The following is a 144,179-nucleotide window of genomic DNA, read 5'->3' on the forward strand; positions in this document are numbered from 1 at the left end:
TCCAGCAGGTGGTCCGGTGGCTCACAAGGCCCCTACATGGTGCCCTTCAGCACGTACACCACCCAAAGAGGGGCCAGGAGAGGGGGCACAGGCAACCCACACCCGTCCCAAGGAGGTGTACGTGAGCCCCTCACCACGGCAAGGAGGCACCACGGAGGGGCTGGTCAGGTAGATGACCCTTCACTGTGACCTTGCTGGTCTGTGGATGACCCCTCACTGTGACTTTACTGGTCAGGTGGATGACCCCTCACTGTGCCCTTACTGGTCAGGTGGATGACCCCTCACTGTGACCTTACTTGTCAGGTGGATGACCCCTCACTGTGACCTTACTTGTCAGGTGGATGACCCCTCACTGTGACCTTACTGGTCAGGTGGATGACCCCCATACTGTGACCTTACTTGTCAGGTGGATGACCCCTCACTGTGACCTTACTTCTCAGGTGGATGACCCATCACTGTGTCTTTACTGGACCGGTGGATGACCCCTCACTGTGACCTTACTTGTCAGTTGGATGACCCCTCACTGTGACCTTACTGGTCAGGTGCATGACCCATCACTGTGACCTTACTTGTCAGGTGGATGACCCCATACTGTGACCTTACTGGTCAAGTGGATGATCCCTCACTGTGACCTTACTGGTGAGGTGGATGACCTCTCACTGTGACCTTACTTGTCAGGTGGATGACCCCTCACTGTGACCTTACTGACCGAATATTACTACTCAGTAGTAATCTGAGTAGATTACTACTCAAGATTAGGCTGAGTAGATTAAATCAAGCAGACTAACAATTGCATCATTGGTACTCTTTTGGAAGCGGAAGCCAAGCTGACAGGGACTTGGTATATTGAATTTTATGAGATAGGAGTAGAGCTGTTTGTAATAATTTTTTCAAATATTTTTGATAAAATAGGTAGATTTGATGAGTCTGTAATTATTTATGTCTACCATGTTACCTCCTTTATGAACTGGCGTCACTCCTGCTTTTTTAAGGATTTCCGGGAAGGTATGACACTCTTAGAGATTTATTGAACAGCAAAGCTATGGACGGTTCAAGGGCATGGGAGGCACTCTTGTATACTTTGGATGGTATTTCACAAATGTTCCCAGCTTTGGTTTTTAGTGTTTGAATGATGGACACAACATCTGTAGGGCTGACTGGTGAGAGAAGAAAGTTTGGGTAGTTGCCTGAAAGATATGTGGTAACGTGTCTGGGGTCTGTGGGATTTTTCGGGCAAGGTTAGCACCAATCGACGAAAAGAAGCTATTAAATTCAGTTGCTGTTTCAAGATCTGTTGCAGGTGTATAACCATCCTTGGAGATTTTAAAATAAATAAATAAATTTATAGTTTACCTATAGTATTGTAACGTTTCTATTGTTACGTAAAGTATGGTGACAATAAACACAGACACTAAGAGAATAAATAAAATAAATATATATATATATATATATATATATATATATATATATATATATATATATATATATATATATATATATATATATATATATATGTATATATGTCGTACCTAGTAGCCAGAACGCACTTCTCAGCCTACTATGCAAGGCCCGATTTGCCTAATAAGCCAAGTTTTCATGAATTAATTGTTTTTCGACTACCTAACCTACCTAACCTAACCTAACCTAACTTTTTCGGCTACCTAACCTAACCTAACCAATAACCACTTGGCGAGCAATGGTGTGATAGCGAGTTGAGTGCACTGGGAGTCAGTTTTGTATCTCTCAAGTGTCTGTTCTAAACCATACTTGAAAGTAGACTGGCACTTGACTGATAAAGATTAAGCCACCCAAGAATAGCCTGTAAGGTTATTACTCGTTGTTGTTATTGTTATAGATTCAGCTAACACGGCTATGGTGAGCATGTAGCTTACCTGGCACAGGAGCAGGGCAAGTAGCACGGGCTGAACCAGGGGAAAGAGGTACAGGAACCCCCACCTCGACCAGTCCTGCTAAAAGACATTGACCCCAACGGCCTCGTAGTCGGGGTAGGGTGCCACATACAGGGGAAGACGCTGTGACCATGCCGACGTCAAGAGGTTCACTGAACGTCTGGGAAAGCCAACTGGAGGAGTCGGCGTCAACAGTCCATTCCGTGGAGAGGGGAACGAAACGAGATAGGCCGTCGGCCAAGACATTGGACACTCCCCGAACGTGAACTGCCAGGAGAGCCAAACCCCGAAAACTCAGCAGACGAGTCTCCCGACTAGACAAAGGCGAGACTGAAGGCGGCGCTGAACCTGGCCCCTGTGGCCTACCACGACAAGAGTAACCCCAAGCCTTGGCACAACACTTCCGGGAAGCCCCTTCCCTCCAGGGACCCCCGGAGAACCAACAAGTCAGAGGCCGATAAGTAGTAGAAGCAGCCTGAATATACTTCGCCACGGCAGAATCCTCAAAAAGCAGAGGACAAAAAGGCGAAGAAATCCTAAGAGCCAGGGCCCAGGCCGATTCCAGGGAGGAGGCAAGCACCACCTGCCGACACTCGAGCCAGGAAGCATAGAACAGGGAAGTCGCATTCCTGCAGGATCTGTGCAAACAGCTTCAGCAAGGCAGCTGACGAGCGGGCCGCTAATCCCAAGGCACCGGACCCTGGGACGGCCCCAAGCGCCCCCCACATCCTCCTCGAGCCAGTCCAAAGACAGCTCCAGGAGGGAAACACAAGGCCGAAGCCAAAAGGCCACGGGTGAACATGTCCTCAGCAACCTGCTCAGTCAAGAGGGAGGGAACCTGCACTTGGAGCTGTACCACGCCCATATTCAGGAGAAGGGCAGGGACAAACAAGCACTCATTGAGGTGCTCCAGGTCGCCCCCCCCTCCCCCCAGGAAAACCTGAACCACCATCACAGCCTTGCGCCACTCAAGCGTGCGGGTACAGCAAAAAGAATGCCAAGCCTCCAAAGCAAAGACAGGTCAGTCTGCCAGCCAGGATGACTCCGGAACCTCATAACGAACTCAGAAAGGGAACGAAGTCCCAAACCTGAACGGAGACGGATCCATCACTGAGGCATAATCCGGGTCACGCAGGAGGTAAGCCGCAAGGGCTCCCCGCACCGCAGAAGGTTGTATGCCAGAAGCCAAAAACCTCCGGAAGGACGGAACTGACGCACTCGGGGGGACACGGAACCGAACCTGGGGAGGGGCAGACACCAAATCCAATTCGTACGAAGAGGGGGAAAAACAGAACCCCCACTCCTTGTAACAACAAGCCCCATTCAGAGGGTAGAAAATCCCAGGCGGGGTTCAGCGGGGCCCAAGGCCCCCAAGTCAGCCCCTTTTCCGCCCCGGGATCCTCCTCCGCAGGACCTGGGGCCAAGTCATCTCCCAAAGCACCGGCCTCAAAAGACAAGGCCGGTGCAGCTGCATAAGCCGAACAGAAGGGGGGCCCACTGGTCAGACCCGGTGACTTCGGCAGGGAGTCTAAACTCGAATGCCTCCGTTGCCACACCGGAAGGGGCATCCCCCGAGACTGCCGAGCCTCAACACCATCTAAACCTTGCTCCGGCTCCGAAACCCTCAGACGCTTCGGGACTGGAAGCAGGGGGAGGGGGGGGACCAGAATGAACCACAGGAGGGGAAGGACAAGGGGAGGCAGACTGAACCAAGGTCGAAGCGACCCCCACCCCCAAGTCCGGGTCCCTATAAGCAAAACGGGGCAGCCTCGGGGCATCCGGGTAAGCAACCAACCGAGTGCGTTGCAACATCCTAAAACGCGCATGCAACACCTGTGCCACCTGTACCCTCATAAGGTCATCACTAGACTGGATAAATTGAGTCACTAGCAAGCAGCAGAACTCATAGGACTCAGGGTCGAAAGTGTCACTGACCCAACAGGCAGCGTGACGGAGGCTAACACAGTGAGGGGTCACCCTGAGACAAGAGGACCGAACAACCCTTAAACTCTCACAAAGCGAAAGGGACTCCGGGGTCAAATTCATTGAACCCACACGCCCCCAGGGGTTTCTCAGGGTCCTGAGCGCTTAACAACATTCACGCCCAGGTAACCCCAGGCAGGGTACTGCTAACCGGCGCCCAAAACTACTAAGCAACCTCACTAAAGCTGCACCCCAGGGATGTGTACACTCATAGGGACCTAGCAGGGGGCACCACCAGAGAAGAACCGTAATAGGTCAAGCACAAGTGGGCAATAAGCAGGGCAGATCCCCCCCACAAGGCAAAAAGAAAAAGAAAAAGAAAACCACGCAAGAGGACAGCGTACCTTAGAGGAACAGAGCCGGCCTCTATAATTGGTGAAAACAAGCTACGCAGCACCCCGTACCCCGAACCAGTGCAAACTGCCTCTTACCCTAAGGTAAACAAGGGAGACAAAACACCCAAGTATCCAAAGGGCGGCCGAAAAACCGAGCAGTAAAACGGCCTAGCGGAGGTAGGGCCTAGCGGTAAGGTAGGTGGAAGGAACTTGAGCCCTGTAAGTACTACCCCAAGGGCAGTACTTACAAGGGCTCCTAGGGAAGGGAACCCTAGGCGCATGCAGCCCGAGAACAGGAGAATAACTCCTGGCTCTCGCACCCCTAGAAGACAGCCACCACACTCAAAGCACAGTGCTGAAACTATGTCTGGAGCCAGAGCACACGACCGTAGCCTCTAGCATCAGCCTAAAAACTGACGGATGGATAGCCGGCGTAAGGGGTCTGGGGCTCCCCCTTCCCCCTCCCGGGGAGGGGGGAGCTGCGCAGACAGCGGCGCGGCAATGTGTGACGTCATTCTCGTTTGCTCATTTCTTTTCGGGAAGTTCTATCCACTTGTTCAGCTTTTGGTAGCAATATTTTCATCAGAGTAGGGGTTTGTTTTGGGATGCTTACCTTTCTGGGTGCCTAACCCGGTCGATGGCAGACAAAAAATGCTTCCAACCACACGGGGGTTTCTATAGGCCATTGCTCCCCTTGCCTCTCTAGAGGGGGCCAGGTTCTGGCTCGTGGTCCCCAGTAGGCCCATAAGAACTCCATACACATGACTGATACCAAAGTCTGACATTAGCATATCAGCCTAATAAGCTCCGGGGAGCCGAAGGGGCTCCCCCCAGAAAAATAATCCAGAGAATTTATTTCCTCCACACAGGGGGGTGCCGTATTTGGAAGGCGAGCAGCACAGTGGTTAAGGCTGTACTAGATTACTGATAGCAGAACCACAATATACCTGTGGGTATTTCAACACATTAGCTTTTATTTTATACAGGGATAAGATAATTAACCACAGTTCTATGACTGTAAACACTGGTACAGTTCAAGATCAAGGATCTGAATTATATACACAGTCTAACCTAGCTCTGAAAATATTGCAGCAGGCAATAATCAAATTGTTCTGATACTCACAACAAAGTACTGTAGTTGAATTATACAGGTATAATGTATATGCAAATATGCAAACAAAATATTAAACAGAGGAGACGCATAACATTTAAACACTCATTGTATTACCCAATGTACATCTTGTAACCTTTAAATATCTATCTATCTATATATATATATATAAATAATCACCGCAATCACCAAGCCCACCCGAGTCACTCAAACATCTGCCACTACCTTGGATCACTTATGGACTAACATAACAGCTCCCCTTACATCTGGGGTAATCTATGACAGAACAACTGACCACTATCCTACCTTCCTCATAGCAAACATGGATACAATACCTCCAGAAAGCAAGAAACTCTCATTCAGGCTACACAGTTAATCAGCTTTAGGCAATCTCTCCAATGCACTTCACAATATTAACTGGGAATCTGAATTCAATAATACACAGGATATAAACTCATTAACTAACCTCTTTCTCTCCAAAACTCTAAGCCTCTACAACACTCACTGTCCCCTCCTTACCAAACAAGTAACTGACAAAAGAAAAACAATCCGTGGCTCACAAGTGGCATAATCAAATCAATCAACAAAAAACATGAATATGAAAAGAAATTTAGGATTGGCCTAGTTACAAAGGAAGTAGTTAAAAAGTACTCATCAGTGCTTACCAGTATCATAAGAAAAGCCAAATTTTCATATTACGAGACTAGATTCAAAGAAGCAAAAGGCAATATGAAAAGCACATGGAAAACCATCTCTAATATCCTAGGAACAAAACAACACTCCCACAACCAGATAACACTCTCTAAAGATGGCAATGTATCTGTTATAATTTTATTAATTCTGCTAGAATTTACCTACTTAAAATTATTTGTTAGATTAAGGACCTGCCCGAAACGCTGCGCGTACTAGTGGCTTTACAAGATTGTAAATACTATGCTATGTATTCTAATCCAATGTACCTTCTTGTATATAAATAAATAAATAAATATATAAATAAAACACACACACACACACACACACACTGTATTTGCTTACTGCCTGGAGGTTTCCTTTGGCGAGTGATCATAACAATCTTGTGCTCCCTGTGAGGAAGGTGGGAAGGGGAGGGGGGGCAGGTTCTGGTCTGCAGTAGGCCATATACGGCTCCTAAGGCTGGTGTAACTCATATGAGAGGAACTAATTCAGTGATCTTCTTTCACGGAAACACCTAGTCTCTTCCAGGAAGAGACATTTCATAACATTTAAAGCCAAATCTGGTTATCTAGGAATATTTTAATGTTCTGTGATAGTGCTAAATAAACTTTTTTTTTTTTTTGGGGGGGGGGGGGGGTGGCATCTTTTAATAATTGCGTATTGAGGCCTGTCCTGTCACATGTGACATGTTCATCTATTACAGCCAAACTATTGCAGATGTCAGGCTAAACCACCTGTTTGAAGTCGATATTTTGACAAATGTTGAGCACTTGCTTCCTCCAGTTACTGCCATGTAGACAGGGCAAGTAAGGTGAAGGATCATGTGTTCAATTTGTTTGCTTGGTGCTTAACCCTTAAGTTGCGCAACACATCATATGATGGGTTGAGTGACTTGCTATAAAATGCGCATCCCATCATATGATGTATTGGAGTACTACACAAGATTTAAACGGCCCGCAGATACACGGGGTTCACCTCACTTTCATCAGGGCTTTTGTAAACAGACGCCATTTTTTTTTTAAATTGTGGGCCAAATTCTCGGGTGTGAGGGCCTCAGTATTGAGTGAGCCACCAAGCCTTACGCACGCAGCATGAGCTCACAGCACTGCTGTTCAGCTTGTGACCACAGCATCGCCTAAAAATGCCATAATATACATGTTCGTGCTATTATTTAGCGATGATATTATTACAGAAGACCCCTGACTGTGATAAAAATGACCAGGATTCTGACAATAGCAGGATTGTTGTGATAATTAGCGCTGTAGTGGGAGGAGTAATCTTGATGGGAAGGGAGGAAGCATTGTCTGCTGACTGTGTGACCACCTTTTACTGTCTGGACTCACTATACCAGCTTAGTTGTTCGCTATGGTAAACATAACATGCAGATACTTATATATAACGTCTGTATATAAATGCAAAAATCTGTCAGGCAGGTCAAGACAGGCAAAAACCTGTCAGGTGGGAGGAGAATGGTGGCGAGTCAGGTGAGGTGCGGGAGGGAGGGAAGGAGTGGCAGCCAGTGGCGGGCTGCCAATGACACACTGCCACTGCCACTCAGCATACCAACTTAGTGGTTCGTTATGGTGAACACGAATGTAGATACTTATATATAACGTGTATATACAGTGTAATAACAGCAAAAGGAGTGTGGGGAAGAAGCCATTTTGGTGATGGGTGTGGCAACATCTGCATGATTTGTCATGTTGGTAGGGGTGGCCACTATGCTCTTTGGGCATTATACCGGCTTAGTTGAACAGTTATGGTGAACAAAACATGTAGATACTTATATATAATGTCTGTATATAGGGTAATAACATCACAAACAGTATTGTTGGGGGTGAAATTTTAGTGCGTCTGACCTTGAATGTGTCAAAGGTCAAAACAGTGTTGAAGCAAAAACAGTTTTGTGGGAGGAGAATGTGGGCGAGACAGGTGAGTTGAAGGATGGAGGAAGTAACAGCCAGTGGCGGGCTGCCACTGCCATTGCCACACAACATACCAACTTAGTGATTCGTTATGGTGAACACGAATGTAGATACTTATATATAACGTTTGTATATAGCGAATAAAAGCAAAAACAGTATGGTGGGAGGAGAATGTGGGTGAGTGAGGTGTTGAGGGAGTGAGTGGCAGCAAGTGGCTGGTGTGTGGTGGTCACTCCTCATTGCTTTTTGACTCATAATACCAACTTAGTGGTTCGTTATGGTGACCAAAACATGCAGATACTTATATATAACCTGTGTATATAGTGTAATAACTGACAAAGTATTTGTTCACTGTTTGATGAACACAATAATTGAATCAACAATATGCACACCATATTTTTGAGTACAGCGATGATTCACTCATTTTATTATATAAATATATCAAACTACACACTATTGAATAATATTACAGCAAAAAAAAACTACGATAAATCAGAGACATTGAAATAATTAGGTAATTATCTCTTTGTGGCCACTCCTGCCTGACAGCTGGGAGCAACAGACCGTCTGGGACGCACACCGAGTCAGCGCTTGTTTTTTGCCAGACTTCCCCGCCCTATAGCGGGCAATATATGCCACTTACAGATTTTTTATTATTTTTCCCATGATCAAAGAACACAAATTAACAGGTTTGGCAGATTTTTTTTTTTTTGTTTAATATGCACCTTTGGGTGACAAATGCTAATTATTCCTGAGCAACACAAGGGTTAAATAAAATAATCTTGACTCTTGATGTGAACAGCTAATGGCTACCTTTTGTGTAAATAGCCATGATAATAGAATACACAAAAATATTAAATAATTTTATTTTGTAACTTCTAGAATTTTCAAAACAAAGTTACTGTATACTGATATTAATATTTCACATTAAATCTAAATAAAAGCACAATTCTTAAATTAAATATCACAATACTGAATTTAAAGTCAGTCTTGGATCCGTAAAAAAAAAAAGGCACTTTGTATACAAATAAAATTTAGCAAGGGTTTTTTTTATTGACATTCTTCCCCCTTTTTTCAAATGCCCTCCACAATACATTTATGGTTAAGAAATAATCACAGTTATTTTCAACTTTATAAACTCATAAGACACTTCCCTAATTGCAGATTCTTCTACCAATCTCTATTTTTTTTTTTTTTTTTTTTTTTTTTTTTTTTGGTGGGGAGGGGGTGTTCAAGAGGTTAAGTTTCACACTGTTAAACAGCATCAATGACAATTAAGATTGTTAGACTTTGGTAAACAATGAGATAAAAACATTAAATCCTTCTGGCATAGAGTTAAGAAACTATGCCAGAAAATCTTTATCTGGAATTGTGCTTGGCTGAGAGAGTTAACTATCTTTTTGCTAAGTTACAAATGTCAGAGCAAATTAAACTTTCAGAGGCCATATTAATACCTCTGGTCAGCTACAAAAGAATTAAAGAATTCAAATTGTATCTATGGAAATAAGTGCCAAGTCCAGCCAAGCCTTACAGAGCCTTGCCTACTGGGAAACAAGATCAGAAACTGGCTCTCTACAAGGCAAGGGAAGTCTGGGAATTTTAGATTTATTCAAAACTGAGAAAAACCAGAAAGCATTAACATTACAAGACTAGCCGCTGCTTGAAGAAAATTAGGTAACGTTGGGTAATAAGGCAAACAAACAACGCAGGAGGAGGGTCCAGTGCAGATGGCACCCACAGCATTTGAAAAACAAGCATGGCAAGGCTGAAGGTCCCCAGAATGACCAAACAGCAGCCTTAAGACAGAACAAGGACAGGCCAACAGATATCCAACACCAAAAAGCCCCAAAGAGATGAAAGGATACCAACAAGGAGGAGACTTGTTATGGGGACCCTAGACCTTGCAGTTGTGGTGCAGCTCAGATACAGCAGAGTGGGGCCCAAAGTCTATAAAAAGCCAGGGCTACAGCCTATCACTCAGGACTTGAGAGCAACAGCAGGTCCAGAAGTGCTGCAGCACATAATTTTTGCTCCCAGAAAACATGGAAAGCTTGGCACTTCTAAAAGGCTGGAGGGAGAAATCTACCCGAGAAAACCCCCTTCCCCCACTATAGAGATCACTAGAGTGTGTGGGAAAGTCCCCAAACACCCTACACTTGGAGCAGAGATTGAGGGGGAGGGGGGGAAGGTATGGAATCGTGCTCAAATTGGCAGCTACCGTATTGTCCATCTATATCACCTTCCATGTGTGGTAGTTCTAAAAGATAACATGGGGGAGGGGAAACCACCCCTAAAAAAAAAAAAAAAAAAAAAAAAAAAAAGTGAAGAGATGATCATATTCAATGTCATGAAACTGCAACAGGACAAAGCAGCAGCACAGTACACAGACAAAGCTACCAAACCCCAAATGCCAGTCATGGCAAGCACCAGCTGACTGGGAGAAAGAAAATAGAGGAAGATCCTGAAAGAGAAATGAGACTCAACCAAACCAGGAGCCCCTCCCCTTAGGGGGGATTTAAAATTATGGTTTATCCAATTATTTTAGTCTATTACATTCAGTTTTTTTTATCTAGGTACCTGGTCACCCTCCCCCCATCCTACAAGAATCAGCAAGCTAGTAGCTGAAACCAGGAACGAGACACACACACACAGACAGACACACAAACAAAAAGACTTGTAGTATCACCCCAGTGTGCAGGAATGCCAGGAAAAATGCTGGTCAACTACCTAGGAAGGGAAGTCTGGCTCTCATTCAAAGCAAACTAGAAAACTATGGCACATGCAACAAGGATATTATAAACACAATTGTGAATATAATAGAAACCATAACAAAAAATCCAGGAAAATGAATATTCTATGGATAGCCAATGCTATTCATAGAGCAGAGGATGACCCCCTGCAGAGGTACCATGCCCCTATGAGAATGTATTCAGGTGAGTGAGAATGTAAGTCACCTGGGACCTCCTAATGACCTTGGCCACCAACTAGTGTTGGTCAGCTGCATTACAACAGTGATGACTTACATTATGGTAGTGACCATTTGCCTTGTTATGTGTGGGTACCAAATTTTCGAGCAGAGGTGCCTGTTTTTGCACTTATTCTTTCTTTTCTCGGTTTTGGATTAATTTTTTATACCCAAGCTCCCTTCCTCTCATAGTGTGTGCCAGTTTCTGGTTCCCAGTAAGAAAAGGAGAGTCTTGGAGACCTGGTACATCTCTCTAAGACTTGACTGGACCAGTGCTTAGCTCAGGACACGAGTTAGGTGGCCCTCTCCAAAACAATGTATTCGGCTCTTAAGTATTAACCAATTTAAATAGCCTATGAAAGGGATATAGAAAATTTTTACTAATATTCAACAATATAGAAAACTTACCAATAAACCTAACGTTTCAAGACAAATGACAAATGCGACAATTGTAATCTTGGATGTCAAATACTGTATTGCAAAATCATAACCTACAAGTCTCCTCAGATCAGCTGGAAATTTCTTCATCATCTGAGCTCTCGGCATCCTCTCTCCGTATTTTCTGAGAATAAAATATTGACTTAAAATTATGGTTTATCCATTTATTTTAGCCTATTACATTCACAGTATTTTTTTTTTTTTTTTACATGTCACCTCAGATAAATATTTGAACACATTATAGAGTAAATTTTTTATAACATTCAATACTGTAGTGACACAGTCAATTTTACAATTCAGTAGTTTCTTGTGTAGTGTGAGAGCTGCATTTTAAATGTGTAAAATTAACTAGTCCACAAAAGTGGACTAGTTAAGAATTTACTACTTTCTTTACACAAAGAATTTACCAAAAAAGTGGTAAATTCATTGGTGTGGAAAAATAAAGGATCGAGCCTAAAGGAATACATTACCTCTTTCTAGTTACACTCAGTAACTTCCTTCGGCTTACATCATTGGCATGTGTAGGACATAGTGACTGTGCCAGGTTTTTGGTGACCATCTCAATATCAGAGACAAGCACCATCTTCACTTATGTCCCCCCTTCCCCCCTCCTAGAGGGTTGGAGGCTCACAGGGATCATTAATCAATCTACTACAGGAAACATGGAAACAGGAAACTACAGCATACACAAGGAAAAGGGAGTAAGAAAAAACCCGAAACTCAACCTTCCGATGAAATTTGCTTGGAAACCAAGAAGATGCACCCCCCGGCCAAACCAACCAAGCAGCAACAACCCCAGGGACCCCCCCCCTTCCCCGGAAAACAGCCGTCCCAACCTCACCAGACCAGAAGACGGCTGCAAACAAACCGATGAACAGAACCCAAAGGACAGAAACAGGTGAGAAACAAACCTGAACCAAAGGGGCCACAGCAAACCGAGGGGAAGATATATAAGAGAGCACCATGTCCAAAGACCAGGACTGCTCAGGTGGCACATGAACAGGTCGGAGATGAACGATGCCCGAGACAGCCTGCAAAACGGTGCAAAAGGAACCCCCAAACCTGAAAGTAAGCTGTAATGGCTCTGCCAGCACCGCACAATATGAGGAGACAGTACAGTATGTGGCATAAGAGGACGGTCCTGAACAGCCATGAGAGAAAGGACAAGACCACCTCAACAAAAAATGCATTATACCTACGAAGAGACAAAGAAATGGAAGGACCGCCAGTATGCCACATACTGCTCCCAAGACAAAGAATGCAGGTGGGACACCAACTAAGCCATGTGATCACCAAGACATGGTGAAAGACTTGAGCCAAAATCACCAGACGTGAAGACTCAAGAAAAAGACTGAATCAGCCATGTAATGGACCGGACCAAGCAACTGAAAGAGGCAGAGCCATGGGGAAAACCCCTGGGGTGGACACCGAGCAAGCAGCGCCTGAACCTAAGGCTGTCTGGGAACCAGATAGAATGCCCGCCAGGGCACTAGGAACCCGAACCCAGCGAGCCGGGAAAGAACCAAATCCCTGGAGAGCAGACATGCCCCATCCGGGAAGAACTTCCCCCACCCCCTCCCCCCGGGACACCCCCAAAGAACGACAACGAGAAGAAGCTGCCTGCAGAAACTACCCAACTGCAGACTTCACAAACAGCAAGGACAAAATGATGATGAGAACCTAAAAGCCAGGGACCAGGCAGATTCCAACAAGGAAGCGAGGCACCACTAGCCAACACTTGAGACGTGAAGCAAAAAACTGACACTGCATCCAGCAGGATCGGCGCAAACAGCTCCGCAGTGCAGGTGACACATGCGCCGCCGATTTATGGATGAAAACAACTTTGGACGTGAGCTGCACAAAATAAAAAATTTTGAGCTGAAAATTTTGAAAATTTTTGACGTGAGCTGCACAAAATAAAAAAATTAACACAAAGAAAAGACCTGAGCTAGAGGTGTAAGTCCCAGCACCTCTAGTCCTAATGACAATGAACTGTAGGAGGAAGGAGTGGTGAAATGGAGAACTACACCCACCTGCAGACATGTCAACACATCAGGTTGTAGTGTTATATAAGGAGAAGATGAAATAACTCAGTGCCATAACTGAACATTGATTCTGTTCAAGATTGGGGAACTGAACATGTACAGAGTTGAACCGAGCACTATTATTATTATAGTCAATATGCACATACCAAAAACACAACAATGTGAATTACAGAAGTATGAAATATGTAAATATGCAAGTAAAAGACTTAAACATGGTCCAAATACTGGTATCTAGGAACAAGAGAGGACATTCAATATGAGAAACTAATATGACTTAGTTAGCAATTGGTAATGTAATGTATATGATCAATTACATATACAGAGAGATTTAAATGTATATAAAAGGGTTCAGTCAAGCACTGAATGACGTTCAATGAATGAGAGTCCAGATAACATCGAAAAGAATCAGTCGCTGAAAGATTAAATCAAAACTTACTGAAATTCGAGGCTGTGCCCCACAGTGTAACAATTAACAATATACAGTATATGAACATTTTAATGTTACATTAAGATGCATGCAACTTAGTGCAATCAACATACCACAAACAACACCCAACACTCATCCAAAAACCAAGAACCAGTGCCTGGTCGACGGTGTTGCCCGACTGTATAATCTCTTGTAGAGCGGAGGCACTATAGCATTAAATCACAGCTTAGCCATGTAAGATTCCGGAAGGATGGCCAGCAGAGTATATCCTAAATTGCGTGTGCAGCAAGAGAAGATGAGGCATGGTGTTGAGGTGGCAGTAGCGTCACCGCGAGCCACGATACCCATATGTAGAGAAAAGTACTAGGAATTTTCCTGATATATAAAATCCAGACCCCCCCAGCATCTAGGGAAGCTATGGTTGGCGATATAAGATTAGTTAATTCGGCGTATTACCTGTGATAAAGGGCGCACAACACCAACAGGTGTTTACACCGTTCAGAAACAAAATCTCCCTCGGGCCAACTCCAGAACACATGAGAGCCACGCTGACTCCTCCCATCTTTCGGGGAGGGTAATCTACAATGTTTATCCATTGATATGGATTGCGAAGAATGTGAACCGCCAGGAAAGTCAAACCCCGACAACTCAGCAGACGAGTCACCCGAAACGACCAGTGCCAAAGAGCCAAGGACCACATCACACTTCCCCCCTCAGTTCAGGCAATGAGCCACCGGGGAACAGTCCGAATGGAGCCGGATCGCTGATCCGCAAGCAACCTGAATCCTCCGAAACTACATCCACACAGCCATGCATTCTCACACAGTGCTGTGAGCCCGACGGAAGGACGGACCCCACCGTCCCTGGCCGGCCTAGGGAGGACTGGTCACAAAGCCCCAGCCAAGATATGACACGTCCGTGAACACATCGAGCGAGGGCTCGGGAAGGTGCCAAGGCACTGAACCCAAAAAAATACGAAGAGGACGCTGGTGATGCAGCAACCGACACAAAGCCCCCAAAGGCCGAACCCAGCGGTCGCGAGAGAGGCGGGAGGGATGTTCTCGAAGGAGCCAGAACAGCAAATGAAGTCACACCAGACCTGGCAGGTAGACCATCATGGCAAAGTTCAGGCTCCTGCACAAACCCTCGAGCAACTGCCTCGTGACCTGAGAAATAGATGAAGGCGGGAATGCAGGCAAAGCAGAGTCACCAGAGGAAGAGGTAAGGAAGCGGTACAAGGGTCACACTCAAGACCCAGCCAAGAACCGAACCTGAGAGGGAACCAGATGGGACTTCCGCCAGTTCAACAAGAACCCAAACCCGACGAGCTGGAAAAGAACCAAATTCCTGGCAAGCAGACACGCAGACTGGCTGGGAGCCCAAACCAGCCAGTTGTCGAGGTAGGCCAGAACCCGAATACCTAACAGATGCAGGCAGGCCACCACCGCCCGAGTAAGGCATGTGTGAAAACGCGAGGTGCCAGATTCAAACCAAAAGGAAGGCAATGAAAGCGGTAACCCTGACACCCCACAACAAAACCAAGTCAGTCCATGAAGCTCTGATAAATCGGGATGTGCCAATATGCGTCCTTGAGGTCCAGGGACACCATCCAAGAGTCTGGCTCCAACAGAAAATAGATCTGGGACAGAGTAGTCATCCGAAAGAAGGGGCAATAAACCCACGGGTTCAGACGAGACAAGTCCAAAATGAACCGGAGGTCTGCACAGTCCCATTTTGGGACTGGAAACAGGCGGGAAATCCACCTGAGAGACGAGGTCATTTCGACCACGCCCAAGGGAACCCACTTTGATATGACTCGACAGAGCGCAGGAGAAGAGGCCTGCCCCACCAGCCCCGAACCCCCCACTCCCCCCTGCCCCTGAAGGAGGAGGAGCCACCCAATGTCACCGCAGGCCACATGAAACGACCCGAAAGGCCCACAAATCGTGGCACCAGGTGCGAGCAAACAAAGCAAGCCTCCCCCCATTGCCCCTTCAATGGGCCGATGCACCTTATGAGCCAACACACAGCAAAAGGGCCGACGCACCTTATGAGACAACACACAGCAAGAGGGCCAACGCACCTTATGATCCAACACACAGCAAAAGGGCTGATGCACCTTATGAGAACCTAAGCAGCGCACAGGGCAATCCCTGTGCCAATCAAAAACAGACGGTACCAAAGGCTGCACCTAACCCGAATCTGGCGCCACTGGCCTACCACGGCGGGAAGAACCCCGAGCTCTGGCACGACCTTTCCGGGAAGGCCCCTTCTGTCAGTTCCTGGCCCCCGGGAAGACGAGCCCCTCAGAGGTCTAACAAGTCCGTCATAGGAGGGCAACTAGCCGAAGCTGCCTGCAAATATTGCACAACCACAGACTCAGCAAACAGCAATGGATAAAAAGCTGAAGAAAGCCTAAGAGCCAAGGCCCAAGCGGATTCCAAGGAAAAAGCGAGCACCGCCTGCCGACACACGAGTCGAGAAGCAAAAAACTGCGAAACCACACCCCGCAGGAGTGGCGCGAACAGCTTCAACAATGCAGACTTTCAAAGTTTCAATGCAGACTGGTAGTTTCAAAGTGTTATATGACAAAGAGTGCTGGGAAGACGGGACACCACAAGCGTAGCTCTCATCCTGTAACTACACTTAGGTAATTAGACGATGCACGCACTGCCAAGGGCAACGCACCAGACTCAGAGGCAGCCCCAAGCTCCAGAGGCCCAGAGACCTCCAAGTCAACCCTCCCCCGCCCCAGGAACCTCACCCTGAGGACCCGGGGGTCGAGGTTCCTCAACCCCGGATTTGGAGGACCCGTCCTCCAAACCCCCCCGCCTCTAAAGGAAAGGCAGGAGCAGCCGAAAAAGCAGGAATGAAGGGGGCCCACTAGTTAGACCCAGAAGCTCTGGTTGGAGGACTAGGCTTGAATGCCTCCTCCGCCACCCCAGAAGGGGACTGCCCCGAGAAGGTTATCTTGAGGTTATCTTGAGATGATTTCGGGGCTTTAGTGTCCCCGCGGCCTGGTCCTCGACCAGGCCTCCACCTCCAGGAAGCAGCCCGTGACAGCTGACTAACACCCAGGTACCTATTTTACTGCTAGGTAACAGGGGCATAGGGTGAAAGAAACTCTGCCCATTGTTTCTGGCCGGCACCCGGGATCGAACCCAGGACCACAGGATCACAAGTCCAGTGTGCTGTCCGCTCAGCCGAACGACTCCCTCTCAACACTCAAGTCTCAACACCAACCTCAAACGTTTCGGAGCCGGAAGCAAAGGGGGCGGGGACCGAATGAACGACTGAAGGGAAAAGACAAGGAGGGGTGGACGGAACCAAAGCCAAAGCAACTTCCACCCCTAAGTCCAGGTCCTTATAACCAAAACGGGGTAGTCTCGGGGCATCTGGGGAAGCAATGAACCTATTGCCTTGCAGCAACCTAAACTAGTTTTGCATGCAACGCCTCTGCTCCTTGCACCCTCATGTTCATGTTATCATGTTCAGTAACTTGGGTGAACTGGAGTATGTACAAGGAACAAACGTCGCATGACTCCGGGTCAAAAGAATTACCGACCCGACAGGCAGCATGGCGGAGGCACAACTGTTGATTGTCACCCTGAGACAAGGGAACAGATCAACCATCAACCTCACACGAAGTGAGAGGGGACTCAATGGTCATATCCATCGAACCACGGAGCCCCTGTGGGGTTTCCCAGGACCCTAAGCCTTGGTAACACGCTAAGGGAAGCCCAAGTAGAGTACTGCGAACTGGTTCCCAAAACTACCAAGCAAACTTCTAAAAAGCTTAACCCCCAGGAAGTGTCCACTCATGGGGGTCTAGCAGGGAAGGTACCACCAAACACACAGATATGTATATATAAAGACCCCCAAGCGTAGAGAGGGGCAACCAAAGATCGACCTCCTACCAGGCAGGAAAACAAAAACGAAAGAAAAACCCCACAAGAAGACAACGTACCCCAGGTTGGAACAGGGCCGGCCACTATATGAGGTGATAACTAGCTGTACAATATCCTGCGCCCCTACCAGTGACAAAATCTACCTCCTACCCAGAGACAAATAAGGACAACAAAAACCCCAGCTGACTCCAAACGCGGTCAAGTACTGATCAGTAAAAGACACAGTGGAGGTAGATCCCAAGGTGACTTGTGGAAGGTGGCCCCAAGCCCCAAGGGCAGTACTTATTGGGCCCCTAGGGAAGGAAACCCTAGGCCCATCAGCCCGAGTACAATAGAATATTACTCCTGGCTACACAACACTTGTAGAGACAGACCACGCCACAAGGCACAGAAATTGAGACCAAAGCAGGAGTCAGAGACACGTGACCTACCAGTAGCACATCAGCTAAGAACTGACAGTTGGATTGCCGGTGCGAGGGTCTGGGGTTCCCCCTTCCCCCTCCCGGGGAGGGGGGGGGGTTGTGCAGACAGTGGCATGGCAACGTGATGATGGCATACTCGTTTGCTAATTTTTGTTTGGGGAGTTTTTGTCATTTGGCTTTTGGTAGCAATGTTTTCACCAGAATATTTTGGGGTGCCTACTTTTCTGGGTGCCAGATCCAGTCAATGGCAGACATAGAATGCTCCCAACCACACGGGGGGTTTCTATAGGCCATTGCTCCTCGTGCCTCTGTGAGGGTGGCCAGGTTCTGGCTCGTGGTCCCCGGTAGGCAAGAACTCAATGCATTTTGACTGATGCCAGAAAGCTAATAATTATATATCAGCCTGGATAGCTCCGGGGAGCCAACAGGGCTTCCCCCAGAAAAGCCGAAAAACAATGAAATTCTTTACAAAGAATTCTTGCGCGATCGTCACCAAGCGGGTGTGGTAAACTGAAATGTGAGCGGCCGTACCACCAGGCACTAAGTGCTAGGTTGCCCATATGCATATCAACAAAACTACATTGCCCGAGGCAAAGTTCGTAAGCCGATTCACATTTTACAAAGAAATTGGGCTCATACCCCAAAAAGTTCATAAACAGGGGCATTTGTAAGCCGAGGTGTCACTGTATACACATTTTAGTGTGTGTGTGCTGATGGGTGCTTGCTCATGGGTAACACTCGGCAGATTTTCTAGCTTGCTGCGGGTAGTGTACCTGCTTTTTTTTTTTTATCTTATACACATATATCTGCTTAGAAAATTCTATCATGAACAAATTGATACCAAAATGAAGGTTATGGTTATCTTGAGATGATTTCAGGGCTTTATTCCCCCCGAGGCCCGGTCCTCGACCAGGCCTCCATCCCCAGGAAGCAGCCCGTGACAGCTGACTAACACCCAGGTACCTATTTTACTGCTAGGTAACAGGGGCATAGGGTGAAAGAAACTCTGCCCATTGTTTCTCGCCGGCGCCCGTGATCAAACCCGGGACCACAGGATCACAAGTCCAGTGTGCTGTCCGCTCGGCCGACCGGCTCCCTATATGAACGATATAACACGAAAATTAAAGTGAGAAAACTGAAAAGGGTATACACATTTTAGTGCGATTACGCGCTCACGGGTAATGCTCAGCCGATTTTCTGGTTTGCTGTGGGTAGCGTGCCTGTTTGATTTACCTTATAAGCATACATCGCTTTAGAGAATTCTATTGCGAACAATTTGATACCAAAATGAGCAATGTAACACGAAAATTGATATGAGAAAACTGAAAAGTGTATACACATTTCAGTGTGGGTGAGCGCTCATGGAAAATGGCAGGCCCACCTTGGGGTGGGCTGGGGTGTGCACGCCGGGGACGCAAGTGTTAAAAATGTTATTTTGTTATTTGTATCACAGAACTTGTAGAACAAAGGTATACACATATATTTGTGTCACCAATGTGTATATTATACTTTGAACAATAAAACTAACACGTTTTGCAATTATTACATATACACATCACTCTACATTTTTAGGCTCCATTATAAACCACTATGTGGGTCTGGTGGGTGTGGAATGAAAGCCAAGCACAGCATGGTGCCAACCAATACCAGCAGACGATGTGACCTGATGAAGCAAAATGCTTCCAGTATACTGTACTATGCACATCACTTCCTCTAGCTCCAAATCTGCTATTATTTTCAGATTCATGTCACTAAATCATGAAAATTAATAATATTCCACAAGTATTTTCTAAAGGAACATGAGGTCCCATTTCATGATGCATAGATGAATGAAACCGCGGCTATCTGCTGTGGACGTCTGTCTTGTGCTGTGAACATCATCACCATCATTGTGTTCACTGATATCTGGACCTGTGATCCTGACATCACAGTCAGGATCTTCTATGACACCATCAATGCAAAATAATCACAGCTATTTTATTCATTTTGGCCATATTAAATGCCGTGGGGACAAGCTGCATGGCAGTGCTGTGAGCTGCTGCAGCATGGTGCTACTCATGGTAGCCATGTGCATGTGCAAAACTTTTATTTTGTAGGGTACTCTAAATCAGCTCTATTTGACTTGCTCAGTAGGGTCAGTAATGGCATGAGAGTCCCTGTTTGATATGTGCATTAGAAAGGTTAAAAGGATTCGTTATATAGATATCGAAATTTCAAGAGTGAGGTGTATGTACTGTGAGCATTTAAAGTTTCAAGCTGACATGCAAAGGTATTTTATATTAATATACACCTGTATATTATTATAAGACCAGCATTAAATATAATGAAATGCCACTTTCTCATAGAACCCCGGTGGCTCGCTGAGATTGCTCCAACTACTGTACTAGGTTACATCAGTTGTGGGAATTCTGTATGGCTTTTATGACCAGGATACTTCCCAGTGGCAGAATGTCACTCTCTCTCTCTCTCTCTCTGCCTCTGTAGGTGGGGAGAAATAGGGGGCCCAGGTTCTGGCTCTGGTCCCTGGTAGGCCTAACAAAACTCAGACGACTGATGTGACCTATTAGTAGGAGCAATATCATTGAGATATCTTCAGGAAGCCTCTGGGGGTCTTCCCCAGAAAAACAAGAAGTTGTCCTCTCTAACTGATCACTACATCAGTATTTAAGAGGTATGCACACTACATAAAACCCCACTACAGCATTTGTTTGCCCTTGGTACCAACCAGATGGAATACCATGGAGTTGACTGTATTTCTCTATAAATCATCCTATATTGTTTATTCCTTCTCCTATACTTCAGGAAATTTAAATTTTGCTATGCTTTATCCACTATCACACAGTCCTCTCAATGATTACTCCTTTTCCTATGTTGCATTGTTTAGTGATCAAAATACTATTTGTTATAACTAAAATATCCTTACCATCTGAAGAAAATCAATGAATTTTTTAGGATCCTGACCAGTGCTTAAGTCAATTATATCCATTGGAAGACCATACTGCCTATGGAGAGAGAAAATTTTATTGCAGTTTAAAATATTAATAGATAGATACATGATATAAACAAACAATATTGCAGTTATGTTTCAGATTCTATCTATAATAGAAAATGAAGGGACAACGACGTTTCGGTCTATCCTGGACCATTCTCAATCAACTTGAGAATAGTCCAGGATGGACCATTCTCAATCAAGTTGATTGTGAATGGTCCAGGATGGACCGAAACGTCGTCGTCCCTTCATTTTCTAGTGTGTGGATTGGTCAACATACTTCAGCCACGTTATTGCGACTCATCGCCTGCCTATCTATAGTACTTGTAGACAAGGCTATAATACTATATTTATATGTGAGGAGAGAAATTATGGTTACGTAAAGACAAAGAAGCAGCAGTGTCCAATGGAAACCCTGTGTTGAATTTAATGAAACTCTGATGGCTCCCTGAAGCTATCTCACCGAGATGGTTCTCAAAATACTAGAGTGCCTCGGCCGTGGAGTTCAGTTCAGCCTAACAGGGACCAGAGTCAGAACATGGCTCTCCTCACAGAGGCCAAGAGAGCAGGTGAGCTCTGCCACCTTACTAGGGAAGGCATCCAGAAAGTCAGTTAACCAATACAAACCACTGCTGGGTACACAAGAGATCGAAGCCTCACAACCTGCTGAATGAATCGCCCCACCCCCCTCCCCCAGTAATTTAAACAAATGACTGAATCTCTCTAAACAAATGTGATCTTGTTCACCCCACCCTTCCCAGTCAGTTCTGGAGCAGATGTACACACAAAACACCCCCAACCAACTATCTGGAAGGGATGGGGAGGAAATCAGGGGCGCACCCAGAAGTCGGCGTTTCATTATATTCAACGATGAGTTTCTGGGAAAACCCCTTGTAGCTTCCTGAAGCTAACTACCCATGGAGAAGAAAAGACAGACTCACTAGGGAGGAGGGGGAACAGCAGGCAGTCAAGACGAGCCAGACTCAGCCAGTCGAGACACAAAACTCAATGCAACACAAAGGCAATGAGGCCCGAACATTAACCAAGTACCGGGTCACCAGCACCCTGTTCGACCACCACAACCCCAGAGCCTGAATATCAACCCTGGACATAAAAAAGAGGCAGGGTCTATAATAGAGGTAAATTCTGGGTCACACAGGAGGTACTCAAAAAGAACCTTATGAGTGCTGACAGCGGGACTTGAGAGGAAGGAAACCTCCAGAAGGACAGACCTGATGGACCTATCGGCACACAGAAAAAAAACCTTGGGAAGCCACATTCTGATCAAATTCATACAAAGAGGGGGATACAAAACCCCTCCCCATGAAGCAAAAGACCTTCATCAGAAAAGATGAAGGTCCAGCTGGGGTCCAAAGAAATCGAAGACTCTTATCCAACTTCCCCAAGCCCCAGGAACCACAAAGGGTCCTGGGCAGAGCCCATGTCCTCGCCAATCTCCTATGATAGAAAAGCAAAGTCCAAGGGAGTCCAAGGGAGAGGTTTCAGAAGAAAAAAGAGCTGGTTGCAAGGAAAACCTAAAAACCTCGGCGGGGCCAGCCACCTTAATTGCTTCTATGCCCGAATTGGGAGGAGCCGCCTTCCAGAGATGGTCGAGTCACATCTTGAGCTAAACCATGCACTCACCAACAAACCCTCGGATGTTTCAGGGTTGGAAGCAGGGGGATGATCAGAGGAAGGGTGAACCATGCCCAAAGGGAAAGGAAGAGGAGGTGCGGACAAAGCCACCAATAGCTTTGTCAAAAATGACGAAGCCAGACAAAGCCAAGGTAGAGTTCACCAACACCATCTATATCAGGTCCCTAAACATGAGGCAGATCAGCTCTGGGGCATCCAGCAGGGCAAACAACCTGGACCATTGAAGACAGGCAAAAATTAACCCATAAAGCAGTACAGTAATCACCATACATGTAAGAGCTTCATCGGGAGGGCCAAAGAAGTTACATCTTTGAGCTTATCTTGAGATGATTTTGGGGCTTAGCGTCCCTGCAGTCCAGTCCTCAACCAGGCCTCCTTTTTGTTGCACATCCCCAGGAAGCAGCCCATAGCAGTTGTCTAACTCCCAGGTACCAGGTGTTCAGAGGCACTATCCACTGGCCACATTCAACCCGTAAAGGATTTCAAGGGCCTGAAGGGTAAAGTAGGGTACCTCTAAGTATTCACTGTTGTTATGTATTATTAGAATAATATGTTATTCTCTGAAATTGGTATTGTGCCCAATTCTCTGTGAAATTCATTTTGCAAAACACTTTGAAACTACAGTATTCATTTAGTGTTTCACACATTTCCTGTTCATTCTCTCACAAATCTGTTCCCCCATTTCAAACCTCTGGATTTTTTCCTTTACCTGCAATTTGTTTTAATTAATTTATAGAACAAACCTGTTTGTTTCTTGCATGTCTGTCTTTCTTGTACGTTTGAGGGTTTGACTGAGAAGGGTATATCCTGAGAAGGGTAAATAATTTGACTCTGGGGAGGACCACAATATGAGCCTAACATGTATACAGCGTATACACACTGGCTGCCTATTTTCCAACACAATGAAATACAGTATTATTATTATTAAATGTCACCCTGAAGGGGCTATTCTTATCTTTTTTATATTTGCCTATTCTTCTAAAACAGTGCCATTGTCCTTTGTTGTGAGGCCTTTTCTTAAACCTACTACTACTACTGTACTACTATCTATATGACTTTTACTTCTGCTGCTGCTGTTTGTCCTAGATGATATTGCCTTTCCAAACACCTAAAGATTATTATGGACTTACTTTTGTCTGCAGTGTATTGTTCTAATTTCCTGCTGGAATCTAGTTTTTTCCTAATTGCTTGCCTAATGTCTGCTTTAATGGGGGGGGGAAGCAGGATGAACAACACCAACCTGGGAAGGACTCGGAAGCGCAGACGAAACCAAAGTCGAAGTGACTAATGCTCCCAAGTCCGGGTTCCTATAACCCAACAGGGGCAGCTGCAGAGCAATTAGGTGGAGCAACCAGCCTGGCATGCTGCAGCAACCAATTACATGCATGCAACGCTGAAGCCGCCTGTACCCGAATATCAATATCAGTAGAATGGGTAAACTGGAGCACAAACAAAATAATATAAGCAGGACTCCAGGTCAAGGTGTCATTAACCCAGCAGGTAGCATGTCAGAGGTAAGTGTCACCCTGAGAAAAGGGGTGACAGAGCTACCTTTGAACTCGCACGAAGCGAGATGGGACCCAGAGGACACATACATCAGACCAATGAGTCAAATGGGGTTTTCCAGGACCTTTAAGCTGACTGGGAAGGGAAGCCCAGGCAAGGTACTGCTAACTGGTTGGCCCAAACTACAAGAGAACAATTAAAGCTGAACCCCTGACATGTACAATCACCGGGACCTAGCAAGGGACCGCCAGAAAAACAGAGGGTGGACAATGACCAAGGGGCAGACACCAGGTAAGAAACAAAAAGAAAAAAAAATATGCAAAAGCACAATGTCTCCAGGAGAAACAGAACCAGCTGCTGTGATCAATGGGAGAAAAGCTGTACAGTATCTTGAGCTCTATCAACTATGATACTACCTCCTACCCAAGGTCAAACTGAGGCTATGAAAACCCCCAGCTGACCCCAAGGGTGGGCAATCACCGAGCAGCAAAAGATTCCTATGGAGGTACTTGTGGAAGATAACCCCAAGCCTTAAGGGCAATACTTACAGGGCACCTAGGGAAGATGACCCTAAGCACATGCAGCCCTAGTACTTCGTTAATTACTCCTAGCTCGCACACCACCACCACAAGGCCACAGCACTGCACAGAGACAGGAGCCAGAGTCAAACGACCACCACTCAACACATCAGCCTCAGAACTGGTGTTGGAAGGCCAAGATGGGGGTCTGGGGCTCCCACTTCCCCCTCCTGGGGAGGGTTGGAGCTGCGTAGACAGCGGTGCGGCAGCGGTTGTGACGTCATGCTTGATTGCTCATTTTTGGATTTGGAAGTTCTGCTTGATAGTTATGCTTTCGGTAGCCATTTTTAACCAGGTGGTGTTTGTATTGGGATACCTACCTTTCTGGGTGCCTAACCAATTCGATGGCAGACACGGAATGTTTCAAACCCCCAGCCACTGCTCCTCGTGCCTCTCTGAGGGAGGGCCAGTTTCTGGTTCATGGTTCCTGGTAGGCAAGAACTCCAATCAAATTGACTGATGCCACAGTCTAATACATACATATCAGCTCGGTAAGCTCTGGGAAGCTGGAGGGGCTCTCCACAGAAAACACTTACATGTATGGGCTGGGTTGAACCCCTGTAGCACTTGATATGAACCTGAACTCAGGTGCATTATCCAAAAGGCTGTGCTGAGTTAGTGTATCTGTCTGCGAAGAGTATGATTGCCGATTGCTGTCTGCAAGGTTCCTTTCATTAAATTGATTCAAGTCATCTTCAGATTCCTCACTCAGAGTACTCAAGCTCGATTCAGACTCGATAATCTGTAAGTGCAATAGCATGGCATGAATTATATTTATCTAAAAATGATTGCAGGCTCCAAAATAAATAAAACCAAAAGTATTTATTCATGAAAATAATTTTCACTCATTTTAGAACATGTTACTTGCATGAAAAGTATTGTGTAATACAGTATAATCTTACAAATACCAAATCTTACAAGTCAGGACATAATTAATGTAGTTCTGAATTAACACAAGATTTATCACCTCACAAAATATAATATTTTTAATGGTGCCTTTTATTAATTTAAAAATCGCTTGGTGATACATATTCTTTAGAAAACATACATTAGAACAAATAATCATAATCACCAAAACAAGACAGATATAACCATTACAGTAATTCACCAATCAAAAATTACACCAATTAGGACAAGCATAATTATTACGATTTGGAAAAACGCCAATAATCTCAACTATCTCAGCAAAAATGTCCGGAGGACTGCAACAAGACAAGACAAAAAAACTTAGAAAACCAAGAGGTCTAAGCAACAAAGACAGGTTATGGGTCCGAGTCAACTTTACAATGATGTTTTCCAATTCACACGTGTTTGAGATTTACCATTAAAACATAATCATGGTTACTAGAAACAAAGTTTAAAAGAAAATCAAGTAACACATAATAAACACAAAACTGTTTTAAATAATTTTTTCTGGTGAAGCTCACCCCATCTTCCCGATGCCTCCCAGAAGCTAGCTTGCTGAGACTGTTCCAAGCTAATAGGTCTCATCAGTCACAGAAGTTGTTTAATCTACTGGGGACCAGACCCAGAACTTGGCACCCCCTTACAGAGGTGCCGGAAGTGAGTAACAATTTGCCACTCCATTGGGAAAGCATCCAGAAAGTCACTGAAGCTTTTCCAGATAACTTTGAGGGTTCACAGAAAATGAAGCCTCAAAATCTTCAAACAACTCTGCAAACAATTCACATGGAACTAGAGATTCATTCAAACTAGCTTGAAATTTGATTGTACTGATTGCCACCACCAGGTAGCCCGGCCCCTGTCCACAGCCAACTCCTCTACTCGGTTCTTGTGCTTTTATGGTGGTAGCTTACCTGTAGTGCTCTGGTCTGCCAGCAGTGGGCAAACCCTTCTGTTTCAAGCTAATTGCTGGCTGTATATGGACTTCTCTCATCCTGCAGGGGCCATTTGTTTGTTTTTGTGCTCCTTTTATTTTAGTATATGCTTTACATGCATGTTTTCTCTCCAGCTTGTTGTGTGGGCCCAAAGCAGCCCAAAGCACCACAAAAGCTCTCCAGCTTTTGTGGTGCTTTGGGCTGCGTGTGTTTAGGGTGTTCTTCTTTGGGTGCTCGCTAGTCCTGCCCTTGCACTGACAGTCTCTTCTCTGGTGTGAACTGGAGTTCGTCTCTGAGAGGCCAAGCCACCGGGGTGGAGAGTCATGCCATGGGCTGTTCGTGGGTCTATCACTCCTCTGTTTAGGCCCTTGGATAGGAGCACTCTGTTTTGGTTGTGCTGGGGCTTGCATGCTTGCTTATGCAGCATGCCATGGTTGCTATTCATAGCCCGAGAGTTGTAGACAAGTTTGATTCTGTTCTTTTGGCAAGCGGTTCCAGTGTTTTGCTATCATGCTTAGCTAGCTACTTCAGGCTCTGTTAATCCCCCCTTGCTGTGGCATGTCTTGTGTTAGATCAACCCATCAAGTACACACTCGCTACATGTGAATTTGTTAGGTGCTTGTTGGTCCTGCTGCAGTCCGACAATCAATCTCTCTGCTTCCACCTTAGTACCTGTTGAGTCTATGACACCTACGACCCGAAGTTCTGCACTGTATGTTTTGGGTGTTTTCCCTTCTCTTTAGTGGGTATCTTCTTTCAAATCTTGCCAGTCACCTGCCATTTTGTAGGTTTGGTTTCCAGTGTTTGTGGTAGCAGCCTGGTACTCATTTGTATGCTGGTGTGGCCCTTAGGACTTTATTAGTTTTGGTGTACTATGCCTAAGTTCCATCTTAGTTTCCTTTCCTCGCCTCCAAGCTTTGCCCCTTGTTTGGTCCACTCAGGATTTTATGCTTGGCCCTACCTGGAAATGGGGTGTTCCACCTCTTCAACAGAGGAGGCAACTGAGCAGTCTCTTCCCACCAGTGGTGCAAAGTTTTTACTTTCACAACTGTGCTCTTCCTCTGCCACTGTTCCTTAAGTTGCCGCCTTCTGCCTGTGCATTGGGCGTGGAATACAACTCCACCTTGGATCCATCATGGCTGGTTTTCAGTTCTAGTGTGTGTTAGTGGGGTGCCCTTCTTTCCTTCTTGATATTTGTGTTCTCTGTGGGGGTCATTTGCCCCACACAACAAGCTGGAACCAAAACACACACACATGAAGCCTATACTAAAAGAAATAATACACAAAGCAAATGGTCCCCTCATTTCAACAAAGTCCAAAAATGGCTGGCACTTAGCTCACAATGCCCACAATCAGACAGACCATAAGAACTACAGCCAGCAGCATAATCAGCAACACAACTGAAATGGGAGCTAGGGGCCGGGCCGCCTGGTGGTGATAATTGGTACTAATGAATTTTGAGCTAGTTTGAGTGAATTCTTTGTTGTGTGTGTGTGAATCGTTTGAAGGGTTGTTTGGTGGTTTTGAGGCTTTGTTTTCGGTGAAGCCTTCAGTTGTCTGTAAAGCTTTGCTGACTTTCTGGAGTTTTTTCCAGTAGGATGGTGGATTGTCACCCACTCCGAGTTCCTTTGTGAGGGTGGGGGGCCAGGTTCTGACTCTGATCCCTGATATGCCAAGTACAACTTCCACAACTGATGTGACCTTTTAGTCTGGAGCAATCTCAGCAAGATTGCTGAGAATTGCTTGTGAACCTCAACAGTCGAGGCACAGGAAACGACTCGGAGGGTGGGGGAAGGGGGGTTCCTCCAGAAAGGAGAGACAAAAGCAAAGAAGGCAGAGTAAGGGACCAAGCCAAAAGCAAAGCATGGGCAAGCACAGCTAGCCCATGCTTTGGCCCATGCTTTGGCCCATCTAGCCACATGCTAGATGGGCCAAAGAGAAGTCATCAACTGTTTCCCGAATAAAAAGTGCAAACCACTTGGGTAAAGCTTCTGAAATCCTGCATTGCAAGCAACATGACAGGAACATCCAGCACTAAAGCCAGAATGTCCAGGCCACCCTCGAACCAGACAGGTAACAGTTCAGATACAGAAAACTGAAGCCAAATAAACATGGGGTCTTGTGAACCTCAACAGTCGAGGCACAAGTAGCTGCCACATACTGATATGCTGAATGTAATGAAATGCCTCTTTCTGGTAGAGCCCTGGTGGCTCCCTGCAGCTAACTTGATGAGATTGTTCCACACTACAAGTTGCATCATTTGCAGGAGTTCTGTTTGGCCTGAAGGGGACCACAGCCAGAACCTGGCTTCCCTCTCTGAGGCACAGAGCAAATAAAATTCTACTATTTCATTGGGAGAGCATCCAGAAAGTCTGTGAAGCTTTACAAACAACTGCAAAATTCACAAGACAAAAAGCCTTGAAACTGCCAGATTCTACCCCCAAATGATACAAACAAACAAACCAGCGTTGAATGTAATGAAACGCCATTTTCTGGGTGAGACTCGGAGGCTCCCTGGAGCTATACCAGGCTGATGTGTATATATTCCCACGCTCGGAACAGGGAAGAAGGGGAAACCAGGTCAACAAAAAGTGTGTCCCCTGCCACGGAGGCCGTGACACGCAAGTAACAGCTATGAATCACAACCGGACACAAAACATGATGTACCACCAGCTGAACCAACTAAGCATTAACAACCCAAGGACCTCTCCGGAAAGCAGTCTCATTCTTCACCAGAAAAAAGGAGACGGCTGCAAACGAACACAACGACCACCAGGACTGAAAGAGGAGACCCCTGCATAGGAGGAGAGCATGAATCTCCCCGACCCGACCCCTAGAGGCCAATGCCAACAAGAAAAGAGCCTTAGAAAAACAGTCCTGACCCGAAGGAGGCCACCACAAACCGAGGAGAAGAGAAAAAAGAGAATACCCGGTCCAACAACCAGGACAGCTCAGGCAGCGCATGAGCAGGCCGGAGGTCAAACAACTTCCAAGAAAACTTGCAGAACGGAGCAGAAGTGACATCTACCCCGAATGCAAGCTGAAGCAGCTCTGCCAGCACCGCACGATATGAAGCGACAGTAATCGGCATAAGATGACAGTCCTGAAACAACCAAGAGAGAAGGATAAAACAACCCGATCAAAAATCGAAGACAACCTACGAAGAGTCAAGAAGTGCCGAAAAGATTGCCAGAAAACTTCACACTGCAGCCTAGACTAGACGAGTAGGTGGGATACCATCAACGAAGCCACCTGATACAAGTGGTGATAAACCCGCATCAAAAAGATCAGACATAAAGATCGGAGAAGATCCAACTAGCTACGTCCCGGACCAGACTGATCTGCTGAAAAAGGAGGAGCTGTGGGAAGACCCTTGGGTTTGGACACCGAGCAAGCAGCACCTGGAACCAAGGTTGGGCCAGCCACCAAGGGGTAAACAGGACAACTCTCCCCTGGTAAGTCTCCAAGCAAGCCAGGACCTGGAGCAACAACCGAACTGGGGTAAGAGGTACAGATAACCCCACCTCAACCAGTCCAGTCGAAAGGCATCGACCCCAATAGCCTCTCAGTAGGGGAAGGGCGCCGCATACCGGAAGACGCCTCGACCAAGATCATGCGAAGAGGTCCACCTCCACCACCCAAACATCTGGCAGAGCTAACGGAATGAGTCGACGTCTACCGTCCATTCCGTGGATAGGGAAATGAACCAGGACAGGCTGTCTGCCAGGATGTTGGACACCCCCCTCTGAATATGAACCGCCAGGAGAGCCAAACCCGGTTTGGCTCAGGGAACTCAGCAGATAAGTCACCCGAAGCGACCAGCCCCAAAGAGCCAAGGACAGCATCAAACTCCCTTGGTTCAGGCAATGAACCACTGGGGAGCAGTCTAAATGGAGCCGAATTGTTGCTCTGCAGCAAGCGACATGAACACTCCGAAGCAAAAACCACACCGCCGCGAACTCCCACACCGTGCTGTGAGCCTGACAGAAAGACAGACCCCACAGACTCTGGCCAGCCTGGTAAGCACTGGTCACAAAGCCCCAGCTGAGAGACGACGCTTCAGTGAACAACTTGAATGAATGCTTGGGTAGGCGCCATGTCAATGAACCCCCCAAAAAAACGAAGAGAAAGCCGGCAATGCAGCAGTAAGGCCCCCAGGGTTTGAACCCAGTGATTACGAGAGCAGTGGAAGGGATGTCCCCGAAGGAACCAGAACAGCCGCCAAAGCCAGATCCGACCTGATGGGTAGACCACTACGGCGAAGTTCAGACCCCTGCACAGCGAAAGGCGGGACTGCACTCCCCCCAGAAATAGCTGAAGGCAGGACTGCAGCTGCTGCAACGCCTCCGGAGGGAGAGACTTGGAAGCGGTCCGAAAGTCCCCAACAAGACGCAACCAGGTCCGAACCTGGGACAGAACATGATGGAACTTCCTCCAGTACACCAGGAACCCGAACCCGGAGAGCTGGGAAAGAACCACACTCCTGGCGAGTAGACAAGCGGACCGACTGGGAGCCCACATCAGCCAGTCATCGAGGTAGGCCAGGACCTGAACCCCCAGCAGATGCAGACGAGTCACCATGACCTGGGTAAGATGCAGAGGTACCAGATTCAACCCAAAAGGAAGGCAATGAAAGCAGTAAGCCTGACACCCCACCACGAAATCTAACCAGTTCCTGAACCCCAGATGAATAGGAACCTGCCAATACATGTCCTTGAGGTCTAGGGACACCATCCAGGCTCCAAAAGAAGCCAGACCTGAGACAGAATGGTCATCCAAAAAGAGGGGCAAGAAATCCACTGTTGACCAAACCACACACTTGAAAGTGAAGGGACGACGACGTTTCAGTCCGTTCTGGACCATTCTTAAGTCATTTGAGACCTGATTCTCACAATCGACTTGAGAATGGTCCAGAATGGACCAAAATGTCGTCGTCCCTTCTCTTTCTAGTGTGTGGTTTGTTCAACATATTTCAGCCCCGTTATTGTGACTGCTCGTCTGCAATCCACTGTTGTTCAACATCCTCCAAGCAAGCTTAAGAAATATTGCGGGAACAACCGTGGACATCTTCAAGAGAAAACTAGATAGTTTTCTTCAAGGAGTGCTGGATCAACCGGGCTGTGGTGGATATGTGGGACTGCGGGCCACTCCAAGAAACAGCCTGGTGGACCAAATTCTCACAAGTCATGCTTGGCCTCAGCCTGTGCTTGGAGAGTAGAAGAACTCCCAGAACCACATTAAGCAGGTATCAAGCAGGAATCAATCCAGGGATTCAGATGGGCCAAAACCAGAATGAACCGCAGATCTGCACAGTCCCCCGTTTTGGCATTGGTAACAGGCAGGAAACACACCTGAGGGATAGGGTCGTTTCGACCATGCCCAAGTGCACCCACTCCAAGATGACCTAACGAAGCGCTGGGAAGAAGTCTGCCTTGAACCCCCAAAAGGGGCAGAAGCTGCCCAATGCCACCACAGGCCAGATGACATGACTGAAAACGTCCACGAATCGTGGAACCAAGCACGTGCAAACCGAGCAAGCCTCCCCCTCATCACCCAGTCAATAGGGCAAACAGCAAAAGGGCCGACACCCCTTACGAGAAGCCGACTGCCAAACAGAGCGATCACTGCGCCGACCAGATGACGCCAGCTTTGAGGCAACGTCGGCTCAGAAGCTGGCATCAATGGCCCACCTTGACCACCAGAACCCCAAGCCCTGGCATGACCCTTCTGAGAAGGCCGAGAACGGCTGCCCCGGAGAATCAACAAGTCTGTCATAGGACGACAACTAGATGAAGCCGCCTGCAGAAACTGCATGACAGCTGCCTCTGCAAACAGCAATGGACAAAACGGAGATGAAAACCTAAGAGCCAGAGCCCAAGCAGATTCCAAAGAGAGAGCGAGCACAGCATGATGGCACGCGAGGCGAGAAGCAAAGAACAGACACACCACCTCCTTCAGGATACGTGCAAAGAGCTTTAGCAGTGCGGCTGGCGCCTGAGCTGCCAAGGAAAGCACACCAGATGAAGGCCCGGCACTCAATGCCTCCACATCCTCCTCGAGTCAGGAAGAAGACAGCTTGAAAAGGGAAAACAAGCGCAAGACCGAAGCCAAATGCCTACGGGCATGCAAATCCTCTGCAACCAAGGACGCCAAAAGGGAAGGAACCTACACGTGCAGCTGCACAAGGCCAACATCCCGAGAAAGGACGGGTGAACAAGCACGCATTAAGGCACTCAAACCCACCCCCAGGTTAACCTGCAGAATGGTAAACGTTTCTCTCCACTCAAGCGTGGGGGACAGACAGAATTATGCCACGCCCCCAACGAAAAGAAAGGGCAGTCTGCTAGCCATGAACACTCCAGAACCTCTAAATGCACCTAATATGGGGAAGAAGAACTGAACTCAAATAAGGATGGATCCATAACGGAGGTGGAATCCAGATCTCGCAGGAGGTATGCAGCTAGAGCCTCCTGAACCTCCCTCGTGAAGATACGAGAGGTAGAAAACCTCCAAAAGGGTGGGGCCGAGGTACCCAAGGGGGGCCCAGAACTGAACTCTGGGAAAAGCCAAACCTAAATCATACTCATACAGGAAAGGGGTGTAAGAAAACCCATCCCCCTGCAACAACAAACCTCGTGAAGAGGGCACTAGCACCCAAGTGAGGTCATAGGAGACCCAAGGCCCCCCAGGTTGAATACTCTCCAATCCCAGGATCTCCAAATTTGTTACCCGGGGCTGAGCAGTCCTCCAAATCCTCTACCCCTGAAGAAAAGGGGTAGAGGATCCTGCCTGTCCTGGGGAAAAGGCAGACAAGAAGGGGGCCTGCTGGTGGGACCCAGAAGCTTCAGCAAGAGGAACCAGCTTGAATGCCTCCATCCCCAACCCAAACGGGACAGCCCCCAAAGCGGCCCTCAGACGTTTGGGAGCTGGAAGCAGGGAGGAAATGTGCAGGATAAACAACAGAGGAAGGATCTGGGAGCGCGGACTGAACCATAGTCAAAGCAACTAACGCCCCCAGGTCCAGGTCCCTATAACCAAAGCAGGCCAGCCACGGGACATTCGGGTGGGAAACCAACCTAGCATGATGCAGAAACCTAAACCTAGCATGCAATGTGGATGCTGCCTGTACCCTAACAGTAATGTTATCAGAATAATATTGGAGAACAGGTAGAGAATGAGACTAACAAGACTCCAGGTCAAAGGTCTCGTTAACCCAACAGGCAACATGACGGAGGCAAAAGAGGTGACTCGCCCTGAGACAAGGGCACACAGCAACTTTCAAACCCACACAAGACGAGTTGGAATGCAGAAAACGTATTCATTGGTCCACCGAGCCCTGACAGGGTTTTCCAGGGCCCATAGGTAGACTGCTACGGGAAGCCCGGGCAATGTATTGCTAACTGGTCACAACTCAAAGCTAACAAAGGTAAGAGTACAACACTGAAACCCCTGCGACGTGTAAAATCACGGGGAGGCCTAGCAGAGGACCACCAGAATATTAGAAGTGGAACTATAGCCACACCAGACAGACCCCCCACCAGGCAAGAGAACAAAAATAAAAGAAAAACTCTGCAAAAGTACAGCATCCCCAGAGGAAACAGGAACCGGCCGCCGCATAGGTAGGCAGGTTACACAACACCTTGACACCCCAACCAGCACAATACCATTTCCTACCAAAGGCCAAACAAGGGCCATGAAACACCAGCTGGCCCCAAGGGCGAGGTACTGTAAATGCCAAGTAGCAAGAACCTCCACGGAAAAGGTTTCCTGAACGTCCCAGGGAAGAGAACCCTAACACGCAAGGGCAGTACTCACAGGGTGCTTTGGGAAGGAAGCCCTTAACCTCATGCAGCCCCAGCATTGATGAGGAACACCTGGCCACCAAACACAACAACACAGCAGAGGTCGCCACGAAGGCAAAACACCGCCAAGGAATTGGAGGCCAGAGAAGACATCCGTCCCAGATCACATTAGCTAACAAACTGGATGACTGAGTAGCCGGCGTGGGGAAGGGAGGGCTGCACGGCAGTGGAGTGTGACGTTTGCTTGTTTACTTGTTTCATTGGAATTGAAGGGAGTTCTACCTCCCTGTTCAGTTTTCAGTTGTTAGTTTCTTACCATGTGGGGGTTTGTTTTGTTATTCCTACCTTTCTGGGTGCCTAACCTTGGTTGATGGCAGATAAGAGAAACCTCCAACCACAGGAGGGGGTTTTTCAGGGCCATTGCTCCCCACAACTTCTCTGAGGGGGGGCCAGGTTCTGGCTCATGGTCCCTGGTTGGTCGAACTCCATAGCTAATACCCCAGTCTAATATATCACACATAAGCTCCTGGCAGCCATAGGGGGCTCCCCATAGAAAAGTAATTTTGCATTTAAACAAATATTTAATATTACAATATTTTGTATAAATAAGAAAAAACCAGTGTTGAATGTAATGAAACGCCATTTTCTGGGTGAGTCCTGGAGGCTCCCCGGAGTTATCCAGGCTGAATGGATATGTGTAACTTTCTGGCATCAGTCAAGGTACATGGAGTTCTTGCCTATCGGGGACCACGAGACAGAACCTGACCCCCTCAGAAAGGCACGAGGAGCAATGGCCTATAGAAACCCTCCTGTGGTCGACAGAATTCTATGTCTGCCATCGACCAGGACAGGCACCCAGAAAGGTAGGCGCCCCAAAACAAACCCCCTATTCTGGTGAAAAGATTGCTACCGAAAGCCGAACGAATGGACAGAACTCCCCAACAAAAATTGCAAACTAGCATGACGTCATCATGTCGCCGCGCCACCGTCTGCGCAACCCCCTCCCCCCTCCCCTGGAGGGGGGAGGGGGAGCCCAGCCCCTTTGCGCCGGCTATCCAACTGGCAGTTCTTAGGCTGGATGTCAAAATACGCGAAAAATACCGCTGACCAGAGGGAGAGAGGGATCCGGGACTCACACAGAAAATGGCATTTCATTACATTTAACGCTGGTTTTCTGGGAGGAGCCCCCTATGGCTCCAAAGATAAGGAAAAAGATGGAAGGAACCGGGAGGTGTATGCAACGCGTCCAAACCAAAAACAAAAAAACCACAAGCCAAATCAAAGGACCCTGCAAACGACCCAGAAGACCCTAACCCCCGAACAGGAAGGAAGGGAACCTGGGCAAAGCAAAATGCACCCAGGGCCCCAGAGGCCACGATGCGCAGAAAACAGCAAAGAGCCGCAACCAATCAACACACAAAGCACCCCCGGCCCGACCAACCAAGCCGCAACTCAAGGGCCCCACCGGAAAACAGCAGACCCAAACGTCACCCGAAAAGAAGGGGACTGCAGCAAAAGAACAACCTATCACCAGGACCAAAATACAATTGTACCTTGGAATACGAGTGTCCCTGTATATGAGTTTTTCGAAATACGAGCAGGATTTGCTCGGAAAATTTGCCTCGGAAGGCGAGGGTTGCCTCGGAACACGAGTGTGTTGATACACGTATAGGCCAACTAGTGTGTGGTGGCACAGCGATCGTGCCTCAGTTTACCAGTGTCTCACGCCCAGTGACTATCCCGCCTGAATTCTTCACAAGGATTTACAGTTTTTTGGCCATTTGAGCATAAAAGTTATTATTATCTATCTTGCCATGGGTCTCAAGAAATCCATTGGTAAGGTTCAACCTAAGAAAATAGCTGAGAGTAGAGGCAGCAGAGGATGTCCCTTCTTGATTAAGAAAATGTGTGAAGTATGGGAAGAACAGCAAAGTTTTGTTGAAAAAACTCATCCAGATAAAGCTGTAGCAGGCCGTTGCTTTGACCTTTTAAATGACAATGTGATGTCTTACTACAGACAAGTGTTAAAATGTAGGGAAAAACAAGTGTCCTAGTGGTATGCAGGCAAAATGTGCCAGTGTGTGCACACCAGTGAAGTCCTCACTGCCTGATGTTATAATGGAAGGGGACTCCCCTTCCAAACAGTAACACCTCTCCTCTTCCCTCCTCCTCACCATCTTCCATACGCTAACAGCAGTCATCAGCAAGGGTAAGTAGTAACTTCAACATAGTTTTGTAGGTTTATTTAGATGAATTAGGTATAAAATTTAGTTTGAAGTGAGGTTTTTGGGTAGTCAGGAACGGATTAATTCATTTCCCATTATTTCTCATGGGGAAATTAGCTTCGGATTACGAGTTTTCAGAATACGAGATGTCTCCAGGAACGGATTAAACTCTTAAACCGAGGTACCACTGTAGCAGAAAAACACACCAGAACCGAAAGGCCCACGACAACCGAGGAGAAGTTAAACCCCTCCCAGGACCAGCGACCAGGACAGCACCGGAAGCGCAGAACCAGGCCGAAGGTGAAAAAACAAACCAAACAGCTAGTGAAACGGAGCAGAAGGAACAGCAAGACTGAACACAAGCGGAAGCAAACCCACCAGCGCCGCCAGAGACGAGGCGACAGCACTCGGCACCAAAGGACAGTCCCGGAACAACCCCGAAGGGAAGGATAAGACAAGGTTAGCAGAGACCAGCGGCTAGCAGAGACCATAGTACACCTACGCAGTGACAAGAAAACCGGAAGGACTGCCAGGAGCTACCCACTGCCAACGAGACAAGGAACACAAGTGGGAGACCAACAACAAAGCCACCAGCACCCACACAAGGGACGAGAACGCGAAACAAAAAACCCTGAGACGCGAAGACTTGAGGGGGAAGAACAAACCAGCCGATACAGGGCTGGACTGACCTGCAAGAGAGGCGGAGCCACGGGAAAACCCGCAGGATCGGACACCGAGCAAAGAAGCGCCCCCAACCAAGGACGGCAAAGAACCAGGGAACAGGAAGAGGCCAACAAGAAAACGAGGACCACGAACCAAAACGTGAAGCGAAAAAAGCAACCCTGCAACCCACAGGAGCAGCGTAAGCAGCCCCAGCAGGGATGAAGGACGCACGCATCACCGAGATATATATGAGGAGAACTACCCAGGGCATGACCTGCACGAAAACAAGAAAAAAAAAGTCCCGGAAAAGAACAGAAAACTGGAGCCAGGACCATAAACCTAGCACCACCCATCCCAACGAAAAGGAATCTTAGGGGCAGGAGTGAGCGAACGGAAGCAACTCCCATCCACAGGCAGGACAAGCACCTTGTATACCACATACAAAAGACCAAACCCGGAGTATGAGGCCTCAGCATGAAGGCCGTACCCCGTTTGGAAAATCGCAGAGGCAAGCCCCGAGGCCAGCCCCAGAGCAAAGAGGCATAAGATATGAGGACAGGCTGCGGGAATGCAACACACAACACAAAGAAGAAGGGAAGACAAGAACACAACTAACAAAATTCTCAGAGGAATGGAAAGGTAGAGAATGAGAAATTGGTGAACACGGGCGGTACACAAAGAAGGGGGAACACAGGTGGAAACTGAGTACCCAAGGAGTCACAGGGATAGTAGAAAGAACCCTGTCAGTGTCAGAGCAGGTAACAGATGGAAGGCAGTAGCCAGCGGTGTGGCAGAAGCAGACACCAGACACAGTGCCAAAGGGAGAGAAGAAAGAGCCCAAACGGCTCAGGAATCGGTACACAAGGTGAACGACAGCAGAGAAGAGGGATCAAGGAGCCAGAGCCCAACCCCCTCAAGCAAAACTAGGGGAGGACAACAAGGAGAAGACAAAAAATGGCAGGGAGAAGAGAGCACAAAGAAAACCAAGAAAAGATGCAGGCGCCGAAGACTAAACAAAAGGCAGCGAAGACCGAGGCTGCGTCCCACAGTACACTGACCAAGGAAGGCCACGGCAAGACTCACGCAAAGTGGCCAATCAAAACACACAACACCTACACCCCACCAAAATCGAGAACCAGCGCCGGATGACAGCGTCGCCAGACAGCACAATCTCACCTGCAGAGCGGACACACGACCGTGGCACAACAGAGTTGAGCCGAGGCAGAAACCAGGAGCATCGCCAGGGGAGTATGATCAGAGATGTGTAACCAGCAGAAGCCGAGGTGCAGGACAGAGGCGGAAGTGGCACCACCCGGAGCCACCCCACCCCCGGAATCAGGGAAAAGAATTGAGGTGAAGTTCCCACATAGAAATCCAGAACACCCCCCCTGCATCAAGGAACAATGACTGGAGAAGATGACGAATGTGAGATTCGTGAGACAGGAAAAATCATTTAAAAAAGAAAAATTGAAAAATCGACATTATAAAATCATGAGACAGGATGAGGAACACCAACACATGTATACCCTAGAACAAAACGATCACCCCGGACCCTGCGCCCGAGGTACGAACCGCACCACCTACCCTCTGGTGATGCAGTTCATACACCAGACGTATGTACACATATCGTACACACACCAGCAAGAGGATGTAACGAATAAGAGGAAAGTCGGGATAGGAAGAAGAGATGAAGGGAATACAAAAGAAGGCGAAAGAGAATCAAAAGAAAACAAGAACAGAAGAGGACCAACGAGTCCGAGAAGGAACTAGAGGGAACTACACCGGAAGTCAGCAGACGTTCCAATAATATCAGAAGAATCGAAGAGTGTCGTGAACCCTCGAGAATCTTATGGAGGCTCATAAGCAGGGATGGGGTGAAAGCACCTCCAGGAACGACAGAACTGACGAACCCGAAGGACACGGAACCAAACCCGGGGCAGGGTAGACCCGAAAACCAACAAGAATGCAAAGGGGGAAGGAATAACCACCCCCCCTCAGAGGAACTGCTAGCCCCGCTCCTACAACAAAAACCCCAAGCAGGGCCCAACGGGGCTAAGGCCCCCAGGCAACCCCAAGAACCTCCATGGCTGGATCCGGGTCTGAGCCAACCCCCACAAGCCCCGGCCTCACAAGAAAAAGCCAGATCAGCCATAAAACTTTAAGGAAGGTAGTCCACTGGTCAGATCCTTACACACGGCTGGAGGAACAGGCTCAAAGGCCTCCGCCGCCACCCCAAAAGAAGACCCCCCCCCCCTCGAGACTGCCTGAGCCTCAAACACCTATGAAACACCGCCCCAACCCAGAAACCACAGACGTGTCGGAGCCGGAAGCAAGGGGGAGAACCCAAATGCTCAACCGAAGGGGAAGGACCAGGAGGGGCGGACGGAACCAGAGCCGAAGCGATCCCCACCCCCAAGTCCGGGTCACCATCACCAAAACGGGGCAGTCTCGGGGCATCCAGGGCTGCAATCAACAAAGCGTGTTGCAGCAATCTAACCCAGCCTGCAACGTGGCCACTGCCTGAACCCACACAACAGAATGAGTGGCATGGGAAAACTGGAGTACAAACAGACAACCAATGTCACACGACTCCATGTCAAGGAACCATCGACCCAGCAGGCAGCATTGAGGAGGCAAAACCGATGAGTGTTACCATGAGACAAGGGGACAGAGCAACCATCAAACTCACAGGATGCGACAGGGGGACTCAAGGTCACCTCCATCGGACCACAGAGCTCCCATGGGGATTTCCAGGGCCCTTAGCCTTGTGTACATGCTAAGGGAAGCCCAGGCAGGGTACAGCGAACTAGCCCCCAAGTCTACCGAGCAAACTGCTAAAAGCTGAACCCCCGGGATGTACATACTCACGGGGACCAAACGGGGAGACTCCACCAAGCGAAGAGAAGAACAGGGAGACCCTCCTACCAGGCAGAAAAGAAAAACCCCGCAAGAGGACAACGTACCCAGGCGGAACAGAGCCGGCCACTATAATTGAAGAAGACTAGCTGTGCAGTACCCTGCGCCCCTACTAGTGATGAAAACAACCACCTACCCAGAGACAAACTAGGGGACAAACCCCACCTAACCCCAAGGACGGCCCAGTACTGAGCAGTAAAAGACACAGTGGAGGTAGATCCCAAGGAGACTTGTGGAAGGAGGCCCCAAGCCCCCAAGGGTAGTACTCACAGGGCACCTAGGGAAGGAAACCCTAGGCACATGCAGCCTGAGTACTGTGGAATATCACTCCTCCGCTCATACACCTCCCCTGTAGAGACAGCCCACACCACAAGGCACAGAACTGAAACAAAAGTGGAGCCAGGAGAGGCTTGGAGAGGCACCCGACCACCCGTTTTAGAGAGGCACCCGACTGGCCAGTAAACCCATCAGCCAAGAACTGCCAGTTGGATAGCCGGCGTGAAGGGACTGGGGCTCCCCCTTCCCCCTCCCGGAGAGGGGGGGGGGGTTGTGCAGACGGTGGCGTGGCGATGTGATGACGTCATGCTAGTTTGCAATTTTTGCTGGGGAGTTCTGTCCACTCGTTCGACTTTCGGTAGCAATCTTTTCACCAGAATAGGGGTTGGTTTTGGAGCGCCTACCTTTCTGGGTGCCTGTCCTGGTTGATGGCAGACATAGAATGTTCCCAACCACAGGGGGGGGTTTCTATAGGCCATTGTTCCTTCATGCCTCTCTGAGGGGGCCAGGTTCTGGCTCGTGGTCCCCGGTAGGCAAGAACTCCATGCACTTTGACTGATGCCAGAAAGTTATACATATCCATTCAGCCTGGATAGCTCCAGGGAGCAGTATGTGCTCCCCTCCAGAAATAACAAACTCTAAGTGCAACAAAATTATAGTTTGTTGCAGAATAGATCTAGTACAAATCTGTTCTATTGAAAGCATATCTACAATTATTAATATCTAATAATAAAAAACAGATTAACACTGTACCCTGCTAAGGCAATCTCTGGCATCACCAAAACTTTCCAGTTCACTCCAAGAAAACAGAAGTCCATCAGTTGTTTCCCCAAATGGATTAAAATCAAGCAGGATCACATGGTCTTTTGCTGGGCGATACACATCAAAAACATCTGCGAAAGAAAATGAAAATATTGCTATATTTATAGACAAAGCTTAAGGTATGTGCCTTGTTACCGGGGAATGCTTCATAGGAATCCAAACTTTAGGTGCATTAAATTTATTGAAATACACAAGTAATTTTGTACTTTAACCCTTTAACTGCGCAATGCACCTGCAGGCCCAGGCTTCGGGTGCGCAACGCGCCTCCGGGTGTTTTTATTTTTCACGTTCCATTCAAAACTCCCGCGGCTACATGGGGTTCACATCAGCTTCCTCGGGGCTCTTGTAAACAGACGCCATCTTTAAAAAAAATCATGGTCCACATTGCCGGGTGTCAGAGCCTCAGTAGTGAGTGAGCAACCAAGGCTGGCACTCGCAGCATGAGCGCACAGCACTGCTGTTCAGCGTGTGACCACAGCATCGCCTAATATTGTCAAAAAATATATATATAATCTGTTTTATTTAGCCATGATAGTATTATAGAAGAGCCCGAGTGTGATAATGACTGGGTACAATATTCAAATATCATAGATTCAATGCTGTTCACGATGTTCACAGCGCTAGCCACAGCACCACAGCATTATTTCGTCCATCTAGGAATCTTCAAACGACTTTTTAGGTTCCTCTTCAAAATAAATTTGTGGTCAATTATTCATTTACAGGTATTAGTGACCAGGATTGTGGTTATAATTAGCATTGTGCATACATAGGAGGAATTTTGGTGAGGGAGGGAGGAAGGGAAAGAATTGAGGTAGCCTCACTGCGTGGCAGTAACTCTTTGTTTTGCTCACCATACTAGCTTCATGGTTCGTTATGGGGAACACACATGTACATGGGTATATACAGTGTGTGTGAATAGTGTAATAACAGCACCAGGAGTATGTTGTGAGGAGCTATTTTGGTGAGGGAGGTGACGTCGTAATCGTGGCGTCGTCTGCTGTGTGATTTGTCATGCAGTGTATGGTGGCCACTGTACTGTTTGGACACAATACCGGCTTACTTGCATAGTTCTGGTAAATAAAACATGTAGATAGGTATATATAAAATGTGTAGTTAGTGTAATAAGAACAATAACAGAATGGTGGGAGGAGCAATGTTGGGGAGTAAGATGTTGGAGTGAGGGAGGGGTGGCTGGGTGTGGCTGCTCACACTCGCGGTGTTCTGAGTGTGTTGATGGTGAATGTATATAGTGTGTGGCAGTGTAGAGTGTGTACATATGTTGTAAATATACATAAATGAACTTGAAACATTCGTGTGAATAACTGTATGATTTGGAGGAGCAATGTTGGTGAGTTGGAGGAGTGAGGGAGGGTTGGCCGAGTGTGGCTGCTCACACTCGCGGTGTTCTGAGTGTGTTGATGGTGAATGTATATAGTGTGTGACAGTGTAGCGTGTGTACATATGTTGTAAATATACATAAATGAACATGAAACATTGGTGTGAATAACTGTATGATTTGGAGGAGCAATGTTGGCGAGTTGGAGGAGTGAGGGAGGGCTGGCTGGGTGTGGCTGCTCACACTCGCGGTGTTCTGAATGTGTTGATGGTGAATGTATATAGTGTGTGACAGTGTATAGTCTGTACATAGATTGTATATATACATAAATTAGCATGATACATAGTAAATATGTGCAACATATGTGTACACAAGTGTCATGCACGTAATACAGTGTCTTCGGACAGTACGGATGTTTTACTGCCATAATATAGTGTACGTGTTCATTATACATAGGATTAGCATGTAAAAACAAATAAAATGTATTTGGAACTGCGCAAAAAATGTGCAAAAATATATTCGCAGCAACTCGCGCGTCCCGCCCCGGGTGCATACTGCTCTGGCGCACGGGGAATTATGACGTCACGGCCCACCTTTCGGACCCCATAGCAGCCAAAGTAAGTACAATTTCGAACTTGCGTTGCTATACCCATATACAGGGAGGGGTTTTTGACACTTTCCGAGGAAAAAAATTATTTTTTCCCAAGGTTTCATTTCCTGCACACTGGGGGGATGTCATATTTATAGGCCGCGCAGTTAAAGGGTTAAGGTGAGGGCTTCAGAAATATGTTCAATGAACAGAGTTAAGGCTGGCTATACCTGTGAATGAACAGTATCCACTCGATTTAACGGCCTATATGGGGCTGTACCCAGGTCGTTAAATGCAGGGCTCTGGTATTTCCGAAATTGTTAAGTGTCGGAAATATTTCAAGTAGCATTCAGGTAAGATATATTTTGTAGAGACAGCCACTTGGTCCACCACTCTAGTGCCTTTTACCCTGTGACATCACAGATTCACGACACATTGTTTTGATTTGTCACGAGGCTGGAGTGTTCATTCTGTGACTTTGTTGGACATATCTGCACAACCAAGGAACATCATTGCACCATGTTGGCTCCAAATGCACTCATTTTGTTAGTGATGGCTGACTGGTGGGTGGATGGGCAGGCAGAGTACGCAGGTAGGCAGGGAGGGAGAGGCTGAAATGTAGGCAGGCAGGTTGGGAGGGAGGGAGGGAGGGAGGTAGGCAGAGGCTGGGAGGTAGGCAGGGAGGGAGAGGATAGAGATGGATGGAGGGATGGATGGATGGATGGAAGGAGGGATGGATGGATGGAAGGAGGGATGGATGGATGGAAGGAGGGATGGATGGAGGGGGGGAGGGAGGGAGGGAGGGAGGGAGGGATGGATGGATGGATGGATGGATGGATGGATGGATGGATGGATGGATGGATGGATGGATGGATGGATGGATGGATGGATGGATGGATGGATAGGAGGGAGGGAGGGAGGGAGGGAGGGAGGGAGGGAGGGAGGGATGGAGAGATAGATAGATGGAGGGATGGATGGAGGGATGGATGGAGGGATGGAGGGATGGATAGGAGGAGGGAGGGATGGAAAGAGGAATGGATAGGAGGGAGGGAGGGGAGGGAGGAAAGGAGGGAGGGAGGGAGGGAGGAAGGGAGGGAGGGATGGATGGGAGGGAAGGAGGGAGGGAGGGAGGGAGGGATGGATGGATGGATGGATGGATGGATGGATGGATGGATGGATGGATGGATGGAGAGATGGAGGGAGGGAGGGAGGGAGGGAGGGATGGGTGTTGAATTGAACTACGTGACCAGTGAAGCAGAGTGTGTGTATGTGATGTAGGGATAGTGGTGGAGGGAGGGACCGGCTCACTTCGATAAGCTTAACACACTCGACCCCATTAGCCAGATTTGTTCCTTAAATTCTGGATGTACATCATCATATATATATTTTTAGTTACAGATTTTGTTTAGTAATATTATTAGGATAATAAAAAGTTATAAAAATACTTGTTTCATGAATGCTTTATTGTATTAGATGGAGATTCTCTAGGCTCTGTTGGCTGGTAATCTATTGAGCCACCTTCCAGAAGGGTCTCTTGGGAAGGGGGGAGGGGGTGAGGGAGGGAGGGAGGCTGGAAGTGAGTGTGTAGGGTAGAGCTACAGTGAGGGTGTGGGGGAGAGATACAGTGAGGGTGATAGAGGGGACAATACAGGCTGGCAGCCTGCTGGCCATGTGAGGACCCCCCCTGATGCCAAAACAAACCCAATACCGACATACGGTTCTATTGACCGCCAGACCGGTATATGAGGCTTCAGATACCGGTCTCCCAAACCGGTCGTTATTACCGGCAGATCGGTAAATAAGAGGCCGTTAAATCGAGTGGATACTGACTATACATGCAAAGGTCAAAACATACATGACAATGTTCACATGTGATGATAAACTAATGAGAGGAGTTGACACAAGAGTGCAAAAAGTTGCTCATGGACAAGATACAAGAATGGTCTGACAAGTGGTTATTGTATGCAAGTTTAATCATGACATACACTTGTAAGGTAATGATAATACGAGTAAATGAAGGCAATTGGTATTTTACCAAATGAGAAGGAAAAAAATACTTATTGAAAAGATAGAAAGTTTTCTAGAGGGAAGGAAATCACACTGAAAATATATTTATGGAAGCCCGAATAAGCAGGAATAGCTTTAGCAGGATAAGTTTTATTTGTATTGATCACTTTAAGTAAGCTTAAGTGCTTTGTTTTTAAGCATTTTCCTTTCTTTGATAGCAAATGTAAGGTTTGCCAATGTAAGAGCAGCCTACAGAAATTTAAACAAGTAATAAATGTAGGACATCCTCAACCCTGGAGATTTATTAACCCTGGATGAGTTGATATGAAGATGTACAGGGGACATGGTCAATACATACACGATATACAGAGGTGTCAACAGATTGGTTGGGTCCAAGAGATGGTGCTCATTCCTAATACTGTAAGGAATTAGGTAAGTAAAAAAAAATACAGGCCAAGATGTGAGTTAAAATGAATAAATACTGTAATAAGAAATACTTACAGTTTTGAAGAGGAAATCTGTTTTCTATATTTTCTTTCCATAAGCTGATAATATCGCTGCGAATATTAGCCTGATCAGTGCCAATGCAATAGTAACTTTGGCTTATATCACGTTGACAAATACCTGAAAAATAATAATGAAATTAGAATGTTTCCAACCCCAATTATGTACACTGTAAAAACCCAGCATTGAATGTAATGAAACACCATTTTCTGGGTATAGCCCCGGAGGTTCCCTGGAGCTACCGGACTGATATTAGTTAATATTAGTGCAGGGCTTCCATCTTATGGAGTTGTCATGCCTACCAGGGACCACTAGCCAAAAGATGGTCCCCTCAGAGAGTTGAAGGGAGCAATGGCCTATGAAACTCACATGTATGAAAGTATTCATGTCTGCCATTGACTGGGGTTGAGCACCCAGAGAGGTAGGTGCTTCAAAACAGACTCCTCCTGATAGAAAAAGAAAAACAAGCAAACAAGTAACATATCATCACAACGCATGCCAATCCCCCAGGGAAGGGAAGAGGGGAAAGAGCGGTTCCCAGCCCTGAGCTGGCAGCCAGACCATCAGTTTGGAGGCTGAAAAACTGAAATAAAAACCGCCGACAGGGGGAGGGAGGGTGCAAGGGAGCCTCTGGGGCTCTACCAAGAGAGACTTACCCAGGAGGTGGCTGCACTGCACAACTCATAATGAAGACGAGACAACAGGCTACAACCGCCGACCCAAGGTGACACAAGACTGCTGAGGGCCCAGCACATTAACTAGATATCGGGAAGCCAGGACCCTGTTCGATCTCCAAAACCCCAGTGCCCGAATATCCGCCCAAGACATATTGCCAGACACAGCAACCAAAGCTGTGAACTTATGAACATCATGGGCACGAGGGAAGACAGCAGGCTTGCTAGACTTGATAACCCTGCGGACGACCTGAGAGACTTTAGCCCTGGAACAGGGAACAAGAGAAACTGGGTCAACCCAAAGCGCATCCCCAGACATAGAAGCCGAGGGGCGTAGATAACGGCGTAAAGCTGTAACTGGACACAAAACATGATGCACCCCTGCCTGACCAACCAAGCATCAATAACCCATGGATCCCTCCGGAAGCCCTGTCATGACCTTATGAACCACAGCATCACTGACCAACCATAGCCTGGCCAAGTTTTCATGTGTATCTAGGGTAAAGTGAAAAAGACTAGTTAAAACAACACCAGTTTACTACGACATATAAAACAAGTCACCATAAAACAATAAGAAACTAAAGTCTCTAACACAATACTCTAATAACAACAAGGTGGTTACACACAGCTCTCATAATCACATCAAGAAACTTAAACACAGCTTTCGAAATCATTAACAGGCATTAACTACACACACTCGGGACCAGGCTCCAACCCAGCGCAGTGGTAAACTAACCCAAGTAACAGGTTGGTGGTGTCATACATTAATAAGTAGTGGATGAGGAATCAGTATCATACTACAACACAATAACAAGCATCTACAACCCTCAGATACCCATCTCAACACAAAATCACCTACCACCTGGCATAACTGATGTTCCTCAGTAGCCTGATTCACTAAAACAACAGCATTACTCCTATATATACATTAGTAATCAATAAACAACAAAATACAACACAACTCAAGAGCTGGACATCCAACGTCCGCCTATCTGGGGAACCAAGAGGGCAACTTGCCAAGGGCTGAGCCAACCAAGAATGACTTTGTTATCAACATGGCAAGTCACTTCAACTTTCCTCCTTCACATATCAAAAGTTCAAAACCCAAATATTAATTCTAATTCATACAATACCTAAGTATATACAATACGCAATATTCTCCACAGGAGAGTACATATCAAAACTCAAGGTATACAAGAATATATCATGATATATGCTAAAACACATAAAGAAGTCATTTCATCTACTCAAGGTTATACTGGCTAGAGACAGTTCACCAAGGAGGTAGGGTTAAGGGGAGGATATGGGAGGATTTCCAGCAGTTACAGGTTGACTGTTATACCTATGTTGTTTAAGACTTAGATCACATTACATTCGCTAGCCATACCTCAAGTATATATATAAATCTAGATAATATATATATACACACTATATCATAATGCCTCTAGCATGTCCTATATAACATTCCAATATTTAGACATGTAATTTGTATGAAACATGAACTTAACACTTTCACCACTCGGTGGCGCACGAGCGCGTCACTAAGTTTTGTTCGGGTTCCGCACGGGTGACACTGGCGGGCGTCACGAGAATAAATATTTGTATAAATTCCAATTTCGATCCGATCTACTTGGGGATAGTTTAGAAATATTCGCCATGAAATTTACGTTTTCTCTAATAGCCGAAGAGCTTACTTGAGAGAACGGCGTGGCAATGAATCATTGTGGGTGGTAAAACAACTGTATTATTGACACGACGCGTATGATCGACGTAGTTTTTAAATTTGTTGCCGGTCGAACACCTCCTTATGTGACGTGTTATACTTATGTTTTTCTAGAACATTCTATTGTGAACACATTGGTACAAAAATGAAATACGTACATCAAAAAATAATGTCAGGACAGTGAATTGAATATACACTTTTCAATGCGGGTTTCGCCGACATGCCACCGCGGGTAACACTTCGGCCACTTCCCACACTCTTGTGGGTGGGTTGCATCATTGATTCTATATTTATATGCATATGTCCGTTTAGAGAATTTTATTGCGATTTCAGTGATACCAAAATTAACCCTGTAGGACAAGTGTGGAGTTGACAACCCTGAAGATAGTAGAAACATTTCGTTGCTGTCTGGCGCTCACGGCTAGTGATCGACATAGTTTTTTATTTGGTGCTGATCTAACTTATGTTTTGGTGACATTTTATACTTATGTTCTTCTAGAACATTCTATTGCGAGCACATCTTCTTGAGGTTATCTTGAGATGATTTCGGGGCTTTAGTGTCTCTGCGGCCCGGTCCTCGACCAGGCCTCCACCCCCAGGATGCAGCCCGTGACAGCTGACTAACACCCAGGTACCTATTTTACTGCTAGGTAACAGGGGCATAGGGTGAAAGAAACTCTGCCCAATGTTTTTCGCCGGCGCCTGGGATCGAACCCAGGACCACAGGATCACAAGTCCAGCGTGCTGTCCGCTCGGCCGACCGGCTCCCACATCGGTACAAAAATTAAATACGTACATCAAAAATTAACGTCAGGACAGTCACAAGAGTATACACTTTTAAATGTTGCCGCTCAATCGCCGAAACGCTCATTTCAGTTGGGGAAAGGTTTTTTCATACGCCGTTTCACGAAAGTGTTAAGCTTCTGCTATGAACTAGCGTATTTCCAAAAACAGATTACAGATACAAGAGTACAGTAATGGTAATACAGTGGTACCTCAGCTTACGAGCGCCCCTGGTTACGAGTTTTTCGGGTTACGAGTTTTTTGAGTTACGAGCAGGATTTGCTTGGAAAATTTGTATCGGGATACGAGCGTTGCCTCAGAATACGAGGGTGTTGATACGCATACAGGCCAACCTAGCGCGTGGTGGCATGGCGATCGCCATTCAGTTTACCAGTGCCTCGCGCCCAGTGACTATCCCGCCTGAATTCTTCACAAGGATTTGCCGTTTATTTTCGGATTTTTTGCTATTTGAGCATAAAATTTGTTATAATATATATCGCAATGGGTTCCAAGAAAGCCAGTGGTAAGGTTCAAGGCAAGATATCGCATGTGAGGATGACAATAGAGGAAAAGCAAGAGATCATTCGGAAGCATGAAAGTGGTGCACGTGTTGTTGAACTTCGTAGGCAGTACAACAAATCCACATCAACGATATGCACTATACTGTACTTGTCAAGAAAATGGACATTATGAGTGCTAAAGTGGCAAAAGGAGTATCAACAATCACGAAACAAAGACCACAAATACTTGAGGAAGTGGAAAAGTTGTTATTAATTTGGATACACAACAAGGAGTTAGCGGGTGATAGTGTGTCAGAGGCCATCATTTGTGAGAAAGCACGAAGACCTTGTAAAGAAAACCCCTAGAACAAGTGCAGATACGAAAGACTTTAAGGTAAGCAGGGGATAGTTTGAGAAACTTAGAAAAAGAAGCGGTATTCATAGTGTTGCAAGGCACGGGGAGGCAGCCAGCTCAGACAAACCAGCGGCTGAAAGATTTATTGAAGAATTTAAAGAGTTTACAGAAGCTGAGGAATACCTACTGCAACAGGTGTTTAATTGTGATGAGACAGGACTGTTCTGGAAAAGATTGCTTAAGAGGACATACATTACCAACGAGGAAAAATCATTGCCCGGACACAAGCCTATGAAAGATAGGTTTACGCTTGTGCTGCGTTCAAATGCGAATGGCGATTTGAAAATTAAACCCTTGCTTGTGTATCATTCTGAAAATCCAAGGGTTTTCAAACAGTATAAAGTGCAGAAAAACCAAATGTGTGTGATGTGGAGGGCTAATAATAAGGCATGGGTGACTAGCATTTTTTTCGGAGTGGGTGAATGAAGTGTGCCGTGCCATAGAAAAATATCTGCAGGAGATACATTTGCCACTCAAGGCCCTACTTCTCCTCGACAATGCTCCTGCTCATCCTCCAGGTTTGGAAGATGAATTGTTGCACAGATACAGTAAATTTCTCACAGTAACGTTCCTTCCTCCTAACACCACTCCTCTAATTCAGCTTATGGACCAAAAAATCATAGCGAATTTCAAGAAACTTTATGAAAGGGCACTTTTCCGGAAATGTTTTGAAGTGACTGAAGCCACAAAACTCCCCCTCAAAGAGTTTTGGAAAGACCATTTTAACATTTGTAGTGCTTTAAAACTCATTGACAAAGCCTGGCAAGAAGTGACTCAAAGAACCCTGATCTCTGGCTGGAGAAAATTGTGGCCTGCATGTGTGACAGAACTAGACTTTGAGGAGGGTTTGAGCCAGTAAATGATGTGCCTATTGTTGAGGAAATTGTTACTCTGGGCTGGCAAATGGACATGGAATTGGATGGTGATGATGTGGAGGAGTTGGTGGAAGAACACAATGAAGAACTGACCACCGAAGAACTCCAAGCCCTCCAACAGGAACAGTAAGAAGACCCAGCTGAGGATGTTTCTCCAGTGGAGAAGGATGAGGCAGCAGCGAATGTCCCTTCCGCAACCATTAAGAAGTTTTCTCAGATGTGGGAAGAAATGCAAACTTTTATTGAAACGACTCACCCAGAGAAAGCTGTAGTAGACCGTTGCATTAATCTTTTCAATGACAATGTGATGCCTCACTACAGAGACATCTTGCAAAGAAGGGAAAAACAATCATCAATGGACAGCTTTGTTGTGAGAAAATCGAGCAGTGAGCCATAACCAGGACCTAGTGGTATGCAGGCAAAATGTGCCAGAGAATGCACTCCAGAGAGGTCCTCACTGCCTGATGGAAGGGGACTCCCCTTCCAAACAGTAACACCTCTCCTCCTCCCCCCTCCTCACCATCTTCCATACGCCAACAGCAGCCAACAGCAAGGGTAAGTAATAACTTGAACATAGTTTTGTAGTGTAGATTTCGATGAATTAGGTATAAAATTAATTTGAAGTGAGGTTTTTGGGTAGTCAGGAACGGATTAATTCATTTCCCATTATTTCTTACGGGGAAATTAGCTACGGTTCACAAGTTTTCGGGTTATGAGTCGTCTCCAGGAACGGATTAAACTCTTAAACTGAGGTACCCTTGTATTAGGCTAATCAACTAACATTTTACTATTCAGTTTGACCGCATCATACACCAGCCGCAACATAATCATACTGGTGTATGTGTGGTTATAACAAGCCCACCGTCTTGGTCTTTGCCAGAAAAGAAGGAGACGGCTGCAGATGAACAAAACATCTACCCGATCCAAAATAGCAAAAGCCTCTGCGCCAAAGGAGAACATGAAGCTCCCGACCCGACCCCCCAGAGGCCAAAGCCAACAAGAACAAAGCTTTCTGGAAACAACTTAGACCGAAGAGGCCACCACGAACTGAGGAGAAGAAAGAAAGGAGAGCACCCGGTCCAAAGACCAGGATGGCTCAGGTGGCTCACAAGCAGGCTAGAAGTGCAAAAAAGGCAGGAGAAAGCTTATGAAATGAAGCCGAAGTGACATCCACCCAGAACGCAAGCTGGAACAGCTCAACCGGTGCTGCACGAAACGAGGCAACAGTATTCTTCATAAGATGTCTGTCTTGAAAGAGCCAAGAAAGAAAAGTCAACAAAACATGATCCGAGACTGAAGACAATCTATGCAGTGAAAGGAAATGGCGAAAAGATTGCCAAGAGACTTCATACTGTCGCCGAGAAGACCACAGGTGGGACATCATGAGAGAAGCTACCTGGTCACCATACAGATGGTAATAAACCCGCGTCAGAAACTCCAGACACAAAGCGCAGAAGAGTAGAGCGAATCAGTAAAGTACCTCACTGGTCCGATCTTCTGAAAGAGGAACTGTGGAAAATGCACCGGGTTCGGACACTGAGCAAGCAACGCCTGAAACCAAGGCAGGGCAGAATACCACGGGGCCAGAAGGGAAAACCCTTCCCCGACAGGACTCGAGCTGAGCCAGAACCCAAGCAACAGCTGAACTGGGGGGGAAAAAGGTACAGGAAACCCTACCTCGACCAGTCCTGCCAAAAAGTGTTTACCTTGAAGGTCTCGCAGTCGGGGAAGGGTGCCACATATACGGGGAGACACCTCGACCACGCCGACATGAAGAGGTTCACCTTCGGAGGCCTGTATGTTCGGCAGAGTCAACTGAATGAGTTGGTGTCGACCGTCCATTCCGTGGACAGGGGAATGAACTGCGACAGGCCATCCACAAGGACACTGGACACGCCATGGATATGAACGGAGGGCTAAACTTCTAGAACTCAGAAGAGCCACTCAAAGTGACCACCCCCAAAGAGCCATGGACCACAGAGATCCCCCGCAGTTCAGGCAATGAACCATTGGAGCGCAGTTTGAACGAAATTGGATCGAGGAGCCCCCCAGCGAGCTGAATCCGATGCAGTGTAAGCCACACTGTCGCAAATTCCCGCACCATACTGTGAGCCCAACTGAAGGACAGAGCCCACCGCCCCTGACTGGCTTGGTGAGCACTAGGCACAAAACCTCGGCTGAGAGAGAAGGCATCCGTGAACACATTGAGGCAGGGAACCAAGGCACCGAATCCAGAACAGCCCAAAGAGGAAACCGGCAACATGTAAGATGTGTGAAAATGCGAGGTACCAAATTCAGCCCGTAAGGAAGGCAATGAAAACTAAGCCTGATGCCCCACCACGTAACCTAGCCAGTCCCTGAACCCCAGATGAATACGGACATGCCAATACGCGTCTCAGAAGTCCAGACACACCATCCAAGAACCCGGCTCCAAGAGAAGCTGGACCAGGGACAGAGTAGTCATACAAGGAATTCAGGGGTTCAGACGGGACAAGTATAGAATGAACCGCAGATCCTCACAGTCCCATTTTGGCACTGGACATAGGCGGGAAAACCCACCTGGGGGATGAGGTTGTTTCGACCACACCCAAGCGCACCCACTCCAGGATGACCTGATTAAGCGAAGGGGGAAGAAACCTGTCCCGCCAGCCCCGAATCCCCTGGAGGGGGAGGAGCAGCCCAATGCCACTGCAGGCCAGAAGACACGACCTGAAATACCCACGAATCGTGGGACCAAGTACAGGCAAACAGAGCTAGTCATCCCCCCTTCCCAATGATCTGTCAATGTGGCGACCCGTGAAAGGGCCGGTGACCCTTCCGAAGATCCAACTGAGTGGCCTCGTAGCCTGGTGGATAGCGCGCAGGACTCGTAATTCTGTGGCGCGGGTTCGATTCCCGCACGAGGCAGAAACAAATGGGCAAAGTTTCTTTCACCCTGAATGCCCCTGTTACCTAGCAGTAAATAGGTACCTGGGAGTTAGTCAGCTGTCACGGGCTGCTTCCTAGGGGTGGAGGCCTGGTCGAGGACCGGGCCGCGGGGACACTAAAAAGCCCCGAAATCATCATCTCAAGATAACATCTCAAGATCTCAAGATACGTGCATAGTGCAGACCAGACAAAGATGGGGTCCAGAGTAAACACCAGCTCAGAAACTGGCACCAAAGACCTACCTCGACCAGCAGATGCCAGAGCCCTGGCACGACCTTGCCAGGAAGCACAAAAATGTGCATCACAGACAATCAGCATATCCGAAAGAGGGCCACAACTAGCAGAAGCCTGGAGAAACTGACACAACCGAATCCGCAAATAACAGCAAACAAAATGGAGATGAAAACCTAAGAGCCAGGGTCCAAGTACAATCCACAGAGAGCGAGGGACAGCCTGCCGACACGTGAGGCAAGAGGTATAAAACAAGGACACCGCTTCCCGGAGAATACATGCAAACAGCTTAAGCAATGCTGCCGATGACCCGGCAGCAAACTCCTTCACAAGTCAGTCTGAAGATAGCTCGAGAAGGGAAATGAAGCAAAGGACTGAAGCCAAATGCCCACAAGAGCGATTATCTTCTGCAGCCAAAGCAGCCAAAAGGGAAGCAACCCAGATGTGCAACTGGAGCACACAACCGCACAAGGAAGCACAGGGGCATACAGGCATGCATTAAGATGCTTAAACACACTTCCTAAGTACACTTGCAACACTGTAGTGAACTCCGGCCACTCAAGCGAGCGGTAACAACAGAACGTATGCCATACCCCCAACGAAAAAAAACCAGCATTGAATGTAATGAAACGCCCTTTTGTGGGTGAGTCCGGGAGGCTCCCTGGAGCTTACCAGGCTGATATGCTAATGTCAGATTTTGGCATCAGTCATGTGTACAGAGTTCTTATGGGCCTACCGGGGACCACGAGCCAGAACCTGGCCCCCTCAAAGAGGCAAGGGAAGCAATGGCCTATAGAAACCCCCGTGTGGTTGGAAGCATTCTATGTCTGCCATCAACCGGGGTAGGCACCCAGAAAGGTAGGCGTCCCAAAACAAACCCCTATTCTGGTCAAAATTGCAACCAAAAGCCAAACGAGTGGATAGAACTCCCCAAACAAAAACGAGCAAACTAGTATGACGCCATTCGTCGTCGCGCCACTGTCTGCGCAGTCCCCCCTCTTGGGAGGGGGGGCAGCCCCAGACCTACAGCGCCGGCAATCCACACCCCAGTTCTGAGGCTGGATGTCAAAAACACGCAAAAAAAAACACCGACCGGAGGGAGAGAGGGATGCCGGGGAGCCTCCGGGACTCACCCAGAAAATGGCGTTTCACTACATTCAACGCTGGTTTTCGGGGGGGAGCCCCTATGGCTTCCCGGAGCTAACTACCCACAGAGGAAAGAATAGAGACTTACCTAGGAGGCAGTTGCTGCTCACTCCTCAACCTGAAGTCGAGACAACTGGCTGCATCCGCCGACCCAAAGCGACACAGGCCCGACCGGGCCCAGGAACGTTTACAAGGTAACAAGCAGCCAGGACCCTGTTCAACCACCAAAATCCCAGCGCCCAAATGTCAGCCCAGGACATATTGCCAAAGATGGCGGCAAGAGCCGCGAACTTGCGGACGTCATGGGCACGGGGATAGACCGCAGACTGGCTAGCCTTAATAACCCTGCGGACAACCTGGGAGACCCACACCCTCGAACAGGGAAGAAGGGAAACCGGATCGACCCACAGCGCATCCACGGACACAGAAGCCGTGGCGTGCAAATAACGGCAGAGAGCCACAACTGGACACAAAACATGATGCACCCCCGGCCGAACTAACCAAGCATCAACAACCCAAGGCCCCTCCGGAATGCAGCAGTCTCATTCTTCGCCAGAAAAGAAGGAGAAGGCTGCAGACGAACAAAACAATCACCCCGTCCGAAGGAGCAGAAACCTCTGCGCCGGAGGAGAGCATGAAGTTCACCCACCTGACCCCCAGAGGCCAATGCCAACAGGAAAAGAGCCTTCGAAAAACAATCCAGAACCAAGGGGGGCCACAACAAACTGAGGAGAAGAAAGAAAAGAGAGCACTCTGTCCAAAGACCAGGACGGCTCAGGCGGCGTATGAGCAGGACGGAGGTGAAACAACACCCGAGACAGCTTGCGAAACGGCGCAGACGTGACATCAATACCGAATGCAAGCTGAAGCAGCTCAGCCAGCACCGCACGATATGAGGCGACAGTGTTAGGCATAAGATGACGGTCCTGGAACAACCAAGAGAGAAAGGACAACACAACCCTAACCAAAAGGGAAGCATAACGATGAAGACGGAAGAAGAACCGGAAGAACCTCCAGGAAACTTCATACTGCCGCCGAGATGAAGCCCGCAGGTGGGACACTAAAAAGGAAGCCACCTGATCACCATAGAGATGATGATAAACTCAAGTCAAAAATACCATACGCGAAGACTCGAGGAGAAGATCGAACCAGCCACGTGACGCACTGGGCCAATCTGTTGGAAGAGGTGGAGCCGCAGAAAAACCTCCGGGTTCGGACACCAACCAAGCAGCGCCTGAAACCACGGCTGGGCCGGTCACCTAGGGGCCAAGAGGACAACTCTCCCCTGGTTAATCTCTAAGCGAGTCAGGACCTGGAGCAACAGCTGAACTGGGAGAAAAGAAGTACAGGAACCCCCACCTCAACCAGTCCTGCCAAAAGGCATCGACCCCAACGGCCTCGGAGTCAGGAAAGGGCGCCACATACAGGGGAAGGCGCCGTGACCACGCCGAAGCGAAGAGGTCCACCTTGGGGCAACTGAACGTCCGGCAAAGCCAACGGAAAGAGGCAGCGTCGACCGTGCATTCTGTGGAGAGGGGAATGAAACGAGACAGGCCGTCGGTCAAGACGTTGGACACACCCCGCACGTGAATGGCCAGGAGAGCCAAACCCCGAGAACTCAGCAGACAAGCCACCCGAAGCGACCAGCCCCAAAGAGCCAAGGACCGCATCGAAACCCCCCCTGCTTCAGGCAATGAACCTCTGGGGAGCAGTCCGAATGGAGCCAGATCGTCGATCCGTGGGCGACCCGAACCCTCTGAAGCGCAAAGCACACCGCCGCGAACTCCCGTACAGTGCTGTGGACTCGACGAGCCCCTCAGAAACATGCGCAAGCGTGACCGCAGCCGGAGGAGAAACTCCGGAGGAAGAGACAAGGAAGCGGTCTGAGTGTCCCACACAAGACCGAGCCACGACCGAACCTGGGAAGGCACCAGATGGGACTTCCTCCAATTCACCAAGAACCCGAACCCGGTGAGCTGGGAAAAACCAAATCCCTGGCTAGCAGACAACTGGACCGGCTGGGAGCCCAAACCAGCCAGTCGTCATGGTAGGCCAACACACGAACATCTAAAAGACGCAGATGGGCCACGACGACCCGCATAAGATGTGTGAACATGCGAGGTGCCAGATTCAACCTGAACAGAAGACAACGAAAGTGATAACCTTGACGCCCCACAACAAAACCGAGCCAGTCCCTAAATCCCGGATGAATCGGGACATGCCAATAAGTGTCCCGGAGGTCCAGGGACACCATCCAAGAACCCGCCGAACCTGAGACAGCGTAGTCATCCGAAAGGAGGGGCAATGAACCCAGGGGTTCAGACGGGACAAGTCCAGAATGAACCTCAGGTCCGCACAGTCCCGTATTAGCACTGGAAACAGACGGGAAACCAATCTGAGCGACGATGACATTTCAACGACGACCAAGTGAACCCAATCCAAGACGACTCGATGGAGTGCAGGAGGAGAAGCCTGCCCCGCCAGCCTCAACCTCCACGAAGGAGGAGGGGCCATCCAACGCCACCGCAGGCCGAAGGAAAGGACCCAAAACGCCCACAAATCATGGGACCAGGCATGAGCGAACAGCACAAGCCTTCCCCCCACCGCCCCGTCAATAGGGCGAACCGCGAAAGGGCCGGCGCCCCTTACGAGACCCAGAGCCTGGCACAGGGCGAACACCGTGCCAACCAGCCAAAGGCGGGTCCGAAAGCGGAGCCAAGCTTGAACTTTTCCCCAGTGGCCTACCACAATGAGAGGAACCCCAAGCCCTGGCATGACCCCTCCGGGTAGGCCTGCCTAGGGACCCCCGGAGAACCAACGAGTCCGACATCGGACGGCAACTAGCCGAAGCAGCTTGAATATACTGCGCTATGGCCACAGGAGCAAAAAATAGAGGACAAAAGGGTGAAGACATCCTAAGAGCCAGGGCCCAGACCGATTCCAGTGAGGAGGCAAGCAACGCCTGTCAACACACAAGCCAGAAAGCGTAAAACTGGGCAACTGCATCCCACAAGATCAGCGCAAACAGCTTGAACAAAGCAGCCGACACGCGAGCACCCGAGCCCAAGGCACTGGACCCCGGAACAGCCCCGAGCACCCCCACATAGTCCCCAAGCCAGTCCGAAGACAGCTCCAGGAGGGAAAAGAAGAGCAAGGCTGAAGCCAAGAGGCCCCTGGCGTGCAAATCCTCAGCCACCTGCGCAGCCGAAAGGGAGGGAACCTTCACATAAAGCTGCAGAACTCCAACATCCTGGGAAATGGCAGAAGCAAACAAGCACTCATTGAGGGGCTCAAGGTCGCCCCCCTAGGAAAACCTGAACCTCAGTCGAAACCTCACGCTACTCAAGTGTGCGGGTATGACAGAAAGGATGCCAGGCCTCCAAGACAAAGACAGGACAGTCCGCCAGCCAGGACGACTCCGGAACCTCGTAACGGACCCAGAAAGAGAATGAAGTCCCAAACCTGAAAGACGACTGATCCATCAACACCAAGGCTTAATCCTGGTCACGCAGGAGATAAGCTACCTTGAGGTGCTTCCGGGGCTTAGTGTCCCCGCGGCCCGGTCGTCGACCAGGCCTCCTGGTTGCTGGACTGATCAACCAGGCTGTTAGACGCAGCTGCTCGCATCTGCTGCTAGGGTCACCTGCACCACAGACGGTTAGATGCGGGAAGCTGAAATCCTCCGGAAAGACAAAACCGCCACACCTGAGGGGACACGGAACCGAACCCAGGGAGGGGCAGACACCAAATCCAAGTCGTACGCAGAGTGTGGAAAAAGAGAACCCCACTCCTTGTAACAATAAGCCCCGCTCCAAGGGTAAAAAAACCCAGGCAGGGTCCAGCGGTGCCCAAGGCCCCCAAGTCAGCCCCTCCCTAGCCCCAGGATCCCCCTCCTTGGGAACTGGTTGCAGAGTCCCCCCAAAGCACCGGCCCCTAAAGAAGAAGCCAGCGCAGCCGAGTAAACCAAACAGAAGGGACCCACTGGTCAGACCCCTAAGTTTCGCTGCGGCAGCAGCGTGGCGATGTGACGTCATGATCGTTTGCTCGTTTCGTTTAGGGGAGTTCTATCCATTTGTTCGGCTTTTGGTAGCAATATTTTCACCAGAATAGGAGTTTGTTTTGGGATGCTTAACTTTCTGAGTGCCTGACCCGGTCAATGGCAGATATAGAATGCTTCCAACCACACGTGGGATTTTATAGGCCATCGCTCCTGTTGCCTCTTCAGAGGGGGCCAGGTTCTGGCTCGTAGTCCCTGTAGGCCCATACACATGACTGATGCCAAAGTCTGACATTAGCATATCAGCCTAGTAAGCTCCGGGGAGCCAAAGGGGCTCCCCCCAGAAATATATACTTTACATATACTGTATATAAATGTACTATATTAGTAAAGTGAAGTAAATATATGAGTACTTTTTGGATTGATCAAATGAAAAAAGTTTTTGTTTATACTGTTCAACCCATTCTTGTAGACTGACCAACTAGTTGCTTATTGCTGACAAAGCAGCGGAACTCATGAGCTGGGTTGATCTCCATCCACCCACGGAGGACCAAGCAGTAGTCAACACTTGTGTCTACCTCATTGGCATCATCACAGTCCTAAAATATTAGAGAAACAAATGATAATGAATAGTGAATAACAATGAGTAACTTGATCTCAAGACATTTCTTCTGAAAAATACAAATAATTTTCCAGGAATGATTACTGAACTGAACAATAAAATTACAGAGGAAAATTTTAAGATGAATCATTTACAATTAACTTTAAATCAAGATTCAATATTTTCAATAATAAGGAGCATATTCTTAACACAAATTAACAATTAATTAAAATAAAGAGTGAGATCATAAGATATTTACAAATATGTACATATCTTAAAATCAATGTTAAAACAAATGTACATTATATTCAAGTTCATAAATGTATGACACCCAGGCACATAGACAACACACACACACACACACACACACACTCAAGATATACACATGATCTAAAGTCAAGATGGGCTGCACGGTTTTATACTGTCTGATATATTCCCTTTGAATACACATGTAAAATTATAATTCTCAATGTTGGGAACAGGAAGACTGTACCTAGGCTTGCAGAGGTCCTCATAGGTCAACTACTAATCTTCCCCAGGATGCAACCCACAACAGTCACCACTTCTGGATACCTATTTCCTACTAGGTGAATGACGGCATTAGGTGAAAGGAAACGCCCAATCATTTCAGTCCTGCCCCAGAGATCAAACCAAGGATTCTCCTCGTGCCTCTCTGAGGGGAGGCCAGGTTTTGGCGCGTGGTCCCTGGTAGGCCTAGAACTCCATGTGCATTGACTGATGCCATGGTCTAATACATTCATATCAGCCCAGTTAGCTCTGGGGAGCCAATGGGGCTCCCCGCAGAAATTATGAACACACACAATAATAAATCAATAATCTCCAAGTTATTTTTAATTGTCTTTAAATCTGATAAGAAATGAATCCAAGATCATAGCGTAACTCATGCTGAGTGAAGGAAACTCTGAAGATTAATTACTAAAGATTCAGATATAGTAATTAGCATTCTGATTTTAATGGTTGCAGTTATTACAACTTATAATCAATTGGAGAAAACTGTTGACAGGAGAAGAGTTTCATTTCTTGTCTAGTTTATATATTAAATGGATGCTGGTAGAACCACCTATAACTAATCTCATTCACTCAACTTTTTCTACTCATTCTACCCCTTCTTCCTTTTTTACTTCGTCTACACTTCATCCCCTTTCTTTTTTACACTTTCAATTTCCCTAAACTCTCTTCTTCACTCTCACCCATTCCTCCTTACCCTTCCCTCTCCATCTCCTTCCCTCTATTGTTTATCTATTATTCCACTCCTATTCATTACAATGGTGGCAGTTTCTCTTTTCCTCTCCAGCTCCGTTTTTCTATTTTGTTTATTTTCTTCTTCGTTACCTATGATATTCTTTCTTTTCTCTGTTACAAGTCTATAGACTGGGCTAATACAGTTCGGAACATGGGTGCATACAGCTTGGGCAAAGAAGCCATCAATGCCACAGTGGAAACCCAGGCCCCTGCACCAGGTCTAGAGCCAAGCCTGGCAGACGTCCAGGCTTGGTGTGCTCCCCAACATCCTGACAGAGCCACTCTAAGTGGAGCTCCATGAGGGGGCCAGAAACTGCATGACTGAGGCAAAGTGTAAGTGCACCCGAAAGTCCTCCGCCATGAAGGCCGCCGACAGCAAAGGCACTTGCGCAAGGAGCTGTACCAAGTCCACATCCCGAGAATGAGCAGGAGCAAATGGGCAATCATTGAGTAGCACAAAAGAAGGGCTGCCTAGAAACACATTCGCCACTTCACACTACTCAAGAGCATGCGGTAATGACAAAAGTCAGTGCCAAGTCTGGAACGACCAAAAAGAGAAAGCTGTCTGCTAACCAGGACAACTCCAGGACCTCATAATGCACCTAAAAGGGAAAAGACAATCCAAACCTCAAAATTGGTAGGGTTCATCAAACAGGCAAACTCTGGATGGTGCAGGAGGTACTAAAGAGAATCTCACAAGCTACTTACAGAGGTATAAGATGAAGGAAACTTCTAGAAGGTTGGTTCCAATGGGCCTAGTGGCACACAGACACAAACACTAGAGAGAGCTGCATTCAAATCAAACTCATACAAGGAGCAACCCGTCCTCGACTCAAGTCCATTACATCCAGCGGTCAACCCCACAGATGCATTCATAAATTTTAACATGCTGTTCATTCAAAACAGGAATTTTCTCAGATATAAATTAATATTATAATATATTAACATATTGTGCATATATAGGCATAGGTTAAGTTAGGTTAGGTTAGGTTCTGTTGGCGATTATCTGTATTTGTAGTACGTGGGTAGAGCATTTACAGTGTTGTGGTTCGAACAAAATTCGTCAGTGAAGCCCTTGTTCTGGAAATGTTCGAACGTTAACAGTTGTGAGTCGTGTGTAAACCGTTTTTCATTCATAAACAGGGGGTTTGGCAGGTGTATGGAATCACTTTTGGGTCTTTGTTTGGAGGACGGGTTGCAAGGAGGGAAGGTTGTGGAAATCCCTCTCACTGAAGTAAAAGGCTCTCGTCTGAAGAAATAAAGATCCACCTGGGGTTCAAGAAAACCTAAGGTTCCTGATCCAACTCCCCCATACCCCAGAAACCAGTTATGAAGGCTCCAGGGCAGAGCCAGTGTCCACACCCACTATCCAGGATGGAAATGCTAGTCTATGCTGAATGCTGAAAAAATGCTGAAAAACAGGGGTCTAAACGAGAATTTATGAAGGGGTGGCTGGAAAGAAGGCCCAGATATTTTGGTGGGGCCAGCCGGCTTAACACCTGAATAGGAAGGAGCCACCCCTGGATATGACCAAGCCACATCACATGCTAAATCCAAACCTGACCCTGAAACACTCCAATGTTTTGGGGGGTCAAAAGCTGAGGTGAAAGATCATATAGAGGGGGAAACCACACCTGAAGGGAAAGGAAGAAGTGGTGCAGATGGAGCCAAGGTAGGAGTTCACCAACACTTCAATTTTGGGTGCCTAAACACAAGAAAGTTCAGCTACGGGGCATACAACTGAGCACACAACTAGACCGCTGCAGGTGGGCAAAATGAATCCGCAGTAGCTGCCTGATATACCCTAACTTGATTTGGAGGGTTAGATAGACGTGCCACATGGAGAGTGCACACCCCACAACTCACAGCCATAGGTGATTTTAACCTAAAAAAACAGCATGGTGGAGGCAGGACAAATTACTGTTGCCCTGCGGCATAGACAACAAACAACCCTCAAGTTCGCACGAGAGGAGAACAGGTTCAGAGGGCATATCCAATGGCCACACTGAACCCATAGGGATTTCTAGGTACTGAAGGGTAAACCAAGCAAGATGCCCAAGCACTATGGATATTTTGCCAGACCTAAAAGTAAGCCAACACAGCTTGGGCTACATGGTTGTAAAAGCTGATCTAAGCCGACCTCTCATGTATGATCTTTTTTCCATAACCTAGCATGATATGCAAGTAAGGGACACTGGCTATTAGTTTAAAGCCTCCTTCTATGTATACTGACACTACATTGGCTGTCTTTCAACTCTTTGGTAGTTCTTATGTTTCCACTGAATAGTTATATATAAAAATAAGTGCCCAGTACAAGGCTTCTGCAATTTCTTTTAGTATCCACAGACATACCTTACCTGGTCCCACGGCCTTAGTCATACCCAGCTCCAACAGGAACCACCTTATTACTTCTTAGGTTACCTCAGAGTCCTTCAATGCTGCTTGGTTTAATTCTATCCTCTTCATCTTAGGAATGTTTCCTTGCTCTATTACAGAAAGCTCCCAACTCTTCACTGTAACTATAACTGTACATTTATCCACTATGATCAATTAAGAGTATAGCTAGAGCAACAGCAAATATGTGGCCTCTATCCAAGCTGCTGGGAACACTGTAGCAGAGAAGATGCTGACAGTAACTCTCCCCACCAGTGATAATACAGAACAGTTTGGGGGGATTCTGTGGGCGAGTGTGGGAGGGGCAAGTACGAGAGGGAGCAAGGTCAAGCAAATGATCAAGTCTCAAACCTTGAACGGGGAGGTTAAGTCATGAGTGACGAAGTTGCTGCTTTTCAGGAGAAGGTAAACATCCCCGGGGGTGCAACATCTTAGAGAATTATTCAGAGCAATCCATGCAGCATCCTGCAATACAAATCATTGAATAAATATATGCAAAGTACAAGCATAAAAACTAAAAAACACAGTATAAAAGAATATAAAATCATCTGCTTTTCTACAATGGGAACCAAATATAAGTAATTACTTTTTTAGTAAATTGTTTGTAGCAATATAAAAACAGTTTACAATATATCTTATAAAAATTAGCCAGTTTTAAAATTGCGAGGGAAAGAAAATATTCTACTATATCAAAAGTGGTTACAGTCATCTGGGTGATAAAAGGAATACAGATATTCCCCTGGTAATTTTCCCATGTACGCCACACTCCTTAAACCATTAAATAACCACAGCCTCTTTCCTGCATCATCCACCATTTATACACATAAATAACCCTGCAGACAACACATGACCACAATACATACCTCATTTATCACCGAGTTGATTCCTTATACTCTATCCGTTTGTCATGGAAATATTTTCCTATTTATATAAATGAAAATCGATTACAATACTGAATGGTACAGTTAATATATATTTTTAGTGCCAATGATCAGTGCCATACTACTAGGTGAAATCAGTGGCAGAGTTCTATTGACTTACCATGGACCACGAGCCAGAACCTGGGCCCCCTCAGAGAGGCACAGGGAGTGATGGCCTATGAAAACTTTTCATTTAAAGCTTAATCATAATTGCCACCACCAGGGAAGCAGCCAGAAAGATAGGTAAATCAAAACAAACTACTGCATAGTTTAAAAACGAGACTGGAGCCTCAAAATTGTCAAAAGAACTCCCAGAATGAAAACAAACCACCAAAATTTTGTAAAACTAGCACCCGCTAGTTTGCCCCCTTCCACTATATAGTATAGCACTGCCTCCTTCCTTCATCAGTAGTATGGCACTGATCAGTGTATGATAGCTTGAGGGAACCTCCGGGGCTCCCCCAAGAAATGGTTGACAAGGCCCTCTAAATCATCATTCTTCAACCTTTTTACACCTGTGAACCGGCGAAAATAGGATAAATATTTCGTGGACCGGCTGACAGCTAAGACATTAATAAAAACCAATGTAGGCTGGTTTTAATAAAATATTATGTAAATAGTATTTTATTTATTAAATTTAATGTTATAAAATTAGACATTTTAGTTAATGCACCATCTGCTGCTACTTCTTTGTTAAATTTTTGTTATATATGTGGCTGCAGCATTGTTTCTGGGAGATAAAGCGCTGCATTAACATCCATTCAATTTCTCTGTTTAATTTTTATTACTGACATGGCTGAAAAAATCTTTTCACACAAATAGGAAGTAAAAAAAAAAAAAAAAAAAAAAACAGCTTTGAATGTAATGAAACACCATTTTTTGGGCGAGTCCCGGAGGCTCCCCAGAGCTATCCAGGCTGAATGGATATGTATAACTTTCTGGCATCAGTCAAAGTGCTTAGAGTTCTTGCCTACCGGGGACCACGAGCCAGAACCTGGCCCCCCTCAGAGAGGCACGAGGAGCAATGGCCCATAGAAACCCCCCTGTGGTTGGAAGCAGTCTATGTCTGCCATCGACTGGGATAGGCACCCAGAAGCTAGGCGCCCCAAAACAAACCCCTATTCTGGTGAAAATATTGCTACCGAAACCCGAACGAGTGGACAGAACTCCCCAAACAAAATTATGAAACTAGCATGACGTCATCATGTTGCCATGCCACCATCTGCACCCCCCCCCCCCCCCCTGCTCCCCAGGAGGGGGAAGGGAGAGACCCAGACCCTCCGCACCGGCTATCCAACTGGCAGTTCTTAGGCTGGATGTTAAGGAGGGAGGGAGGGAGGGATGCCGGGGAGCCTCCGGGACTCACCCAGAAAATGGTGTTTCATTACATTCAAAGCTGGTTTTCTGGGGAGAGCCCCGTCGGCTCCCCAGAGCTACCTCACCACAGAGAAGGAAAATAGGGAAGGATCTGGGAGGCAGACGCCACGCATCCTAAGCTAAAAAACAAAGACCCTGCAGACCCGAACCCCCAAACAGGAACGAGGGAAGAAAGGGAATGCGGACAACCAAAACGCAGGTGGAAGAGACGAAACACGCAGGTGGGAAACCAACAACCCACCAGTGCCGACACAAGCGACGATAAACGAGCGACAAAAACCTCAGACACGAAAACTCGAGGGGAAGAACAAACCAGCCCTGTACAGAGCAGGACCGATCTGCAAAAGAGGCGCGAAGCCACGGGAAGACCCATCTGACCGGAACTGAGGAAAGCAGCAGGTCTCGCCAAGGCAGTCAAAAACCATAAGAAATAGCCGCCAGGGAAACAAGGAACCCAACCCCAGCGAGCAGAAACCTCCTGTCCGGGAGGAAACCCCCCCCTTCCCAGGACCCCTGAAGGTTCAAGGCCAAACACCAAGGAGCCAGGACCCAGGCAGTGGCCAACGAGGAAAACAAGCACCACGAATGAAAGCGCAAAATGCGAATCGAAAAACAGCGACCCCGCAACCCAAAGGAGCAACATAACCAGCTCCAGCAGGGAAGAAGGACGCATGCGTCCCTGAGGCATCCATGAGGAGAACTATGCAGGATGTGAACCGCAGGAAAGCAAACACACACGTTCCGGAAAAGGAACAAAGAAAAACCATAGCCAGGACCAGAACCCAGCTACCTGTTCCAAGAAAAGGAACCAGGAAGGCAGGAGCGATGGACCGAAAGTCCACATCCCCCACAGACAGTGCAACACCGAAACCTGCAGTAAGTTACAAAGAAAAAGTGTAGGAACTCAGTACCAAAACGAACACCGGGGTAGTTCACAAGCAGGGAACTGAACATGGACAGAGGCCCACCCGAGCACCCAACATCAGGCTAGTCAATAAGCACTGACCCAGATACCCAGAAAGCACTAGGAAGCGACGTGGAGGAGGCAGACATCACCCACAAGAGCAAACGTAGATAAGACAGAGCCCAGGAGGCCCTGGAAACTGCTCAACCGTTGATCGACAGGAGAGAGGCTAGGCCAAAGAGCCAGAACTCAACCCCCGCAAGCACAACTAGACAAGCACCCCACCAAAAGTCGAGAACCAGCACCTGGCCAACCGAGGCGCCAGACATGACAATCTTACTTGCAGAGCAGTGAGATTGCTATCTCACTGCTCTGGATAGCAGGTCTATCCCCTGGATGGTCATGGGCACAAGGATAGCAGGTCTATCCTTGTGCCCAAGACGTTTGTAAGTTTGCTGCTCTTGCTGCTGTCTTTGGCAATATGTCTTGGGCTGACATTTGGGCACAGGGTTTTTGGCGGTTGAACAGGGTCCTGGCTACATGCTACCTCGTGAACGTTCCTGGGCCTAGTCGGGCCTGTGTTGCTTTGGGTCCGCGGTTGCACCCCGTTGTCTCGACTTTGAGTTGAAGAGTGGAGCACCGACCACCACCCTGGTAAGTCCCCATTTTATTCTGCTGTCTTTGGTGAAGTAGCTCCGGGGGCCGTAGGGGCTCCACCCCAGAAAACCAGCGTTGAATGTAATGAAATGCCACTTTCTGGGTGAGTTCCATAGGCTCCCCGGCAACCCTCCCTCCTTCCGGTCAGCGTTTTTTCACGTTTTTTGATATCCAGCCTCAGAACTGGCGTGGGGATTGCCGGGGCGGGGGGTCTGGGGCTCCCCCTCCCCCCCTCCCAGGGAGGGAGGAGCTGCGCAGACATGCGGTGCGGCCGTGTCGAGCAAACGAACATCATGCTTGTTTGCTCGTTTTTCTCACCTACCCGACCCCCAGAGGCCAATGCCAACCGGAAAAGAGCCATTGAAAAACAAATAGAAACCAAAGGGGCCACAAGAAAACGAGAAGAAAGAAAAGAGCACTCTGTCCAATTACCAGGACAGCTGAAGCGGTGCAAGAACAGGCCGGAGGTGAAACAAGCACAAGACAGCTTACGAACAGCGCAGAGGAAAATCCGAAAGCAAGCCGAAGCGGCTCCGTCAGCGCCGCATAAAACGAGGCGACAGTATGCGGCAAGTCGACGGCCCACAATCTCCAGCAGAAAAGCCAAGCCGACGCCAACAAGTGCAGCCACCAAAGAAGGGACAGAAGGAAAAGGAAGGACCGCCAAAACACCCTGTACTGCCGCCAAGAAGCACACAGGTGGGACACCAACAACGAAGTCACCTGACCACCAATGGACGCGAGATCCCCAAGGCAGAACGTAATCAGCACTGCCAAGGGTCACCCGAGCCTAGGAAGAGGCAGAGCTGCAGGAAGATCTCGGGTGCGACCACCAAGGAAGCAGAGCCGGAAGCCCAAGCCGGCAAGAAGGAGATGGAACATCCGCCGAACAGAAAACTCCCCCAACACAAGCAAGCTCGCCAGGGAACGGAAACCACGGGTCTGACGTGAGACACCAGAGAAGGGACATCGCAAGACCCTGAAAAAAAAAACAGGCAGGGCAAGCCAGGAAAACAGGAAAGCAAACCTGGCAACAAGATGACCAAAAGGCACAAACAAAACACACAACAGTGTGAAGAAGGAAATGATAAAAAGACTAGCAGAAACACCCCAGCACCAGCGGCCAGGACAAACAAGGTTAGGACAGAGAATCCAAGGAACATGGAAAAAACCAGGCCCGGCACAGCAAGACCGGCAAGGAAGAAAGGTCCCAAAAAAGCAAGGGAACAAAAAATCCCAACAAGGAAGGTGCCAGAAGGAGCACGGAAGGGCCAAACAAAACGCCACAACCAGACCCCTACATGCAGCCGCAGCATCACAACCGCAGCAACGCATCACCACACTCCCAGAGGAAGTGACAGGGAAGATAAAGATAAACTGGAACACGAGTGGCACGCAACAAGGGGACACAGGTGGAAACCGAGTACCCAACCGAGCCACAAGGACAGGAGAAGAAACGTGTGCAGTGCAACAGGCAATCGAAGGAACACAGTAGGCAGCCCACACCCGGGCTGACCGCATATACAGCCCCAAGTGTAGAGACAAGAGAGCCCAGGAGGCAGAGAATCCACACGTCAGGCGAACGATAGGCGAGAGGCGGAACCAAAGAGGCAGAGCCCAACCCCGCAGCATAATTAGGCGAGCTCAATGAGACGAGCATAGAACACCCTCGACACAGAAAAACGTACCACCGAACAGGCACCTCCACCAGTGCACCGTGGAACAAGGTGAAGACGGGGCCCCGAACTCAAGCATGGTGAGACAAGCATAGGAGAGGGGCAGTATGAGTTCGGGCAGGAGCCGCCTCGCATGGGCCAAGAGGCCTCCTGCAGTCACCTGTGATGCGAGGAAGGAATCGGATGGTGAGAACAAAAGTCGCCACGTATGGGCCAATAGCCCTGCAGCAGGCACCTCTTTTTTTTTTTTTTTGTATTTTGTTCTACGGTCTCAAGTACGTAGGTTTTATGGAGCCGGTCGGCCGAGTGGACAGCACGCTGGACTTGTGATCCTGTGGTCCTGGGTTCGATCCCAGGCGCCGGCGAGAAACAATGGGCAGAGTTTCTTTCACCCTATGCCCCTGTTACCTAGCAATCAAATAGGTACCTAGGTGTTAGTCAGCTGTCACAGGCTGCTTCCTGGGGGTGGAGGCCTGGTCGAGGACCGGGCCGCGAGGACACTAAAGCCCAGAAATCATCTCAAGATAACCTCAAGATAACGTATGTACACCCATTCCTACTCCCAAAAACAAAAACAGCGTCAGGACAAAGAAGATGCCAGACCACACCAACTCACCTGCAGAACATAGGCACGGAAGGGCCATGACGCAAGCCTATGAGAACGTAGCCGCCGGAGGCGGCCAGGGCGCTCATGCCAGAGAGGAGGAGGGGAGCGGCGAAGGAGGCTCCCCCACCCGAAAACGCAGGGAAAAACCTCGTGACTTCCCCACAGCGGCATTCCAGAACACCCCCAAGAGCAATGGGGCATGGACTGGAAAATGACAAGAGCAAGAGGCGAAGCCCCCGAGATAAAAAGGACGCAGAACACCAGCACGTGTGCACACCGACTGGAACCAAAACAAACTCCCATGGCGCATGCGCAGGACACTAAAAAGTAGCCCAACAGGTTGGGCTACACAGGTCCATCCTACTCCATCCAACAACAGAGCAGAAAAGTAGCTCAACGGGTCGTATCCTGAGCGAACCATTGAAGAAACAGGCCAACTCATAGAAACAGAAACCAACGTAGCCGGCCCATGTAAGGAAAACAAAGAACCAAAACGGAACCCAAGCGGGCCACCAGTAGCCCAACATGGCATCAAGTAGCCCAACCGGCAACAAGTAGCCCAACCGGCTACAAGTAGCCCAAACCGGCATGCAGAATCAGAACGGAAAGAAAATGAGCAGCGCTGAGACACAGAGAGGAGAGAAAAAGAGAAGAACTCGACACAAAGGGGGAAAGAATCAAAGGCAGAGCCCCCACCAGGTAGACAAACAAAAAGAGAAAGAAAATCCACAAGAGGACAGCGTACCCAGGCGGAACAGAGCCAGCCGCTATGATTGGTGAAGACAAGCTGCACAGTACCCTGCGCCCCACCAGTGCAAAACTGCCCCTTACCCTAAGGCGAACAACGGAGACAGAACCCCCATCACACAAAGGGTGGCCGAAAACCGAGCAGCAAACGGCCTAGCAGAAGCAGGACCCAAGGAACTTGTGGAAGGTAACCCTAAGCCCCAAGGGCAGTACTTACAGGGTACCTAGGGAAGGGAACCCTAGGCGCATGCAGCCCGAGTACTGGAGACTCACTCCTGGCTCACGCACCACCTAGAAGACAGACACCACACTCTAGGTACAGTGCTGAAACAACTATTGGAGCCGGAGCACACAACCGGTGCCTATAGCATCAGCCGAAGAACTTGGGGTGTGGATCGCCGCCGCGGTAGGAAGGGGCCCCCCTTCCCCGTCCCGGGGAGGGGGGGCAGCGCAGACAGCGGCGCGACGACGAATGACGTCATACTAGTTTGCTCGTTTTTGTTTGGAGAGTTCTATCTACTCGTTCGGCTTTTGGTTGCATTTTTCACCAGAATAGGGGTTTGTTTTGGGACACCTACCTTTCTGGGTGCCTAACTCAGTCAATAGCAGACATAGAATGCTTCCAACCACACAGGGGTTTCTATAGGCCATTGCTCCCCTTGCCTCTCTGAGGGGGTCAGGTTCTGGCTCAATGCCCGAAACGCTTTGCGTAATAGTGGCTTTAGGCATTGTATGTACTAGCTCTACCTATAAGTCAACCAGTCTTTGTAAAAATTTATTGTATGTATGTACCTTACCTAAATAAACATTTTATTTTTTTTTATTTTTTATGGTCCCCGGTAGGCCCTAGGCCCTAGAAAGTATTTTGACAGTCCCACACAAGAGGTTTTTTGGGAAACTGGAACATGCTGAAGGGGTGACAGGGAGACTGGTGCCATGGATAAAAAAATTTTAACTGCCAGACAGATGAGGGCGGTAATCAGAGCCAATGTATCAATCTGGAATTGTGTTACTAGTAGAGTACCACAGGGGTTCAGTTCTTACACATATAATGTTCAACATTTACATAAACAGTCATCTGGAAGGAACATAAAATTATATGAATATGTTTGCTAATGATGCTAAGCTATTAGGGATGATAAGAGACTTAGAAGATTGTCATGCCTTTCTAAATGACCTAAAGAAAATAAATGTGTAGAGCCCCATTGACAAATGGAATTCAGTGTGAATTGTGTACTGCATATATATACACAGTCCATTTCAATCTCATGTTATAGGAAAATGTCTCCTGTTGTTTGTACTACAAATTTTGCACTAAACCTAATATAGAGTATCTCTTATTCCACTGACAATGTCAATAACTTTCTCAAATATCTAAAGACTGGTGACTTACATATAATATGTATTCCAATATATTATCTTACCTTAGGGGAGCTCCAATTAAGTTTGGGAAAGACACTTCCACCAAGCTTTTTGATAGCATCTTTAATCTTGGCACTGTACTCCTCTAGCCTAGGAGCCTATAAACATGATAAAAGTTCATTAAAAATACATATATATAAAAAAAATGCAAAGCAACTTAACAAAATTAACAGCAAGGAAATGCAACACATTTATAATTAAGGTTTAAAGTCAATGTGAAAAGCTTTCTGAGCACAAGACAACACTCAGTCACCGATGTTGTAGGAGAGTGCCCAGAACGTTAACAAGATACCTGGCGGCCAAAACCCCTATTCAACCTCCAAAACCCCCGTTCCCAAACATCGATCCAAGACATACAGCATTACTAATGTTATCTTTTAGTCACTAATGTTTTTCCTGCCCGAAACGCTTTGCGTAATAGTGGCTTTAGGCATTGTATGTACTAGCTCTATCTATAAATCGATCAATTTTTGTAAAATCTCTTGTATGTATGTACCTTACCTGAATAAACATTTATTATTTATTTATTTACTAAAACCAGCAGCCAGAGCAGCATACTTACGCACATCATGGGCACGAGGGAAGAGAGCAGAAAGAAAAGAGAGTACCCGGTCCAAAACCAGGATGGCTCAAGCGGCACATGAGCAGGCCAAAGGTGAAAAAATGCATGGAAGAGCATGCGGAACGGAGCAGAAGTGATATTCACCCCGAATGCAAGCTGGAGCAGCTCCGCAACGGCGCATGATAAGAAGCGACATATTCGGCATGAGATGCTGGTCCTGAAAGAGCCAAGAAAGAAAGGACAAAACCCAGAAAAGGACAAACAGGACAGACACAGACAACACTCTCCAAAGGGAAAGAAAATGGCAGAAAAGCTGCCAGGAAACTTCATACTGTCGCTGAGATGAAGACTGCAGGTGGGACACTAGCAAGGAAGCCACCGGATCACCAAACGAGTGGGGATACACCCGCACAAAAAAAAAAAACTGAAGCGAAGAGCAGAAGAATGAGTTGAACCAGCAAGATAACTCACTAGCCCGACCTGCTGAAAGAGGCAGAGCCGTGGAAAGACTCCCGGGTGTCTTAGTGCTGCTTGCTCGGACACCAAGCAAACAGCACCTGAAACCAAGGCTGAGCCGGCCACAATAAGGCCAGGAGAAACACCCTTCCCTGTTAGGATTTTAGCTGAGTTTTCAACTTTCAAACAGACTTTTCAATTGGAGTTTTCAACTAGAATTTTCAACTTTCCCTGACTACTACTTAAACTCAAGAGGAATTAGTGATCCATGCCCATGCCATATAAATACTGTATATTGTTTGAGATACATTTGATATCTTAATAATATATTGTTTGAGAGAAGGGGAAAAAGAGGGAAGTGTAGGGGGAGGACAAAGGTTGGAAATTAGAGGCCCATACAGTTGTTTCAATCCTTAATACTGTAATACATTTTCTGGGAGAAGGTGGGGATGGGAAGGAATGGGGAGGATGGGGGAGGGACAAAGGGAAAGGGGGACTAAGGGGATGGGAACGAGTGGGTTCAAGGAGAAGATGGGAGAAGAGGGGTGGGAGGAGAGACTGACTATCCCAGGCATTTCCTGAAATAATCTGTTCTGAAAATTTAGTAATGATATACAGTTGTCTAGAAACTTACTACTAAGGAATATAAATTACTTGTATATTCTACTTTTTGTGGTAAACATTATAATAGTACAGTACACTTAAAGTATTTAATACTTGGCCTGACCACACAGGAAATAGTTGCTAAATATGGTATTAAATTAGGGAAATAAAGCTGATTATGGTCCTGTGGCACAGCGGTAACCATCATTGGGTCTCGGCCAAACAGTCCTGGGTTCAATTCCTGCAGTGGAACAGAAGCCTTTAGGCAATCTTTCCCCTGATGCCTCCTTTCACCTAGTAGTGGACAGTCAGTTAGAAAATGTGACATGACTTGGGATTTGGAACCATGGACAAGCATTATTCTTGCCACTTAAAAGAAGTGGACTAGTTTTGGCTAGGTAGGTAAACAAGCAGTTATAATCTCACTTGGTGCTCACTTGTTATGTCATGTGTGTTGTTGTTATAGATTCAGCTACTCGGAACAAGTTCCAAGTAGCACGGGCTATGGTGAGCTTGTAACTTACCTGGCACAGGAGCGGGGCAAATAGCACAGGCTATAGTGAGCCCGTAGTGGACTTACCTGGCACAGGAGCGGTGCCGTCGGCCTGGTCATGTGTGGATTTGGTAAGCCATTGAGTTTTTGTGGAAATACTTTTGATGATCATACTGGGCTGGACTGAACTTTAATCTAGTTGGTCCCTCACACCTTATAGAAACATGGCGGGACATTTGAAAAAGTTCTATGAAGCAGATACAAGAATTATTTCCTGCACGACTGATCACAAATTCTTGTTTCCAATACAGTGCTATTCTTACCTTCACAAAGAATGAAGATTTTTTTTTACTATAGTTAAAATCACAAGCAATAACTATACCATACGGAATCAAAATGCCTGCATAGCTCAAGACAATTTTGCTAAATATCTTGTTGGGATTAAAGGTTGTGTTACTCTTGAGAAAGTCAGTAATTGGCAAAACATTTTCAAAAAGTTGGTGGCTGTCCTGTACAGCACTATAAAAGTAATTTTTATTTAAAACTTCTCATATCACTAAAGCTGTTTGGCAAGAAGAGTTACTTGAACTACAAAAAAGCAGAATCTCACCTTGACACACGAGTCTGATAACTCGCACTGAGCCCAGTCATCAGCATCTGCTTCGTCTTCCTCCTCCTCCTTGTTTCTTTTGTAAGATGGCTCAGGCTGTGAACCTTCAGGAAGTACTAACGTCCCGTTATCTTGCATATAGGCCAGAACCTCTTGTGTGAGGGGCATTACAATGCTGGTAAATATTAGAACATCACTTTACCTTCTTGCATGTAAAAATTATAGCACTGTTTTACAACATATATTGCATAATGGATATTTACATCAGTTGTAATCTAGTTCACCAATTATCATTTTAGATATTAGCAGTGAATTTAGTCATTTTTACTCTTTTTATATTTTATGAATAAAATTTGGACATACTATATATTGAAAACTAGTAAGTTGACCCTGGTGGTTCTTGTCACTTTGTAAGATTAAATAAAAAAAGTGTTGAATATAATGCAAAACTTTTTTCTGGTGGGTTCTTGAAGACTTCTTATTGCTAGCAACGTGGATGGCTCCACCCAATTCAATCTATGTTAGGCTACTGCAAGCCCTTATAAACCTACCAGTAACAAGCAGTCAAAATCTGGCCCCCCTTCTATAGAGATACAAGGAGTAAGGAATACAGATCACCCTAATCAAGTCATCCAAAAAGATGAGCAAATCTAAACAGACAATCAGCAAGGTAAGCAAATCCTAAAAAACAAGAAAACAAAACACCGAACCAAGCGAAGGACCCTGTCATAAAGCAGCTCACTTGTTAATTACACCTGCATGTCACCAGATGGCCACATGCCTAGCTTGGCAGTCCCTCAACTTGACAGCCTCAGTCATTTAGCCAGGAGGATGAAAACTGAAGCCCCTGAAAAGGAGCAACAAAGCACCCACCATAAAAAATCAGCGTTGAACGTAATGAAATGCCATTTTCTGGGCGAGACCCGGAGGCTCCCCGGAGCTATATCGGGGTGATGTGTATATATTAGACCGTTGCAACAGTCAATCGAAGGAGTTCTAGGCCTACCGGGGACCAGAGCCAGAACCTGACCCCCCCTCAAGAGAGGCACGAGGAGCAATGGCCTAAAGACACCCCCGTGCAATTGGAAGCAGTCTTTGTCTGCCATCTACCAGGTCAGGCACCCAGAAAGGTAGGAATTCCAAAACAAATTACTGTACTGCTGATCAAATAAACTGCAAACTAAAAACCGAACTAGCAACAGAACTCCCCAATCAAAACCATGGAAACAAGTATGACGTTACCACAAACGCCGCGCATCTGTCTGTGCAGCCCCCTTCTCCCCGTGAGGGGGCTGGGGGATCTCAGACCTCCACACCGGCAACTCTCCTCAGTTCAGAAGCCGAGTATCAAAAACGTGAAAAAATAACGCTCACCAGAGAGAGGGAGGGATGCCGGGAAACCTCTGGGTCTCACCCAGAAAATGGCGTTTCATTACATTCAACACTGGGTTTCTGTGGAGAGCCCCTTTGGCTCCCTGGAGATACCTAACCAAAGATAAAGAAAAAGAGGGACTTAACCGGGAGGCGGTCGTCACTCGCTCCTCAACTCGAAGTCGAGACAACTGGCTGCAACCTGCGACCCAAGGCTACACACGTCCGAGAAGGGCCAGGAATGTTAACGAGATACCGTGCGGCCAAGACCCTGTTCAACCTCCAAAAGCCCCGTCCCCGAATGTCAGCCCAGGACATATTCCCAAAAACAGCAGCCAAAGCCGCGAACTTACGAACGTCGTGGGCACAGGGATAGACCACAGGCTGGCTGGACCGAATAATCCTGCGGACGACCTGGGAGATCCGCTCTCTGGAACAGGAAAGAAGGAAAATTGGGTCCACCTAAAGTGCGTCCCCTGACACAGAGGCCTTGGCGCACAGATAACGGCGAAGAGCTGCAACCGGACAAAAAACATGATGCACCCCTGGCTGAACAAACCAAGTATCAACAATCCAAGGACCCCTCCGGAAAGCAGCAGACTCATTCTTCGCTAGTAAAGAAGGAGAAGGCTGCAAACAAACGAAACGACCACCTGGACAAAAAAAGCAGAAACCCCTGCACCGGAAGAGAACATGAAGCTCCCTGACCCGACCCCCAGAAGCCAATGCCAACAAGAAAAGAGACTTAAAAAAACAGTCCTGAACCAAGGAGACCACCACAAACCAAGGAGGAGAGAGAAAAGAGAGCACCCGGTCCAACGACCAGGACGGCTCAGGCGGCGCATGAGCAGGCCGGCGGTGAAAAAACGCCCAAGAAAGCCTGCGGAACGGAGCAGAAATGACATCAACCCAGAATGCAAGCTGCAGCGGCTCCGCCAGCGCCGCACGATACGAGGCGACAGTATTAGGCATAAGATGACGGTACTGAAATAACCAAGAGAGAAAGGACAAAACAACATGATCAGAAATCGAAGACAATCTATGAAGAGACAAAAAATGCCGAAAGGACCGCCATGAAATTTCATACTGCCATATAAAATCCGTCTAGACGAAACTCGCAGGTGGGACACTATCAAGGAAGCCACCTGATCACCATACAAGTGGCGATACACCCGCATCAAAAAGACCAGACGCGAAGAATGGAGAAGATCGTACCAGCCACGTACCAGATCGGACCGATTTGCTGAAAGAGGCAGAGCTGCGGGAAGACCCTCGGACATCTTGCTCGGACATCGAGCAAGAAGCACCTGAAACCAGAGCTAGGCCGGCCATCAAGGAGCCAACAGGACTACTTTCCCCTGGTAAGTCTCCAACCGAGCCAGGATCCGGAGCAACAACCAGACTGGTGGGAAGAGGTACAGTAACTCCACCCGACCAGTCCAGCCAAAAAGCATCGACCCCGACAGCCTTGCAGTCTGGGAAGGGCGCCACATAAACTGGAAGATGCCTCGACCACGCCGATGCGAAAAGATCCACCTCTGGGCACCCATACGTCTTGCAGAGCTAACTGAACGAGTCGGCGTCGATCGTCCATTCCGTGGAAAGGGGAATGAACCGAGAATGGCCATCCACCAGGACGTTTGACACCCCCCTGAACAAGAACGGCCAGGAAAGCCAAACCCCGAGAACTCAGCAGACGAGTCACCCAAAGCGACCAGACCCAAAGAACCAAGGACCGCATCGAACCCCTGCGGTTCAGGCAATGAACCACCGGGGAGCAGTATGAATGGAGCCAGACCGTTGCTCTTCGAGCGACACGAATCCTCTGAAGCAAATGCCACACCACCACAAACTCCCGCGTCGTGCTGTGAGCTCGACGGAAAGACGGACCCCACCAACCCTGGCCGCCTGGTGAGCACTTGTCACAAAACCCCAGCCAAGAAACGAGGCATCCGTGAACACATCGAGCAAGACACTACACACAGAAATCACAATAACGTGATGCATCAAATGAACAAATCCACAAGGACCATGACGAGGATTCAAACCTGCCTCCGGGAGCATCCCAGCTGCTGCCTTAATCGACTGAGCTATGACATGGTTAGAAGAGTTGAAACCGAAGTTCTACTGAACTTACTGGATCCCGCAGCCTCTCCGAGACACAAACCAGGGTTTTACACAACTCCCCCATGCACTCGAGCTATGTCAATAGGCCGTTCTCCCTCTTTGCCCTTACATCATTACACACAGAAATCACAATAACGTGATGCATCAAATGAACAAATCCACAAGGGCCGTGACGAGGATTCGAACCTGCGTCCGGGAGCATCCCAGACGCTGCCTTAATCGACTGAGCTACGACATGGTTAACAGAGTACCTTTTACTCTAGGTTAAAGGTTAAACCTAGATCTAAATCTAGAAAGGTCTAGATCAAGGTTAAAATCCTTGTGGATTTGTTCATTTGATGCATCACGTTATTGTGATTTCTGTGTGTAATGATGTAAGGGCGAAGAGGGAGAACGGCCTATTGACATAGCTCGAGTGCATGGGGGGAGTTGTGTAAAACCCTGGTTTGTGTCTCGGAGAGGCTGCGGGATCCAGTAAGTTCAGTAGAACTTCGGTTTCAACTCTTTTAACCATGTCATAGCTCAGTTGATTAAGGCAGCGTCTGGGATGCTCCCGGATGCAGGTTCGAATCCTCGTCATGGCCCTTGTGGATTTGTACATCGAGCAAGGGCTCAGGGAAGCACCACGGCACAGAACCCCGAAAAACCCAGCGACGCAGCAGCCGACGCAAGGCTCCCGGGATCCGAACCCACCGATCACGAGAGCGGCGGAAGTGATGACCCCGAAGAAACCAAACCATCCGCCGAAGCCAGATCCGACCCGATCCAGACCCAACTGGATAACATAACATGCAATGTTTCATTTAGATTTTATTTACATAATAATTGACATGATACTGGGTGACAACTTTGGTAATTAGATTTACCTATCAATTTATATAAATGTCCATATAGAAAATATTCAATATAACGTAATCCATGAGAGAGAATATGTTAAAAATTTATAAACAAGCTGTCTATAAAAATAAGCAGATGAACTTGAACGAAACTTGAGTCAAAGAAATGGTCGAATATTGCTCAAAAGGGATAACTCAGCCACTTATCCCACCCAACCTGACCTAAAGTCTCACAGCTGTACCAAAGGTAGTTCAAACATAGCCCCCCCCCAAGCCTAGTAACTGTAGCCCAGAGTCATGCAGCTGTGGCCCCCCAAGCCCCAGGCAGCTGTGGCCCCCGAGCCCCAGGCAGCTGTGGCCCCCGAGCCCCAGGCAGCTGTGGCCCCCGAGCCCCAGGCAGCTGTGGCCCCCGAGCCCCAGGCAGCTGTGGCCCCCGAGCCCCAGGCAGCTGTGGCCCCCCGAGCCCCAGGCAGCTGTGGCCCCCCGAGCCCCAGGCAGCTGTGGCCCCCCGAGCCCCAGGCAGCTGTGGCCCCCGAGCCCCAGGCAGCTGTGGTCCCCGAGCCCCAGGCAGCTGTGGCCCCCGAGCCCCAGGCAGCTGTGGTCCCCGAGCCCCAGGCAGCTGTGGCCCCCGAGCCCCAGGCAGCTGTGGTCCCCGAGCCCCAGGCAGCTGTAGTCCCCGAGCCCCAAGCAGCTGTGGCCCCCGAGCCCCAGGCAGCTGTGGCCCCCGAGCCCCAGGCAGCTGTGGCCCCTGAGCCCCAGGCAGCTGTAGTCCCCGAGCCCCAGGCAGCTGTGTCCCCCGAGCCCCAGGCAGCTGTAGTCCCCGAGCCCCAAGCAGTTGTACTCTGAAACACTCACTCTCAACCTCACTAACCTTTTGATTGTGCACTTTTTAAATTTATCGTACCACGACGGGAAACTACAGGCGAGAACATCTTGTACTTTCATAATAAAGGCTTTTGTTACGTATGAATGTGGACACGAGCCTGGCGGGGGGAACGTTGCGTCAGCTGGGGACGTCGTCTGTCTGTTGACCACGGAGCTCAATATCTCGGTAAGGGTTTAATACCGCCAAATAACAGCGTGGGTGACGACATTTGGACGCCATATTGGTACTCCGATCTATTTCCCTGGATTTACCTCAGGGCTACCATATATTTACCTGAATTTACCTGAGGACCACTAATACTAGTGGCCTCAGTGAGGAAAGGAAGCCGGCGGCTTGTCAAGGGTCCCCCGATTTGCCCCGATGATCTTTTCCAGCTGTATTTTAAAACCCAGCAGGGTTTTGGCGTTTACGACTTCGGCGGGTAGGCAGTTCCACGGGTTTAATCCCCCCTATGGGTGAAAAAGCATCTTCTATTTTATGTACCTTTAAAGGACATGTTGAGTGTAACCTTAGATTATCAATGAGCAATCTGATAGCAGCAGTACACCGAAAACTTCAACAAGATCTTGTAGATCTGAGGCAAAGTGAAATCGACACCAGTAATTCCATCTATCATCATACAATTTCTTCATCATACAATGCAAGAGGAGCCACACATCTATGGTTCATCCAAGAAAATCAGCAGACTTCTACATGTTACTACTGCTCGGCTTAGACTCGGTTACAAGTATCTCTGGGAATTCTCATTATCTGCTGATATATAGACCTGACCAAATGTAAACTGTGTCAACAAAATTATTCGCACACCCTCCGTCACTATGTGATGGAGTGCGAAAAGATACGTGAATTTAGAGACAATTCTATAACCAATGTACCAACGATGTGTCAATATTTCATTCAAAATGATCTGCTACCAGAAATTTTAGCCAAATATCCCCAGTTTGCTAACTGTAGGTAGTAACTAAGTGATCGTAACCTATCCACCGCTGCCGACTGGATGGGGGTCGGTGTGCAGGACAAACATATCAATTGTGACACCAGCAGCTCTCCACATATGTCAGTTGCTTAATTTAGAAACTGTACTTGTGGTCGATCTCGAACCCATTGTTGATGTGACGACTTATACTGAATTTTGTAACTAGCTCATCAAGATTGTAACTTGCTTAGCTAAATGAATTGTGGGGTTCAGTCCCTGAGCCCATTATGTGCCTCTGTAATCCTTTCCACTACCACCCACAAGATGGGTATGGGGTGCATAATAAATGAACTAACCTAACTAACTGTTCTATGTACTACATTGTGGCATGCTCAGCTTGAACCCGTTGCTCCTCGTTCGTGTTACATCTGCCTTTTTGAAGAAATTGTCCGGATCAACATCCTCCAAATTGTTCAGTATTTTAAAGGTTTCGATGAGATCCCCCCTGTCATGCCTGGTTTGTAGTGTTGCTAGTCCTGTGGCCCTCAACCGTTCCTGGTATGATAGATGACTAAGCTCTGGGATGATTTTTGTTGCGCGGTGTTGCACCTTCTCCGGAGCAGCTGTCTTTCCATCATTCTTTGTAAAATCTCTTGTATGTATGTACCTGACCTAAATAAACATTTATTTACATTTATTTCTTTCTTTCCGAAGATGAGGTCTCCATGCCTGGATGCAATAATCCAGGTGGGAGGGCACCAAAGATTTATACAATTGAACGACTACTTTCTTGTTCTAGAAGGTAAAGGTACACTTGAGTATTCCCAGGGTTTGGTTCGCTTTTTTTACTGCCGCTCCCACCTGTACAACTTTTAGTGAATAATGGATTCTGAATGATTCTGATTCTGACTTTTCTTCATCTATCTGGTGAAAATTTTCTTCACGTGCAAGGTCTTGCATTTATCGACATTAAAAAGCATTTGTAAGTCATCTGGCCATTTGTGGAGTTCATGTAGATATCCTTGTATGGTCTCAATATTACTTCACTTCCCACTTTACCATAGATCTTAGTGCCATCTGCAAATCTGATGATGTACTTTGTAATATTCTCATCTATGTCATTGATAGATATGACAAAAAAGGTTGGCCCTAAAATGTGGCCCTCAAAATGGTCGGTATACCTTCTAAAATCAGATATTATGTTCCCCACTCTGCTCTCCTATCATTATATCATGCCCTAATCTATCTCCACCTTACATACAGAGGTTCCTGTACTCATCTAGTTGTGCTTGCGGGGGTTGAGCTTTTGCTTGTTGGTCCCGCCTCTCAACTGTCAATCAACTGGGGTACAGATTCCTGAGCCTACTGGGCTCTATCATATCTACATTTAAAACTGTGTATGGAGTCAGCCTCCACCACATCACTTCCTAGTGCATTCCGTCTGTTAACTACTCTGACACTGAAAACATTCTTTCTAATGTCTCTGTTTCCTTTGGGTAGTAAGTTTCCACCTGTTTCCAATTGTTCGTGTTCCACCCTAGCCTTTTTAGGATATTCACCCTAGCGTTTGTCTTTGTCCACCCTATCAATTTCCCTGAGAATTTTGTAGGTGAGTATCATGTCTCCCCCTTAATCTTCTGTTTCCAGGAACGTGAGGTTCAGCTCCTTTAGCCTTTCCTCATAGCTCATACCTCTCGGTTCTGGAACGAGTCTGGTGGCATACCGCTGAATCTTCTCTAACTTTGTATTGTGTTTAACTAGGTATGGACTCCAGGCTGGAGCTGCATATTACAGGATTGGTCTGACATAAGTGGTATACAGGGTCCTGAACGATTCCTTACACAAGTTTCTAAAGGAAGTTCTTATGTTGACCAGCCTAGCATATGCCGCTGATGATATTCTTTTGATGTGGGCCTCTGGGGACAGGTTCGGTGTGATATCAACTCCCAGATCTTTCTCTCCATTTGACTCTTGCAGGATTTCACCTCCCAGATGGTACCTGTGTTCAGCCTTCTGCTCTCTTCGCCTAATTTCATTACTTTACACTTTCCTGAGTTGAACTTTAGTAGCCATTTTCTAGACCATTCCTCCAGTTTGTCCAGGTCGTCCTGTAGTCTCTGTCTATATTTATCTGTCTTGATTCTTCTCATAAGTTTTGCATCATCAGCAAACATTGAGTGGAATGAGTTTATGCCTTCTGGAAGATCGTTTACATATATTAGAAACAGGATGGGTCCAAGTACAGAGCCCTGTGGGACTCCGCTGGTGACATCTCGCCACTCTGATGTCTCCCCCCTCACAATTACTCACTGTTTCCTGTTTCGTAGATACTCCTTTATCCACTGGAGCACCTTACCTTTTACTCCTGCCTGTTGCTCCAACTTTTTTAACAGCCTTTTATGGGGTAATGTGTCAAAGGATTTCTGACAGACCAAGAAAATGCAGTCTGTCCACTCTTCTCTTTCTTACCTAATTTTTGTTAATTGGTCATGGAATTCTATTAAACCTGTGAGGCACGATTTACCATCCCTGAACCCATGCTGGAGGTGTGTTACAAAGCTATTTCCCTCCAGAGCCTTTTCCTCACGATCTTTTCCATCACCTTGCATGGTATACAAGTTAAGGAAACTGGCCTGTAGTTCAGTGCCTCTTGCTTGTCACCCTTTTTGTATATTGGGACTACATTAGCTGTCTTGCAACTTTCCGGAAGGTCTCCTGTTTCCAGTGACCTGTTATACACCAAAGAGAGTGGCACACTGCATCCTGGTGTTCGCGTGGAGGTTCACGCTGTGCAGCCTGCTGTGGTGGCTGCTCTGGTGCCTGAGGTGATCTCTGCGGCTGGGGTGGTCCGTGGCAGGAGGGTCCCACGAATGTTTCCGTGGGGTCCTCCTGCACCTCTGGCTGTTATGTCGTCGTTGGAGGTTACCTTGAGGTTACCTTGAGGTGCTTCCGGGGCTTAGCGTCCCCGCGGCCCGGTCGTCGACCAGGCCTCCTGGTTGCCGGACTGATCAACCAGGCTGTTGGACGCGGCTGCTCGCAGCCTGACGTACGAGTCACAGCCTGGTTGATCAGGTATCCTTTGGAGGTGCTTATCCAGTTCTCTCTTGAACACTGTGAGGGGTCGGTCAGTTATGCCCCTTATGTGTAGTGGAAGCGTGTTGAACAGTCTCGGACCTCTGATGTTGAAAGAGTTCTCTCTCAGAGCACCAGTTGCACCTCTGTTTTTCAACGGGGGTATTCTGCACATCCTGCCATGTCTTCTGGTCTCATGTGATGTTATTTCTGTGTGCAGGTTTGGGACCAGCCCCCTGTAGGTGCCTCCTTCTTGTCCGCAGATGGACGTGTCGAGTTCGGAGGACCTGCCGCTTGGCCCGAAGCAGATGAGGCCGTCTCCCCCTGGTGGTGTGGACTACTCAGCATTTCTCTACTCAACAATTCACAACTGTCGACCAATTCAGAGGTGGTGATACTGCTCTTTACTACTACCTAGAACTGACATGCTTAAAAGTAATTAGAAGTAGAGACTCATGGAGAGTATATCTTTTCCCGTTTCAGAGTCAAGGGTGCCGAGGCTGTCCTGACTGTGAGAGCAGTCTACAAAATTCCTAACACTGATGTGTCTGAATTCAATTCTAACCCTAGAAATCTAATACTAGCTAACATACTGAACAAAATCCAACTAATAATTTAGGGGGACTTTAATATTGACCTCTGCGAGCCTGATAACCCTCATGCTGCTAGTTTCCTCAACTCTATGAATTCCTACTTTCTCATACCCTTAATCACTAAACCTACTAGAATCACTGATACGACTGCCTCTGCTCTTGACCACATCTGGACTAACATAACCTCTCCACTTACTTCAGGGACAATCATTGATAGGACCACAGACCATTACCCCACATTTCTCCTAACAAACATTAATAAACCACCTCTAGATACAATGAAGATAAGCTTTAGGCACAATGAAACTTCTATAATCAATTTTATTGTTGCTGCTGTTAATATCATCTGGGAGACTGAATTAGGTAACACAGTGAACATCAACCTAGCAGTGCAAACATTTCTTCAGAAAACTCTGAGCCTCTATAACACCCACTGTTGAATGCTAACGAAACAAGTCACTACTAAAAGGTTAACTAATCCATGGCTTACAAAGGGCATACTTAAATATATTAATAAAAAACATAACCTTGAGAAGAAGTATAGGTTAGGAGTCGTCTCCAAAGAATTTTCAAAGATTTACTCATCAATGCTGTCTAAAATAATTAGGAGATCCAAAATGAAATACTACGAAGATAAATTTACCCAAATTAAGGGCAACACTAAGAAAACATGGAGCACTATTTCCCAAATATTAGCATTGAAAAAGATTTTGAATTAAAAACCAATAATCTTATCCAATGACGATGGTGTGCTTTCAGCCTCTGACACTGCTATTGAATTCAATAGGTTCTTCTCATCCATTGGGACATCCCTTGCGAATGATATTCCATCCTCCCTAACTCATGAGTTCAAATTCATAAACATCATAAACAATTCTATAACCAATGTTCCAGCAATGTGTAAATATTTAATTCAAAATGGTCTGCTAACAGAAATTTTAGCCAAATATCCCCAGTTTGCTAACTGTAGGTAGTAACTAAGTGATTGTAACCTATCCACCGCTGCCCACTGGGTGCAAAAAGTAAGGCAAATGTTCTATCTGAAAAGAAGTTCAGTTGCTTATACCCAGTTGTCTCCCCGAGACGGGGAGACGCAAGTCGAGGGTCTTGAAGTCTTGAGGTCAATATGTTAATCATATTTTTTTTTTTTTTTTTTTTTTTTTTTTGAGATATATACAAGAGTTGTTACATTCTTGTACAGCCACTAGTACGCGTAGCGTTTCGGGCAAGTCCTTAATCCTATGGTCCTTAATCCTATGGTCCCTGGAATACGATCCCCTGTCGCGAAGAATCGTTTTTTCATCCAAGTACACATTTTACTGTTGCGTTAAACAGAGGCTACAGTTAAGGAATTGCGCCCAGTAAATCCTCCCCGGCCAGGATACGAACCCATGACATAGCGCTCGCGGAACGCCAGGCGAGTGTCTTGGGTCCATATATATTGTGGTCCATATGATTAACCCGACTTAAGGTTACATATTGGATACCTTATTAAGGGTATATTATTGGTTAATTTGTCTCACCTAGGCTCTAGTTTATACAACCATGTGCAAATATACACATGATTGTATAACCTTTCCACCGCCGCCTTGCACTGCATGAGCTGCATAATTAACAAATTGAGCTGTACGTATAACTGCCTCAACACAGCTAAATTAAATTAAATTAAATTTTTATTCAGGTAAGGTACATACATACAAGGTAAGATACAAAGTTGATGGATTTATAGATAGAGCTAGTACATACAATGCCTAAAGCCACTATCACGCAAAGCGTTTCGGGCAGGAAAAATATTAAAGACTAAAACTTAATACTAATAGAGCTTAATATATAAAATGTGTTGAGAACAAATAAAAAAAAAAGAAAAAAAAGAAAGGGGGGGAACATGGCTGAAAAAGCAGCACAAATACAATTAGGTCAACACAGCTGTAACTACTCGGCTTACACACTGAATTACGTTCTTGAACCAACAGTAATATAAGCGACTATAATATACATGCATTAAAATGTGTACGTAGCTTATGAGGAGTTAGCGTCACAAATGATATGTTTATCCTGCACCCCCCCCCCCCCACCCTCTCACCCAATGGGCAGCGGTGAATAGGTTACAATCATTTAGTTACTACCTACAGTTAGCAAAATGGGGATATTTGGCTAAGATTTCTGGTAGCATGTCATTATGAATGAAATATTTACACATCTCTTAAACATTTGTTATAGAATTCTCTGAATTCACGTATCTTTTCGCACTCCATCACATAGTGACGGAGGGTCACACACCTATGATGCATGCCCGAGTCATCACTCCAATACCACTGCGTTTTTGGGTCGACCCCGGCACCACAGTACCCCACTAGTTTCAATAATATAATACAATTTTTTGTATACACAACGTTAAGATTGATGAAAGTGTTTTTTGGCGATGTCCGCCTCTTGGAGGAGCACAGACATTGCGTTAAGACAGACAAGCCTAAACATTTCACCACTGCATGGAATTTGATCACAACAGAAGCATATTGGTATAGTAGTACTTTCCACATAGAATATATGTCCTTCAACGAAGAAAGACACTTTAAAAATATATGTAAATAGCGCGTGAATGTGTATTCGTAAATATGTAAGATATGGCATTGAAAACAGGACAGACAGCTGATATTTTTTTAACATATATATGTTCTTAACAATATATATGCAATTTCTGAATTGATAAAAATATAACTAAAAATTATTTAAACGCTTTAACTTCAATATATATTCTAAAATTGATAGTATAACGTATTATGTATATATGCATAAATATGTCCTATTTATGAATAAATTTTATATTACACATGTATAAAATTAAATGGTTTACCACTATACACATTATTGCCACCGTTTTCTATTGGCAATCAAACGCTACTGAAGGGGTAACGTGCGAATTCTCATTATCGGTGAGAGCGAGTTTACCTGGCATTCCACTTTGCTGTAAAAGCCGGAATATTTCGGGAAATTAGGAAAGACAATAGAGCAGTCACTGACACACAAAGGCCAGAAAGCACGAGTATAAAGAGCCAAGAGCTAGAACCAAGAATTATATGTACGGGCAGCATAAAGCATCCTCTTCTTCTTATTGAGAATAGGTGCAGTTTGTATGAAGGGTTTACCCTCCCGATGACTGCACCAGGACAAATGTTAGGAGACGCGTGGACGTTGAGGAGGAGAAAAAAGTCAAAGGTGTTAGATGTGTCGGGCCGGAGAGAGAGGAGTGGCGACGAAAATAGAGGCGGACGTTAGAGGGAGACTCCCTGCACCGTAGGGCGGGGTGACGAGTTCACGGCGGCAGCTGACGCACGGTGGAGCGGTGTGCGCAAGATGTCAACTAATATTTCTCCAGAAACTTGTGTAACGGAAAGCGCAAGCAGTATGCATTCCAAATCACCCACGTGCCAGGGGACACATGGCCACCAGACGGTGCCCTCGGCTGAGACATCTTATCCGGCACCCTATAAACAAACTCCTTCACCCGCGACACCCAGATAGTGGATGAGCACCACGGGATCGGAAGCACCCGGGCATCCCGATAAGGGCCCAACATCGGACCCTCACAGGGCACGACCCCAGCAGACGGGACTAGGCTTCCCCCAGACTGGAACAACGAAGGAGGGAGAACCGCAGGGGATGCAGGCGCAGCATCGACCTCATCACAGGGCACAGGAGCCGAGGCCCCCCGGCGCACATCTTTCTGCAACATCACGACGAGGTTCCGATCATCAGGGACAACCCCCCACCGAGGGGATCCAACAGCAGGAGACGCAAGAGGGGGGGGGGCATAGGCAGCAACTTCGGAGCCCCGCACAGCACCATCACCCACGCCGGGGGACGCTAGAGCACCATACTCCCCCACCTCCTCCCAAGGCACACCACGAAGGGGAGACACACTCCGAGCCCGCCGCGAACGCTTCGAGACAGGCCGCACCACACCACGCCCAGCAGGCCCCTCCGCAGGCACAGCCACCATCTTCACATCCACACAGGCCACACCCGCACCATCCGAAGAGTACACAGAGGCCACATCACCCACACTGTCTACATCATCCAGGGAAACAGCCTCAGAACAACGACGCACACGCTTCTGCAAAGGGATACCTTGAGGTTACCTTGAGGTTACCTTGAGGTGCTTCCGGGGCTTAGCGTCCCCGCGGCCCGGTCGTCGACCAGGCCTCCTGGTTGCCGGACTGATCAACCAGGCTGTTGGACGCGGCTGCTCGCAGCCTGACGTATGAGTCACAGCCTGGTTGATCAGGTATCCTTTGGAGGTGCTTATCCAGTTCTATCTTGAACACTTTGAGGGGTCTGCCAGTTATGCCCCTTATGTGTAGGGGAAGCGTGTTGAACAGTCTCGGACCTCTGATGTTGATAGAGTTCTCTCTCAGAGTACCTGTTGCACCTCTGCTTTTCAACGGGGGTATTCTGCACATCCTGCCATGTCTTCTGGTCTCATGTGATGTTATTTCTGTGTGCAGGTTTGGGACCAGCCCCTCTAATATTTTCCACGTGTAAATTATTATGTACCTCTCCCGCCTGTGCTCAAGGGAGTACAGTTCTAGGCTCTTTAGCCGGTCCCAATAGTTTAGATGTTTTACCGAGTGGATTCTAGCAGTAAAGGATCTCTGCACGCTCTCCAGGTCAGCAATTTCTCCAGCTTTGAAAGGGGCTGTCATTGTGCAGCAGTACTCCACTCTAGAGAGCACAAGCGTTTTGAAAAGTATCATCATCGGTATAGCATCTCTAGTGTGAAAAGGGTCTTGTTATCCAACCTGTCATTTTTCTTGCAGTTGTGACGGCTACTTTATTGTGTTCTTTAAAGGTAAGGTCTTCCGACATGAGTACACCCAGATCCTTTACATTGCCTTTTCGTTCTATGTTATGATTTGCCTGAGTTTTGTACGTGGTTTCCGTTTTTATATTTTCATTTTTTCCATAGCGCATGAGCTGGAACTTATCTTCGTTAAACACCATATTATTTTCTGTAGCCCATAGAAAGACCTGATCTACATCTGACTGGAGGTTTGCCGTGTCCTCTATGTTGCCTACTCTCATGAAGATCCTAGTGACATCTGCAAAGGATGATACAGTGCTATAGGTTGTGTTCTTGTCTATGTCCGATATGAGGATGAGAAAAAGTACTGGAGCAAGCACAGTACCCTGGGGGACTGAGCTCTTCACTGTTGATGGGCTGGATTTTATTTTGTTGACTATTACACATTGGGTTCTGTTGGTCAGAAAATTGTAGATCCATCTGCCTATTTTTCCGGTAATTCCTTTTGAACGCATTTTATGTGCAATAACACCATGGTCACATTTATCAAAAGCTTTTGCGAAATCTGTGTAAATTACATCAGCGTTTTGTTTGTCTTCCATAGCATCTAATGACATATCATAGTGGTCCAGCAACTGCGATAGGCAAGAGCGCCCTGTTCTGAAACCATATTGTCCGGGGTTATGAAGATGCTGTGATTCCATGTATTTTGTGATCTTACTTCTTAGCACTCTCTCAACAATTTTTATGATGTGCAATGTTAGTGCTATCGGTCTGTAATTTTTTGCCTCTGCCTTATTTCCTCCTTTATGAAGTGGTGCTATCTCTGCTGTTTTTAGTATATCAGGAATAACGCCAGTATCTAGGCTTTGCCTCCACAGAATGTGGAGGGCCTGCGATAGTGTTTTTTTACAGTTCTTTATGAATATGGAGTTCCAAGAATCCGGGCCTGGGATGGAAAGAGCAGAACCACAGTCGCCAACACACACAGGCACGGCAGGCACCTCCCCCTGCCGAAGCCCCCCCCCCCCCCACCAATACAGCAGAACCCGCGTTCCCAGGAGACGGTACCACAGCCACAGGCGGGGGTGGGACATGAACCTCCACTGGGACATCCCGCACTACACTCAGCGCAGGTGACGGCCCGACACCCTCACACACCGACTCAACAACCCCAGGGGCCACAGCAGTCATCTGTCGCGTCTCACGGGCCGTAGAACTCGCCTCAACAGGCGGAGCAGCAGACAGGTAATCAAGCGCCTCAGGCACAGCACCCACACTGTCCTCAGAACCGTCCGAACGCAACAGGGGCGGAAAATCCTCTGCACGAAAAACATGCACCCGACCAGTTGCTCCCACGTCGCACGCGGCAGCCAGATGACCCTCGTGACCACAGCGATAACAGGTGCGCGGTTGACCCCGATACAGGCAGCGGAGCTGTTACAAATAAATGTGTGTTCTATGGGGAGTCTAGTGTTAATGGATGTAGGGGCAGTAGTTAGCATTAAGAGTTATCAAATATGGGAGATCTAAAAGGCCCGGCCCCCATTAAATATATAAACATAAACTTGTAGTGGCTTATTACAGCAATAGTCAGCCTAGAGGTTGATCATAGATCTCCTACACAGGAAAAATGGATACTCCTTTAGCTAACTTATTTATTAACCCCTCAACCCCCCAAATACATTCACACCAATAACAATAATAATTACTTTACCACACTATCTTACGTTAAAAGCCTTGGTCCACATAAGCAGGATACAAGGTTTACACTGAGAACAAGCAAGGGTAAAGTACTACTGGTTAAGAACTGAAGCTTGATGCAGCTTAGGGTAGTGAGACCACGTGGTACCCTAATACAACACAACACAACACTACACTTAGGGTACCCAAAACACTGGCAAATACTACCCCCCAGGTCTCACCAATCTTTCACTACCAGAGTAGGCACACTCACAAACACAGTATAACTTAACTTAAGGGACTTATAACTTAAGGGAAATAAGTAAGAGGGAAGGAAAAAGGGGAGAGAGGTGCAGCCACAGAGTCCCGATGTTTACACCTCGAACGCCAACAGAGAAGAACGCTTCCAGCGACCAGATCAGGGCTCCCGCATTGTGTGATGCCGAGAGGAGCCTAATTGATCGTGCAGCTAAACACATTAAAAATCTTCCCCTATGCATCATATTGCTACTTTACTCGTTCTCAGGATAGTTAATCTTATAACAATGTTATACTTAATCCACAACAAGCTCAAGAGTCTGAATGCTTGTGAGCAACAAGATTCGTCCTACGTTTGGCAGGGAAGATACGAACAAAGACACGTCGACTTGCGTCTTGCTAATCTAACGTAGCTTATTTAGTTCAATTTGACCTCTGGTTTCCACTTGAGGAACCCAGAGTCGTAACAGGAGTGTGTAACCCAATACGGACATCGACGACGGTACACTACACTTCAGCGACATCGTCAGGGTGCGGGAGCCATCAAGCATACCAACACAGTTCCCGGCAACGACCTTGTTCCAACGAACACTTAACACCGTCCCAAATCGTTCAAAACAGGAGGTTAAGAAGTCGTCCTGAAATTCGAAGGGGGTACCATGCACCGCCACAGACGTCAAGGTGACACTAAGATTCACTACCTTAACAGAACCAGCAGTATCAGGGAGAGGGTAAACACGCCCCTCACACCGCTCGAGAAACGCCTGAAAGGCAGCCTGGAGCCGGAAATTGACCACAGTACGGTTGCCCTGAAGCAGCTGGATGCCCACCAGGTCCGACAGCTGCACCTGAAACACGTCCACCAGGGCGATACCAACCAACGAATGGTCCACCGGCACCGTAAATCCCAGACCAGCAGACAATGTCCTCTTCACTGGAGGGCGAGAAGTCCCCATGGCTAAGTCAAACGTCACCCTGTCAGTGGCAAACCAGCAATCACCCAATGTAAACACGAGCCAGGAGCGGAGAGACCTCAGGAACGTCCGACCCGGCCGGTGGTCACCACGCAACTCCATAAAGCATCCACTAGACAGTGTGACATTGTGATTGACAGAATTAGGCTGAGATATCGTATCTTTGGCAGGTGGCTGCAGGTAATGAATCCCCCCAATGGTGACCATTCCAATTGTAAACCATGTGAACAAGATCTAGAACATATACTCTCCAAAACTATATATGTGATTGCCCTGTTATAAGTGACCTCAAACCAAATGGTATGAGGTACTCTGAGCTCATAAATAAAAATGAGTTCCCTGTTGGGTTATTTGTGGACCTACGTAAAGCTTTTGACACTGTCAACCACCAAAACCTTCTTTTTAAATTACATCATTATGGAGTCAGAGGACACTCCCTGCAATACCTCAAATCTTACAGTGCGAGTTTGAAACATCTATACAAAGATACAGTGCGAGTTTGAAACATCTATACAAAGATACAGTGCGAGTTTGAAACATCTATATGATTTATATCAAGTAACAATAATCAACGAGCGACATGGGTGATCGTCAACACGGCAACTGTGGCGAACCTCGTTCTTGAGCTTGGTTTCAGGTGGATGGGCAGCTCGCGCTGAAAGTGCTTCAGGTGCTATAAGTTTGATAATTTTGCCAGGCCCACCACAAGACCTGCGATACCACCCAACAAAGGCCGTCTTCACTGCGATGGAGAGCACACCAACATTTAACTGTTCTTATTGTATTGATACATCTAGATACAATATATCTAGATACAATAAGACAAGAATTGCTTGTTTTATTGTATCTAGACCCCATTGCATCTACATGCAAGCTGATATTGATCCTGAACTAAATCTGCTATCACAAATCTATGATAACCAGCATATTAATGACCACTACTGCAAGTATTACTCAGCAAACCTTGCAAAAAAAAAAACTCCAAAATAGCACTTGTTTATCAGTTTTCAACCAAAATGTCAGATCACTTGGTAAACATTATGATGATATAAATGCTCTACTCATAGCACTGGGTACTAAACTATCGTTCATTATTTTAACAGAAACCTGGCTAAGTAAAGAATATACCCAACTTTACAACTCATTTGGTTATATAGCCATTCACAACTACCGGCCTAATAAAAAAGGTGGCGGCACAGCTATATATTACCAAGATACCTTCATCTGCAATACTGTCATTACTGACAGAGACGACTACTATGAATATACCTTTGCTCAGTTCTCGATTTAATCCCTTAAATCCTCCTTGACGATTGAAGCTATCTATAGATTTCCCAATACTAACATAGCATCATTCTCAGATAACATAAGGAATCTTATCATGAACAACAATCTCAACAAAAATCACATCATTCTAGTGGGGAGACTTCAATATTGACCTGGGTCAGCAAAATAGCCCCCAAGTCGACTATTTCCTAAACAGCGTGAACTACTGAATGCTAATCCCCACAATCACCAAGCCCACCCGAGTCACTCAAACATCCGCCACTACATTGGATCATTTATGGACAAACATAACAGCTCCCCTTGCACCTGGTATAATCACTGACAGAACAACTGACCATTATCCTACCTTCCTCGTAGCGAACATGGACATAACACCACCAGCTAACAAGAAACTTACCTTTAGGTTACACAGTGAAGCAGCAACAGGCAATCTCACAAATGCACTCCACAATATAAACTAGGAATCTGAATTAAATAATACACAGGATATAAATTCATTAACTAACCTCTTCCTTTCCAAATTTCTAAGCCTCAACTTTACATTTACAACACTCATTGTCCTCTCCTCATCAAGCAAGTAACTGATAAAAGGTTAAATAATCTGTAACTGATAAAAGGTTAAATAATCTGTTAAAAAAAGTTAAAAAATCCGAAATACGACAACATAACAATCCTTCTTCAACTATAATAATAATAATAATAATAATAATAATAATAATAATAATAATAATAATAATAATAATAATAATAATAATAATGTTTATTTAGGTAATGTACATACATACAAGAAATTTTTACAAAGATTGGTGGACTTATAGATAGAGCTAGTACATACAATGCCTAAAGCCACTATAACGCGAAGCGTTTCGGGCATGAAAAACTTAAATGACTAAAGCTTAATACTAATTGAGCATAAAGAGTAAAAAGAAAACATGAAATGAAAACATAGCTGAAAAAGCAGCACAAATACAATTCTGTCGACAAACAGCGCTCTTTAAAAAAAAAAAGACAGACATTGGTTGACAATAGAGGGGTAAGGTAGGTTACAGGGAATTTATTAGGTATAGCTTCGTTTTTATCTTAAACTGGTTGAGAGAGGTACAGTCTTTAACATGGTTGGGAAGGTCATTCCACAATCTGGGTCCCTTGATTTGTAGAGCATTTCTAGTTTGATTAAGTCGTACTCTAGGAATATCAAAACTGTATTTATTTCTGGTGTGGTGCTCATGGGTTCTGTTACAACCTTCTATGAAGCTTTTGAGGTCAGGATTGGCATTACAGTTTAGCGTTTTATATATGTATAATACACATGAGAGAATGTGCAGTGACTTAATGTCTAACATATTCAGAGATTTGAGTAGGGGTACCGAGTGATGTCTGGGGCCAGAGTTGGATATTGTCCTAATAGCAGCTTTGTGTTGAGTAATTAGAGGACGTAAATGATTTTGGGTAGTAGAGCCCCAAGCACAAATACCATAGTTGAGATATGAATAGATAAGGGAGTAATAGAGAGTCACCAGGGTAGGGCGGGGTACATAATATCTGATCTTAGAAAGAATGCCAACAGTTTTTGAAACTTTTTTGATATATTTAGAATGTGTCCCTGGAAATTCAGCTTGTGGTCAATGAGAATGCCAAGGAATTTGCCATCTAATTTGTTACAAATTTGGGTATTGTTTATTTTGAGATTTATTTGATTAGAGGATTTATTGCCAAACAGAATATAGAAAGTTTTGTCAATGTTAAGGGTGAGTTTGTTGGCAGTTAGCCAAAGATGGACTTTATTTAGCTCGGTATTTACTGTGGCATTTAGAGCAAGGGGGTCAGGACTGGAGTAAATGAAGGTTGTGTCGTCAGCAAATAGAATTGGTTTGAGGTGTTGGGAGGCATTTGGAAGGTCATTAATGTAGATGAGAAAGAGGAGAGGGCCAAGTATGCTGCCCTGAGGAACACCAATGTTGATGGGTAGAGTGGGAGAAATTGAATTATTCACAGAAACATACTGGAGCCTGTCAGTAAGGTAGGATTTGAGGTATTGTAGGGAGTGTCCTCTGACTCCATAATGATGTAGTTTAAGAAGGTTTTGGTGGTTGACAGTGTCAAAAGCTTTACGCAGGTTCACAAATAACCCAACAGGGAACTCATTTTTATCAAGAGCTGTATGAATCGAGTTAAGCATACTAATAAGTGCATCGTTAGTGCTTTTTTTGGGTCTGAAGCCATATTGGCAAGGGCTAAGTATATTGTGTTTAGCTAGATACGAGTAAAGCTGCTTATAGATTAGTTTTTCAAAAATTTTTGACAAGTTTGGCAGGATTGATATAGGTCTGTAGTTGTTAACATCTGTGAGATCACCACATTTGTGGACAGACGTTACTCTCGCTTTTTTTAGAATATCTGGAAAGGTTTGGAGTTCAAGTGACTTGTTGAAGAGCAATGCAATAGCAGGGGCTAAAGATCTGGAGGTTTTATTGTAAATTAAAGTTGGTATCTCCTCAAGGGCACTAGACTTGGTTTTAAGGGAAAGGATTATCTCATTGACGTCAGTGGAATTAATAGGCTTTAGGTATAGAGACTGTGGATAGTTACCTGTAAGATAGTCCTTAACGTCAGTATTGGAAGATGGAATATCATTTGCAAGGGATGACCCAATGGAAGAGAAGAACCTATTGAACTCAATAGCAGAATCAGAGGCTGAAAGCTGACCATCGTTATTGGACAGGAGTGTTGGTTTGTTATTTAAAGTCTTCTTTGATCCCAATATTTGTGAAATTGTGCTCCAAGTTTGTTTAATGTTGCTCTTTATTTGGGTAAATTTATCTTCGTAGTATTTAGTTTTGGCTCGTCTAATTATCTTAGATAGCAATAATGAGTAATTCTTTGAGAATTCTTTGGAGACAATTCCTAACCTATACTTCTTCTCAAGGTCATGTTTTTTATTAATGGATTTAAGTATTCCCTTTGTAAGCCAGAGATTGTTAATCCTTTTGGTTGTGACTTGTTTTGTAAGCATAGGACAGTGGGTGTTATAAAGGCTAAGAGTTTTTTGAAGAAAAGATTGCACTGCTAGGTTGATGTCCTCTATGTTACCTAACTCGGACTCCCAGTTGACATTATCAGCAGCAGTTATAAAATTGTCTATAGCAGTTTCATTATGCAGTCTAAAACTTAACTCTCTTGACTCTAGAGGTGGTTTGCTAATGTTAGTTAAGAGAAATGTGGGGTAATGGTCTGTAGTGCTATCGGTGATTATACCTGAAGTAAGCGGAGAGGTTATGTTTGTCTAGATGTGATCTAGAGTCGTGGCAGTGCTATCAGTGATTCTAGTAGGTCTAGTGATTAAGGGTATGAGGAAGCAGGAATTCATACAGTTGAGGAAGCTAACAGCAGTAGGGTGTTCAGGCTCGCAGAGGTCAATATTAAAGTCCCCTGCGATAATTAGATGGTTTTTGTTCAGTCTGTTATCAAGTATTAGATTTCTAAGGTTTGAGTTGAATTCGGACACATCAGTGTTAGGAATTCTATAGACTGCACCCACAGACAGGACAGACTCGGCACCCTTGACTCTGAAGCTGGCGAAGATATACTCCCCATAGCAGTCTCTAGTTCTAATTTCTTTTAAGCATGTTAGTTCTTGGTGGTAGTAAAGAGCAGTGCCACCACCTCTCTGAAGTTGATGACAGTTGTGAATTGCCGAGTAGTTAGGCATGTTAAAGAGTTGAGTAGTATCCTCTTTCAACCATGTTTCAGTAAGTATAATAAAAGAGAATTTGTTGTCAATAGTTTCAATCAAGGCACTAACATCATCGAAGTGTTTACCTAGTGTTTACCTTTACCTAACTAACCTACCCCAACCAAACTTAACCAACCTAACCTACCCCAACCCAACCTAACCTAACCTTATACACATTAACCCCATGTTACTTATTGTACTCTTATTGTACGTGCTACTTATGGAACTCCCTACCATAATCTACCTTAAGTAATCTAAATTGCGACTAACTCCCAAACGTACATACAGTACTAACAATCTGTCTCTTGATTAATCCACACTTTTCGTAAAACAGCAACATTTGGATACCACCATTAACACCACCCCTCATCTTTGCCATCCTAAGTACATTTCTACTTATATGTATATTTTTCTTATTATCCTCACACAAATAGAAGACATCGATAACTTCCAACATCTGCCAAATTCTGAACATTGAGGCGCCACCGAAAGTGCCGCATCTATCATCACCACTCGTACAGTCATCGAGAGTAAAAACCTCCATGCAAACTGCACGTATCGCGAAGAAGAAGAATGTTAACACTTAACTTATGCGGACGACACACGTGGTCTCTGGCATATCAAAGACCGTCGTTTAGCGTCGTAAATCCTTCTTTCAGTACCAAACAATATCCTGCTGTACCCCAGAAGTTTACCAAGGATCCGGTACTTGGCTTATTTCGCGGATACAAAGTGTGCTGTACCACCAGACTTAAGCTGAACCGGCTTTCCCCGATCTCTGAGGAGGAGCGTAGTTCACCCCTGGAATCTGTGGCCGGAATGAATACTCTGGATGCTACATGGGCCCCTCGAAGATGCTGTGACGTCATCCCTTCTTGGCCTATCAGAGCGCCTAAGCCTTTCCTGCCCGAAACGCATTGCGTAATAGTGGCTTTAGGCATTGAATGTACTAGCTCTATCTATATAATGACCCATTAATGTAACATCACTTGTATGTATGTACCTTACCTGAATAAACATATTTATTTATTTATTTATTTCCGCGCTTCCCATTCTCTCTGATTTAGGCATGACTGCAAGCGGATGGCTTCAGGCCTGGCTTTCTTGTCTCATACAGTGCCTCCTTGTTTCAGGTGGGGGTTGGGGAAGTTTTGTGGTCAGAAGGCAACGGTGTTTGGTGAGGGGAGGACCGGCATAACCCCCCACTACCATCTCACTCCAACAACTCTCCCTGGTAGGGAGTACCCCATTCCAAGTCAAATAACTCTGCATTATCCATTGCAGCACATCCAGACTACATAGGTCATATCCAATAACATCTTGAGAGACCCCTCGATGAGACGAATCCACTGACACCCATCTTGACAAATTTCAGATACAAAATTGTAGCGAGTAAACATTATACTCGCTCCAGTTACAGAAGCTACAATCCTTTCCCCAATTACAGGTATAATACTCTTTTCATCCTGTTGGAGGGAGCTGAGGTGTAGTCACTATATATAAGCAAGCGATATGAGAATAGCCACATCACAGCACCGCTCCTGTGCCAGGTAAGTCCACTACGGGCTCACCATAGCCCATGCTACTTGCCCAGCTCATGTGCCAGGTAAGTTACGGGCTCACTATAGCCCGTGCTACTTGGAACTTGTTCCGAGTAGCTGAATCTATAACAACAACAACAATCAGTCCCCGTGGTGTAGTGGTAAGACACTCGCCTGGCGTTCCGCGAGCGCTATGTCATGGGTTCGTATCCTGGCCGGGGAGGATTTACTGGGCGCAATTCCTTAACTGTAGCCTCTGTTTAACGCAACAGTAAAATGTGTACTTGGATGAAAAAACGATTCTTCGCGACAGGGGATCGTATTCCAGGGACCTGCCCGAAACGCTACGCGTACTAGTGGCTGTATAAGAATGTAACAACTCTTGTATATATCACACACACACACACACACACACACACACACACACACACACACACACACACACACACACACACACACACACACAAAAAAAAAAAGAAGCCAACGACGCAGGGTGCAGTCGCACCTCCACAGATCTCCTGTATCAGCTATTGATACTGGTGATGACTCCAAAGGGCCACCACTTACGGGCTATTCATACCCGTGCCACCTTTTGGGTGGCTTAATCTTCATCAATCAATCACTCGAATAGCCAACACGAGTTACAGCCCCGCTCCTGTGCCAGGTAAGTCCACTACGGGCTCCCCATAGCCCGTGCTACTTTGGAACTTTTGTTCTAAGTAGCTGAATCTAAAACAACAACAGAATAGCAAACAGTACAATTTCCAGTCAAGAATGTAGCACTCGGAGCATGCAGTTCTAATCGACCTTAAGACGCTACAGCTTCGACACAGAACAGGCAGCAGACTAAGACCGCATCGAGCTACAACGCTCTCCCACATAGAGCTCCGCGACTCCGGCCACACTCAGCTCTCTGCTCTGCTCCAAGCTCCGTCTCAACGTCTACGACACTGCTGTATCCAAGACTACTAAATAAATATGAAAACCCACTAAACACTGTGTATTTAATCTACTCAACAACGTAACATAATCGTACGTTACAAAATAACGAAGTTAACCATTGCAAGCACAATATCAAGCAATGAGTTAGGGCGCTGAGACACTCGACTCTCACAATGCTCATCATACTAACCTGCATTCTTTTCTCCCTCCCACTGGCTTGGGCGCACTAGACAATCCCTGAGACGTTGTGTGCTAGTGGCTTTACAAGAATGTAAACTCATCATCATTACTATGATGATGAGTTTAACCCCAAATGTACCTTCTTGTATATAAATAATCTGTGGCCAAAATTTCTCGTTACATTCACATTTATATCAAAATATTTCGAAGATTTGGTTTTTGTGTTGGGCTTAAGGCTAACCACGAGCGTGGCTATTAAGGGCCACCACAAGAGCCGTAATGACCAACTAGTGGTCACACCTGTGGCTGCCACCTGACACTCACGGTTGTTTTGCCTAAATACATACAATATAAAAAATAACAACAAATATTAAGTACACACAGGAACACTACTTTCTATATTATGATTGATTAAACAATTATTGCTGTAATACATATCTATTGTACTCACAGTTAAGCTGAACCATGCCAATCGTCAAATGACATTTTATGAAGTGGGATCCCCTTACACTAGACTCACCGTTGGCTGACCATAATATCAAAACTGGCAACCTGTAATACAGTTAAGCTTCTGACCACCAGAGGCGCTAATGCTCCCCGTTATTACAATCCATATAATGATTGCTGCAGTTATGCCCTTTATGTATGGTGGAAGCGTGCCAAGTTTGAACAATATGGACTTACACTACCCGACTGCATCAAGTAACACATTCTCTTGTGTCAACTACATTTACAAAACCCTGTTCTTAAATGCAAACCATGCTCTGAAACTCTCCCTGGACAGATGTAATAGGACCCATTATCACCACACCAGAAATAAATATCTCTTTGATATCCCCAGGGTCAAACTTAATCTGTGTAAACACTCTATGCAAATTAAGGGACCTAGTTTATGGAACTCACTCCCTAGTGAATTGAAAAACTGTAAAACTTTTGCCTTATTTAAAAGCAAAACCAAAAAGTACCTAACTTCATCTTCTTAGTTTCCTACACTGAGCTTTAAATTTGCCCTGTACCTAGTGTTACCCAATCTCCTAATTTTTATGTAATTTCAAACAACCTTATCATTGTGTTCATTGCTGTCTTCTTTTATGTGCTAGCCATATGCTGTATTGTGACTACCAATTTTTGTCAACTACCATTCAAGCTGTCATTGCAACCAATCTTATATTGTTTTTGCTGTATTATGCCTACCAATTTTTTTGTCAACTACCATTCAAGCTGTCATTGCAATCAATCTTAGCTACCTATGTGCTTTAATATACTGTACCTACAATTTTCTCTCATCTTTTTTTTTTCATTTCATGTCATCTGTTATCATTTTTTGTCTATAATTTTGCAAGTATTTACCTCCTTAAAATTTTCTTAGATTAAGGACCTGCCCGAAACGTTGCGCGTGCTAGTGGCTTTACAAGACTGTAATTACCATATTTGTATCCTCACATTCCTTATGTACATTCTTGTATATGCATAAATAAATAAATAAATAAATAAATAAATAAATAAATAAACACTGCTAAATAAGTACTGTTATTGTCATGAACCCGAAAGATCAATCACTTGTGGATTAACAATAAATAACACGATGTTATAGAAAGTAAGTATCAAAAGAAGGCACCAAACTGGGGAGGCTATGTAGCACCTTCAAAAGTGCGGGATATTCAAAAGGCGCTAAATATCACTAAGGATGCCAATATGAGAACAAAAGCGCATAAGGCAAACAACATCAAAGGCATCTGATTCACCAAGGATACTATAGAGGGACAGGTGACCGCAAGGGACGGTCTGGAAACTTGACGTACACTCATCCTGGAAGTCAGGACATTCAACAAGGATATGCACAACCGTAAGAGGGACAATGTAATTCGGACAATAAGGAGCAGGGCAGCGCTCCATTAAGTGTCCCTGAGTTAAGCGGGTATAGCCAATATGTAACCTCGCCAGATATATTTCCCACCACCGGTTACGGTGGTAGGAGGAAGGCCATGGGGAGACACTACCTTTAAGAGCATGCAGCTTGTTATCAGTAACAAAACCAACGACCTTGCCATCGGGAAAGGATTGAGGAATGAATAACTGGGTAGAAGTCTGAATAAGGAATACCTTTATGGGAGATGGGACAGGTGCAGATAGCTTCCTTAGCGGCAGCATCCGCACGCTCATTTAAGGACACACCAATATGACTGGGAACCCAGCAAAACTCAACTGTCTTAAATCTGCTGGAGATAGGAAACAGCCAATATTGAATTTCGATGACCACAGGATGGACAGGATTAAAGGACTCCAGAGCCATGAGGGCACTGCGACAGTCAACTACAACAACAAAGGAAAAATTATGGCGAGAAAGCAGTTGACAAAGAGCAAACAAAATTGCACAAAGTTCAACCATGAAGATGCTAGTCTCTGGAGGCAGGCGACACATATTAGTGCAGTCAGGAAACACAACGGAGTAGCCTACACCGTCACCTACTTAGACCCATCTGTGAAGACAGAGATGGTGCGAGAGTATGAAGAAAAGTGAGCAAGGAAAAGGCATTTCAGAAATATGGTATCGCGATACTGTATTTTGTCCCAACTCTCTTCTTTTCCTTTCAAAAAGGAACGCAACATTACATACGTCTTTTCCAGGTCAAAAAGGACAGAAACAAAGGTCTTCGCAGCAAAGCAGTACGAATATAGACCTCCGAGTTCACGAGGACATCAGTCATGCTGCAACACTTGCGAAAGTCAAATTGATTAGGGAAGAGGAGGTTATAGCATTCCAAGAACCACATTAGACGGACATTGACCATATGCTCAGAGTTTGCAGATGCAACTCGTGAGAGCAATGGGGCAGAAATCTTTAGGGGATGACCTTAGAGAACCAGGTTTTTGAATAGGAAAAACAACCGCTTCAAGCCAGTCCTCAGGGACTAACGATGACTCCCAGACATGGTTATAAACACTCAGTAAAAATTGAAACGTGCATGGAGGGAAGATGGCAAAGCATCTCATAATGAATATCATCCAAGCCCGCCGCCATAGAACCCCAGAGGGCCAGGGCAGATTGGAGTTCTGAGAGAGAGAAAGGATCATTATAGGAAAGCCAAAGAGAAGTGCAAAAATCTAAGGAAGAAGATTCAAGAAGGGACTTACGAGTAAGGAAATGAAAAAAAAAGATGAGAGCCGGAGCCAACAGTCAAAAAGTGAGAACTCAGTACGGTCGCGACCGACACTGGATCCGTCACAACAGACTCACAGAGGTGAATGACTGGCGAGACATCTGGAACAAACTTACCTATCTTGTGGATTTTCTGACGTTATATAAAACAATTGCATTTGTAGCCATGGTCGTATCAAGAATGTAAGAATTCTTGTATATATAAATAAATAAAATAAAATTATATCAGATACATGACCTCTGTATGCAGAGAACTAGAACATCTGTAACAATTGAGTTGGTAGCCATGGCTATTCAATTGACCCCGTTTGTCTCTCTCATTGTCTACAATTATCTAACTATGTATCAAAGTTTACAAAGCTACATCACATTTATCCTCATCATTACTTTCCTTCTGCCTGTGGTACAAAAACCTCAGGAAGTCGTGGTCAGCCACCTGCGGTTATGACAAGGATGAATGTGAATGTAGTCATATGTTTGGAAGTAAAAGACATGGGTATGGAGCCTTGATTTTGTATAAGCACTGTCTCATATCAGCCGCTAGCCCACGAGGCTAACCCAGTTTGATTTACCTGAAAGCCTCTGTACAGGTGGTGGTGGTGGTGGAATCTGAAAGACTGGAGATATTCCAAACTCAAATCTGATGTGTCCAGCAGTGATGATTTTCATCAGTGCTGCAGAGGGATCGAATCGTTGAGGGAGAGATGTACGATGTACTATTCAAGAGGGAAGGGAGGAAATTGTCAGGGGAAAGTGCCAAGCCATTATGACTATATAGCACTGGGAAGGGGTCAGGATAAGGATTTAGGATGGGACAGGAGGAAGGAATAGTGCCCAACTTCTTGGACGGTCGGGAATTGAACGCAGATCTGCATGAAGCGAGACCGTCACTCTACCGTCCAGCCCAAGTGGTTGGGTGCATCGTTGAGAATTACACTACCCCTGTAGCTATACCATGTGTAAGATATATTTATTTTGTGCATGAGACTTTATGCCAGAGTATTCACCATTGGAACTCCTGAAATCCCTTTGTAACTGCAGCAGTGTTAGGAAGTCATATAGTGAAGTGAATCATAAAAACCAATAGCAATGTAGAGTGTACCTTGAGTGAGTGAAATATCATTCAGCAGGATGGTTACATGTCAATGTGATTAGCTTTGTGTATGATGCTTTAAATAGAGATGCCCCTTTTTCATTTACATTAAATTTTCAACCCCATCTGTGAACCATATTCACGCTAGCAACTACTCTAAAAATTTTGATGTGTACCGAGACTTTTGCTCCCTGCCTATATACAGGTTGAGCAGACATAACCAATATCCAGTTCATTTGGATGCCTGTCACATGTGGTTTTCTTACAAAAGGAGCAGACACCTTACAAATGGGTCCCACAGTCGAGTTGTGTACTATTGTTGTAAAATTGTTACTCCTTAGATGGCCTCTTTCAACTGCCAACAATATTGTAACTGGTGACATTGCAAGCAGGTGGGAGGGAGTGGGGGGTGGGGGGGGAAGAAAGAATATCAAACAGTGAATAGAGTATACATATCTCCATGCATGGAAAATGAGAAGGCAAAGCCACAAATCAGTGTAGATGTATTTCACTTGTGCACCACCACCACAAGCAGAAGAACGGAACACAATCACACTTACCAGCTTCCTTGCCACATCAAGGCAACACCTATGAGGAGGAATAAACTGAAAAAGGAAGCCATATCCTTGGTTCATTTTGCTGGAGTGAAGAGGTGAGCATGTGTTGTACATGCAGTTTTAAACTATTCATCAAGTCAGAAATGTATTATACATGTGTTATAGTGTCTAGTAGTGTCGCAAAACAAAATTGAAATGAATGGTCAAGGAAGTGAAATTTTTCACAATTTTGAGATCAGATAATGCCATTGTTATTGGAACGCAAAGTGGAAAGTAGCTGTCACTGATACTATCAGCTCAAGTATTAATGAGACAAAATTTTGTATGCGGATAATTGTGATGAAAATATATCTAGCAAATCAAGCGGTGATATCTAACAATATATTTATTCATATACTGTCATTATGTATGTTATCCAACATCATCAACAAATTTACACAGGTAGCAACTTCACTTGCTCCACATTATTCATAAAAGATTCACAAATAGGAGGTAGAGACTACACAAAAATTGGTCTTATGGATAACTTTGCATTTCCTTCACTAGATATTGTGCATCACTGACCCCTAGCAACAACATTTGTAAAATACCAGTATTATACAGGTATTAATTTCATGTACAGTAATTGTAACTACTCTCATATAGGATACAAAACGACAGATACACAAAGGCTTTTAATCTATTTCAGATGACAATGCAGACACAGTAAAATCACAGCTTAAAAACATCAAACAAAAGCTTAGTTGCTATGGCTTCTTGTCCATTCGGGGACATCTCTGCTGGATAACTTTTAACTCAGCATCAATAAGGGTACAAAACTTTCGTTTTTTTTTTTGTATTTTTTTTAGGAAATACTCTTCTACTCTTTGACCATTTCTGATTCCCTGGGCCAAAGTTCTCATAAGAATAGCAAATGGACTTGAGACACTACAATGAGAAATTCTGGGGTTTGTGACATTTAATAAGCAAGGATACGATTGAAATTGATACATAACATTCATACAAAAAGCATAGAATACTTCGGCCTGGGGATGAACCAGATTTCTCTGTATTAGGATATAAACAGGGAGGAAAAATTGAAAAAGTAAAACATTATTGACCTAATACAGAATATGACAAACTCAATGATCAAGAAAGGTAAACTGTTAAATAAAATAAAAAAGCTCAATTAGAGGCATCATCGACTACAAATGAAAGTTGTCACAATGCTTCGGGAAGGACAGAGAAATCTGGCTTTAATGTTCCTTGAGTTCTAGTAAGATGATAATTCTTTGATACAAAATGTGAAAATGAATAATGCATTCATACATACATCTTTTGGTATATGGAATGCTATAAAACATGTTGGCTGGGCTTGGCAAACTTCAGGGAGGAAAAGATGGTTGTCTTGTGCAGAGACTAAAAGGGTGGCAGAATGAGTTGCTGACCTTGTCATGTTCAGTTGATGATTGAAACAACTAGTAAATGAGGGGACTAAAGCATGGTTAAGTTAGTGCACAGGTGGGTGGAGTTAATGATCTGCACAAGAAAACTCAACATTTCTTTTTCTTCTCAAGTCTCTTTCAGATACAGTACAAGGTAATTCATTATTTGGTCCAAGAACGCTGAGAAGACCCACTGAAATTGATCCGAGACCAACATTGTTCTATTTATGACCAACTTGTGCACAATTGCTCTAACACTAGGATGATGATAATAATTAATAATAATAATTAATAATAATAATAATAATATAATAATAATAATTATATAAGAAGCCAATGACTAAACAACCCAGCCTGCTCCCACCAAGTATGGCAGTGCTGTTGAGGTTATGTGGTGTGGTGATGAAGAGTTCACACTCTTAATATATTCTTTTAAAAATGTTAATGTTTTTACTAAATGATTTTGTGGGTCCAAAGATAATTTATAGCTATTAACACAGACTGAGGAATAAACTGGACTGGAAAAAGCTTCCATTTGTGAGGGGACATCACCACAGGCGAGACCTATGGATGGGTAGGTGGGTGGCGGGCTGTGGCAGCCCATACTGTGCCAGGGCTGGAATAAGGGGTCTGGGAACAGGAATGGGAGGATAACTGACCTCGGGGGATTTGTGGGGTGGGGCAACATGAGTGAAGAGGCCTGGGTTCAACTAGGAAAACATCTGCATGAAAGTAGTTACCAAGTACAGTAGAGGTATATTCCTTACCTCGGAAGTTATCTATATACACTAACGAGATCAGATGAAGCAAAACTGTAATAAAATTAAAAAGTAGTAAGCAAGCATTTATTGCTTCCTTTGCAGTATAGAATATCATACTTAAATTACAGATATATTAGGGTTTTTTATTTTAAACAGATGTTTTGGTCTCTTCATCCATAGTTGAACCACCATCTACAAACATCAGCACTTAAGAAATCAACTGTCACTTCTTCCAAAAACTTGCACAGCAAGACACCAAGAGAAGACTACAGTTCAGTAACAAACTTGCTACTCAGTGAATGCCTACAATAATGAAGCTGTCGTCACATGTCTAATTGATCTTGCTGTCTAGCTTTCATACAGATGAGCAAATATTGAAAAAGAACTATTTCATTCTTTGAGACATCTATCTCCTCCTTAAGTATCTACACATGTACAAAAAATTTACATACATTCAACACTTTTTCATACAGGGTACAGTATTTCAGTACTGCCTGAGATTCATTTGTGAGTATACAGGCCTGGCTTTTGCCTGCAAAATGCACAGAGTTGCAGTACTGACCTGATATAAACTAAGGGTGAGAGTAGTATACAGGGGGGAGACAAATCAACCACATCCTCATGCACACAATTAAGAGTACACTGCGTAACTCATTATATGAGAACCAATAAATGCTGCCCTCAGAAAGTCTGTGGTGCAATACACTGAACCTTTGTATTTCCTTGATATGCTTCACAGTTGTAGCGAGTGAGGACAAACATAAGTCACTAAGAACATTACAAAATGTACTTTGAGAGTCGGTAATCCACAAATCAAAACAGATTTGCCTGGGGTTCTTGGCACGTAACATGGGTCATAACAAAAACACCTAAATACTCAATCCAAGTCTTCCTTTCACTTTCATCCCATACTATCACACAACTGTCTTTTATGGAATGTTAGTTCTCCCACCACAGTCATCAATAAGACTGATAACACTGCCTTGATCAAGGCAGACTGTCCATCAGTTCTTAATAAGATAGGACATGTCTCATCACCACAAGTGATTGTAGAGGGAGCATTAATTCTACACTGAACACTGGCATTTTCTATCACCTCATTGTTAAATAAAGTCTTGGCACTGTGAGGGTCATGCCATTAATGTGCACAACATTGGGTAGGAGGACAAAGTCTTTTTTTTCCAAGATTCTGTGAGCATTCTTTAGCACAGCCACTCTTGGTTTATGGCTACCTGAAGGAAGCTATGTGGAGGATGCATTTCTTTACCACATAGGACAATATGGAATATACTGTATATTACACGTGTGAGGTTCCATGAGTATTTTAATACTGTATTAATCTCTCTAAATGAACCACACTGCAGTCCTCATCTTATTAACTGCAGAGATGGACATTAAATTTTTTTAAATTTACAGCCATAATGTGAACAAATTTAATTTCATATATATATAGCACCAGTGAAGATTTCAGACACCCAGTGATAATGTGATTCATGACTGATAATCATGCTGATATTGTAGATTTAATTAACTATTTAAGGCAACATGCATGATGTAGATGACCATCTTGCAACAACATCTCTCTCTCCACATAGACCTTCAGATTATCTTAAGACAGAGGGGGGGACTCCCTCCCTCCTGACCCAAGTCCTCCTGGTTGAGAAATTTATCAACAGTGCGCTTGCGTTGGTATAGAGAAATGTTCTCAATGAGGCAACTCCCATAGGAAGGCTCCAGTTTGAGACTTAATGGTCTTCCTCCTCTTCAGATTCTCCATGGCCATACATGTCTGCTAACTTGCTGAAACGTGGACCCCAGTTGTTCAAGTAATCAAAGTCCTGTTCGTTGTCATCGGTGCCTGTAGACAAAAATAAGTAATGAAATAATTACAATAAAATAAGCACCAAATTGCAAATGTTGCCCACTCAGTAATGCTCAACAAGTACACTACAAAAATATCAATCACATCCAAAAAGAACTTCACAATAACATTTTGAATAATTGAATATTAAAGGCAAGTAAGACCTTGTTTTAAGAAACCTTGCTCTATTGAATTCCTGCACGTTCCAAACAGTTTTTATTCAGTGTAAATTATCCACTGAATCAAACAAATGTTAATTTCTGTGTAGACTGTTTGCCTAAGCCACCAACCCGTTCTCGCAAATTCGTAAAGTCAATATTGACTTATTAACTACGTGCATAGGTGATATACTAAACGTAATAGATACCCCTAAAAAGATTCATAGAAAACACCGACCTTACCTAACCTTGTTAGTATCTTAAGATAAGCATCTTATTGCTTCGTAATTACAATTATTACTTAACCTATACCTATTATAGGTTTGGTAATAATTGTAATTACGAAGCAATAAGATGCTTATCTTAAGATACTAACAAGGTTAGGTAAGGTCGGTGTTTTCTATGAATCTTTTTAAGGGTATCTATTATGTTAAGTATGTCACCTATGCACATATTTAATAAGTCAATATTGACTTATTAAATTTGCGAGAACGGGTTGAAGCCACCGAAACCAGACGATTGTGACGCCTCCACTTTAGCAGACAACATATTCTAATTGCAAATAATTGTACAGTGTATAAAATCTTTTAAACAAGCTTTAAAACATTATTTTACAAATTATATCAAAGAATAATATTTAAGCAAAAATATGCAAAAAACAGCCAAAAGTGAATTTGATTGTGGTTTACCCATGCCCAAAGGAATCATAACGCTAATTTCAAATACTTCAATATACTTCAAATACAAATACTTTATCAATGGTGTATTGATAAAATCCCCCCCTACAAAAAAAAAATTATAATACAGCTACAAGTATTACTATCAGACAATAATAACTCAAGACTTATACACATATCGACAGACAGAAATGTTTCCAAGCCATCCATGGGTTGAATGGCCATCCAGCCATCCATCCAAGCCTTCAAACACTTAAGAGTTTTTTGGCTGAGTCTACAATGTTATGTCTTGTCTGTCAACAAGATGCCTTACTAATCATAGGTCTAATATCATAAATAATGTCAGAACAAAGGTGGATGCATTTTAGAAACAATTAACAAATTCCTGTAGGAAATGCCAGACCATCTGGGTTGTAATGGATTATGGGCCTGCACTGCAGGTCACGCCAAACAACAGCCGTCTAGATCAAGTACATAATCACAAGACAAGCATGGCTGCAGGCTGGGCTTGGAGAGAACTCCCAGAACCCACATTAAGTATACTCCAAGCATACTGTAGCATTCATGGGGCTGAAGGTGTTACGAAAATGTGGAAATATATTTTCTTAGCTTCTTAGCACTTTTTTTTTTACTAACAATATGGGTAAACTTTATTTTGAAAAGAATATTCTTAGTTATTATACTTATGCCAATATCTCATTTTAAAAAAGTTGTTACTAGAATAATATGAAAACAAAACAAGATAGGGTTACATAATGTATTAATTCCTTGTTATCCTTGATGATCTAACCAGGAGTATTTAATATCTGGTTGGTTCCATTATATGCCGACTGCAAAATTCTTACAGTATCACCGTTGAAAAGGTTGTTAATATACAGGGAGTGAGTGAGAAGCGTGAGAGAACACACGAGTACCACGGTGATCAACTTACCTGAGGCCAGCGACGAAAGTGATCCAGCTGTAGATCCACCTCCTTCGTAAGCATAATTGCGAAGGTCATCAAATGGCGGAGCATTAGGATCATTATCAGCCTTACTCTTGTGCTCACTAATAAATACTCCCACATCTGGCTGACCTCCAGGACCATCTGTTGACATTATAAAAAAATTTATATTACAATAATTATAATGAAAATAACAGTTTAATGTCAAATTTATAACATTGTATCTCACATACATTAAATACATTACCTACTAAACAACTGTTCAATTTGCATCGTTTGAAAAAACTGAGAAAAAATGAGCACTTTTGAACATTTGTCATTTACAACTAGTGCAAATGTAGCAATGTACATCTATAGGTGTAACGGTATCAGTAGAGTACTTAAATTTTTTTTAAGATGTTTTGAGTTTTTAAGACTGATTCTTGTGATCTCTGGGTTTATAAATAATGACAGTTAATTAGTAACACTTGATAATTATAATAATTATCAGAGTAATTATTATGCAACTGTTAAATGGGCACTCCAGCAGTTATTATCGATCAGTAAAAAAAAAAAAAAAAAAAAAAAGTTATTTTGTATAGCTTCTTAGATTAGTTCTGGAAAAGATACCTTATATTCCCACCACATTGAGTCTGAAACTTTGAATAGAACCATGAGTGTGTTTTACAAGAATTGGATAACATTTTGTACTGTATAGTACAAAATGTTACAGCATACTAATTCTTGTTGAGAACAGGAATCCTGCTAGGCTTTTCAAAGAAGTCATCTGTTGACATTTTCCAGGATGCCACCCACAAGAGTTGACTAACTCCTGGGTACCTATTTACTTTCAAGTGAACCTAGGCACATGCCCAAATGCCACCATACTCCTGCAGGAATTGAACCCCAGAACCTTTCAGTGGCTACAGGTTGAGAAGCGAGACCAAAAAGTTGAAGTTCAACCCCTATATGCAAAATTAGGAAAGTATCAAACAGGAGAGAGAGCATGATAGGCACAGGCAGGAGTGGGTAGGAGTAATCACCTAATTGTGATTTGTGAGGATGAGCTATGGCTCTATGGTCCTGCTTCTCAACATACAATCTTAAGGTGTACAGGTTCTAGATCCTATCAAATCCACATTAGAAGTCTGTATGGAATCCATCTCCACCACATCACTTTATAGCGAATTCCATTTGTTCTCTATTACGACAATGAACAAAATGATTTCTAAAACCTCTGGCTAATTTGGGTACTGTACTTGGCTTCATCTATGACCTTCTTATGTCCAATCCATTCCAAATAATTTCTCTCTTTTCTGCCATTTCAAATTACCCTGAGATTTATACACATTGTATTCATGTATCTCCAACATTTCTGTCTCCCAGTGGCATGATTTGAAAAAGACAGTTTTGCTCCAGACGATGAAAAAATAGAACAAGAGGGCAATTGAAGCTGGGAATGTCTTCCCAGGCATAAACCTGGGAAGACAAATGAACCAGAAAAAGTAAGCATTCCTTTATTTTAAGATTGGTGAATAAGTAGAACAAGCTGGAGGCTTAAACTTAAATCTGCAGCTTTAAACACAGTATATATCAGTAAGAAAAACTGAACAAGTAGTTACACCTGAAAATAAATAAGTAGGACACAGATGATCCTCTGTACCTGCAAGCACTAATATGTCAGTCCACAAAGACAGCTAGAAAGGAGGAGAGATTGTGAGGGAAGTTAAAGAAGTAGAAAAAGGGAAGGGGGGGGGGGATGAATGGGAATGAAAGAACGGGGATAAAGTCAAAAAGATAAAAAGACAAATATTAGAACTTACATGGCATTTTGCCCATGAGTGGTCCACCATTTCCAATGGCTGGGCCAACAGGAATCTGAAGAGGTGTGATGTCAAAGGCTGTCATGTCATCCTCTCCACCACCTTCATCGTCATAATTAATTATGTTTTCACGTACGTCATCGTATGGATCAGCTTTGGGGAAGTGGCGCTCCTTTTGCCGATTGTACACCACAAACACCAGTACCAATACTTTGGTGAAAAAATAAACACAGATTTTAGTGATAATTGCATTAAACAGCCAAACCTTAAATTATAATATTAAAAAACATATACTGGGCGATATATTTAATCTGCAATCTTGGCTTCAATAAATATACTTTTAATTTAAAAACAAAGTTGATATTATCTACATATTTTATGCTATACTTTCTAAGGAAGTTTTCCTTCCTTGATTGAAAGAAGAATTTTTCCTGGTGAGCTTAAGTAACATAAGGAAGGGAAATGTCTGATCAAATGAAGGCTTTCATTAGGAAAAACAAAATTAGAAAGGATGAAGCACAAGGGCTATATGAAAATTATTGGTCTAACCTTATGGTTATTTGTTTTTTAAGAAATACTGTTGGGGGCGTAAATAGAACAGTGGAGATGTATAATCTGAGACCAATGTATGGTGTTAAGATACAAAATAAAGAATGATAGTTATAAAAGTTGTGTTAGTGGTAATATTAGTTTTCAATCCTTTCCAGGTGGGCTTCCCTCCAACCTTCACAGCTGGGCTCACTCCCCAACCTTTCCAGGTGGGCTCCCTCTCCAACCTTTCCAGGTGGACTCCCTCTCCAACCTTTCCAGGTGGACTCCCTCTCCAACCTTTCCAGGTGGGCTCCCTCTCCAACCTTTCCAGGTGGGCTCCCTCTCCATCCTTTCCAGGTGGGCTCCCTCTCCAACCTTTCCAGGTGGACTCCCTCTCCAACCTTTCCAGGTGGGCTCCCTCTCCAACCTTTCCAGGTGGGCTCCCTCTCCAACCTTTCCAGGTGGACTCCCTCTCCAACCTTTCCAGGTGGACTCCCTCTCCAACCTTTCCAGGTGGGCTCCCTCTCCAACCTTTCCAGGTGGGCTCCCTCTCCAACCTTTCCAGGTGGGCTCCCTCTCCAACCTTTCCAGGTGGGCTCCCTCTCCAACCTTTCCAGGTGGGCTCCCTCTCCAACCTTTCCAGGTGGGCTCCCTCTCCAACCTTTCCAAGTGGACTCCCTCTCCAACCTTTCCAGGTGAGCTCAACCCACCCCAACTTTTTTTTTATATATTTACAGTATATATAAGAGTTCTTACATTTTTGTAAACCTACTAGCACGCATAGCATTCGGGCATGTACTTAATCTTAATTTTCCCTGGAATACGACTCGCCTAATCATTTAACAACCAGGTACCCATTCACTTTTGGGTGAACAGAGGCTACAGTTAAGGATTGGCACCCAGTAAATCCTCTCCGACCAGGATACGAATCCAGGCCAAATCGCTTCCAAAGCACAGGACGAATGTTTTACTACTTCACCACAGTGGCTGCTAAAGTGGGCTCCCCCATGCCTTTCTCAGTGTGCTTTTCCCCAGCCCTTCTCAGTGGGCTTCCCCAGCCTTTCCAGGTGATAACTCTGATGGATGATGGTCCATGAAACAAATAAATTGTTAAAAGTACAGGATAATGGATGAAAGAAATAATAATTGAGATTATGGAAGAAATATGAGGGACCATCCCTCATCAGTGGACTGATACAGAATATGACCGATTTATGTATTTATTATGAGAAATAATGAAAAGATTACTAGGAACTTCTATTAGAATATAGAATTAATGTAAAGGAAGAGAAAATCCTAAAGCTTCATAATTGAACTTGAAAGTTATAATAATGACTCCATATTGGATTCATTTATGCAAAGAATGTTAAAAAACAAACACAATCATGCATTTCTTTACTCTGTGACTTCCCAGCAAAAACTGTTTATTTAAACTTTCAAATACAAGTAAAAAAAAAAAAAGAAAAAATCCCTTTGATTTAATGTTAAAATCAATATATTACAACAATGAAATTATTGAAACTTTGCACAAAGAAATATCATTAATGTGATGTATCAAGAAGAAAGTCAGTAGAAGCCAGGATAAGGATTCACACCTGCACACTGAACACATGCTTGAAGACATGGCAGGATGTGCAGAATACCCCCGTTGAAAAACAGAGGTGCAACTGGTACTCTGAGAGAGAACTCTATCAACATCAGAGGTCCGAGACTGTTCAACACGCTTCCACTACACATAAGGGGCATAACTGGCCGACCCCTCATAGTGTTCAAGAGAGAACTGGATAAGCACCTCCAAAGGATACCTGATCAACCAGGCTGTGACTCGTACGTCAGGCTGCGAGCAGCCGCGTCCAACAGCCTGGTTGATCAGTCCGGCAACCAGGAGGCCTGGTCGACGACCGGGCCGCGGGGACGCTAAGCCCCGGAAGCACCTCAAGGTAACCTCAAGGTAAGGTTGGCACTACCCACTGTGCAGGTTCAAATCCTCATCATGGCTTCTACTGATTTTTTTAATTAAGACTTACTTAAACCTGAAATCAAATGTTGTAGCATCTTTCCTGTTCCTGGATCATACATTAATAATGTTATGCATCACATTAGAGTGTAGCTGGAACTTTATCAATGACATGCATTCTACCTGCTTTCAGACACTTGATAATTATCTAAAATTATAGCCAATACTGTACTGTAATTTAACACTTTCGCGCTCTCCGCAAAGGTCACTCAGCCAACCGAATGTGCGCGCTGCGTTTTTATCGCTTAAGCGTAAAAACAAAAATGTGTATACTCTTTTTACTCTTCTGACCTTAGTTCTCATGCTACGTATTTCATTTTGGTACCAACGTGTTCGCAATAAAATTCTCTAGAAGAACATTAGTAAAATAAGTCACGAAACATATAGGGATACCAGCACCAAATAAATAACTACGTAGATGACTCGCCGTGAGCGCCCATCAGCAACAAAATGTTTTTACTCTTGGGATTGTAATCACCTCCACACTTGTTCTACAGCGTTAATTTTGGTATCAATGGACTCGCAATGAAATTCCCAACACGGTGATATGAATATAAGCGTAGAATAATGATGCAGCCCGCCCGCAAGAGTGTGGGAAGTGGTGAAATTGTTACCCGGTATCGGTGACGGGACGACGCACGGCGCTTTGAAAGTTTATACTTATTTCACCCTCATGACATTAATTTTCTATGTACGTCATTCATTTTTATGTCAATGTGTTCGCAATAGAATGTTCTATGTGCCCATAGGTAAAAAATATCAACAAAGCGTAAGTTAGAATAGCGACAAATATAAAACAACGCTGGAACATATCAGAGAGCGTCAAACACACACGAAATATTTTTACTTTTGTTATGTTTGTCAAGATTATACTTGTTGCACACAGTTATTATTGGTTGTATATTGATCGGAATAAAATTCCCTAAACAGACATATGCATATAATACATGATATGGGGGAAGAATTACCAGTATAAACGGCTAAAGTCACCCACCTGCAACCCGTTTGGGACAAAATACCATTTGATCGAAGTTATCCACACCTTTCATGAACTTATTGTACCATGCAGCCTAGTGGTGAGAAAGAGAGCCTCATAGCGCGCAGTTTGAAACAAACCCAAAGTAAATCGGATAAAAATTGAATTTTATACAAATATTTTAAAAGTTGACATAACTTTATGTCCACTATGCGTTCACGTTAGACGAAACCGAACGCGCCGGCGCGTCCAGATAGCGCGAAAGTGTTAATTGTCCAATCTACCCGAACTTTTGGGAAAATGATAATGAAAGTCTGCAGCTACACAAATTTGGAACACCAAAGTTCAAAGTACAGGAGGGTATATTTTAACATGAATGATTAAGCTTTTATTTCATTACAGACAAGTTTTGTTTTAGTTCACACTGAGTATTACTGAACTCATACAGTACTTATATGCTTTATCCCACTCCTTCCATGTGGTGTGAACCTAGTTGAAGCACAGGCACACCTAACAACCACACACTGACCTCTTGTGACCTCTGATAATCATCTTTCTGTTTACACATTTTTTGGACATTCTAACATCACATCATGTCAATGTTCTGCAACTCTTAAGAAGCACTTGATACAGGCCCAGACTGGGACCAGAGTTACAAGTTTTGAGAGGGTCTACTGTGCCTTGGTTCCCCATGCTATCAGCAATGCAAAACAGCACACAATAAGACCAATCAACCACATTGTATTCGCCCCAACATCTGCTCCCTCTCCCCACAACCCATTCCCCAATTTCTTTACATTCCCAGTAAAGAAATTGCCATTGTGGTATAATGCCACAAGCACCTGCCAGTGAGGAGTTGGAGAAAGTTTTTGAAATTAGACTTTTATAAACCACCATCTAAAGCCAAAATTACTTCCCTCATATAATATTTTTATCTATATGCATGGTCAGTACAGTAAAATATACTTCATTTATGTATTAGAGCCGTGTACTGCACACTGTACTGTACTGTACACTACTGTACTTAGATCGAACCTGTGAGCAGAGAATGTAGACCACTGTGCTGCAAGACACTTACTACACTTGTTCTTCAAACTCTTGCTGCCAGCATTTGTCCCATCTTTTTTGGGGAAGGAAGAGGAAAAAGGCAGGTATGAAACACTCAGTAGTATAGCAAACAGTAGGCAAACAGTGTGGCTGCATGTTGTTACTTGCACAGTTAAAGGTATTGCTTACCTATCAGTACTTACCTTTCACTGTTTATAGGGAATGGGATCTAGCACTATGTACTCGAACCCTTAACACCATGTGTATTTTAAATCTTTGGATGCTCGAGTTCCTTGTTATATCTGCTCTTTAAGCCGAGGTTATAGGAGGTTCCATCAGTTGTTTCAATGCATCCCACATGTTGCACACCCACACAATTTATGAGCACCTCCTTATGTGTTTCTCAATACCTTACATTTCCACCCAAATTTTATTGTCAAATTCTCTCTCAATTGGAAAAGGTTGACCTTGTCTATTACCCTCTGTTGGTCCTTCTCTCCTCAAAAGTTGTTAGACTGAGTTCCAAGCCAGTCTTTGTAATGTAATCTTCTTAATACTGGTATAAACCCGATTTCAGGTTATATAACAAAACAGAATATGTATATTTTGGTGTTTAATGAGGTGGAGATTTAATGCCAGCACTGCATAAACAAGTACAGTAATTGTCTGATGTAACTGTCCTTGTTAACCGTCTTCAAAAATTTGTTTCCCCTTCCCCTTAAGGAGTTTATACCTTCCAGGCTCATGTTTTATCTTCAATTCATTACACTTTAGAATTCATGCAGCAGCCTCTACTGCTATTAGTCAAGACCTTCCTGCATCCCACTGCAATTGTCTTTAATTTTATGCATCTCATTTGCTTTGACATTTGCAAACATTCACATGTATTAATGCACCCCTTAACACTTTCGTCCTTTGGGGACGGATTTGACGTCCACAAATAACTCTGCGGATGTCCTGCAAGGAACATGTGGCTCCAAAATTAAAATATTTGTTAAAATTCCATTTTTTACCTGATCATTACGGGACTAGATTTAGAATGCGTGCCTTTAGATTGCAAACACTTTGATACCAGCATAAACGATGTAACATTAAAATTGTGAGAAAACTGAACAGAGAATACACATTTTGTGTATAACGTTCACTGGAAACACTCGGCCGATTTTCAGGTTTGTTGCGAATAGCACGCGTTTTTTTTTTTTACCTTATGTTCATACAGTATATCCCTCTAGCGAATTCTATTGTACACAATTTGATACCAGAATCAAATATTAGTAGCATGAAGTAGCACGAAAATTGAGGTGAGAAAACTGAACAGAGTATACACATTTTAGTTGTGGTGTAATTACCTAAGTGTAGTTACAGGATGAGAGCTACGCTCATAGTGTCCCATCTCCCCAGCATTGTCATATAACGCTTTGAAATTACTGACGGTTTTAGCCTCCACCACCACCTCACCTAACTTGTTCCAACCGTCTACCACTCTATTTACAAAAGTGAATTTTCTTATATTTCTCCGGCAGCTTTGCTTCGTTAGCTTAAATCTGTGACCTCTTATTCTTCAAGTTCCAGGTCTCAGGAATTCTTCCCTATCAATTTTATAGAGTCCTGTTACTATTTTGTATGCAGTGATCATATCGTCTCTTTTTAGTCTATCTTCTAGTTTTTGCATGTTTAATGCCTCTAACCTCTCCTCGTAGCTCTTGTCATAAAAAAGAAGACCCTTACTTCCTTGGGTGGAACTCTGGACTGCAAGGACGCGGAGGACGTTTCTACACCTCGGCTATGACGGCTTCTAAAAGGAGAAGTGCTTGACAGATTTGGTCTCGAACGTGGGTCCTGGGAAGTTGCGGAGGACACTCCCACAGCTGACCAACTATGTCTCCTTAAAGACATTGGTAGCCGAGGCTATTTTCCCAACATCCCAACAGCATTTGGTGGTAAACTTGGGCATAGATATTTCATTGAATCACCTCACTTTGTGGGGCCACGTGAGCAACACAAATGCGAACAAGCCTGAATGGTCCCCAAGCATATATGCAACTGAAAACTCCACACCCCTGAGGGATTCGAACACAGACAGCCAGGAGCACTATGCACATGGCGTACCTGGTTCCTTAACCACTCGACCACCGTGACTGTTCGACCACCGTGACGTGACTTGTGCTGCTGGGTGCTTGCTCATGGGGTTACGCTTGTCCGATTTTCGGGTTTGCTGTGGGTGGCACACCGAGCTTTTTGACCTTATATGTATTCCTTTAAAGAATTCTGTTGCGAACAATTTGATACCAAAATGAGCGATGTAACACAAAAATTGACATGAAAAAATTGAAAAGAGCAAACACATTTTAGAGCTGTTGCACGCTCACAGGTAATGCTCAGCCTATTTTTGGGTTTGGTGCAGGTGGCTCATCAGGCTTTTGGACCTTATATGCACATACTCCTGTAGGGAATTCTACTGCGAACAATTTGATACCAAAATGAACGACGTACAATGAAAACTGAGGTGAGAAAACTGAAAAGGGTATACACATTTTAGTGTGGCCACCCGTGCACGCAAAAAGCTCAGCCCAACACTTGACGGGAGACATCTCCCGTCACGCAGGGTGCAGTCGCACCTCCACAGATCTCCAGTATCATCTATTGATACTGGTGATGGCTCAAAAGGGCCACCTCTTACGAGCTACTCATGCCCGTGCCACCTTTTCGGTGGCTTCATCTTAACACATTCACAAGGGCGACATCTCTCGTCACGCAGGGTGCAGTCGCACCTCCACAGATCTCCAGTACCATCTATTGATACTGGTGATGGCTCAAAAGGGGCCACCACTTACAGGCTATTCATGGCCGTGCCACCTTTTGGGTGGCTTCATCTTCATCTTAACACATTCACGAGGGAGACATCTCCCGTCATGCAGGGTGCATTCGCACCTCCACTGATCTCCAGTATGAGCTCTTGATACTGGTAATGGCTCAAAAGGGCCACCACTTACGGGCTATTCATGCCCGTGTCACCTTTTGGGTGGCTTAATCTTCATCAATCAATCAATCAGCCCACCTTTGGGTAAGCTGGGGCATGTAGGACGGGAAAGGGAAAGTGTTAAGGTGCATTATTTGCATACATTAGAAACAGCAACAGACCTAGGTAAAAGCACTGAGGGACACTGCTTGCTACATTCCTCTAACCTGATCTCTCTTTCTTTCTCTGTTTCTTGATTGTCACATATTCCTTTTCCCAATTCAAGTGTCTTCACTTATCCTAACTTGTTTCTATATCTCATACACTAGCATTTTGTTAGTAGTAGTGTATGGGAGCTATCACACTGCAAAGAATGCAATAAAATGTAAGTAGCAGCATAGTTTATCCATGCTGATCTGCATTAATCTGTACACAACCTGCATAACACCAAAATTCATCCTGGCACCTCACAACTTGGTATAAATTGCTTACACATGTACTATACAGTATACTCTAATATACTGCAACTCTCAATGTACTCTTGAATCAATTTAATATTATGAATAAAAACTTTTACCTTCTGAAGAATCCAGGGGTTTCATTATTTGTTAATATAGCAACTATAATAATTAAGGTTCCTGCAGCAGGTAACTAGGCATAAAATTTTAGTAAGCATAGGTGAATGTACGGCCAGCCACTAAAGATTAGATGGATGACCACAGCTGTCTTCAAATGGGAGCCCTCACCAATCCCAGTCTTTAATAATAACAATTGACAAAACTAGTTCATGAAAAATACAACTTACTTAGTAACACCAGAATACAGATGACAATTGCAACAACAAAATCAGTGGAGGGTTTGAGAATGGTTTCCTCCAGAATAATGTTGCAATCCGTTCCATGGAAACCGTCGATACAATTGCATACATAGCCACCCATGTCAGGCTCCAAGTCCTGACATACACCTCCATTATAGCATGGCTGCCATAGATCACACTCGTTGATGTTGACACAATCATCAAGGTTTGGAACAGATCCTTCTGGACAGCTGAGGAATGAATGATTTAATAATAATATTTACCTGCTTAATCATGTTTGTTACAAGTGAAGTAACAGGATTATGGATGCCTCCACCTCTTGCATGTAAAGATGGATAGATGATGAGCATTTGTACAGTATTCTTCCCATTCAAAATGACAAGAGCATTAAAAAAATAAAAGATAAAGAGATGACAGGACATGCAAGTTACTTACCACCGATCTTATGTTGAAAAGTTATGTTTTAATTCTACTTTAAAAGCTCATGCAAAATGGAAGTTAGCAACTTACCTAATACGATTTAAAACAATTAAGCTTTACTAATGAAGTTGGTGTATACTTGAATGCATGCAACTTGGGCCATATTCTAAAGGCACTTAGGAAGGGCATAAAACGTAAATTCTTATTATATAGCATGTGACCTTGACTTGTATATCTATAAATAACTAATGGTTGAGTAGTATTAGAATAGTTTCTTGCCTGCCTCTTTGTGCAATCTTACCCAAGATTATAAGAAGACAAACAAGAATGGCAGCCAAAGCACCCAAGCTAAGTCGGACAGTCCTGCCCTCCTGTAAGAGTTCACAGTTCTTGCCATAATAGCCTCGTGGGCAGTCACACACGTATGAAGGCTCCTGGTTATGACATGTGCCACCATTCTGACACGGGTCATTTAAACACTCATCCTGGTCCACACACTCTTCTTGATTACTGGACAATATTGTACCATCCTCACATCTAATTTATATTGTAATTGCAATGTTGTACCATGTACCATGCATGTACCATAAGTGCATTAAATAGGAAAGGATAGGTGTTATATGCAATTTGAAGTGCAAGATATTAAAAATGGCGAAATATTAAATTTTACCAGTTTCCAAGAGGACGTAGGCAGCAAAAATAGAAAGAGAGCTTTATTAGTGTGATATAATAATAATCCAATAATGAGTTATGTGCTGATTATATGCCTTGTCAAAAATCAAATGCTGTTAGATATCAAACTTGAAGAGCAATCAAAAGTACAATATGCATTTTACTAAGAGTAGCATTACAGGATGAAAACTGAAGGAAATACTGTGACATTGAAATTTAATTTTAAATCAAGCATTTCATAGTGCCATATCAATGCAAGTTACAAGAAGCTACAGATGAAATGTAATAATAAAATTATAAGAGAATAAAACACAGATGAATGATTTTACTTGAGCAAAAGGGTTCTTGAGGTTCTTGAGGGTAACTACTTCAATATCAAATGATGCAATATTATTGTAACATATCTTATTAACAAACTCTTCTTTACTCATTATTTTATAATTAAAAGTAAATTAAATGGTGTTAAATGTTACTTGAAATAGATAAACCATCTTAGTGAGCTTATTAACTGTTTTCAGTGAAGAACAGACAAATTTTAAGTGGATTTGTTTCAAAATAAAATATTGAAGTGTGTTGTTTATTATCTGAATACAAATATTAATGCATGGTTACTAAGTCTTTACATCAACGTAATTCATTATATCATTACAAATTTACCTTTAAACATTTTGATCATTTTATAAATCTTTTAAACATCTTGCTGACAAAATTAGTGAATAATTTTCTCCATTGGTATTTATAATTGTGAATATTGTATGAACATCTTTAATATTAAGAATAAATTAGTTTACCATTTTTTAAATACTCAATATTGCAAAACTTACCCACACTCGTGTTTCATCCATAGGTCTTTACAAGTGAACGGCGCTAAACAAGTAACATTGACACACTGGTTTTGGGAGACGCAGTTCTTGATCAGGTTACGGAACATGGTAGCTTGACCCCACTGGGTACCATTCAGGCCAGGAGGAAGAGGCAAGTGTTTCCCTTCTAGACGAATGTCATCCAAACATCCTATAATTAGCAGGAAAATTTAATAATACTTCAACTATACAGGTGAGAAATGATACATAAGTAGTGAAAATTGACATTAAGGATCTGTGATTATACTTTCAGAACACAGTTAGCAAATAACACTAAAGCATACCAGCTCTGCTCCTACACAACTTTTATTGTAAATGACTCAAAATACATTTTCTAAATACTAAATATACTCAATAATTCTTATATACATTAGACATTTATTTGGCATCAAAATTCAGTCATTATTCAAAGAGAATATTGTGAAGCCCATAGTATTAGGTGTGAAAAAACAGATGATAAACTCACCAAGTTTGTAATCATTATAAACCTCAAATGTCCTTATGCCTGTGTATTCTGCCTTGCCACCAGCATAAACGCCTTCCTGTTTGTCAACATCCATCATCATATGGCCAGAGAAAGCCATAGTTTCATTATAACGACGACCCTCGCCTCCATCTAGCATTAGTATGGATGTCGATCCATGACGTTCAACCATAACTGAATGCCAGATTCCATCATTAACAGCTACAGCTGACAGCCAAAGATCGTGTTCTTCAGTTCGAAGGCTATTCAGATTATACCGGAAGCGTAATCTGCCATCTTTTATCTCCAAAATTCCATACTCTCGATTATGTTGATCAGAGATTCTGAATAATTCACCATACTCTTGCCATGTGCGGAATCTGAGCTGAATTTCTGTACTAAAAGCATTGGGCTTGAAGGACAAGGCATACTTAACGTAAGACTGTGTCTCAAAGTATGCTGAATTGGTGGGTTCATCACAAGTTGGGCCTGTCCACCCAGGCTTACATTTGCACACTGGGTGTGAGAGTGAACCTGAACAAATGCCATTTGGGCCACAAGTAGGAACTATGGAGTTACTTCTACATGCTTCCTCTAACTGTGGACAGCCCATCTGAGTGTTACGATACTGGCCAGGTCGTGCTAGATCATACAGCTCACTATTGACCATGAGATTTCTGATGCAACCACTAAAGTATCGGCCATGAGGAACATGCAACCATTTATACAAACTAGGGTCAGGCTGCTCATGAGCAAGGCCTCCAACCTGCAATGGTGCATTTACATTTAAGTATTCATTGAATGGAGGTATACTGCCTTTAGCCTGGCATCCTGACGAGTCAAAAATAGGGTCACTGCCATCCTCTGGTTCTTGAGCTTCTGCACCAACACAGTGATCAACATCTATTCTTACATTCTGTAAAAATAAAAACAATGCTTCATTTACATACTTGTACAGAACAATAAATTTCATTAAAATTCAGTTTCAGTATCAAATAATAATACAGTGGAACCTCAGTCTACAAATGCCCCAGAGTACAACTCGCTTGTTTATCTTTGTGTGGGTCAGGCGCGTAGGTTCATGCTGGGCACGGGGTGCAGCAGGCTCAGTTTACCAGTGTATACTACCTAGCGATGACCACGCTGGAATTTTCTGTGAAAAATTTCATTGTTTTTGTGTGTTTCTTCGTTTGATTTAGAACAGATAAGTTCTTCTTATATATCATACTATGGATCCTAAGAAAGTCAGTGGTAAAGTTCAACCTAAGAAATTAGTTGTGAGGATGACGATAGAGAGAAAGATAATACGTAAACATGAAGACGATATATCTGGTTAGGAAAATGTGTTCAGTACGGAAAGAACAGCAAAGTTTTGCTGAAAAGACTCGCCCTGATAAAGCTGTAGCAAGCCGCTCTGTTAACCATTTTAATGACGAAGTGATGTCTCACTACAGACAGGTGTTAAAATGTAGGGAAAAAACAAGTCTCTAGATAGATTCTTAGTGAGACGAGCAAACCAGTGAGCCACAACCAGGTCCTAGTGGTATGCCTACAAAATGAAGGATAGAGAGTATCCCAGAAATGTCATCACTACTTGATGTTATAATGGAATGAGACTTGCCTTCCAAACACTAACACCTCTCCTTCCTCCCCCCCCTCCTCACCATCTTCCATATGCCAACAAGTCCTCAATAAGGTAGAGTACAGTAAAAAAATTAATAGTATTCTGTAATTTTAAGTTAATATTTTTGAGTGTGAAGAACGGATTAATTCAATTTACCGTACATTATTTCTTATGGAAAAATTCAATTCAGTGTACAAATATTTGGTTTATGATCTGTCTCTTGGAAAGGATTACATTCTTAGACTGAGGTTCCACTGTACTATCAATGTTAACTATCAAAATAAAAAGCTTACCTCTGTATCCCAAAAGATATCCACCTTGTGCCACATGCCATCATTAAGATTAGTTTTGGTGTTGACTCTTAACTGCAGTGTCCCAGATCCGAAGTCTATTAAAAGTCGTGGCCGTCCATTTTCTAGTTCTAATGAAATGAAATCAGAAACTATTATTTCATCTGTTTCAGGAGGAGTGATGGGGCCATTGTAAAAGAGGAGGCCATCAGGACGTCTTGTCAAAAATTCCAGGCTGATATGTGAATTGTCACACATTGCTAAAGGAGGGAACCAAGCAAATCCATTTCCTCTGAAAGTCCGTGTTACCATCTGACACCTCGGGCCATCATATCCTTCTGGACACCTACAGTGTACACCTGATTTTCCTTCTATACATCGACCACCATTGTAACAAGGGTTTGGACGGCATGATTCCTCGACGGAAAAGTTTCTAGCTCCACACGTACACTCCGGTACCACTTCTGTCCGTACACCTACTAATGAAGTTTTATTTGCATTTACCATATAAGGTAAATTGGAAATAACTAAATGATTAGTGCATGACCCTTCACAAGCTACATTTTCATATAGACATTCATCAATGCCTACCATGGTAATGTTGATGCCTATTTCTGCTTCAATCTCTGCCCGATGTTGCAAAACAAGACCATCCAACTTAATAGGATGGTAGTACGGTGATCCATGAGCAGAGAAGCGAATGTCTGTAATGGGTGGTCTCTCCTGTCTTAATTGTATACTGAATACATCAACATTTTCTACACTTGTTCCCATTAATCTCGCTATCTTCTCCCTAAACATATCTGCTTTACTGCGTACCACTCGCTGAGTTCTGTAATCCCAAATTCGAATGAAATCTTCATCAGTCATATTTGCAATGCGAATAGATCCAGAGTTTATAACGGCTATCTCAGGAATTTCCTTCACCGTAACAGTGACATTTGCTTCCACATCTGTTTGGGTGTGCTTGCGATCATAAACATGAAACTGAAGAAAATAGGTGCCTTCACCAGTACCATGTTTCATGGTAACCATACCATCATCTTCGTTTAATTTAAAGTTTGGGTGTTGTTCAATTGCCCAATTAAATTTCTTATCTGGTAAATCCCAATCATCGAGATCATACACATATACACGACCAATTGGAGTTTCTGGAGCTTGTCCTTTGTAATTGTAAACAAATATATCTTTAGATCCAGGCTGCATTTTGTTATCATTTTCATCTCCAATAATAATAGTTAGTGTAGATGTACCAGTCATCTGAGGTGTGCCAGCATCTTTAATTACAATAGGCACATGATACTCCTTCTGCACTTCACGATCAAATGTTCTCAAGGAAGAGATAACAGCCATCCCATCACCATTGGCTCCTTTAGGGATATGCTCTACTTTAAAGGAAGCACGGATTTCATCAGAGGCAGTAGAATCCATCCGGAAATGGAAAGGTGGTCCATTTCCCTTTGATCTATCATCATCATCAGTTGCTAATACCTCTACTATCTTTCTGGGAGACTGGTTCTCTGGCAGAACTGGGCGATAATCTTTCAGGAATCTTGGTGAATTGTCATTAATGTCTTGAACAATCACCGTAAGCGTAGCAGTAGCAGTTTTAGCTGGCATACCATCATCAATAGCTAGAATCTTTACTGAATGACGTGGATTTTCTTCTCTGTCTAAACTTCTTTGAATTTTAACAGTTCCAGTGCTATCAATGGCAAATTGTCTTCTTCTGTCAGATGTCCTGTCTATAGCATATAACACTTTACTTTGTCCACCCTGATCAGGATCTGTTGCTTTAAATGTCTCTAAACTTTTACCAATTTCTGCATTTTCAAAAACAGGCACTTCTATATTAGGTTTAACAAATTGTGGCTTGTTATCATTTATGTCTCTCAATTCAACCTTAACCCAAGAATAAGCAACATGATATTTCTCAGCATCATTGTCTTCACCCTTATCATTCACTTGGATTTTAAACCTAAAACCACTACGCTGCATTGGATCTTCATAATCTAACGGCTGTACAATCTTCAGTGATCCTGTGCCATCATTATTTCTCACCATTGTAAACTTATCTGCACCAAATCCAGAAGACTCTATTACTTTATAATGGAACTTATTGGTCTCGTCTTCATCATGAACAGTGACAGTGAGAATAGCTTGATCAGGAAGAATGGCTCCTTCTGTTTCATCCACTTCTGTCTGCCACTCTTCCTTTGTAAATCTGGGTGGCATATCATTGATGTCCCTTACACGAATGCTTGCAGTTCCAGTCCCTAAACAAAAACAACACATTAGTAAAAGCTATACATTAGTATACAAATTTGTTAAAACTGTACAAAAAAAAAAACTTTTATTTTTATCATATAACAAAGTACAGTAATGTAGTTATTGTCTTCACTGCCAATTCCATCCACAACTTTTAAAAGAAACATTATGAAAATGTTAATATTGATAGAAGTACTTGGAATACTAGGCATAAATGGCTAGGAGGCTGTACAAAAAAAGCTAGATCCCACTTCCCTACAGTCACTTAGAGATAAGCACAAATAGAAGGCAATCACTAAGGAGTCTGCAAGTCTGCAAAGCTTATATTATACGGTTATTCAACGTGTGGAATCTACTAATGCTTTCTAACAGTACTTTTCTAATTCAATAAATAAGTTAATTATGGTTCACCTCGTAGTTCCCCATAGTTAGGGGGACAGAAGGCCTATGCCTTCTGCAATTTGTTGGCCTATGAGGACCTATCCAAGTCCCCATAGGCCAACAACTACTGATGTTTACTGCTGGGTGAACAAAGATATCAGGCGAACAGAAATGTTACCCAAGTGCCAATGTGGGAACCTAATGGCTGTAGCCAGACTGGTGTATCATATACAAGTCAGGAGTGTACCAGTGGCAAACTTCATGAAAAACTACTGCATCACCATAATTGAATACCTCTTCCTTGCAATTTTTGTACCATGAAAGTTGGTTGATCAACCTAGTTGGTCTTTCATCCTACTCTAGTACATAATTCACAGACAATACATTTGCCTATGCTGCCTATCTGTTCCATAATGACTACTTCAATATGCCATATGAGGGGCCTAGATCGCTATACTTAAAGATATAACTAGGTAAGCACCAACAAACTTGAGCAAATCCTCCACAACAGAACTCCACTGTTTCATGAGATTAGGTGTACGTATAGTGCTGTTCACAATCAATTCCCTGTTTCTCTTGCTTGACCATAAATGAGAGAAGGGAGAGTTTTCTTCGAAGTGATACTCTGTCTTAAAGAGATTGCTAAGTATTGCCCCACTAATTGCTAGTTAGCCACATGGCTGCTACCTCAGGCTACCAACCCTTACTTTTGCTTTACCTCATCATGGGCCAAAACATTAGTGTTATGCCTGCAATTTTGCTCACATTTGATTGCCATAGATTTTTCAGGTCTCATTTAACACTTAAACTGCACAACACTTCATATGACGTGTTGAGTAACTGACGTAAAAGTGCGCACCCCCTTCATATGACGTTTTGGAGTACCCGCAAGATTTAAATGGCCCACGGATACACAGGGCTCCCTTAGTGCTCCTGTAAACAGACGGCATTTTTTTTTTTTAAATCGTGGGCAACATTCCCGGGAGTGAAAGCCTCAGTACCAAGTGAGCCAGCAAGCCACCAAGCCAGCCTTGGTGGCTTGGTGGCCAGCCTTCAGCTAATGAAGATAGGTATAGAGAGCAGGAGGCCAGTTACAAGGTATCATTTGGGAGATGAAATTCTTCAAGAGTCAGAGAGAGAGAAAGATTTGGGGGGGCTGATATCATGCCAGACCCTGAAGCCCATATCAAAAGGATAACATCAGCAGCATATGCCAGATTGGCTAACATAAGAACGGCATTTAGACACTTGAGTAAGGAATCATTCAGAACTTTGTATACCACCTATGTCAGACCAATCCTGGAGTATGAAGCCCCAGCATGAAGTCCATATCTAGTCAAGCATAAGACTAAACTGGAAAAGGTTCAAAGGTTTGCCACCAGACTAGTACCTGGGCTGAGAGGTATGACCTACGAGGAGAGACTACGGGAATTAAACCTCATGTCGCTGGAAGACAGAAGAGTTTGGGGGGGGGGGTTAACATGATCATGTACAAGAACGTGGTGATCATGAAACCCCGCAAGAGGACAGTGTACCTAGGCGGAACAGAGCCAGCTGCTATGATTGGTGAAAACAAGCTGCACAGTGCCCTGCACCCCTACCAGCGCAAAACTACCCCTCACCCTAAGGCGAATAAGGCCTGCTGAAAACCAAGCAGTAAATGGCCTAGCAAAGGCAGAACCCAAGGAACTTGGGGAAGGTAGCCCCAAGCCCCAAGGGCAGTACTTACAGGGCACCTAGGGAAGGAAACCATAGGCACATGCAGCCCGAGTACTGGGGAATCACTCTCGGCTCACGCACCACCTAGAAGACAGTCACCACACTCTAGGTACAGTGCTGAAACAACCGCTGGAGCCGGAGCACACAACCGCTGCCCATAGCATCAGCCTCAGAACTGAAGGGTGGATAGCCGGGTGGGGGTCTGGGGCTCCCCCTTCCCCCTCCCAGGAGGGGGAAGCTGCGCAGACAGCGGCATGGCGACGTGTGACGTCATGCTTGTTTGCTCGTATCTTTTTGGGGAGTTCTATGCACTTGTTCGGCTTTTCGTAGCAATTTTCACCAGAATAGGGGTTTGTTTTGGGATGCTTACCTTTCTGGGGTGCCTGACCCGGTCAATGTCAGACAAAGAATGCTTTCAACCACACGGGGGTTTCTATAGGCCATTGCTCCCCATGCCTCTCTGAGGGGGCCAGGTTCTGGCTCGTGGTCCCCGGTAGGCCCACAGAACTCCATACACATGAGTGATGCCAAAGCCTGACATTGCTGATTAGCATATCAGCCTGGATAAGCTCCAGGGAGCCGAAGGGACTCCCCTCAGAAAAAGAATGTTTTGTTGATAAGGAGAACAGCTCCCATTAACTGGAACTGATGGATAATGCAATAATATAGAGATGCAAGCACCTGTTCGATGCACAAAGAAGAAGAATTGTAGAAAGATGTATCCACAAAATGGATATACAGCTGGTGCCTTTATAGCATTGGTGAGTAATACATAATAACACAGATAATAATGAGTACGTATGTTATTATGCTCTCTTTTGCTATATATCATATAAATACATTGCCCAATATTATTATCAGTTACGTTCAACAATGTCCAAAAAATTTTTTTTTTAGGATTTTAGGTTTTTTCCTCCTTTGTTTATTATTTGAATTTGTTTTAACCTATACATCCTGGCGAATGCATTTCTGTACCTAACTATGTGAAGACAGAATTAAATTGGTCAACAAATAAATCAGCCAACTCTCAGAACTTGGGACTGAATATTTTTTGGGCAGATTTTTTTCACAGATTTCAAACTCTTATTTACCTTGTTTCTTTAGATTATTTTGATGATTAGGGACCAGATTAGGGCTTTTTGACTTACATAAAGTATACCCTACATATATACCCTAAATCATTATAATTATCCCTATATTTAGTTTTTTGTGGGAGTTATTTTTTCTTGACTTTAACACATAGTGACCTACAACTTTCACATATTTGAGTACGAATGCCAAACAATGTTTATTACAACATACAAGTAAATTCATGAATTAGAACTGCCTTATTCATTGTCGATAACTTCAGCTTCAATTATATCTATAACTAGAATTTCAACTTACTTCAGTTTCCAAAAATCTAGTTTCTGACCGATTCTCACCATTTTTACATATACTAGTAGTGTGCACAGCTGTCTGTTCTACAATCCCTATAGAATTGTTTCTTCATAAACTCTAAACGTTTGGAGTTATGCATTTTTGTTGTCTAAATTTGAGCATATTTCAAATGCCATATTGACAATTCTTTTTTACAGTAAACTATACTGAAATCCTATATTCTAAATATATGAAAGTGAGGATCATATGCTATTCTGAGAGCATAATAATGCCAAATAAACAGTTGGTGATATTTTATATTTTTGCAGCTGATTTCAAAATCTGAAGTTTTCAATATTCAATTTTATAATTATTTTTTATTTTCTTGCTTTTCAAGTTACACTGGTATCATTTAGACAAAGTTGGAGCATTTGCCTAGTAGAATATGCACAAAAAATTTGAAAGTTTCAGAAAATTTAAAAAACTGAGCTCAATGTCACACATCATATGACATTTTGTGCAGTATAAGGGTTAATAATCATTTCCACAATGTTCAAATTATTCACAACTTTACTGTTTCTATATTCAGTGTTATATTATTAAGATCATCATGATGTTCAAAAGACAAATATTATTTTTCTTTAATACACCACTGACAGAATCTAACCGAGTTGCCAGTCTGTCTTTTACAGTGTTTTTCCCGTCCCTTCTTGCTTCCATACTCAACCACGAGGCGACTGATTCACTTATGAAACAAACCAGTGTGTAATATGCTAATACATTTAGTTCAAGAATTCCTTCAAATCTTCTCTCATATTTGAAGAAAACAGCAGCAGTGTCTGAGCAACATTCAACCTGAGGGAAGCCTCACCTCTCAACTCAAAGGGGACAAGGGCATCACAGACATAGATACTAGAGCAAATCTCGACTATTAGTAAATATGAAATGAAAACAGTTACAGAAGAAATACAATTATCTCTTATAAATATATCTATATATACTTTATATACAAAAATACCTCACCTTTTAATCCACCCCCATCAACAGCAACCACTTGTATGGAGTAATCTGGCGTCTTTTCTCTATCCAGGCAGCAAACGGCAGTCTTTATTACCCCGGTGTCTGGTTCAATCTCAAAGATTGGTGTCGCTGTATTTTCATCAATGACATTCTTCTCAATGGAATAGGTTAGTTTAGCATTGGTACCCTCATTTGCATCATCATAATCTTCTGCTGTCATTGTCATAACCACCATTCCTTGTGTCCCATTTTCTGTCACATTTCCAAAGTATACCATCTGCAAAGGAATCATAATTGAATGCTTAGAATGCATAAAATATTCAGTACTGTACCAAGCTTTTACAGCAAATTAAGTTTGTTTGCATTAACATGTTCTCATTCCTTCATGAGCAAAACTAGTGTGCGTACTTGGGGGAAAATAGGGGCATTGTCGTTGATGTCCTTGAGGTTGACTTGCACATCAGCATAACCAACCAGGCCAGTGCCACCTTCATCCTGGGCAAACACAGTAAATCTCCACGTTGGCCGACCTTTAGGATGATCACGATCGAGGGGCTGTAAGACAATTACCAATGAGCAATTAAAATCACACTGATGAAATCACAGAATCACACATGTTAAAAATATAAATGCACTAAACAAATGCTTTTTTATTACCACAATAACAATGGAAAATAAAGTAGATCCAATGAAGCATGAACATATTTTGAGCATAGCTGATAAAGAGAGGTATCCCAAGACACTGATTCCCAGAATATATGTGAACAGTGGAGTAATGGGTACAGAATACTGTAATACATTACAGGAAATACAATTAGTTTAGGCCGGTATAATGAGCACAGGTTGCTGTAAGGATATGAAAGGTACCATGAGTGATGATGGTAGTGTCGATGGTCATGGTGGTTGTGTTAGTAACAATAGTGATGGTAATCATCGATATGGTGGTGGTAATGATAATAGTGATAATGATGGTAGTGCTTACCTATCACAAACTATGAGGGAATGAGATCTAGCTCATTATGCCCTACCTCCTAGCGTTCTGCATCTTTGCCACTTTTTACATATACGGCATGCATAAATTCACTTTTATGCTTCTTAAAATTGGTAAGAAGCGTTCACTTCTTCACCGAGACAGCAACTCTTCCACCTTTTTCTAATTTTTCCATCTTGTCTCCAAATGGTGTAGCCCCTCTTGAATACTGTGGGGGCTATGTGGCACTTAATATTTTGTCTTCCAGTGTTGTCTCTGCTAGTGTAACAATATCTGGCATCTTAAACTGTATCATATCATTTAATTGCAGTATTTATTACTTTAACCCATCAATGTTAGTACAGTATGCCATTTTTAGGAAGATATTCACTCCACCTTTGTCCTTCACCTGTCTTTCCTCTAACAAGTTTATTGGATTTTTTCATGTACCATCTCACCGGCCACCCAATTCCTATCACCTTGTTGAAAACAAAAATTCTTCATTCTTATCCTCATTTAAAAATTTTGATTTGTCAAGTCTCAGTTTCAGCTTCTCTCCATCCACTTTTGCAAGATCTCATCTTAATGACCATAGTTCCTCTCCTTATCATTTTGCAATTTCCTGGCATTGCTAAGTATTTCTGTCATTTGCTTCACTCCATTTAACATCATCCTTATGGGCAAATCTTACCTATTACATTTTGCCTAGCCTCCAAAATTCACTTGACATTTTCCTTTGTTGAGATGCTGTTCCTCACAAATGGTTAAGAGCCATCTGTCTAACTACCCTTAAAGTATGTCAATGTCCTCCAGCAACCCTCTTACAGTCTGCCTCAATTTTTACTATGCTCATTAGCTTTGCATTATCTCCAAACATTAACCATGAATGGGCTTGCTTATTCTGATACATCATTTGCATAGATTAAGAAAAGCAACAGTTCTAAGACAGAGCTCTGTAAGATCATGCTATACACTCATTAAAGTTTGACTATCCTCTCTGAGTACAACCCTTTGAACTCTTTTGCCGAGTTCAGTGTCTACCTTGTTATAAATTCTCGTCTCACTATCTTAGATGCCACTTGTGAGTAACAGCATCTAAAGCTTTATCACAAGCTACAATAACTAAGGCCACTCTTCTCAGCATATTTTGCTGCTCTCAGAATGCAATAAAGTTTGCCAGGCATGATTTTACCCCTCTGAATCATTATTTATTTATTTCGATTATTTATTTATTTATTTCTCATTATTTTCAAGGTCACAGCACACCTTGCAGGTCGGCCCGTGCAATTTGAAGTTAGTGGCACATGCATAAGCATCTGCTCAACACTCAACTAAACTTGACATACACAGGCAACAAACTGTACAACTTGAGAGCTGGTGGAGAGATGTGCAAGAAGCATGTTGATCATGAAGGACTTCCTGGCACCATATCCTCATTCCCTGATCGGGCGAGGTGCTGGATCCCTGGATTTGAAAGTTCTTGTAATCCATCCTATCATTTTTCTTGACATAAAATTTGCTTGGTTATGCTCCCTAAACGTTAGGTCGTCAGACATCATTATTCCCAAATCTTTTACATGATGTTTTCCTACTATAGGGAGATTTGATTGTGTTTTGTACCCTACATTATGTCTAAGGTTCTCATTTTTACTGTACCCGAGTACCTGGAATTTATCACTATTAAACATCATAGTTATTTTCTCCTGCCCAGTCAAAAACTTTATTAATATCTGTTTGTAGCTTTTAAATGTCTTCAGCAAAGGTAATTTTCATGCTGATTTTTGTGTCATTTGCAAAGGATGATATGAAGCTGTGACTTGTATTTTTGTCTATATCTGATATGAAAATAAGGAAAAGTAGTGGTGCAAGGACTGTACCCTGAGGTACAGAGCTTTTTAACTGTGCTTGGACTTTATTTTTATATGATTGACTGTTACTCGTGGTGTCCTGTTTGACAGAAAACCGAGTGTCCAGCATCCTACTTAACAGTATCACTCGCTTTGGACACTGATCATGTCCATTTTTTTCTCTTGAGTCCTAGCCGTGGACAGGACTCGCGTCCACTACAAAAATATTTGTATAAAATTCATTTGTTATGCGATCAACCTTGGGATAGTTTCAAAATAAGCGCCTTTAGAGTGCGCACAATTTGATACCAAAATGAAAGATGTAACACGAAACTTGACGTTAAAACACTTGAAAGATTATAAATACGTTTTTGGGTCTAAATTTTAAATTGTAAAATATTTGTTAAAATTCGATTTATTGTGCTATTATTATGGGACTAGTTTTAGAATGCGCGCCTTTAGATTGCGAACAATTTGATACTAAAACGAGCGACGTAACATGAAAATTGATGTCAGAACACTGGAAAGATATAAATAATTGTGATGATGAGCATCCAAAATTAACCCTTAAACTGCGCATGGCGTATATATACGCCCTGAGTAACATGTCCCATTGTGCGCATGGCGTATATATACGCCATAGGGTGCCAGGCCTCATTCAAATGGCCTGCGGCTACGCGGGGTTCACAGTAGCTTCCTCAGGGCTCTTGTAAACAGATGCCATTTAAAAAAAAAATCGTGGGTAATATTCTCAGGTGTGAGAGGCACAATACTGTTGGAGCAACCAAGGCCGGCGCACGCAGCATGAGCGAACAGCATTGCGGTTCAGCTTGTGACCACAGCATTGCCGAAAAATGTGAAAATAAATATATAATTGTTATTATTTAGCGATGACAATATTACAGATGACCCATGACTGTGATATAAATAACCAGGGTTGTGATAATAGCAGGATTGTTGTAATAATTAGCGCTGTGGGAGGAGTGATGCTGAGAGATGGAGGGAGACAGCATCGTTTACTGACTGTGTGGCTAGCTGTTATTGTTTGCATTCACCATACCAGCTCAGTGGTTCTCTATGGTGAACACAAATGTAGATACTTATATATAATGTGTGTATTAGTGTAATAACAGTCTCCGTGGTGTAGTGGTAAGACACTCGCCTGGCGTTCCGCGAGCGCTATGTCATGGGTTCGTATCCTGGCCGGGGAGGATTTACTGGGCACAATTCCTTAACTGTAGCCTCTGTTTAACGCAACAGTAAAATGTGTACTTGGATGAGAAAACGATTCTTCGCGGCAGGGGATCGTATTCCAGGGACCATAGGATTAAGGACTTGCCCGAAACGCGACGCGTACTAGTGGCTGTACAAGAATGTAACAACTCTTGTATATATCTAAAAAAAAAAAAAAAAAAAAAAAAAAAAAAAAAAAAAAAAAAAAAAAAACAGCAAAAGGATTATGCTGGGAGGAGCCATATGGGTGACGGAGGTGACGTCGTCTGCACGATTTGTCTAGCTGTTTAGAGGGTGGCCACTATGCTCTTTGGGCGCACTACAAGCTTAGGTGTACAGTTACGGTGCATAAAACATGTAGATATTTATATATAATATGTGTATATAGGGTAATAACACTGCAAAAGGTATTGTTGGGGGAGAAAGTTTAGTGCGTGTGACCTTGAAAGAGTGAGGGAGCCGCCAGCCGCCATCTGTGTATAGTGACGACTCTTGGTGCCTGAACTAACTATATCAGCTTAGCTGTACAGTTGTGGTGAACAAAATATATACATACTTATATATAACGTCTGTATATAGTGTAATAACACCACAAATGGTATTGCTGGGAAAGAAAGTTTAGTGCGTGTGTTGAGGGAGTGGCAGCGAGTGGCTGGCTGGTGTGTGGCGGCAACTCTTCGTTGCTTTTCGACTCTCAATACCAACTTAGTGGTTCGTTATGGTGACCAAAACATGCAGATACTTATATATAACCTGTGTATAGAGTGTAATAGCAGCAAAACTATTTGTTTATTGTTTTATAAACATAATAATTGAATCACTAATATGCACATCATACTTTTGAGTATAGCGATTATTCACCACTTTTATTATATAAATATATTACAATACACACTATTGAATAATATTACTGCAAAAAAACTAAGAAAAAATCAATCGGAGACATTGAAACAATTAGGTAATAATATCTTTGTGGCAACTCCCATCTGTCAGTGCGGGTGACGCTGACCAGGTCTGACGACCGCTCTGTCAACGCCCACTTTTTGCCAGACTTCCTCGGTCAATTGCGCCCAAAACATGTCGCCTACGATTTTTTTTTTTTTTTCCGTGCTCAGGGGACACAAATTAACATGTTTAGAAGACGAAAAAAAAATTTTGAATTTTTTTTTTTCTTGCGCACAGGGGTGTAAATGTCCCAAGGACCCCTGAGCAGTGTAAGGGTTAAATTACTTGTTAAAATTCCAGTTATTGCTCTATTATTATGAGACTAGTTTTAAAATGCGCACCTTTATATTGCGAACAATTTGATACCAAAACGAGCGATGTAACACGAAAATTGATGTTATCAAACTGAACGAGTATACACATTTGGTTGCGGTGTGCAAATTGGTGCTCGTTCACGGGTAACTTGAGGCTTTGCTGCGGGGAATCTCGCCAGGCTTTTGGACTGTATATGCATATACACCTGCAGGGAATTTAATTGTGAACACAATGATATCAAAACAAACGACGTAGCACGAGAATTAAGGTGAGAAAACTGAAACGAGTATACACATTTTACTGATTTTGTGCGCTCACGGGTAACTTCTCTGACTTTAGGCTTTGCTGTGGGGAGTCACGCCGGGCTCTTGGACATTATATGCATATACACCTGTAGGCAATTCCATTGCTAACAGAATTATACCATAACGAATGACGTAGCACGAGAATTAAGGTGAGAAAACTGAAACGAGTATCCACATTTAGGCGTCGCCGCACGCTCGCCCGCATCATCCGCCCCATGACCTCAAAGTCTGCGGCGCTCATGCGCCGTGCGCGATAGTGTTAACCGGTTACTTCCATTGACTTTATTTTGTGTGCTATCACTCCATGGTCACATTTATCGAAAGCCTGCGAAGTCTGTGTATACCACATCAGCATTCTGTTTTTTTCTTCTAATGCCTCAGTGACTTTGTCGTAGTGATCAATTAGCTGTGAGAGGCACGATCTTCCCGCTCGAAATCCATGTTGACCTGGGTTTACTGAAGTACTGAAGTACACGTAGGTGCCACGTATAACACTGAGGTAAACGTAGGTGCCACATTTACCAAACACTGCGGTACAGGTTAAGAGTAGTCTATAGGTAAAAATGTTGACAACTTTGAAATGTACAGTACAGTATTAGGTCTTGATTTTCATCACATATTGAAATCTTACAGTTTATTACATTTTATTTATTTTATAGGGCCTAACAAATTCATAAACGCTACTTACATTTGTTCTAAAGAAATTACAGGAAATTACTGCATTTTTCAAAAACATTATACAGTAATTTGGGAGCTTTCTAAAAATGTTACCTAGACATTACTAACCTTTCTCACATAGATTTCTCCTGACGTGCGATTCACCTCAAACTGAGACTGATCTGGGTTGTCCATATAAATACCCTGACCTGTTAGGAAGTATACAATATCCTGTACACGGTCGCGGTCACCATCTGTGGCTGTAACCTGTTTAAAATTAATACAGATATTAGGAATTATTTTATCACAAGACTACCATTATTATGCGAGATTTCTCACTAAACATCATTATAATCCAAACAAATCAGTATGTACGATTTCCTACATAAATGTTGTACTGTAAAACTGTAACGAAGATTATTTCATTCATATTACATTTTCATATATGTAAATAATATGTACTAAAAGTGAAGACTAAATAAAAAAAACTCCAACTAAAATCTAAGGAACAAAAATGTTTAAGTGGGGATAACATTGCTCATGCAGTTGAAGCCACATCTAACATGAATTAAGCTATTGTCATGCATTTAGGGTGGGTCCTGAGAGTTATTTTTTGGAGTCACTGATAGCATTCTCACTGCCTTCAAGCACCAATAGTGCTGGGAGAGAGGTAGTTTTCAATAATTCATAAATATAAAAGTAAGCTATTAGATAATGCTGCTTCTCGATCAACAAAACCATGAAGATTAGTTAAGCATCACACACATATATTATATATACATAGTGTATATATTTTAACTTCAAGTAATCCTTCCTCCTACATACATACTGTCCCAACTCTAGCCTGGTTCATTTACATACATAAAATACTGTCAACAAGTAATTTAGTAATCACCCACAATCTATAATAAGTAATTTACATTTTCAAGTTTAAATTATTAACATCCACATTTTGGATTAGAAATTAATCCTGTATGCCCGATATATGATGTACAATTTTCATTTTGGTGAGAATATGTAAATTTTACAGTCAGAACATGTGTGTTAGTGGCTGTGCAAGAATGTACCACTCAATCATCAATATATGTACTTTCTCAACCCATTGTACCTCCTTGTATATAAATAAATAAAGGCTCCTTATATTAACTCAAGCTGACGACTGTAGTAGAGAAGTACTGTACTGTACTGTACACTAATAAATCAAAAGTGTATACTACTCTCATGTAGGCAAATGTATTTTAAAGTACTACACTCTATTGTTAGGAATCCACCATCTTAATCTCAAGAAAATATATCTGGGTAAGCAAATTTGGCTTTAAAATTACTTAATTTGCTTAATTCATAACCCAGTCTTAACTTCTTTAATCCATAATCCAGTATCTTCTAAATTTGGCATTGAAATGAACCTTGGAGGCTAACTGTAGTACACTTGAATATTGTTACAGTACCAATATTAAATTATGATTTTATACCGTTATAATAAATGTAAAACTAAATAAACATTGCAAAATTAAAATATTTAGACTGGTGCTCAAGTAAACATTTATGTAAACAAAAACTGATTTTCCAACTTTTCTTAGGAAAGAAAAAGTAATATTGCACTGAGAAATGTTTGATCTTGGCATTTACATAAAGCTTATATTTAAGATTTGCATATGGAAGTTAAAAAATTAACAACATTCACACCTGTTGCTTGGTAAACTGAAATACTGTACAGCAACAATCACAGAATCAAGTCATAATCAAGCCTTGGAACATATAGTAATCGGCCACATTCTGTCTATACAATACTCGTCATTACTGCTTTCTGCTTTTTCCTCTCCCCACCCCTATTAAAAAAAAAAAATGTCTACCTTGAGCAGTGGTATAGGCAAACCGTCACTGCGCTCCTCTTCAATAGTAGCTTCATAATTTGGTCGGTCGAACTCCGGAGGGCGATCATTGACATCAGCGATGTGGATGATTACTTTGGTTGTTGCCTCGTTGACACTATCGGTGGCTACTAGACTTAGTTCGTACTGAACCACCAAACAAGCATCCGGGGAACGAAAACAAAAACAGTAAACATGATACTTCATTGGCATGCTTACTGCAGTAAAACAAAACTCAATGTAAAATCAAACTGCTATCACATCGCCTGCACATGCACCTCACTGGAATAAAAGGGGGGGGCAAAAAAAATGTGAAAGTGCATTATAGGGATAAAAAAATAACGAGTTTGGAAGGATTGTGGGCATGCACATTGTGGGGGGAAAAAACAGCAGTATATAAAATTGTTGTGTCTAAAAAGCCTAGATTATAATTTGTTATAGTCATGAGCATGACATTCATACTAACATATGTCACATTGCTTAAAAAAAAAAAACACAGCTGTAATGATTTGGAAAAGACATAATTTAAGATCTAATCTAGCATGCTCATGACTCTAACAAGAAACACAGAAAACTAATACAATCAGGAGGGTCACAAATAAGTAAGTGGTGCAGGAATAGAGCAAGCCAGAGAAAGATTCTAAGAGACAGAGACCGTGAGGATATTTTTAGGCAGGCTGCGGTCATCTTCCTCGGTGATCTGCGTTTCATACAGAGGCCGATCAAACATGGGTGGATTGTCATTCACGTCTTTGACGTGAATGACAACTGTGGTGTGGTTCTCGTTACGGTTGTCCGAGGCCACCAGTTTGAGCTCGTACTGGACAAATAGAATTCATGTTAAATACACAATAACTGTGGACAGGCTTTCACTTACATTATCAACAGTGTTTTCTGAAAATTTAAGAAAGAATAATACAAGAGAGAGAACATAAAAGTTATAAGAATTGAACAATTCCAAGAACTACATTCTGAAAAGATAATGAAGTTGGTCTTGAGGAACACACACACACACACACACATATACAAGTGTTCATATCTATTAAATAATTTCCACCTACTTCAAGTTCCTTGTTTTGGGTAAAGCTACAAATTAATGAAGGTAGGATAATATATTTTACAAGACATATATATATATAATACACAACAGGTAGACTTGGCAAAAATCAAACACTCCTATTGGTGGTTCAAATATGGCTTGTGTATTTCGAGGATTAATCACAAAAACAGTTTAGATGATGCTCTAAAGCAGGTGGTCCCAACCGGAGGGTGGCATCCCCCCTCCCCCAACGGGGTCATGAAATGTTTTCTGGTGGTCATGGAACCTAAATTCTGAGTACTGTACAGTACTAGTACAGACGGCCACGTGCTTTGTGAACACCATGTATCCAAAAATACCCGTTTCTTGATTGGGGTTGGTTCGGATACCCGCGTTCGGGAAGAGCAAGGGTCACATAAAATGGTTCGGTATATCATCAGGCACCACCATGGTGGTGGTGTGGGGATGGGTGGGAGATGGGCCTAGTTTGCCCACTGACCATGTCATGCACCACTCTAGTGCCTTCTACCCTGTGACATCACAAATTCAGAGCTCATTGTTCCCATTGTTTTGATTTATCATGAGACGAGTGTTCATTCCGTGACTTTGTTGGATATACTGTAACGTCAAATCTAGGAACATCCATGTATCATGTCAGCTCCAAATGTACCCATTGTGTCAGTGAAAGCGTCAATAAGCGGGATACTTACAAGAAAGAGGTCAGTGATGATATTTGTGAAGAAAGTTGAAAGCAAGTCGAGTCGCATTTTTCTATGAAATTGAGATCGTAACTCAAAAAATTTGTAAGGGCAGTTGTAAGTAGAGGTGCCACTGTATTCTGTTTAGGCAATTCTTTTTTTTCAATTATGAAAGTGTGGCAAGGGATCGCAGGTCTTTTGAGTAAAGTACTCTATTAGAAAATACAAGAGTCCAAAAAAGGTTGGGAAGCCCTACCCTTTAGAATATTTTTCTATGTCAAATATTCTCTTGTTGTATCTGTCAATTATTTTGGTGATGGTCTGGATGCGAGTAGAAATTGAAATGAAGATTTTTTGATGAACCTAATTGATTGTGCATTATCATTAGCCTTGAGAGATGATGTCTTGTCTCTCAACAACACACTGGTAGGAGACAGGCAGGGCTTGAGTGTGTGTTGGGAGGAGATGGGCAAAGTGTGTATGTGTGTTGGGAGGAAACAGGCAGGGCATGTTGGTGGGATGTGGGAAGTGTGTGTCATCTACATCCATCTGCCAGTGTGGCAGATGGATGTAGATGGTGTGAAGATATTTGCAGAAATGAAGACACTATATATTGAAGACTTAAAGCAATAGGCAAGATGACTAGGGGTGTATGTGGAGAGAGAGAGGTAGGGGCAATGTGTAGGGGAAGATAGGGAGGGTGTATGGGTAAGACCTAGACACCACCAGTTATCCCATCTACTTTACTTTAGTAGTACAGTACTCTAGTACTACTTTATACTTCATGACCCACACACAGTACAGTGGTACCTTGGTTTATGAATAAACTCTTGCTTTATTAAAAAGCTTATTGACTCTTTACAAACTTTTCGGGTTAAGAGCCCGATTTCTTCGGAAAATTTGAATCGGGTTACGAACTTTACCTCGGGAAACAAGTTCGTTGATACGTGTATAGCCAACCTAGGGCGTGGTGGCACGGCGATTGCATCTCAGTTTCCCAGTGCCTCCCGCCTAGTGACTATCCTGCCTGAATTCTTTGCAAGAATTTACATTTTTTTTTTTATTTTTTGCTATTTGAACATAAAAGTTGTTCTTATATATCTCGCCATGGGTTCTAAGAAAGCCAGCGGTAAGGTTCAAGGCACAAAAACACATGTAAGAATGACCATAGAGGAAAAAACAAGAGATCATTCATAAACATGAAAATGGTACACGTGTTATTGAACTAGTTAGGCAGTATAACAAATCTTCAGGGGAGGAGGCAGTAGAGGATGTCCCTTCCTCATTAAGTAAATGTGTGCAGTATGGGAAGAACTGCAAAGTTTTGCTGAAAAGAATCCCCCAGATAAAGCTTTAGCAGGCCATTGCATTGATCTTCTTAATGACAATGTGATGTCTCACTACAGACAACTGTTACAAAAAAGGGAAAAACAATCTTCAAGAAAAACAATGAGAAAATCATGCAGTGAGCCAGAAGCAGGTCCTAGTGGTATGGAGGCAAATTGTGCCTGAGAATGCACCCCAGAGAAGTCCTCACTGCATGATGTTATAATGGAAGGGGATTCCCCTTACAAATAGTAACACCTCTCCTCCTCCCCCCTCCTCACCATCTTCCATATGCCAACAGGAGTCGTCAGTAAAAGTAAGTAATAACATGTACGTACTTTTATAGTGAAGATTTGGGTGAATATGGGTATAAAATTTACTTTGAAGTTAATTTTTGGGGGAGTCAGGAATGGATTAATTCATTTCCCATTATTTCTTATGGGGAATTCGCTTCAGTTTACAAATTTTCGGGTTACGAACCGTCTCCAGGAACGTATTAAATTTGTAAACCAACCCTGTACTACCAACTAGTTTATACTTCATGACCCACACACTCCGAGAATGCTATATTTAATTACTCTAATGTTTGATAAGTATTTGAATGTTGAAATTTATATTATTGATGTCTAATTAAATATAATAAATATAATTTAAAATAATTAAATTAAATTAAATTAAAACTCTAAGTTTTAAAAATATTTTTAACAAACACATTAATGTTAACTTCTATGATGGTAAATAATGACCTGCTGTGTAAACTACCTGTATTAAATGTAACTCAAACTTTCATAATTCAGCTTTTAAAACACATTACTGTACTGTACTTTATATTAAAAAGACACACAAAACTTACGTACAAAAATTCTAATTTTTAACCAACAAATAATGTTCATGTAAGCAAAGACTAAAAGAACTCACCCTCTTCCTAGTTTCATAGTCTAGAGGTCCAGCAACATAAATGGCACCAGTCATGTTCTTCACAGCAAAGGCTCCACCAATGTTGCCATTTGTGATTTCATATCTGATGCGAGAAGCTGCAAGTAACAAGAACATTAATCAAGTGATAATATGTACCATTAAAATGTCTAAATTTCATGACTGGAGGTAAACAATATTTTAACTACTGTACTGTAGCTTAATGAAATTTAGTTCATCAGCACAGTACTTTAATTGCTATTTCTATAGAGCTCCAATAAAATTTATGTAATAAAAAATACACTTTTCAAACTACCTGTACCTTGCTAGATGTGAAGACCTAACGTCTTCAAACACATCTAAATTTGAGTAACAATGGCTTAATGACTAAAATCAATCATATGCTGACAAACCTAAAACAAATTTATTTAAACATGGTCCAGAACAAAATTTATATAAAAAAAAGGGAGCATGTTATTCAAACTATCTAATTTCTTGACATCTTGTTCCTTCCATGAAGTTCCCTTAGTGGGAGGTAATCATGAGATACAAGTGTACATGTC

General features: G+C 44.2%; 2 protein-coding genes across 12 annotated transcripts in view; both read right to left on the reverse strand.

Moving 5' to 3' along the window:
* Positions 1–8,809: 8,809 nt before the first annotated feature.
* LOC123762232 (translation initiation factor eIF2 assembly protein) lies at positions 8,810–100,108 on the reverse strand. 3 transcript variants are annotated; one of them, XM_045748608.2, is made up of 10 exons: positions 79,639–79,818; positions 74,434–74,608; positions 71,712–71,807; positions 63,751–63,864; positions 59,620–59,740; positions 45,867–45,989; positions 41,365–41,504; positions 25,428–25,633; positions 21,086–21,164; positions 8,810–11,484 (listed from the first exon to the last, which is right to left on the reverse strand). In XM_045748608.2, exons 1-10 carry the CDS (start codon positions 79,710–79,712, stop codon positions 11,431–11,433), a joined length of 1,182 nt encoding a protein of 393 aa, XP_045604564.2. In that variant the 5' UTR covers positions 79,713–79,818; the 3' UTR covers positions 8,810–11,430. The 3 variants fall into 3 exon arrangements, with proteins under 3 accessions (XP_045604564.2, XP_069180412.1, XP_045604563.2); XM_069324311.1 differs by lacking the exons at positions 21,086–21,164; positions 79,639–79,818 and adding an exon at positions 100,085–100,108 and having other exon boundaries at positions 11,163–11,484; XM_045748607.2 differs by lacking the exon at positions 21,086–21,164 and having other exon boundaries at positions 11,163–11,484; positions 79,639–79,819.
* A 4,996-nt stretch (positions 100,109–105,104) lies between these two features.
* The window catches only part of CadN (neural cadherin), a 724,585-nt gene continuing 685,510 nt past the window's right edge, over positions 105,105–144,179 (reverse strand). For 4 of the 9 annotated variants that reach the window (XM_069324325.1, XM_069324342.1, XM_069324320.1 and 1 more), the window contains 12 exons: positions 143,620–143,735; positions 139,621–139,785; positions 137,897–138,034; positions 131,904–132,050; positions 131,499–131,772; positions 124,752–127,024; positions 122,838–123,750; positions 122,333–122,522; positions 120,405–120,646; positions 112,070–112,279; positions 110,256–110,411; positions 105,105–108,486 (listed from right to left, as the gene is read on the reverse strand). In XM_069324325.1, coding sequence (XP_069180426.1) covers positions 108,374–108,486; positions 110,256–110,411; positions 112,070–112,279; positions 120,405–120,646; positions 122,333–122,522; positions 122,838–123,750; positions 124,752–127,024; positions 131,499–131,772; positions 131,904–132,050; positions 137,897–138,034; positions 139,621–139,785; positions 143,620–143,735 — 4,937 coding nt within the window. In that variant the 3' untranslated portion in view covers positions 105,105–108,373. Of the gene's footprint in view, positions 108,487–110,255; positions 110,412–112,069; positions 112,280–120,404; positions 120,647–121,137; positions 121,374–122,332; positions 122,523–122,837; positions 123,751–124,751; positions 127,025–131,498; positions 131,773–131,903; positions 132,051–137,896; positions 138,035–139,620; positions 139,786–140,293; positions 140,459–143,619; positions 143,736–144,179 lie in introns of all 9 variants that reach the window. The other 5 variants (XM_069324337.1, XM_069324352.1, XM_069324346.1 and 2 more) reach the window with 3 other exon arrangements.

This window comes from Procambarus clarkii, chromosome 2 (assembly GCF_040958095.1).
Source record: "Procambarus clarkii isolate CNS0578487 chromosome 2, FALCON_Pclarkii_2.0, whole genome shotgun sequence".
NCBI classification, from domain to species: Eukaryota; Metazoa; Arthropoda; class Malacostraca; order Decapoda; family Cambaridae; genus Procambarus; species Procambarus clarkii.

Coding starts and splice junctions, on each gene's coding strand:
- LOC123762232 (XM_045748607.2), bottom strand. CDS start 79,712: ATGAAAGTACAAGATGTTCTCGCCTGTAGTTTCCCGTCGTGGTACGAT. Junction 71,808..74,433: donor TATCAGACTCGTGTGTCAAG/GTGAGATTCTGC, acceptor TCATGTTTATAG/GCTCCTAGGCTAGAGGAGTA. Junction 59,741..63,750: donor ACTTAACCTCCCCGTTCAAG/GTTTGAGACTTG, acceptor CTAATATTTTAG/GACTGTGATGATGCCAATGA.